Below are 144,179 nucleotides of genomic sequence, written 5' to 3'. Positions count from 1 at the left end.
CTACAGAACTTCTGAGACTGAAGTCTGTGTTCAGCGAGGTAAATCCAAGAATCAGGGTTTCAGCCTGCGAAGGAGCATAAACAAAGTTACTTAGAACATGAAAACGAAGCTTAGTTCGTTACCACTGTAGGCAAACACTCTCACGTCGAAATGCTGGCAGCCTTCTGCTTAAATACTCCTCATCCAATCAGCAGAATAAGACGCACCTGTCCCCCAGTGCACCTGAGAACTCCAGCACCATCTGGGAAACCGAACACAATGTTGCAACCACAATATACACAAAACACAACCCAAAACCCCAACAAGAACTGTCGGTGCTGGAAGCTATTGCTTGTACACCCCCATCATTTTATGAACACTGGGAGGTAAGAGGGGTGATGGTCATAGGATATTCTATTATAATTATTATATTATTAAATAAACATCCTAAGTAACAACAATACAGAAGGCTGTTGATGGCAGTGAGAACAACAGTTATTGGCAATAAATGGTTGCCACATGTGTTTTGTCAAAAAACAATACCTGTGTTGAAATATTTTTACCTATTCCCTGTGTAGTCCCCAAAAACTGTGTTATGCCAATGCTAACATAGATAACTGTTTGACTCTATGCCTTTGTTGTCTTAACTGCTCATTTTCTTATTTCTGTGGGCTGGAAAATTTGAGATATTTCTTAGGAAATATGAGCAAATTTTGCATTCATAACCAAGTCTAAACTAAAAATTTTTTGTTAGAGGATGAATATTTGATATTTAGCGGCATGTAATAGGTAACATAATTTCTATGTACTGAAGACTGTTGTATACTTATAGCCGCTGTCAATGTTTGTGTTAATGTAGAAAGTACTGCAAAAAACATGGGTCGTAAACTTTAATTACAGTAATTCCAGTTATTCTCAGTTATTTATAGAGATGCACTGAGCAGTTAACTGGTAATTGACCAATACTCTCCTTAGTTCCTAGTCTAATGAACATGATGGATTCAGCAAGTGAACATTTTAAACACACATAATAAACAAACAATCATTCAACTTTTGGTTCACTTGAGTTTCAAACTTTTACTTTTCTGACATTTTGCAGAAGCTAGCTGTGCTGCAGTGCTAATACCAGCTTACGCAAATAAAAACAACAATTAGAGATCTGGTTTCAGTGATTTTTTTTAGTTTAGTCCCTCATAACGAAGCAACCAACAACAGTTTGGTAAGTATCTTTGCTTAGGGAAAAAATACAAGGCTCTTCTGAGTAAACTTACAGCTGAAAGAAACTGTTATGTCTTTTAGCCTCCACGTCTGTAATAGAATATTATAAAATGAAATTTTTACGTGACCTACAGCTTTATTGCATTTTGTTTACTGATATTTAGTATTGAATAGCATATTATTGTCCCCTACAAACTTGTCTGTTGTCAATGCTTGGCAAGCTTGGTAACATGAGGCTCCCAACATTGTTTGACACCAAGCTTTTTCATGAATCCAATTGAAGTATCCTTCCTGGATTTATTAAATTAGGCCCCTGAAAATGTAACTGGGTGCATGGGCTCAAACACAAGCAGCAACACAGGACAGCCACTTTCAGCTGACTAATACCTTTCGTCTCCCGCCACCTGATGTCCCTCAGCTGCTGATGTCTTCTCATTGAAGACAGGCTCGGAATGAATGAAAAGTGGCATCCTTGGGGTTTGCATGGATTTTGTTTTGGCCAAATAAAATCTCCTGATTGAGGGTGACGCACAAGGCACAACGGCTTTACCGAATCTCAGTCATGCCGTTTTCATTTTCTACTCCCCGCTGCTGCCCAGGCCTTCATCGGTTGTGTCAGTCTGTAAATGACGACTGAACGTGTCTTTCCACCTGCTCCCCCTCATCGCCAGCCTGTTATCATCGTCTCAATGCTCGTTTGCTCATTGCCTCCTCCTCTCTTCTGTTTCCCATCACCTTTACGCTGATGTCTATCCTCTTCCTCTGTCTCCACCTCTTTCACGACATTTTCTCTCTCTCAACGGTCCTTGTCTTTTTACCTGAGCGATATGTAGCGAGCAGGTAAATAAATCACTTAGTGGCTCTGGAGAAGATAACGAGGCAACAGGGGAGGAGGACAACAGCACTCTAAATATATGGCTACTGCTCCCCCCCCCTCAAAAACACAAGGAGTCCACATAGATACTGCAAATAGGCACTGTTTCAGATACACAAGGTGTGATGTTTTGCTTGGTCGGATCAGACTGAACGATATTTGGAGGGACACTGAGGGTTGCAGAGAGAGAGGATTGATAGAAACATGTCCATGTTCAACATTTTCTTTCATGCTTTCTGAATTCACCAAGTGGGATGCTGAGAGACAGCCCAAATATGCCCAGGGTGCAAATTCACTCTCACTTGATTTTACATGCAGCAAATACCGAGACAATCGCTGACAAGCAAAGACCCAATTACATTTTCTCAAAAGAAAATTATGACATTAGGGTAATGAAGGAAAAACTCCGCTAATGAGAAAGAGAGACACAGAAGAGAGGAGAGAAAGCTTACTTCCACACTGGTTTCACGACAGACAAAGGAGCATAGTTCAAGAACGGTGAAAGACGCAGAGGAAGTAGACTTTTAAGATGCAATTAAACTGCTGCTTAAAAAAAGACTATTCTTGCCTCAAGAAAAAGAATATCTTTTCATCATTTTCTGCAAAAAGGAAAACAGTAAAGTGGGAAGACAAAGTGAAAAAGAGCTGCCATTATGTGAGTTTATAGGCTACAATCAGAGATACATCATCTAAGGAACATGATACTAACAGGTTTCAGGAGGACAGGTTGGAATAAAATGTTAATCTATAATTGATTAACATCACAGCACATTATGAAACACAGTTTACTGTTAATGTAAGGGTCTCCTAATGCAATAAAACAACAAAGGATATATTTGTGGGTCTACACCTTATGTAGTTATACATCTTTTCATTATTGCAAAGAAAAATTGTCTTTGTCTCCCAAGGTGCTGTGAAAAGTGTCCCCCAGTTAGAGGTTTTCTCTGTTTTAGTTCTTTTTTCACACTTATTAAGGTAAAATATGTACAAATTATGATTTCATTTCACTAGTTTATGTTCTCAATCATCTCAGTCTCTATGAATTCATTCAACTATGGATAGGAAGTGAAACATCTCCCAGAAACAACAGAAGACGTCCAGTTGCCTTCAACTCAAGCAGTTAGGATTATGATTTAATTTAGTAGGAGAAAAACGATATCTGAATCAACCTGAAAAAGAAAACCAATACCAAGGTTGTGCCACCCTTGGCAGCAATAACTGCCAAAGAGCATTTGTGATCACTGGAAAGTAGTCCAATACATCTCTGCAAATTAAACGTTGGCCTTTTATTTGCAGAATAGTTTTAATTTAGATACATTAAAAGGTTTTGAAGCAAGAGGGTGTTTTTAGGTTCATGCAAAAACTTCAGATTTAAGACCAAACTTTGACTAGGCCACCTCAAAACTTTTTTCTTCGAGCCATTTGAGGTATACTTGCTGCTATGTTTCAGATCATTGTTCTGCTGGAGAATTCATGGTTCTTGATGTTCTTCTGACAAGCCATGCAAGTTTTACATCAGATGTAACAGCATTGAAGCATGGGGTTTCTTTCCACAGCGATGCTGATGACTCCCAGATTCATCTTCCCCTGAAAAGTCAAAGGGTTTCTCAGTAGACTGACTATTGATGACATAAAAGCCTGGATGGCATTGAACTTTTACATTTTAACAAGCAAGAAACAGAAATGATTGTTTTTGCTGGCACTTCTGAGACCACCTTAGATCCGGGTTTGGCACAGTATGTTAGAGTGATCATCACTTATGTGAGAGGTAAAATGGATACAGATCTTCAACTTGAAAGCCAGATCAGGGCTGTTGTAAAATCTAGTTGTTTTTCTTTGAGGCACTTAGGCAAAATAAAGCTTATTCTATCAAGGCAGCTTTTTGTAATGGTAAAATATGCATTATACATCTAGGCTAGATTACTGTAACACACTTTATTTTGGGGTTAATGATGTGTCCATTAGGGGTTTGCAGGTTGTGCAAAAGCACGTCTTCTAACTGCCTTGTTACCCCCATTTAAACTTTACTTCGCTGGCTATCTGTACATTTAAGAATCCTTTTTAAAGTTTTTTTATTCGCTTTAAATCTCTTTATATTTTAAATAAAGAAAAACAAGAACAGTAGGCTGTGGTAGTGCAAATATGGTTATTTGTTTTTCACAGCAGAGTAGCTGACTACCGACATCTGTTTTCTAATACTGATATACTCTATACTGATGCAAACTGATGTTGTGTTTCTTTATTACATACAGAAGAAATAGAAGTTAAACTAAACAAGTGTCAAGCCTTTTGGGACCCTGTAAGAAAAAGGAAATGTTATAAACAACAAAACAAGCATAAAACAAGCCAAGCTGGTCTGCAATATCTAGCACACTTTGACATTCTCACCGGTTCTCCGGCTTCCTCCCACAGTCCCAAAACATGACTGTTAGGTAAGTTGGTCTCTCTAAATTCCCCTTAGATGGGAATGACTGTGTGCATGGTTGTTTGTCTTGTATGTCTCTGTGTTGTCCTGCGATGGATTGGCGACCTTTACAGGGTGTACCCTGCCTCTCGCCCATAGACAGCTGGAGATAGGTACCAGCTTCCCTGTGACCCACTGTGGAATAAGTGGTATAGAAGATGAATGAATGTTGGATTTAAAACAGAAACCTGTATTATAGAACCTGATTCCTAAGGTTTTCTCTTGTCTTTAAGGAAAATACTCAGCCAGAAAAAACCTGATGAATGCTTTTCTAACTAGAATTGATTTTCATCCTTTTTAAATGCTCTAGTATTTTTATGTGAAAGGATCCTTACTAAAATTAAAATTTGTTTTTCTTAATGATTTTGATAAATTCCCTCACTTTTAGCACTAAGGACCCTCATTGTGTCAGTTTGAAGTTTCGCCATCTTGTTGATCAACCTTTAGTTAGGTATTAATTGTTCCTTATGTGTTTGTGAGCGTGACTGCTGTATTCTTTAGGTTTATGACCCTGAGGAGGTTTTATTCTCCTCCTGCTGATTAGTTAGGTGAAGGGCTGCCGTATATTAGAATTTGCTTTGCTAAATGCTTCACGGCATACAGACAATGGCATATTTATTAACACTTCTGCCAACCACTGGCAACACAAATGGAAGCTCAATTAAAGCGAATAAATTAGGATTAACACAGAAATGCAGCCCATTGTCATTTTAATTAAATGTGTTTATTATTTATTTCCAGAGTCACTGCTTGGGAGAGGCGGAGGGGAGTCAGACGCCTCATTGCCTTTCTACAGACTGAAGGAAACATTCTTAGGTGTGTTTAAAGTGGCTGAGACACACTGTGCACATACACAATTTGTGAGAAAATGAAGGGGATGTCATTAGCTCTGATAGAAATTCGCAGATAATACCAAAACCGGATTTTAAACACATTTACTGCAATGCGACAGAGGCAGCTGAATCTGCACGGCCCTCCAATTCCATTCTTTTAAAGTAACGCCTGACCAGGTTTTATGAGCTCCTACACAAATCATATTAGATGAGTTGCCACCAAGTCATTTCTTATATATTACTGCACCTCATCAAATCCCAGAAGGAGAGAAGGCAATGGAAAAAAAAATAAAACCAGAGGCCCAGACGGAGCAGCACGCAGAAAGGCAGTGGAGGGGTGACACACGTCGTGTCATCAATGTCACGGCAGCTCGTCCCGCTGTCGTGTGCGGTATAATATCACCAGAGCGGGTGTTAGACAGGCTCTCTCCGGCGTGCCAATGTGTCTTCTTGGAAAGGAGGCACAATGACAACAGGCAGAAAATCTGAGACATGATGCAGGCAGATGCACCAACAGGCAGATATAATCGCACAAACGTGCCTTCTCCTTTCAAACACGCTTAATATCCAACTCAAACTGACTTTTAATGAGTGGCCTGCTCCTTTGTTCCTTTAAAGGATTCAGACATTCGGGTGATACTTTAAAGTGGTCTTGATTTAACATATAAAACCTCTAAAACATTTGCAATCAGTCATTTAGAGGACACATCACAGTTCATGCCAAGGATGGGGAGTGAACAACCAGACCACCAGTGGTGTTGTTTGTGAGCATGATATTTCCAAAGTAGGAAAAAGTGTTGTTTTCCAATTTTTATCTATATCTGTCAGCACAAGATCTGTTATTATTAAAATGTGTTTAATATATATTGTTTTTAAAGTTAAACCCCCGGTCAGAACTGGGACAGAAATCAAAAGTCAACCTGAAGAACTCAAATTGGATCTGGAGACTCGCTATTACTGCTTTTGTGTTACGTATTGATGCTGAAGTACAACGTTTCAAATGTAACATCATCTCTTCAGCCAGGAAAATCCTGTTCAACACCCACAAACTGCTCAATATGATGTTAAAACAAATGTCACAGTCTAAAGAGAAAACACAACAGATCTCACTACAACCTGGTAAACAATGTATTTATTGACAATTAACATTCAACATGAATAGTTATTGTGCTTACTCTTTTAGGCAAACGCCAGAAGTTTGACAGATATTCAGCTTGGAAAAATGGAAATAATTCCCGCTTTTACAGTCATCCGGAAAAACGGGTAGAGAGAGAAAGACAGAAGAATCACAAAATGTGTGTTTGGTTTGGCTGAAAAAAGTAACCACTTCTGTTCCTTTTAGCACATCTCACCTGCGCAAAGACAGCTGGTTTTAACAAAACATGGTTTCCAGTCTGGTGAGAATAAAACGAGTTGTAACTGGGTGAAATTTTGTTGATTACCTACCACATACTCTAACACCTGAGCCACAGCTGCAACATTATGCCAACATTTCAGTTTGTTTGGTTTTTTGTCTTCACAGCAGATAAACTGAAATAAATGACACTTCAAAACCACAAATAGCTAGAAGTCAACAGTCTCTTAAGGGTGCGTCTCACTAAATTAGGGTTAGTTTGTTTCAGTAATTCAATTCAAAAAGTGAAACTCATATTTTATTCAGATTCTATACACACAGAGTGACATATTTCAAGTCCTTTCTGTTCATTTTGAGAATTAAGAGGCTTACAGCTAATGAAAAACCCCAAATTCAGTTTCTCCAAAAATATGAATATTATATTAAACCAGGGAAAAGGGATTTTTAATACAGATATGTTTTGTTATGTTCATATTATGGCCTATAATCATATTGAAGACAGCAGACAATCATTGACTCCCTCCACAGGAGCAGTCAGCCACATAAGTCACTGCTAAAGAAGTTAGTTCACTGAGTGATTTCCTTTGGCATATTAACTAAACTTTTTGTGGAAGCAAAAAAGAGCAGAAGAAAAAGATGCACAACCAACAGGGATAACCAACCTTAAGAGGACACAGATCAGTGTCCAGAATATTTGGTGTACAGCTGTTGTAGTTGTTCTGTAACCCACACTTAACCCAGAGACAACATAAGAAGTGTCTTACCAGGAGTAAGGAGAGAAGGGACTGGACTGCCTCTCAATGCCTCTCAAAGTCATCTGGATGAAAATTAATCTCATGTTTCACTTGGAAATCAAGATCTGAGAATCTGAAGAAAGAGTGGAGAAGCACAGCATCCAAGTTGCTTGAGGTCAGTGATGATTTGGGGTGCCATGTCATCTGCTGGTTCTTGTCCGCTGTGTTTTAAGTCTAAAGTCAGAGCTGCTGTCTACCAAACAATTTAAAAGCACCTCATGCTTCCTTCTGCTGACAAGCTTTATGGAGATGCTGATTTAATTTTCCAGCAGGACTTGGTACCTGCCGAATGGTACCAAAAGCTGGTTCAGTGACCATGGTGTCTCATTAGCTTCAAAATACCTCCTGAAAGCCTTGGAAACTATTAAATAAGACGGCTTTTAAAGAACACAAAGACAGGAAACCTCTGTGGATGTTAAATATAAACAAACAGTTGATGTCTCAAGACCTTTCCATTGTACAGTGTCTACTTTCATAACTAGTAACTGCAGAATTAATGCTTTTAAACCTGCGGGGGAATCGGCAGAAGAAAAACATCCCCACAGGTGGATGCTGCCACCCCCATGTTTCGTGATGGAGATTGGTGTGCTCAGAGTTACTGTGTTAGTTTCCTCCACACAGAGTGGATGTGTGGTGAACATGAATCATAGCTGTCAAGTCAGCAGTTAGAGAAGTAGCTTTCTAACAAACCTTTGAGGTTCTTGCAGGACAAAAATCTGTATGTATGCTAGTATTAAACCAAAGAGGTTATGTTATGTGAAGCTATAACAATTTTGATGGAGTTTGGGAGCCTGTTCATATTTAATTAATTTATAGCTCAGATTTAAGAGGCATATAAATACAAAGATGGTCAGTTTCTGGATAGAAAATGACTGAAAAAGCCGGCAATGTTAAAAAGAAAACCTTGAACGTGAAATTCCTCCAGAAGGCTCAGGAACTATTAACAAAGACTACATTTAAACATTACAAGACAGCAAAGCTCCATGGATGTAAAATATAAATGAACAGATGACTCAAAGTTTCTTCACAATAGTTTCTGACTGCATTTTTAGTGCTTTTACAACTTTGTGAAGGAATCAAACAGGACCTAAGTGCTTCACTCGCAGCTTGAGTTGAGGTGGGCTGGTCTATGCGTAAGTATAGAAACCTTTTGTTGTGCATTAGCTCCCCTCCACACCTGAACCCAGTAGGAGGAAAACTGAAGCCTCAGCAGCACTCTTCTTTGAGTGCCACAGAAATGCCTAAACGCCCATCGTCTTCTCGAGTAGATGCGTGCATGAATCAGCTCTCCATTAGTCTTTCAGGAGGGAGCAGAAAGACAACCCACAGCTTTTATTTTCTTTACATTACCTCTGCGTCCACAAAGGTATGAGAGAGCTTTACAAACAGTGATTTATGGTGTGTCTTATACAAGTATATTATCATGGAAAAAGCCCTATAGTAGCTTATCATCAGAGACAAAGAACACTAGAAAGGATGAAAACCCAGTGAAAACACTTGGGGTAAATAAAGCATTAATCAAATGCAAAAATGTTTGTAGGAAGCCACGTTGACGTCGGGTAACAACTAAATGACCAAATTTTTTAACAAAGAAAAGGAGCAACAAAATTGGGAGGAAGAGGGCAAATGCAGGAGATGTTGAAAAAAAGGGAAAGATGTCAGTTTAGAGGTGAAAGGAAGAATGTGTGTGTCTGTGGAAAATGAGGAGGTAAATGCAGCAAGAAAAGGAGCAAAAAGGGAGTCATAAACTGCATTTATAAACACGTCTCTATAGTAACCAACTGGTAATTTCACCAGTGGGAGCACAGGATGGAGGAAGAGGAGGGGGAGGAGTTGGGGAGACAAACTGGGCCACCATTTACCAGAAACACAGCTGGTTATTTCATAGGAGAGAGAGATGAAGGTGGAGAGCGCTGGGAAAGGCCGGGCAATAAAATGTAAAGAGAATCTAAACTTGTAGACGAAGAGAATCGACTGAGGAAGTCTCAAACTAATTTCTCTTCTTCAAACACAAACAGCAGGTTGTGGCCCTCAGGGCTTTTTAATTGTGTGATTGGTCTGTGGTTTTAGCACGCCACTGCTTGTTTTTTTTTTGTTTGTTTTTTCACTGTGAGCAGTTTCCCCAACGCTTCGAGCATGTCTGTGTTAAATCAGTCACAGCACACCTTCACTGCAGCAGGCAGGTAGGTGATAATGTTGGGCTGGTTAAGACGAAAGGTGAGCTTGAACGTGGAATGCAGAGGTCATTTTTTTCTGTAGCAGAACGTGCTTTACATACAGTACAGATGGATGCAGCACTACATTCAATAGCCCTCTGGCTGTGGGATAGTGATTACTGTGTTAGTAACTCTGCATACAGCGCCCTGTAAAAACATCACCTTACAATTACACACAGAGGGGTTTTATGTGATTGAACAACACACAATCGTGTATAACAGTGAAGTAGAAATAAATGATGCATAATTTGCAATAACATCTGAAATGTGTGGCATGCATTTCTATTCAGCCTGAGTCAGTGCTTGACAGAACCATATTTTGGGGCATGTCTCTATCAGCTCTCCAAATCTACAGACTGAAATGTTTGCCCCTTCTTTCTTTAGATTATCTTAAGTTCAGTCAGACTGGATGGAGAGTGTCTGTAAGCATAAATTCTCAAGCTTTGCCACAGATTCTCAATTGGATTTAGGTATGTGCTTTGACTGGGCCATTGTAACAAATGAATATGATTTGATCTAAAATATTCATTATAGCTCCGGCTGCATGTTTAGGTTTGTTGTCCTGCTAGAAGGTGAGCATCTTACCCAGTCTTTAACAGGGACTTTTCCTGTCCCTTTTGAAGAAAAGCATCCCGCAGACCAATGCTGCCACCACCTTGTTTTATTGTGGAAACGTATACTGTTCATTTTCTGCTACATTAATGCCTTAAAATACTGCTCACTATCTGTGAATGTGAGCTGAGGATCTGTGCTGCTTCTACAAAGCTACCATAGGCATCTTGGCTACTTCTCTGATTAATGCTCTTTGCCAGGCTGGCCAGTTTAGGTGGATGTTTATGTCTTAGGTGGTTTGCAGTTGTGCCATAGACGTCTCATTCTAAGATAATAGTTTGAACAGTTCTTTGTGGGATGTTCACAGCTTGGGATAAGGTTCTATAACCTAACTCTGTTTTAAACTTATCCACCTATCCACAACTTTATTCCTGTTAAACAAATGTCTTTATGGTGACATTAAATTGCACACGTGTATTCAGTTTGCCATTTAGGTCATTTCCCAAAGACTTTATTTAGGGTTGTCAGAATACAAATGCACACCACAGCTTTCAGATTTTTATTTGTAGAAAATGGAAAGACTGAAGGGATTTCAATAGGTTTGCAAAGCACTGTATGTTTTAGAGCATGTGATATTTACTGTTGTGGATTTGAAATCATCAAAACCATTCTGCTGGAGCATTATGGTACCTAATGTAGTATAGCCAACAGCCTTTCACTGTTCCTGCATGTCTCTTTTCTACCAATCCCTCCTTCACAGTCACACAGATCATGTAATACTCTTTGCAAGCATTGCAGGGATTATAAGGAGCCTAAACACCCACTTCAGACTGTAAATCTCTAAAGTCCGTCTGTCTACATATAGCCTATCTGACGTGCATACTGCAAGGTTTGATTTTAGCACAGCTTGTTTCATCGAGGTTTCATCTCAAACTTTCAGGGAGAGGAAAAAAATCTAATCCAAAGCAAAGTACATGACAGTTTACGTTAACCTGGACTGTCTGAGCAAAGAAACGAGGCTGTTACTTTTAATCTTTCTTTGCAAAGCAAGTGAAATAATGTTTCCTTTCTCCTCTTTCTGGGTTCTCTATAACTTTCCTGACAAAACTGCAGATAAGGTGCCAGCAGTAAACAATAAGACCATGGTTTCATATCAAGAGACCAAATGAAGGAGCTCTATGAGGGGTCTCCCTGGGTTGCAAGATGAATAGCAGAGCATGCTTGACTCTCTAGGCACAAATGTGGACTGGAAGATTAATTATGGCCAGAGCAGCTACCGCCCAACACCCACAAATCTGCAGAACACTACACACAAGTTTAGTTTCTTTATGGTTCATGGACATGATGCCTATTGTCATACCTGGTCTGGTCCTTTGTTTTCTGTCTCCCTGCACCCCAAGCCCACACCAGTTCTGTGTTTCCTCTGATTGTCTTGTCACGTTTGTCATTGGTTCCCTTGCTGTTCAGTTTTTGTATTTAAGCCCTTTTGTTTCCGTTGTTCCCCGCTGGTTTCTTATGTTATGTGTATGTGCGATCTTGTGAGTTGGCTACCCTGTCTGTGTCCTGCCATGGATAATAAAGACTCATCTTACCTGAAAACCTCGAGCTTCAGGAGTTCTTCCCTGCATTTTGGTCCATCAAAAACCCACTTTATGACAGAAGAAACCAGCCTATGGGACCAAGCGGGAGGAATGGCAAAGGAATTCAAGAGGGGTGAGATTCTGGCCAAATTTTTTTCTCACCCGGTGACCTCTCCCAGCTCACCATGGAGAAGGCTGGAAATAGCTGGCAGCCTTCAAGACTGGCTCGAGGCAAGGAGGGATTTTTTTCCTGATCCTCGGATCCACCACATCATTGAGGCCAAGCGACAAAGGGCCCTGGGAGAAATCGCCGCTTCAATGAGGAGGCCTCCTACCCCCTCCTCCACTCGCCTCTCCACTGAAGCTGGAGACGGCTTTCCAGCTCATGGTTTAGCTCCTGATCAGCCATCTCCGCTGCTTCCGACTCCTAATCCTGTTCCTGGTCCAGTTTCGGAGGGGTTCATGGATGAACCGCCTCCACACCCCGATCCTGTTCCTGGTTCTGTCACAGAGGGGTCCCAAGTCGAGCCGCCGTCACACTTTGTTCCTGTCCATGAGGGCTCCGAGTACGAACTGCAACCATCCCTGGTTCCTGTTTCAGAGGAGTTCGTAGAGGACCTGTCTCCAATTTCTGTTCCTGTCCCTGAGGGGTGCGAGGACACAGCCTCTCTGCCTGCTGTGTCTCGGCGGCTCCGCCGCAGATCTCCACGGCCTCTCCGAAGGTCCCAGTGGTCTCCACACCATTCGCCTGGGTTCCAGCAGTCACTGCGCTGTGTCTCGGAGCTCCACCATGGGTTCTCCTGGTCCCGCCACCGGCCATCTGATCGCCTGCCCCTACTTCGCGGCCTGCTGATTGCCTGCTCCTACGTCTCCAGCCGCCTGAACTCTGGGTTTGCCGGGGAAGGCCTCCGGGCCGGCCACCTGAACTCTGGATCTGTCGGGGACGGCCTCCGGGCTGGCCGCCTGAACTCTGGATCTGTCGGGGACAGCCTCCGCCTGAACTCTTCCGTTGTTCCCCGCTGGTTCCTTATGTTATGTGTATGTGCGATCTCGTGTGTTGGCTACCCTGTCTGTGTCCTGCCATGGATAATAAAGACTCCTCTTACCTGAAAACTTCGAGCTTCAGGAGTTCTTCCCTACATTTTGGTCCATCAAAAACCCACTTTATGACACTTATATAATAAATAATAACAGACACAGATTGTGGAAACAACTACAGGATACAAATTTCTGATTTTTTGTTAATTTAGTCTTTAAGTCTGTTTGTTCCACACACATGTGGCCAATCAATAGGCAAAACAGTTCAGACAAAAATGTTGAAAGAGAAACGATGAACTGCATCACCAGACCTTTGGAAGAGTATAAATGAGGTATAATTGATATAATTAAATATTCGTTGTGGTCTGTCTACTTTGTTTCTTGAAACAGATACAGTCTGTTGTGCCAATAGGTCAATAATGTAGCAGGAATATCTCACTCTTCCACTTTTGTAAAGCAAATCTTACCTAAAACTGCAAGGCAACCAGACCCACAATACTGTTTGCCTAAGTTGCCAAAAAAAGACACCCAAAAAGCCTAGCATAAAACCATGTAGTCCAACAATTTAAACAGCTTATATCAGCTTGTTAGATTTGTGTTACTCTGGAAGGAGCAAAACAGCAAATGTCATAATATGCTTAATAATAAGCACATTAACCTCATGAGCTACTAAATTTAGTGTGTGGTTATTTGAGATTTTTGCTTATGTCAATGTATTAAAATCCAAATAACAATAATAAATGTTACAGATCAAATCATACCTGCTATATCCATCACTTTAGCAGCAGTAGGAATGACTTGTTTTGTAAAACTCTGTAAATCAATAATATTCATAGTTTAGTGTATTAGATATTAGTCACATAAATACATCATTTACGAAAACAAAAATAGCTTTTTGTCAAAAACTTGCAGAATATTCAGTGCCAGTACACTGAGCTATTTTGGGGGACAAAAGTTGACTATATACATTGTTACATTTTCCTTTGTCAACTCACCTCACAGCAATATGCAAACCCACACTAAAGCACATAAACAAATGCATGCTCTATGGGAAAAGCATTTGCTTTGTCTCTTGTCTGTCCTTATGAGTGATGGCGCTGACATGTGGCCTCAAGTAAAAGTTATCCATTCACTTTAGAACATTGCTGTTGTGTGGTAATAACCTGTTTTCCTCCCCCTTTTCACTTATTTTCAGGTCCTTTTCCCACATTCTTCCAGTTTAATTGCTCCTTACTCATTTTTGCCTGCTTCTGTTATATATTTCCTCTTTTTCTGCTAACTGATTTGTTCTTTGTTTATCCCGACTCTGCTCTGATTTTTGTTACAGATATAGTTCCGGAAATCTACTCTCTGGAGAAACCCCCAAGGAAACATTCAGAGAAATTAAAGTTGAGACCTCCTCGGCCACGATGTTTATACATACACTAAGCCAAAATAGATCAGTACAGCCACAGAGTACTTATGTAAATTAAACCTGCAACAAAGGCTCTATAATGTAAATTCTACTTTAAACATATAAAAAATCTAGAGATGAGAACTTAAAAGCTTACCGCATCTCATAAGACTCTTAAAGCTAGTAAATTACTTGGTAATCTTAAAGCTGCATCCTTAATTCAGTATTTTATTTGGTCATTTTTCCACACATGTTTAATAAATCAGTGTTGATATTAATATTTGGACCCCCGCAGAGAATTGGACTATAAAAATTAGGATTTATAATATTTCATCTGTAATGAAAAGCCACTTCAGACAGATTTAAAAAAAAGCTCTAACTTTGCCCAAACTAGAATTTATTGCACCTGACAGGAAAAGCCTTTCCTTTTTATTATTGATAAATAAAGAAGTGAGAGGAAAAGACTAAATGCAGCCCTCTCTCTGTGCTGAAGCCAGTCCAGAGTAATTTTGCTTTAAGAAAACGCTGGGCTCCATTCATCTGTCCCAGCTGCCAGCATTTACATGTCCATTAGAGCCCAGTCCTATCAGTGTTGTATTGAGGGAAATTGAGCAATGCCTCTTTTCTTTTTCATATAGCTTCTTAGCACCCATCATTTGATGAAAAGTTACAAGGCAAGAAATCTTGCCCAACTTTCTATTGTGCAACACTCGTCCAGTCCAGTGGGAGGAGGAGGAGAAAACCTGGCAGCTCAGCTCCTCTCTTTTCCAAAAATATCCTGTACCCTTAAACAAGTAGCAATGTAGGACGTAAGGTAGGTTGTCGTTCATGGTGGAACATTGGATGTGTGTTATTTGTTACTCTGCATGATGAATGATGAAAACCTAATGCCTGTTAACAGGTCTATATGACATATAGGAGCAATGACAATACTCTGGTAATACGAGTGTTCACCAGTCTTTAATTAATTACAGGCCAGCATGTAGCACACATATAATTGACTGAGTTGGAAACCATCGACTCAGGTAGAGCATGCAGATTTCTGTCTGAAAAGACCCCAGTTTGGAATAAAGCTAGTAACCGTTGTTGTTGGAGACTACAACACCTGCACAACCCTGCAGCTCTATCTTCTCTGTAAATGGCCCAGCCTTGTCAATTTGCCAGCACCACAAGTTTGTTAATACCTCTGTATGCAGCCTTGCTGCTTTGAAGAAAATAACTGAATGACTTGCTGCAATCCAAGCAAATTTTTGCTTAATTGTTCTGCTTGTATGGTAAGGTAAGATGAGTCTTTATTTTGAACCTCTGTGAATGTTCTTCATTATTCAACAGGCACCAACTGGCAGCAATTAGATGTATTCTAATATTTTTCATTTCGGTCTTAGACTTGGTTGTTTTGTGAATTAACATATAAGTCTCAAACTCTCAACAATGTTTATTCTTCACACAAAAACCACTTTGAGGACTGAAGCATCTGCTGATGCGAAACAAAGAAAAAAAATATTTTTTTGACTAAACCAACAGCACAGAAATGTCATGTCTGTCTCTGGAGTAACTGCTTGTTTGTGCTACACTGTACATATTTGGTTCACCTTTTTCTCCAGATCAATGCTTACAAATATAGATCAGGCAAGCTTGCGTTTGTCGTCCATTTTGACAGATTAATTTAATGAGGTGAACTCTGTCATCATTCCTGGATAAAAGTAGAATGTCTAATTTTATTCAAACCTTTGCAACTACAAAACCAGTGATTTATGTGATTGTTCTTCTTGAGTTTACTTCCGCTCTTTAAAATTGAATCTTTAAAAGCTTCCTTATTGTTTTGTTCATCTCCTTATGCGTTTATAATTGTCTCTATGTCCTGTGTATATTTGTGTGGTATTGTGAGGGGTGGTGAGCGAGATTGTGTGTTCTGCCTGAGATGTCATTCAAACAGCGTACTGTGAGAGCTGCAAGCCTGAGATAAGCGTAAAGATCTGATTTCACTTCTCATTTTGCCTACGGCTTCAGCTAATTTTCATAATTAATTAAAAAGCCGGTAAACATTACATCATGCAGCTGATAAAGGTCCCTGTTGTTCTTCTTGCCTCCCATTAACTGGGAATTATCACTTTGTGATACATTTTCCTCCTCACTTCATTATTGAACGCCAGTGGATTGATGGCGGGAACTTAATGTGTGACTTCACTGTGATGTGACTAAATGTAGCCCCCTGTCAGTCTGTCAGTCAATGTGATGAGACTGATCTCATCAACAAAGACAAAAGAAAAGCTTGGAGGAAAGGTTCAGTGGCTTCACAATGCATCATGTTTATTAAAAAGACCTAATAGTACAAGGAAAAGTTAAAATGACCAAATGTATACATAAATATATAGTCATTTTCAATAAATTACGGTATGTGAATGAGTAGGTATTAAACACACTTTTTATTTGGCCCATAATTGTGTATTAAAAATGTTTTTAATGGTCTGATGTAATATTCTGTAGCTTTAAGTGGAAAATCATGATAGCAGAAATAAACATTAGAAACAATCAGTCTGTGTGTAATTACTCTATATAATGTGTTTCACTTAGTGAATTGAGTTACTGAAATAAACTTAAAAAGCATTGAAATAACTTTTCAATAATATTCTAATTTATTGAATATGACTGTTTATGTACTGATTTCTTCAGTGTGTGTGTACTTTCTTCAGCCCCCAGACATTTCATTATTATAAGTTTATTTTAACCTATTTAACAATGAGCACTGCTTGTTAGCTTGCTAGTTAACTAGCCACTTACTAGTTAGCTGAAACAACCATTTGCATGTAGCCTACGGATGCTTTGGCAGCATTCATTATGTACAGCATTAGTTCTTTTACAATTTGGTCTTTTAAAAGCTGTCTTCCCCTCTACCTGCTGTCAGTTCTCAGATTCACTAACCAAGAAAAGAATGAACAATTTATAATATGAGAGCATGCTGACAAATAAAGCAAGGGGGAATGGATGACGGAGAGAAGAGGAACGAGGAAAAGAGGTTTCAAAATGACGTGCTTGCAGCTGCTTGCTGTGAACAAGCCCTCTCAGTATCACAGTCCTCAATGGTTCGGATGAATTAGAGTGAAACCACAGGTCCTTTACTGTATTGCACTATCATCCTCCAATTCCATCTTCTCCCCATTAATCTTTCACTCTTATTCCTTCTCTTCCTTCCTCTCCCTCCCACTCCTCTTATTTCATTTGGCTCATCTCTTCACCATCCTCTTCTGACTCCTTTCTTCTTACATAGCATTCCTCTTCATTTTCATTTTTTCCTTAGCAGTGAAGGATCCTCTTCTCATCCTCCCTTTTCGCTCCATGGCCGTGTTTGTGTGTCAATACAATGTAAACTAATTTATTTGTGTTACTGCTTGTCATACTTGTGTACAGGTCAACTTATAAAAAGCAGTCCTATATCCCTCACTTATAGTACTTATAGTCACCATCGTACCCTTGCGTCAGACCCACACATTCCCCTAGCTGTCAGCATCACCCACACATGGCAACTCCAGCATTTGCTTTGGCTTTTGATAAATAAGTAGATGTTTTTATGTCGTTTCATTGCCCCTTCTCGGGGAGTTTCCTGTCAGGATTAAGGCCTTGTAATGAAGAGCAGAGGGAGTCGGAAAGTTGAAGGTTTGTGTTAGGACAGTATTCCAATGGATTAATGCAGGTCACGAGTATTTGGCGGCCCCTGCACATTGTTATTTGAGAAACTAATTCTAATGTAAATACTTTCTTTGGGTTGCTGCAGAGACAGAAATGGACTCAGAATCAGAGTAGGACTGGCACATTGGGAAAACAAATCAATGTATTTACAAAGAACAAAATTTTTATGTTGTAAGGGGCTTTTATTTCAACAACAAACTTAGCAATTCAACACCAAGCATTTCAGAAACATAGCATCTAATCTGAAAGTATGCTATTAGCATGCTAAGAGTACTTTTTCATTCATTAGCTCAATTCTCGACAGAGGGAGAGGCTAAAGTGTGCTTATTCCCTAGATGTCCTTCTAACACAGCTAGAGGTGACAGAAAGATGACATGGCACCTTGCAATGCCCCTAAGCTCCTGAAATCAGGTGTAAGCCTAATAAATATGGAGCCACTCAGCACAGAATCACTGTCCGGTTTAATTGCACATTTTCCCCTCAGTAACTGATGGAATAATTAAGACTCAGAGGAGTCACTGAAACCATCTGGTCAGGTAAAGAGAGAGGATGTCCAATCGGGACAACAGAGCTGGAGACAGACAGTAGCATAGAAATTAGGAGGAAAGTGTGAAAAACAAAGCAATTAAGCGAGAGGCAAAAACAGATAGAATAAGGCCAAATTGCAAAGGAGCAATGAAGAGGACTGTAAGAGATGCACATTTTAGCTTCAACTAAAATCTTAGTAAGCAGGTTTACAAACTAGAGTTTCCTGTGCGTAAGTGTTTAAATTCATGTTCAGTCTTGTGTAATGTACTGTAGATAAACACACCAAACCTGACCTTTTAAACACATTTTAATGCCTTCAGCAAGGCCCTTCAAACTCCCCTTGCTGGACTCTGAGGTTTAGACAACAATCTCTTATCCCAAGCTGAATGGCATCCTATGTCTTCACAACATGGATGTTTTTATGACCCCGATTTGTTATCATGGTCATAAAGGGTCAAAGTATCTCTGATATTATCTTATTTTGCCCATTTAAAAAAAAAAAGATAGCTTTTACAGTAATTATTGATTAGATAACTTAAAGTAATGGTTAGTTAGTAACTGAAAGTGAGCATGTTTTTTTATTCAATACAATGATTACATGTTTAAAACACTGAAATAACTTCAGTGTGGATGTAATATTTTATTTGCAATAATAGATTATCTACATGCAGTCTCTTTCTTGTCTAAGGAATGTGGTAAAAAAAAATATTTGTAGAAATATAAATTTTTTGTTGACTGATTAATGCGACTTGCCCAAAAACTGGTGACTACCAAAAAGCTGAGTTCTGAGCCACACAGAAACAAGAAATAATCTAGCAAAAAATATTTGCCTGGCCAAGTCATAGCTGATGCCTTGTCACCCTCTTGAGATTCATGTGCGCATAATGTTTCTGTTTGCATCATGCTCTTTATTTTCATCAAATTGTTTTGTGACGTTCCTACCATTTCTTTTTCCTCCACACCTTGAACATGCTCAGGGTCGCTCAGTGACTTTCTTTAAGATAATTTTATTTTCCTTTGTGTCCAGCTCACTTCTGGAGTGATCCTGAGTAAGGAACCAAGCAGGATATCCAACAAACTAAACTAGACCCAACAGCCTTTCAGTCTGAGTCACCTTTTTAGCTGAAACAAAAGCTGTTGTGCAGAGATGTATTTGTTACCAAGCTGAGAAATGGGACTGCGGGAGCTCCATTAACCAAAGTCCAAGTTGAAGTTAGCCAAATGCCGGACCACAGAGTAGGCGTTCTCTTTACTGTTATTTCGTCGCAGTTCTGGTGTGATAGGCTGACATATAAAGGTGGTTGTGAAACATTTTTATTTCTCTTAACTATTTTCCTACCTTAAAGTCTCCTTCTCAAATTGAGGATACATGTTAAAGATTCTAGCCCATGAAATCCTTTATTTAAACTCCTCAGAGACCTGTAAACTTTTGTTAAAAGTTTTCATTGTCATTTTCTTCGAGGTAGATCTGACCCACATACAGAAGAACACTCAGAACAACAACTGAATCAGTAAAAGGTGTTTTATTGACAAGAAGTGAAACTGGAATGTGAACGGTAGAATCGCCAACTGTATGAAAAGAGGGGGAAGAGAACTGGTGAATACAAGAACTATAATGTTGCGGAATAAACAAGAAGTAACTATGATTAACAGTTGAACGGCTTACTAGGTGAGTGTAGTCAGGTTGCCAGGGGTAGAGGGAGTCGGGACCCAGGTGTGCGAAGTGGAAATATCCAGATGGTTTTACTTGAACTGTAGAGTGAGTTCTGGTGAGTTCAGGAGTTAATTCAATGTTCAGGTACTTGCTTGGGGGGTGGACAGGGTACGCTTCTGTCTTGGTTCAGGAGACGGAGGATAACAGGAAGCTGCCAGCTTGGTATTTGGAAACGAAATTCACCAATAATAGGTAATTTTGATCGCCCAGAAACTTCATTTTTTGTAAATAAATCCTGCAGAGATATACTGGTGTTATTATTAATAAAAAGAATCCCAGATTATTTGTAATTAATTTGCTGATGGTAAACACATCTTAATCTGAAAAATATACAGAATGTCCTTGCTTCTCTAAATATCTGAGAAAGATCGTCAATGAGGAGGAAAGAATTTAGCTAGATTAAGAGACAGATTGAGATATTTACGTACATTCGTGAATTTTAACATGGTCGTTTTTTATGTTCATGCGCATATGTAGCCTCTGGTTTTGGACATGGATTGCAGAGTATCTTTTCATTATGTCTATGCCTAACATTCTGACAGCATGAGGAAATGCTTCCTTCCTTCCTTCTACAATATGTTTTCAGCTTTGTCTTTCTTTCCTGCCCCCCATGCTGTGCTTCTGAAGCAACATTCCTATTGTCAGCATTAATAAGAGCTATTTTTTTCTGTAGAGCTGGATAAAAATGAGCACTGCATTTGTGTAAACAGATAAACATAGTCAGCTCCTAATTAATGGTGCATTACTAGCATTTGTAACCATGGTAACTTTTAGTACTGGCCAGATATGGCGATGTTTGTGGCTTACTAAAGTGCTTAATGAACCTGAAACAGCCAGGAGCTTTCATCAATTTAGAGGACATCATTATCTTTTCCATTGAATATGTTTATAGAATCAGTATAATTTTCTGGCTTTCTTATATAAATCTGGAATGCAGCCAACAATTCAAATCCTCTTAGAGAAGCTACGAATGCCCCTGCAAGCATTTTATAATTTTGATGTGATTTATTTCAAGATCATGTATAACCAGTCTAGATAGCCAAGTTGTTTTGTCATTTTTTATTGAATTGTATCTATTTCTGTGTTGAGATAATAGTGTTTTGCCATTTTGAAGGGATCACAAACAGACTTTGGGATTTTCTTTGTTCAATACTATTGTTATGACACTTGGAGATATTTCATGACAGTAAATTAAACAATACATGCTGTTGGGATTATGATTATTGATTAATTAATATTTATCAAGAATTATAATTAAAAATCATCATTTGAGAAAATTAATTTCTTAACCAAAAATCCTCATTTATGAATCGAAACCAGAGATGTCCTCTGGTGTTGTAATTGTGGCTCAAAGCCCTTGATAATTACAATTATTAAATTCTCAGTAATAGTTGATAACTATTATTAGATGTCACTGTTTAATCAACCGTTTCTGCAGAAACTTTGGGAACTTTAACCTTATTTTGACTGACAAATCACTCTTGCACAAAATAAACACAAACGCCTTCTCTTTATCTACATGAATATTTATTAAATCAACAGCCCTGATACACTCGCTCTTCCGATTCAATAATCTTCACCTAATCAAACTTGCAAAGTTCCACACAAAAGGGTAAAATATCTAACTAAACAAAATAAAACAGCATTGCGTGTGTATGAAATCAAACGAGCAGTAATGGCAGTTATGGCAAAAATACAAGAGGAATATGGTGTTGAATGAAGCTTTGGGAGCGGCCCGCCAGAATGTAGCTCCATGTAACACACCCACAGGGTCATAAACCCTCCCCCAAAGTTGTAAACTCAGTGGACAAAGGATCATAAACTTTTCGGCGGCAAACCAGTAAAACCAGTAAAGTTGAAGACAAAGAAAATGGTGAATTTCACCATGAGGTTATTATAGCAGTTCAGTGTTACAGCCCACCTGCGCCGGGTGTCACACAGTAAAAACACAACTTGAGAAGCTCGGCGGCTTCAGAGTCCAGCGATAATCAACATTCAATAACACTTAAATACACTTCGAACACATTAGACTATAAGTGGCGATTCTAAGTTGCCCTAAAATCCTACTCTATCCTGCCCATTCTATTTCTAATGAAGAAATAAAAATAAAAGAACGGATTTTACTTGACGTTGTCTCCTCTGAGCAGAGGGAGCGAGAAGAAGGGGTGGGGGAATTTCCATGCATCCGTGGGTAACTCTGGAGATCGGTCTGTCTTCGTCCTTTTCGGCCTCCTTGACAGAAAGGTGAAAAATATGACAGACCGTCACTAGTCGACTGGAACAAACAACAAACAAAGAATTGAACATTTAAAAACAACAAACATTTGACCAAAGTGCTGTACATTAAGAGAATAAGTAAAAATATTAAAGCAAAAACAGATATAAAACAACGTTACCCACAACAACTTGCACAAAAGAAGAAACAACTTATGCTGCATTGAACGCCAGAGAAAAAAGATGAGTCTTCAAAAAGGATTTAAAAGAAGACAGTTTGATCACCTCTGAGCTGCATCGTCGTCTTTGGAACAGCCAAAACCAGCTGGTCAGCTGACCTTAGAGTCTGTGTAAAGCAAGTCTGTACAACAAGGTAGATCAAGTCCATTAAGACATTTAAAAACAAATAAAATAATTTAATCTATTAATCTATTCTGTAGAACAAAAGGTGAAGAGCAGCCAGCACAGGCGCTATGTGTTCTTGCCTGTATGATCGAGTTAGAAGATGAGCAGCTGCATTTTGGAGAAGCAAAAGGCGAGAAACCCCGAAATACAGCACACTAAAATAATCAAGGAGTGAGGTAATAAAGGTGTGAATGGCCTTTTTAAAAGCCTGCCTGGACAAAATTTCAGCAGCTGGAATAACTTCAATTTTACTACAGAAGTGACTTGTGTGTCAAATCTGAGGTTACCAGCTTATTACAACCCCAGATTGTAATGGTAAATGGCCTGAATTTGTATAGCGCTTTATCAAGTCCCCAGAGACCCCAAAGTGCTTTACACTACAACAAGTCATCCACCCATTCACTGACAGTGGTAAGCTAGAATGTAGCCACAGCTGCCCTGGGGCAGACTGACAGAAGTAAGGCTGCCATATACAGGCTCCACCGAGCCCTCTGACCACCATCAGCAGGCAAATCGGGTGAAGCATCTTGCCCAAGGACATAATGACTGAGACGGACAAAGCAGTGGTTCGAACTGGCAACCCACCGGTTACAAGACAAACTTCTACCACCTGAGCAACAGCCGCCCAGATTGGTGGCAGTGGATTTTGCATATGGAGTCAAAGAGCTACAGTTCAGATTGGTGGGTGTCACCAATCTGACCTTGGTCATTTGTCTTTAACGCTCAAAACATTTAGGGCCATCGAAGCTTTGATTTCATTTTAGGCATTCCTACAAAGGGTGAACAGAGCAAGCATTGTGTTTTTAAAAGTAATATAGACATAACAATTATCAGCTTTACAATGAAAAGAAATTCCAATTTTCAAGGGCAGGAGATACAGCGAGAAATCCAAGATGGCGCCGCAGATGGTCACCTCGGCGTGTTGGTGCGCATTGTTTTGTTTTGTTTTTTGCTTTAAAACGGTCTTCTGTGATGGTACCCGGAGCTCTCTCACCAGAGAAGAACTCATGAACATCAGGGCTACTACACCAGAGGAGTTATTTCCAACTTTTCTGCCTACTGCTCTGGAATTTTTGGACATTCTGGTCAAAGGTGCGCTCACCTTTGTTCACGCGGTGAAACGCCGGAAGAGAGGGAAACGGGCTGGGGTGCTGGTACGTCTTCGCCAGCGTGGACTACGAACACCGTTACCAGGAATATTTCTCTCTAACGTGCGCTCACTTCCCAACAAAATTGAGGAACTACAACTGCTGTTGGGGAAAAACGGACTTTTATTCATCGGCAGTTTTGTGCTTCACGGAGACGTGGCTGTGTGGATTAATACCGGACTCTGCGCTGCAGCTGGCAGGATTCCAGCTCTACAGAGCGGACAGAGACACGGAACTCTCCGGCAAAGCGAAAGGTGGAGGAATCTGTTTTTACCTCAACAGTGGTTGGTGCAACGACGTGACAGTGATTCAGCAGCACTGTTCTCCAGACCTGGAAGCCTTCATCATAAACTGTAAGCCTTTCTATTCCCCCCGTGAGTTCACTTCGTTCATCCTGGTCGGTGTTTACATCCCGCCGCAAGCTAACGTGCAGGTCGCACAGCGCATGCTGGCCGACCAGATACTGAGTGTGGAGCGGACCAACCCGGACTCCTTAGTAATCGTCGTTGGTGACTTTAACAAAGGTAATCTGACCCACGACCTCCCCAAATATAGACAGTTTATAAAATGTCCGACTAGAGAAGACAACATTCTGGATCACTGTTACACCACCATCAGAGACGCTTATCATGCCGTCCCACGTGCTGCACTAGGTCAATCCGACCACATCATGGTCCACCTGATTCCTGCATACAGGCAGAAACTAAAGCTCTGCAAACCTGTTGTGAGGACGACAAGGAAGTGGAGCAGTGAGGCTGTGGAGAATCTCCAGGCGTGTTTAGGCTGTACAGACTGGGATGTGTTCAGGACTACTACCAACAGTCTGGACGAGTACACAGAGGCTGTGACTTCCTACATCAGCTTCTGTGAGGACAGCTGTGTACCATCATGCACCAGGGTGAGTTACAACAACGACAAACCCTGGTTCACAACTAAACTCAGAAGGTTAAGACTGGATAAGGAAGAGGCCTTCAGGAGTGGGGACAAAGACATATACAGAGAGGCTAAGTACAAGTTTTGCAAGGCAGTGAAAGAGGCCAAACGACTGTACTCTGAGAAGCTCCAAATCCAGTTCTCAGCCAACGACTCTGCGTCTGTCTGGAAAGGGCTCAAGCAAATCACCAACTACAAGCCGAAAGCCCCCCACTCCATCAACGACCGACGCCTCGCCAATGACCTGAACGAGTTCTACTGCCGCTTTGAAAGACAAAGGGACAGTCCTGCAACCATCCCCCACGACGCCCCCCAACAGCTGCAGCCAAAATCCACCACCCCCACCTCCCCAACCTCAAGAGGGGCCTTGGCACCTCCAACCCCCACCCTGAAGTTCCCCCCCACCAGCCCCCTACCCACGCCGAGGACGGCTCTTTCCATCCAGGAGAGGGACGTCAACAAACTCTTCAGGAGACAGAACCCCCGGAAAGCTGCTGGTCCGGATTCTGTCTCACCAGCCAGCCTGAAGCACTGCGCTGATCAGCTGTCTCCAGTCTTCACAGACATTTTTAACACCTCACTGGAGACATGTCATGTGCCAGCCTGCTTCAAGTCCTCCACCATCGTCCCTGTTCCCAAGAAGCCAAGGACCACAGGGCTTAATGACTTCAGACCCGTCGCCCTGACCTCTGTGGTGATGAAGTCCTTTGAGCGCCTTGTGCTCTCACACCTAAAAGACATCACCGACCCCCTCCTGGACCCCCTGCAGTTTGCCTACAGAGCCAACAGGTCTGTAGATGACGCAGTCAACCTAGCCCTTCACTTCATCCTCCGGCACCTAGACTCCACAGGAACCTACGCCAGGATCCTGTTTGTGGATTTCAGCTCTGCCTTCAACACCATCGTCCCAGTTCTGTTACAGGAGAAGCTCTCCCAGCTGAGTGTGCCCGACTCCACCTGCAGGTGGATCACTGACATCCTGTCTGACAGGAAGCAGCGCGTGAGGCTGGGGAAGCACGTCTCTGACTCCCTGACCATCAGCACCGGTTCCCCCCAAGGCTGTGTTCTCTCTCCTCTGCTCTTCTCCCTGTACACCAACAGCTGCACCTCCAGTCACCAGTCTGTCAAGCTTCTGAAGTTTGCGGACGACACCACCCTGATCGGACTCATCTCTGATGGTGACGAGTCTGCGTACAGATGGGAGGTGGACCATCTGTTGGACTGGTGCAGCCAGAACAACCTTGAGCTCAATGCTCTAAAGACAGTGGAGATGGTTGTGGACTTCAGGCAGAACCCAGCCCCACCTGCCCCCATCACCCTCTGTGACTCCACAATTGACACTGTGGAATCTTTCCGCTTCCTGGGAACCATCATCTCCCAGGATCTCAAGTGGGAGCCAAACATCAGCTCCCTCATCAAGAAAGCCCAGCAGAGGATGTTCTTCCTGCGACAGCTGAAGAAATTCAACCTGCCAAAGACTATGATGGTGCACTTCTACACAGCCATCATTGAGTCCATCCTCACCTCCTCCATCACCATCTGGTATACCGCTGCTACAGCCAAGGATAAGGGCAGGCTGCAGCGTGTCATTCGGTCTGCTGAGAAGGTGATTGGCTGCAGTCTACTGTCGCTCCAGGAACTGTACACCTCCAGGACCCTGAAGCGGGCAGGGAAGATTCTGGCTGATCCCTCCCACCCTGGTCACAGACTCTTTGAGACTCTCCCCTCTGGCAGGAGGCTGCGGTCCATCCGGACCAAAACCTCACGCCACAAGAACAGTTTTTTCCCATCTGCCACCAGCCTGGTTAACAAAGCCCGGAAACCACACTGACACTCTCCCTTTCCCCCACACCCCCCCCCCCCCCCCCCCCCCCTTTTTTTTTTGCTGACAGGACACCTGTAACCTGTAACTCTATGCGTTACATTAACGCTCAGCATGGACTCCTGCTTTACTTGCACTGCCATACTTGCACAATGATCACCTGCACTGTTGTATTACTCACTTAAAACGGTGCACATATATTTATATTATATTGTAGATATGTTTATACTGTTTAATTTGTATTATATTGCACCGACTACGCCAAAACAAATTCCTTGTATGTCCAAAAACGTACTTGGCAATAAAGCTTTTCTGATTCTGATTCTGATTCTGAAAAGAAGGGGTCCTTGTATTGACCCCTGAGGCACACCACAGCCTAAAAACACTGTTGATGACACAAACCCCTTTGTGCTGACAGAGGTAAGACTGAAACCACGACAAGGCTGCACCTTTAATACCAACACAATGCTCAAAATGAGTAATTAAAATGCCTTAAATTTGAAAGAAAAAACAAGATGGATCAAGACCTGTTTTTAATGAATGGCTGAACGACAGCATGCTTTAAAGCCCCAGGAACCATACTTGTGGCAATACTGGTATTGTCACCAGCCAGGACAGAGAGTCCTATGGTATTAAAAACATATTTTAAAAGGCGAGGGGGAATAGGATCACTGGGGGAACCAGAAGGTTTCATCTGATCAATAAACTCCATCAGAACTGTGAGAGACACAGGCTCAAACTTGTTAAAAGCAGCAGAGCAAGGGGTTGAAATGGAGGGGTCATATGAAGCCGTCATCTAGTCAAGGAAACCTTTTCAACAAATAAAATGGAGAAAATTCTTACAGGTTTCAGATGAAGCTTCCAAACTGGCAAACAGGGGCACATTAAGGATGGAGTTTACAGTATTAAAAAGAACAAATGGTTTGTGACAATGGGATAAAATAATTTCTGAACAATGTTATTTGTTCTTTTATTATCAATATGCCAGCAATTTTTTTTTTTTGTGGCACTAGTGGCCTTTATTTTGTAAGTTGACTGACTGGAATTGGGGTGGTTAGAGGGGAAGACATGCAGTAAAAGTCAACAGGCCAGGACTCAAACCTGTGACGACTGTGTCAAGGATTGTAGCCTTTGTGCATGTGTCATGCACTTTACCCCTGAGCCACCACCACATCCTGCCAACTATCTTTTAAAATGTCAGAGGACAGCTGAAAGCTTGACTTTCCTCCACCTGCACTCAGCTTTCCCGCAGGCCCGTCAACAAAAAAAAAAAAAAAGTTCTACTCAAGACAGTAACTGCAACCCCTTTAAGGTCAGACTTCCGTAATAATTGTGCATTCATCAACACCTCATGATGGAGCACTTTGTCCTTTCACATCAAACAGCTCAAACCACAGAGATCATGGGCTACGTTTAATGTCTATCTGCTCGCTGCTAATTACCCCAGTTAAAAGCAAAGGGAGAGTAACTAGTTGTGTTTCATGTTATTTTGCTGAATTACAACAACACAGTACAGCTCGAAAACACCGCTTACGACCAGAGATTTCACATACGCTACACGAGAGCGCATGCGCGCTTACCTCCAGAACAGAGCAGTTGCCATGGAGATTGATGCATTCAATTTAATGGACTGGGAGATTTTACACAGGTGGTGCACAGACATAAAAAACCGCCGCTTGCATTAGGACAGGACGAACAATAAATCACTTAGCATCTACAGACTTTTAAATAAAATCGCGAAAACAATCGAACTGTCAAAGTTTTATTTTAAATGAAATCAAAACTTGACCACAATGCAGAGAATCAATAACTTCTTTGTTCAAAAGAAAAGACGGAAACTGTGATTCTAATTTCGGCCTTATAAAGACAGCCTACAGTAAAGTAAAATATTGATTCATTTTAATTAGTTTGAGTTTGGACTTTGCTGAGAGAGAGAGAGAGACCTCGAGGGGGCCACAGATGAGAGTAACAATTAACACACACACACATTATATATATATATATATATATATATATATATATATATATATGCATGCGTATATGCCCCCATCTAGAGTAGGGCAATAAAGGGCAAGGCATGTCCTTAACTTTAGATGTGCGTCAAAACATTTGATCCCATTTCTTCTATTAAACAGTTCACACACTGAACCAACTCGGGGACCAAGGAGCAGCCTGTCCAATGTATGTTGAGGCCCCACTAGATGGTAACAAGTGCTGATGTTGTGCCTTCCCCTAAACTCATGCAATCCTTTATTTATTGATTTTTCATTGTGTTTTTTACATTTAGATAAAATGTCTTACTGGTTTTAAATGTATGACTAAAATAATCCTTTTAATACCATTTAATTTGGTGTTTATGCTGATGAACATCTGCACCCCATGTTCTGCATTTCAGTTTTACTTTTGTATCTTATAGTCAACTCTTTGCGGTGTGTTTTTCATCTTTCAATTTTAGCTATAACCCATTATAAAGCTAAGAAGACAAAACCAGGGAGGTAGGTAACACGTTATAAAAGGATAGGGGTGAAGCAGTCAACAGGCCTCAGCTCCCAGAACATCAAGGGCCTCCCAGGAGGAAAAATGAAGAAAGGAGCCAGGTCCATGGAGGCCTGTGGAACAGAGCAGAATTTATTACTGCCACTGATAGTGTAATGGACCAGATGGAGAGAAAGAACTATTGAAAGAAAGGGACATGCAAAATACAACTGATTCTCCGAAACTACAAAGTGTTTTAGCTGTAAGTGAATGATGGAGGTAGAGCATGAACTCTGGAGGTGTGAGAAAGCATGAATGTGTTTCTGTTGGTGGGTGGATTATATTTGAATCCCTCTCAGAGAGTCTCTTTATTAGGAAAACCTATAAAGTGGAGATAGGAGTCCTATCAAACATGAGCGTGACATTGGGAATTGGTTGTTAAACAAAATTACCTCAGTTCTGCTGGAGAATTACTGAGCACAATTCTGAGTCTTTGCAAGTTTGCATGAAGCTGCAAGCTTAAAGCTGCTTCCTGCCTCCACACCCCGATCCTGTTCTTGGTCCTTTTCCGGAGGACTTCTTGGATGAACAGCCTCCACACCCCGATCCTGTTTCTGGTCCTGTTCCGGAGGGGTTCTTGGATGAACAGCCTCCACACCCCGATCCTGTTTCTGGTCCTGTTCCGGAGGGGTTCTTGGATGAACAGCCTCCACACCCCGATCCTGTTTCTGGTCCTGTTCCGGAGGGGTTCTTGGATGAACAGCCTCCACACCCCGATCCTGTTCGGGTGTGGAGCTCCACTGTGGGTTCTCCTGGCTCCTACGTCGCTGGCCTGTTGATCGCCTGCCCCTACGTCACCGGCCCGCTGATCGCCGGATCGGCCGGGGACGGCCACCAGTCCAGCCGCCTGAACCAGGAGGAGTGAATGCTACAAGTCTCTGACTCGATGTAATCTGCTGGGTTTCCTTAGACAGAAAAACTTTTTATCCAATTTGAATAAATAACTGAATCTGACTGCACTGTTCAATGGTTAGGATTAATTGGAATGTATGAACCTGACTGTTGTGAAGTGCCTTGAGACAACATGTGTTGTGAATTGGTGCTACATAAATAAACTGAATTGAATTGAATTGAATTGAACTCTGAATCTGCCGGGGACAGCCTACGGGCCCACACCTGTTCTGTGTTTTTCCCTTGATTGTCTGGTCACGTGTGTCATTGGATCCCCCTGCGTTCCAGTTTTGTATTTAAGCCCATTTGTTTCTTTTGTTCTCCGCTGGTTCCTTATGTGTTGTTTGTGTGCTCGCCTGGTACCCTGTCCGTGTCCAGCCATGAACAATAAAGTGTCGTCTTACCTGCAAACTTAAAGAGCTTCAAGAGTTCTTCGCCGCATATTGGTCCAGCAGAAACCCACATTATGACATGTACTTCATAAACAGCAATTATTTATCAGAAAACAACTTATCAAAAAGTGGATCTGATTTATCAAAAACTTCACACATTATAGTCTTAATATTCTAAATATGAATGCTTGCTACAGTAGTATATTGTTAAAATGGCAATTTGTTCAGCTACAAGAGACAAAGGTGTAGCTTCCAAGCTATTTTTTTTTTTTTTTATTAGAATGAATTTGATGCGCCATGCAGGTATGTGAATTATTGCATTTTCATTTTAAAGCTAAAAGATTGTTGAAGTGAACATCAACTTAGAGGAAACCAGAAAGAGGAGTAGAGAGAGACACAAAGTTTGTCAATGAAAGACGGAGGAGGAAGAAGGTTGTTTAAATTGCAGAAAAGGCATGAAAAGAAGACTGAAAAGAAACTATGTTGATACGTAATATTTCTATGGCAAACTTTAAAGACGCTTTCCCTCCAGGATAGCGGACAAATTTCACGCTTTCATTTGGTTTGGTTCTCTTTGGTAGTTTTGGACCTGTTTTATAAGAAAACAGAAAAAGGTTATATCAGCTGCTTGATGGGGTGCACTATCACAAGAAGCTGCCAATGGGGTTAACTTGCAAGCAAGTTTCAGGAGGACCAGTCTGTTAAAGCAGTGTGAAAATACTCTAAAAGAGCATTTTTCTGTCTCCAAGGGATACAGGCAAAGAACAAAATGAAGGGACCTCCAAGAGTTAACCCGCTAGATGTGAAACATTATCTTACATCTTAATTTTTCACAGTGTAAAAGACGATCTATTTGTAGATAATATAAGCCAGGAGTGCAGCAGGTTGCTTCATTTCATGTTTCCTCTTTATTAAATCTATCACCAGGTTTCCAGAGACAGTACATATTTCGTCCTAATTGTGTGTCGCAAACAGCGCTGATCTGTAAGAATGGGATGCCTTTTGCTTTTGCTGTAATTTACATAGATTTATATACTTCTCCCATGTATGCATGCATAATGCTTTCTTTAAATGCTAGCAAACATCACCAGCATAGAGCGATGTTATATGCAAACCTCGTTTTTTTATTTTTATTATTTTATCGGAGCAAAATAATCCTTTAATCCTTAGTGAAAAGTCTTCCTGTTGTTGCTGGCCAAAATAGATTTGTAATAATTGATTAGTGTTAATTAATGTCTTACCATACAGTAATTAATTTCATTCCTCTTCCCATTTGTTCTCTCTGTGACAAAAGCCCGAAATTCACAGTCATCAAAAATGAAAAAATCGAGATTTAGGATGAGAATGAAAGAAGGAAAGTTTGAAAGGTAAAACAGAGTGAAAGAAAAGTAAGTTAGGAAGGTGAGTTGATGGTAACGATGCCTCAGGGACAGTTTCAGCCTCAACTCACAAAACACTGCTATGAGAGAGAGACATTTTACCTCCAATCTCAGACTCACCTTATGCCTGGTTCACATGGCAAGATTTTTGAATATTCTTTTGATTTTCAAAACCTACACATGACGATAATAAATCGTTGGTATAACAAGTTTGGTCCTACAGTGTGTGATGTACAGCCACACAGCAAGCACAACACAACACACATTAACAGATTTCACTCACAAACATTCAGATTTCAGACGGGAAATCTTGTAAACCCTCTCAAGATCAAACATGAATTCAGAGTAATTCCCAGTGCTTTTGTCACCTCACTTTGTGATTGGCTACACATCACCTTTAACGGGTTGCATGCTCGTTTGTCCTCAGGGAACACCCCACACGGTAGAATATCGGGCCAAGACAATCCGACATGTTGAACATCCACGATTTGAGGTCGGAGCGGTCCCAATGTCCTTCCCAGCAGACTAGATCACTCTTAACACACCACACACAGCAAAAAGATCTTATGAGATTATGAGAGCCATCCCGATAATCGGGCATGTCAGAAGGGGAAGATTGGGTCAAAATTCAGCATAAGAATTCCCTCCTGTGAACCAGGCATCAGCTAGTTTTGGCACAGTATACCACCTGAGATGGCAGTCACACCTCCATATTGATAAAGCAGTGTTTAAAAATAAATAAAACACTAATGAAGAAAATACATTTTTGATGCAAAGTTTTAGTTAATATTTAGACTGGACACACATTTATTTTCAGAGCACATGCATTTGAAGTATGCATCATAGTGTACATTATCATGCTGAATAAACAGAAATATAAAACGATGCTGAATCTTAAAAAACCTCGAACAAATATTGGACTTTTTTATTTTCTTAAAGCGCTTACCAATCAAGATGTCACAAATAAAAACTGTTAAAAACCAAAAACAACTTGGGTTAAATTGAAAATACTTGTATATACAAATGCAGTCATGCTACTTGTAAGGATTTTCCATTTAAAGTAGATTAGCTCTATCCTATTCATTGTCCTCCAAATACACAATAGAAAGTTGAGATTTTCTATTCATGAAGAAGCTGAAGCCATTCTGACATCTTTTATCAGAAGACCTAACTGGAAATTTCAGGGTGGCTACTGATACACAAATAAATCTGTTCTGTTTTTATTAGAGTTGTTTTTTAAGAACAACGTGTGACAGAGTTAATTTCTAGTTAAAGAAATAAGAGATGTGTGTGCTTTCTAACTTGGAAACAAAATGGCTGTGCGAAGTTGAGTTTATTTTTCTTTGTGAGTCAATAAAGCAGCGTTTCCCTTCATGATTGCAAACTGACAAATTTCCCTCTCTGTTGCTTTTAAGGTACATTCCTGCGTCAGGGGAGCACCTGAATGTGTATGGGTGCAGTAGCTATGGATCCCATTTCCAGCCTGCTGTCTTTGGACCAAAGGTCGACAACTCAACTGTCACATCCAGTCCATCACAAGATCCGCTCCATCCTACAACAGTGGTGCAAGGTTCAAGGTCTGCTGGCAACAGTTGACCCTCCAGTCTGGGCTGCATGTGAGCAGTGAGGGGAGTGACAGGGCAGGGCTTAGGAATGGCAGCCAACACAAGGGTCACAGAGCCAAAAGTCCATGAACTGAGTCACAGGGATGAAGAAAACACAGGCAGAGTGATGGAGGATTACCCAAGAGAAGGGCAGTTTTGTGTGTGCTTTCCCTCTTTCACACCTGACTCTTCCTCACTTGCTCGCTCTGCTGATCCGTTAGCTCCTGGCAAGGCTGTCCGTTCTCCCCTCTTGCTCTGTGATGGAGTGGTAACTCGTAGGATGTAGGAGCACAAGGAAACACTCTCCTCCCTCCACTGTCATCTTTATTGGGCTGGAAATATATAATTGAACAAAAGCTCAATGCCTTAATGTTAAACTGCAGGCTACATAATGAACATCACATTAGATGTTGCAAATTACAATACAAGATCTGTAGAACTCTATCATTGTTTAATTAACTAAACTAACCACTTAAATCAGACCTGCTCTTTGACTGGACCATCACAACTCTTTGGTTCCTTTCTCTTTCAGTCATTCTGTTGTAGGTTTAGCTTCTCTGCTTGGTATCATTGTTTTGTCGCATTTTTACCACTGATGTCCTGCTGAAAGAAGAGCATCTGCTTCAGTCTCATGTTTTTTGAAGCCTGTAGCAGATTTTTTTTTTTTCCAGGAAATTTAGCTAAATCTAAATTTAGCATTTAGATTTAACAATCTATATTCCTATCAGCTCGTATCAGCTCTCCTGCTGAAGAAAAGCATCCCCATAGCATGGTGCTGCCATGATCATGTTTTAATGTGGGGATGGTGTCTTCAGGGTGATGTGCAGTTACAGTTTTCTGCCAAATCTGGCGTTTTGTACACAGACCAAAAAGCAAAAATTTTATTAAACTGGAAACAGGAGTTCTAATAGCTTCCTTTCAACAATGGGTTTCTTCTTGCTGCTCCTACATAAAGGCCAGATGTTTGGAGTGCACAACTAAAACTTGATCTTTGCAGCTCCTCCTTGACTTCTTTTCTGATTAATGCTCTCCTTGTCACACCTTTTAGTTAAGGTGAACAATCATGTTCTGGTTGTTTAGCCCAGAGAGTGCCTGAAAATGTAAATTGCGTGGATTTTGCAGTTACAACTGTAGACCTAGGAGTTAAAAGCTGCATTGCCAAAGTGCATTGTTTTCCTAACACTAAATCTAGCATTTACACATGACCCACAATTTCTTTAGGGTTAGGGTTAGGGTTAGGGTTAGGGTTAGAATGGGTTCAGAATGGGCTTGAAAATGTGCTGCAAAGAAAATGTGCTGCAAAGAAATGTGTGTCCATTCTGCTGTGAAATGTTTTGTGATATGTTTTGGTCATTGATTTCCTGTTGGAAGAACCAGTTGTGTCCAAGTTTTAACCACCTTGGTGTTGATTGGAGGTGCATATCCCATCCTCTATGTGCAGTGCCCTAGTATCACTGACAGCAAAACAGACCCTCACCATCATGCTACCACCACCATGTTTGATAGTTGGTACAACTTTACATAGACTTCTTGTTATCGTGGACAACCAGCTCCATCTTTGTCTCTTCTGAACATAAATCTTTTTTTTTGTTTAAATAGAGTGCTGCAAATCTCAGTCAAGCTTAAAGATGTTGATTTTGGAGGTTTTTTTTATTGAGCTTGAGCTTTAGTGGTTCTTGGATGAAACCATAACACCAAGACCAACTTCTCCTATTCTGAGGGTGAGAATTGTAGTATCATGGTTGAAATATGGACACACAGCTCCAACCTCAACCAAGGAAAATATTTGTGGACTTACATTGAATATAATTATTTCTTAAGGTAAAGAAAACTTACAAAACAACAAAAAGTGAGCAAGACGTGGAACACGGGCAGAAACGCATGCAGATCAACAGAGAGACTAATAGGCAATCAAACGAGTAAGACGAGGAGTGTAATGGCAGGATACAGCAGGAATCAAAGAGAACAGATGAGAATATATACTCTGGAACAAGTGTAGAATAGCAGTGAATGCAGGTGAAAGTAATCAGATGATGATGTGGAACAGCTGAGGCAGAGGAAGGCAGGAAGCTGAGTGAGGAGAGAAAAGAACAGGAGCAAACAAAAAATACAGGGAAGGAATCTAACAGACTAATAATACAAAATAATTAAAGGAATGAACTAAGAAACTAAGCACAATTAAAAAGTAATATTGCAAGAATATACAGGGGTTGGACAATGAAACTGAAACACCTGGTTTTAGACCACAATAATTTATTAGTATGGTGTAGGGACTCCTTTTGCGGCCAATACAGCGTCAATTCATCTTGGGAATGACATATACAAGTCCTGCACAGTGGTCAGAGGGATTTTAAGCCATTGTTCTTGCAGGATAGTGGCCAGGTCACTACGTGATACCGGTGGAGGAAAACGTTTCCTGACTCGCTCCTCCAAAACACCCCAAAGTGGCTCAATAATATTTAGATCTGGTGACTGTGCAGGCCATGGGAGATGTTCAACTTCACTTTCATGTTCATCAGACCAATCTTTCACCAGTCTTGCTGTGTGTATTGGTGCACTGCCTTCAGGATACGCGGCGCCGCCTTTAGGATACAATGTTTGAACCATTGGATGCACATGGTCCTCAAGAATGGTTCGGTAGTCCTTGGCAGTGACGCGCCCATCTAGCACAAGTATTGGGCCAAGGGAATGCCATGATATGGCAGCCCAAACCGTCACTGATCCACCCCCATGCTTCACTCTGGGCATGCAACAGTCTGGGTGGTACGCTTCTTTGGGGCTTCTCCACACTGTAACTCTCCCGGATGTGGGGAAAACAGTAAAGGTGGACTCATCAGAGAACAATACATGTTTCACATTGTCCACAGCCCAAGATTTGCGCTCCTAGCACCATTGAAACCGACGTTTGGCATTGGCATGATTGACCAAAGGTTTGGCTATAGCAGCCCGGCCGTGTATATTGACCCTGTGGAGCTCCTGACCGACAGTTCTGGTGGAAACAGGAGAGTTGAGGTGCACATTTAATTCTGCCGTAATTTGGGCAGCCGTGGTTTTATGTTTTTTGGATACAATCCGGGTTAGCACCCGAACATCCCTTTCAGACAACTTCCTCTTGCGTCCACAGTTAATCCTGTTGGTGGTATGCTGACATTACCCTGGATACCGTGGCTCTTGATACATCACAAAGACTTGCTGTCTTGGTCACAGATGCGCCAGCAAGACGTGCACCAACAATTTGTCCTCTTTTGAACTCTGGTATGTCACCCATAATGTTGTGTGCATTTCAATATTTTGAGCAAAACTGTGCTCTTACCCTGCTAATTGAACCTTCACACTCTGCTCTTACTGGTGCAATGTGCAATCAATGAAGACTGGCTACCAGGCTGGTCCAATTTAGCCATGAAACCTCCCACACTAAAATGACAGGTGTTTCAGTTTCATTGTCCAACCCCTGTAGAACATAAAGAACAACAGGGAAATTATGAAAAAACCTCAAATGAGAACCAAAACTAACACTCAATGATCATGACATAAACAGAAGGTGTTCAAGCCAGTAATTCAGCCAGCTAATATTTACCATTTGTGCTGAGGAGAGTGATCAAATATACCATAGACTTGTTGGTGGCTACAAAAAGCACACGGTTGAGGTTTAAAGGACATTTTATCAAATATTACTGGGACTGCAGATATATATTTGAACCTGTATGAATATGTATGACCCTTTGTGGATGAGAGTAAAAATTCAGGCTTGTGAATTCAGTTGTAATTCATTAAAGCTGTCATTTGAATCATCATTCCACCTTCAAATAAATCATTAAAACACCAAATGAATACGCCTTTCATTTTAAAAATGAATGTATCTAAACTTCTCACCAGAACTTTAGACCTGCAGAGATCAAATGGTATATCAGCCTTGATGAATTGCTTATAATTCTCAATATTCTAGGACACATATTAGAGAATCTAAGGAAACATTAAACGGTGTGCTAATGCTGACAGAAGCTAAGTGTTGGTATTAGGTAGGTTTCACAAGCGTGCTCGAGTTGTTTTTACGAAGGATTTGAAAGACGTTTTTCCTCAGCTCTGTCCCATTCTTTTTTATCTGCTTATTCGCCTTAATTAGCCACTTAATCATGATTGGACCATTTTGTTTTGGCAGTTTGGCCAATTTAGTCATAGTGCTAAGTCCCTTGGGGGTTTTGATTCCTGGAAATCGAAGTGCTCCAAGAAATGGCTTTGAGGAAGGACGAGTATGTTTGGTTTGTGTGCAAATTGTGGCAGAAGAAGCAGGGGGGTTATCAGTGGCTCAGTATCATAATGGTGTCTTACAGCTCCAAAGGCTCCCAACGCTGCAACAAGCAGCACCCGAGGTCAGCCATAATATCATTTAACAGTGATAGAAGCATCTGTGCTTTGAGCGCCGGGTCTCTTTCTCGAATTACCTCCTGAAGGCATTATCGTTTAATTGCCAACACAGCCAGTACAAGGGTTCAGGACAGGTTATACATAATGGGAAGGAGAGGTTTTTTTAAAATGTATTACACGAGTCGTTCTCCATTAGACAAAATCATTGCATCCCTTGTATTGAACACGTTAATCTTTAAGCTTCGTTTAAATCTAACGTACTGCAGAATAATCAATGTTTTAACAAAGTTTTTAAAGTCTGGATCTGTATCTTGGCTGACCTCAGCATGGAGGTGTGTGATACTTTGCCTTAAGCACTCCAGCTTTATGGCTCTTGCTCCATTTTATCTCATTAAATGGTGACATCTGAGCAGTAAGCATAACTTTAAGTTAGCATAATTATATCCTGCCTGTTATTAAGGAACCTTTTGTATCTCAGCATTATCTGATTGTTTCACTGTTGTGTTATTAACTTTTACCCGGAAATGCAGATCCAGCTTTTCTGCTGACTGCATCTTCAGCATAGAGACTATTTAAATTCAAGCTCTATATGCTTAATGATAGAAATTTTAAATAGGCATTCGTGGACTTGCAATAGTTTAATAACCCTTTAAACCTTTTTGTCATACACCAACAAAAGGTAGTGCACAATTGTAAAGTGGAAGAAAAATAGTCAATTCATCATTGTAATTTTTTTATAAAATGTAAAAGATGTGGCATTCCTTTGTATTCAGCCACCTTTATTCTGATAGTCCTACATGAAACCTTGAGTGACCTAATTATTAAATAGAGTCCACCTGTGCATTATATAATCTCGATATAAATTCAGGTGTTCTCTGAAGGCCTCAAAGGTTTGAATGACAACATTAATTAACAAACAACATCATGAAGACCAAAGACAACAGCGATCGGGTCAGGGAGAAGGTTGTGGAGAAGTTTAAAGAAAGGGATAAGTTATAAAGGAGTATGGCACCAGTGCTAATCTACCAAAATATGTCGTCCATCTACACCGACAGGCCAGGCGAGTATTAATCAGAGAAGCAGCAAACCGATCTATGGTAACTCTGGAGGAGCTGCAGAGATCCACAGCTTGATTGGATTTGTCAACAGTGTTATGCACTCTACAAATCTGGCCTTTATGGCAAGCAAACAGTGCACATTATCTTAAACACACACACCGTAAGGTAAACTATGGTAGTGACAGCATTATGTTGTGAAGACGCCTTTCCCCACAGTAGATCAGAAGTTGGATTGTGTGCTAAAAAGTGCTAAATTAGTAAAGCTAATCTTTATATTTTAAATACTCTCAGAGATAAAATAGAAAGATTTACTACCAAAAAATGTGTGTGTTAGAATGGTCCAGTCAAAGTCCAGACCTAAATCCAATTGAGAATCAGCGACAAGACTCAAAATGTGATATTCACAGAAGCTCTCCATCCAATCTGACTGAGCTAGAAATATTTTGCAAGGAACGATAGGTAAAAACGTTAGTCTACAGATGTGCAAATATGATGGAAACATTCTCAAACATTTGCACATGTAACTGCAGCGAAATGTGGTTCTACAAGTTTTGATCCAGGTGGGCTAAATAAAAACACACCCCACACTTTTAATTTTCTTTCTAAAAACAAAAAGAAAACATGTATTATTTCCCTTCATCTCGAAGATTAAGCACAACTTTGTGTTGCTCCATCATGTAAAATTCCAAGATAATACACTGAGGTTTATGGCTGTACCATGAAAAATATTTAAAAGTTCAAGTGGTATAAATTCGTTTGCATGGAGCTTTAAATCTTTATTGGCCGGTGGATTCTCTGACACACCATCTTTCACTCTGACGATTCGTAGTTGTGCTTAAACTACTGCTTCATCAGTGTATATGCTTGCAGAATGAGCACTTAATTGAGATACACGGTGTTTGTCTTGGACTGAATGCACTAACATAATATTGATCTCAAAGCCTTGTTTATGTCACATTTGACGGAGCGTGATCAATCCCGCCCTGGCACTTTGATTGATCACCAATAAGCCGTCAAAAGTATTGATTTGTGCTATGCTTAGAATAATGCCACCTTTCTAAATAGGGTGGATGGAGAAGAACATGCTGAGCTGGCCTGTTTCTGGAAGTTTTCTTACTCAGGTAGGTTCTGTCTCATTTCTAAATCTCTTCATTTTTGTATTTCTTTTTTTAGTCTCTTCATTCACTCCAATAAATGTACTCCTCTCACTCGCACATCTTCCTCTCTGTCTCTGTTCATTATACCCTCCTAACACAACTTCTTGACTTGTCATTTTTCCAAAGTGTCTCTCGGATCTCCTCTGTGCATCTGTGAATTCTCTCCACGGCGTTGCCCCTGTACAGGCAGACTCTTCACTCCATCCATCTCTGTCTCTATCCTGCCTCTCCACACTACCCTCATCCATCTCCTCTCCTCCCTTATTCATATCCTCTGAGCTTTCCTCTCTGCTGTGTGTCATGGCAACCAAGTTTCTCCTTGACCCTTTACTGAAAAACCACGTGCACATGTTCCTGTGAAATGTCAACATGAGTGAATTCTTTAAGGAGATCCTGCAATTTTTGTCAATCTGCAATACATATTAGACCAAGCCAGCTTTATTAATATTCAAAACTGTGGAAAATCAAATATTTTAATGAGATTTTATTGCTAAATCTGACTGACATTATTTGATAAACAAATAATCCAAGCTGACCGAAATCGGTCTGGTCTGTCCACCAATCAGAATTATTCTAGATACAGTTGGCAAAGTGCAAAGCTGATAACAATGCAATCTTCTGTAAATGCCATCTTGTGTCTCTAGCATAACAAGGGCTTTATCATGATGTCAGCTCATCCTTTATAGCTTCAACTCTTTATGGAAGGGAAGGCTTTCAGTCTGTGCTCTAATTCATCCCAAAGGTGTTTGGACTCCGAGCAGGCCAGTCAGGTTCCTTCATACCAAACTCACTCTTGCATGTCTTTATGGACTCTGCTTGGTGCACAGGAAGGGGCCATCTCCTAACTGTTTACACAAAGTTGGGAGCATGAAATTATCCAAAATATTTGAAGCATTAATATTTATTTCACTGGAAATAAGAGGCTGAGTTTAACTCCTGAAGAACCATGTGCACCAAACTTCACGCATCACACTATTACGTCAGGCAAATGCAGCTCTCCTGGCAGAAACCCAGACTTGTTGCCAGGATTTCCAGACAGAAAAGCAAGATATGTCACTCCAAAGGAAATTTCTCAACTGTTCCAGGGTCCAGTGGTGGTTTGCTTTACACTGCTGCATCTGACACTCTGCATTGCATTTGGTTAAGTAAGACTTGGGTGCAGCTGCTTGGACAAGAAAAGCCTTTCCTCGAAGCTATCTACAAACTGTTCTTTAGGTAGTCTGCATAAGGTAGTGGCAAAAACTTAAACTCCCTTCTGGAAAATAACTTAATATTTTACCAGATTTATGTTTGGAACAACATAAAATGTGTGTTTAGATGTCCCAGCATACATGGCAAAGGTAGGAAACAGTGTTACAGCAGATTATTTACTTTCTTGCCATATATGCAGGTGTATCATAACAATTGTGTCCAGGTCTAAACATATAGGGTTGAAAGAGATTTTGTGGAAAATCAAGACAAGTTGCACCTTTGAAGCACCTTTGAAGTTGCACATGTATTAGGATCAACATGGAAATCACAGTGTTCTGCTGCATCAGGATGGGGTACATAACTTCTGCTGTAAAATCATCGTCTCATGTATTTATTTCATATTGAAGGATCAACTCATCATCTGGGAATGAAACTTTAGTTCTTCACGAGTATCCCAAGAAGTCAAATACATTTAGGCCAAATTAATCAGGACGTAGGGCAAGCTGCCAATTTCAAGCATCTGGCTTCCCAAGGTGAATGAATCTTCATTGGTGCCGGCAGCATAGCGTAGCATCAGATTAGGGAATTTTTTTATTGGGTTACTGCTAAGGTATTGCGTTACAGGTACTTCAATGCTTTAGCAGTGGTACCTGTGGCATGTATGAGAGCTGCAGTGCTCATGTGGTGGAAATTTTCAACATATCCAAAACACCTATGGTAGCGTGGCTTATCTGGCAGTGAAATTGTGTATGCTATAGTGTCAAATGCATAATATGGCAATACTGTCTATATACAATAGGATGTTAGATTATCCTTCTATTTCTTATAGATGTGACTTTTAGATGATGTTCATTAGCTATAAATAGAGTTTTAGCCACCAGTTGCACAATATGATATGGTCAGCTACAAGGACTGGACAGAAAATTGGCAAAACATAAAGCCAAGGTCCAAAGTAAAACTTAAAACTTTGAAGCATCTTCAAAATGTATTAAGAAAAACTCTTAAGACCACTTAGAAAATTGCAAAAACATTTTGAACGTGAAATCTTGATCTATTTTAATTTGGCAGTTTATGAAGGAAACCTGTCACAAATTTGCCCTTTAAATTTTTTTCTTTGTTATCAGCAGAGGTTATGTAAATATGTGCTTATAGCCCATAACAGTTCAAATGTCTTGATAAATGAGTCTAATTGAAAAGTTGATGCATAGGAGATAGATTTTAATATTCTGAGATGCCATTATTTCATAATATTTAATCATTAAACTGCTTTGAAACAAACTGTGACCAATTCCTGTAGAAATTACCTTCCATCCCAGATGTCAGGTCCACACAGGTGTACACATTATGAGCTGTACACAATTATTAAACAAAGAGTGAGGGTTGGACGTCAGCCTTACACCTGGGAGCCCAGAGGCTCACAATCTGGGTTGGACTGTCTAAATACATAATAAAGACAGTAGTGATGATGTTTTTGTCTAATCATAATCCAAACCACTTGAAAGTATTTGCATCTGCCTTCCCAGACCTTGAGCACTTCATTTTTGCCTCCGAAGGAACAAAAGCTGTTGCTCTTTTCTCTGTAGCTTCCCTTTGTTCCAGGCAATTTGGTCACATCCTGACTGGAGGCAGTTTTTTTCCTACAATGCCCTTCTGACTAGGAGGGGAATCGCTCGGGGGCATTTAGTTTACCACACACTGGCATACTATTTGTTGCAAGTTTGAGTTGTCTCAGTTGGTTTCCTTTAAAAAGAGGTCACCTTCCCATTAAAAATCCCATCATTTAGAAACATGCCAGGAGATATGATTTGTCTCTCCCAGCAGTGTTTACTTTGATGTGAAAAGTTAGAGGTTTTAATCCAGATCAACTTTCGTAGTGTCACATAGCAACTGTTCATTTCAAAACACACTCTAGTGTGTAACAAGTTTTACTGAAGTAATAAACAAGTGGGGTGTAAACTGGTCACTGGCTGTTCCAATGTAAGTCATGTTTTCCCTCTATAAAACAAAATGTCACAATTAAGCTTTCAGTTTGTTTTGCTATTTTGTTGTAAATCATTTGAGAGTATAAAATACAGCCATGCTTGGAGCATTTTCAAGCATGGCAGGTGTGCTCATGGTAGGACATAGAGGATGTCACGTTGGAGCTAAAACATATTACAAATTATGAATACAGAGCCATGATCTGACCTCTTCATCTACTCCTCTCAACGCGGAAATGACCTGCCAGCTGTGGAGCAGACCAAACACCTTGAAATCAACCTGTATTCAACTTAGTTTTTTGAAGAAAGTTGTGTTTTTCTTCAGACCTCAGTTCAAATACATAATGGGTTATAAAATTTTAATATGTATTTTATTTAACCATTATTTTACCTGAGGATTTACAGCCTGTCCTGGCCACAGCTTGCAGTAATAATGATAAAGCATGGTTAAAAAATAAAACGTTTTTATAATTAACCAACAGTATATTAATCACGTTTAAATCAGAGCTTTTAGCACTAGGGAGGAAAAAGAACAAGCAGAACCTCAATGGGTTTAAGCTCAAGTGTTCAGTGACAAGCAGATTTTGAATTTTGTGTGCATGATCCCTGCTGAATGCACCTGCTGCAATATGCACACAGAGCCCTAAACCTATTTGGTGAGTACTAAGAAAACAAAATTGCTTTCATACTGGAACTATTTTTTTCCAAATTTGCTTATATCCAGTCACATCCGAATGATCTTGGTGAGGTGGACGGCAGTTTTTAGGCAGGAGCATGTCTAAGGTACTCCTAATGCCCAAAGAGGCAGTTTCACAAATAGAATAAAGATTTGGCATAGCATGAATTGTGTTTGAAAGAATCAGTAAGCAGTATAAAATAAATAAGTTCAGGTTTGACCAGGCAAGGGATTTTAGATTTAGTACTATGAATGGGAACCTGTAGATCAGATGGCAAATGCATGGATCCATTCCACACCACCTCCTTGTGGTGTGGTTATGGTTGGTGCCTTTCTCCAGCGGTCGCTGGGCAGGACGCATGGTACACTCTGAACAGCTCACTAGTCCATCGCAGGGCAAAACAGAGACACACAAGATGAACAACTACGCATGAACTCACTCGCACCAAAGGACAATTTTGATTAAGCAGTTAGCCGAACATTCATGTTTTTGGACTGTGGGAGGAAACCAGAGTCCCCAAAGAGAATGCATAGGGAGAACATGCCAACTCCATGGAGAGAAAACAGGCTGGGAGTTGAACCCAGGACCTTTCTGCTGCAAGGCACCAGTCCTACCAGCTGCACCCTGTGATGCCATCAAAGAACCATTCAAATAAATCATCAAAAGACCAAATTGAATATTATATTCATGCCTATGACACCAGTCAACAGAGACAAACACCCATTCTTTCCCATAACTAAGCTCCAGTAGGAATATTTTATGGCTGCAGGAAGAAACTGGTGCAGCTGGCAAAAACTCAGAAAAAAGTAAACCATCCATACCCTCTTGCCGTAAGGCCACTAATCTAACCACTACACCACCGTTCAGTCAACAGCTTCTATATTTTTTTAATTGCACTGCAAAAAGAGTAAAATTTACCAAAGCATCCTGTCTCTAATGAGCAAATAATTAAAGGGAATTTTCACATTGAGCAACATGACAAGGGGGAGGGGGGTAATTTATAAAGTTAAAATATTTATACCAGCTAATTAATTAATGAAATAAATCTTAGTTGTTTAGCACAAATAAGCCATAGGGAAGGCTCAGACTAAGGTTTTATACCTCTGTGGACAAAAGCAAGAAGACAAAAGTCCAGTCATTTTTCTCCCCTGTTTCTTCACCTTCCCTTGTGCCCGTCTCCTCTCTTTTTGCTCTCCTCGCTCACCACAAAGCAAGGCCAATTAGACAACATCCCATGTTCTGTCTTGGCTCAACCAAGACTCTCTCAAGGGCCACTAATTAAACACAAACCATTCTCCTCTCCATCTCTTTCTCCCCCTCTCTGTCTCTCTGCATCGTCACCTCTCTCCATCTGCCTCACATTCTCTCCCCCACAGTAACCTCTTTCCATCACTCCGCTCATGTTCCCCCTCTCTTCTCAACTCTCGCCCGGCGCTCCATTCCTCGCCCTCTTTGCCTATTTGTCATGGCAGAGGTTTGATATTCACATTGGGAAAATCTTCAGAGTCAATCTGTACAAAGCACAGGACTTGTTATCCCTCTTCTTGCTCGTGTTAACCGTGCACTCTGTGACCTTGTGTTCACTTTCTGAGAATATCCAGATCTGACAGTGCTGCTCCCTTTTAACAATGTTCCCCCAGAACCGCTGTTGCCCGCTGTCCACAGCTGAGCCCACTGACACTGATAGTCGGTCCTGTTATTAGGCCAGCCGTAGCCATGTTTTCTTTGCTCACTCCTTTTTTATTTTTCTCTTCAGCCTCATTGCATCCCGTCAGGGTGCCGTAGAGTAAATATCTGCAGTTCCACGCAAACATTCACCTGGCAAACCATTTGTTTTTTGGGGGGTTTTTTTCTAACTGCATGTAAATCTTGGCACAGAAAATTAAAAGGCATCTGTTGCTGCCACATTTTTGTATAATGGGTTTTATCCAGGAAACTTGATTAGGCAAACATATGATCCAGCAATTGTGTTTATTCTCATTAAACACTGATATTTGTTTTTGGCTTCTGTGCAAACGGCTTGAATAAAATTCAGAGAAGAAAGCTTGGCAGTTTTTTATCCTACTATACCACAAGAGACCAGAAATGTTTGTCTTTGCATAATGTTCTTACTCCCTGCCTTGGCAAGTAACAGTACAGCACTTTTTTGTATTAAAGAACACCTCTGAAAGGCAGAAAAATCTAAAACTCTTAAAAGTATGAAACATTAATAAATAATTATCAGTTTTTCCATTGTTTTCTTGACAGGAAATTTTAAAACATGGACACAAAATGATTATTTGTAGCTGCCATTGCCATAAATGGAGTCACACTGCCTTTTGTTGTAAACAGAAAACAGTTTTCCAATGAATGGCTCAGTGAAAAGGACGGAGTGAGTGCTCTTACTTCCTCCCAAAATCCTGCGCCAAAGGGAAAAGTAAATAGAGTGCCAGCTTGTTAGGTCTCCAGGCCCCTGCTCTCGTACAACACATCTACTTACTTTCTCCTCCTCACAGGACACATCACCATATAAATTTTGACTTTATAAACTCTATAAACTCAGGTTTGAGCTGGAGGCTTCACTGTCACTACTCTCTTCATAGGTGACCATTGTGCTACACAATTACATCTGAGTTCAGTGTTTCATGTGTAATGTGATCACTCTGGAGCATTTTCCAAATCATTCTCGTCTGCCTTGTGCTTGTTCTTTTGATGCTTTTTCACACATTTCTTAACATTGAACATAATCTGTAAAAGTGCTGATATATGCCCTTTAAACAACCAGATAAAAGACAAAAACACAGCAAGCAAATATGTATGCTAGTTGAAAAAAGAAACATCTACCAATGCTTGCCATGTGCTGCAGCATGGATTCCTGTGTTGGACATATACAGTTAGCAGTTTTTAAGGGATGCACTAACTCAGAAAAGGGAAGTTTGAATAAACTGACGAGGGTCCGTTACACTCCATTTAATCAACAATCTATAAGCAGACACAAAATTAATGTATGACATTGGCTGCCAAATTGGGGGTCAGGCCTTCCAGATAGATTTGCATAGCCACGGGAATGATTAATAATCTTATTAAAATTGCTTCTAGATGTTGCTGTATGAGTATGCATGCTGTACAACCTGTGAAACACAGTCATAGATTTGTTTTTCGAACTTTTTCTAAACAGCAAAATAATTATTTTATAAATGACCTATTCTGAATTTCATACGACCCATAATGTTTCTTTGCTTGGTTGATTTTTAAAGGTCAGGAGCAACTGACAAACTGCGACAACATTAAGGTTTTTACCCAGAGCTAAGATATGTTATCCTAGCTCATATATACTGAAACAGTCTCTGGTCATTACATCACAGATATCCATGAACATAAAGCTAAGCGACAGTAGTTTTTGAGTCTTTTTAGAACAATATGTGGGACACAGCACAGCAATTCTAGGACTTTAAATCCCATAACAGTTCCCTATGAACTGGATGTCCTCATATGAGTGCACAACTTCTATGAAACAGTAATGGATGCAAAGGCAACAGTGAAGGTTGGTTTCATATTTTATAACACATTTGTCTACAATATCATACCATCTTACTGTGTAAAACTGTATTTTAGCAGCATATACATGTATAGAGCTGTGGGGAAAAGAAGATTTTGGTGACTGTCAAAACAGGCTTGTGAAAACTAAGTTCACCCTGGATATTCCTACAAGATTTTAGAGGGAATGTTTTTGCCATGTAGCGTAAAAGGGACATACCGTGCAAAATCCACTTTTTTAGCCTTTAAATTCATTTTGTTGTGTACCTGGAGTCTGAAGGAGTGCAGAAAAGTTGATTTCAGTCTTGCCAGGTGTTGCGGAGATATCTTTATATTCTGTGTGGGTCGTATTTTTCAGTTCAGTTTTCTCTATCATCTGTTACGTTTTTCCAACTGTTACGTCACAATATTTGCTGCGGAATAGCTAACTAAGGTCATTGACTTCTGGCTGATCAATTTCGTGTATCTGCCATGTTATTTCTCACTGCGATTTTGTAGTTCAAGCTCCACTTGCCTGTTATGATCAGTAGATCAACATATTATTTTCTTCTTTGTGTGTACTCTGAGCTAGATTCCCATGTGTGTACACAGGCTGGTGTGCTCCCCAGTAACATGTGGCAAAGTTGACACTTTACGAACGATACTTAAAATAAATAAGTATTAAGGAAAGTTATAAGTCGTTGCTCATTCGCTATCCGTCTGCACATCTCCGCGGCTGATATCATCTCCGCCTCATGTTACACCAAGTAGCATCTGAATGAATTACAAGACTTTTGCAACAATCTCTTTTGAACAGGCGAGACCAAAGAAGAACAAATTTTAGTCAAAATTCAAACACAGCATATGCCAACAGCCAAGCACGGTGGTGGAGGGGTGATGAATGACTCAAAACTCCTCAGTAAACCAAATTACACTAGATTTCTATAGGGAGCTGTGCACAGGTTAATGCCTGCAAACCTAAATGAACTGAAGTAATGTTGTTGACCAACATTCCTCCACTACAATGTAAGAAAGCGATAAAATCAGAAAGAAATTGTCAGCTTTAACCTTTTTGCTACTAAAGGAGGTTCAACACCTGGGTGTACTTAGCTTTCCCCCTGGCTGTATTTACATTCATGGATGCATAGTAGCTCTGTCAATTAACTGAAAAAATATGTTTTGAAAAAATGACTTGGACTTGGCTTTCCTGCTCTGAGCAAAGATGTATTAGTGGGGTGATTAACATGTAGAATGTAACTGTGCACAACAGCGCAGGGAACACAGTCAGCAACACCTTTAATTAGTTATGCAATTAAATGGGAATTTAATTGGTTGTTTAATGATTGGTTGTCAAATCTAATGTCCATCTGAGTTCTGATGCCTCTATTAGAACATTTATATTTATCACAACATGTGCTTTAAGTACTTGCAAAATGCGTGTTTTGACTAAATTGTTTTGCCTCTGATATTACTGTAAAGCAACAGTTCTTCACAAACACACTGTTTGCTGATACTCTGACAGATACCTTTTTCTTATGCCATATGTCTCTTAATTATAAAGGTTCATCCTGTTATAATACTGTGATCTGATGAATGCATACCCACCCAGCCATAGTAGTGATTTGTTTCTGACTGTACTTCTTCCAGATTTGCATTAAATCCACTGACTGTGAAGAAAGGCTGTCATCATACAGGTGCTAAATTTGAAATGGCAGATGATAGCCGAAACCTTTTTAATGGTTAATGTCAAAGCCCCTCCATGCGCAGTGCCTTCTCGTCTTTTGGTGTATTTTTTGTATTACAGGCCTAGTAGAGTTACTGTAGGACTGAAGGTCATTTTCCTTTGTTTTGGATGAAGACATATTTGGAAATCGCAGCATGTTTAAAAGAAGACTTCAAGAAAACAACAAATAAAAACAAAATGTATTTATCTTTGTCTGAATGCAAACATTTAAATTGATTGAGGTGGCATCATGGGGAAAGAAAATGATGTTGAATATTAACTCAACATCACAAGACATTGGCCAGAAAGTTACAGCCTAGACAAAAATGGGTCTTCCAAATGGACATTTAACCCTAGGATACAGCCAAAGTCGTTACAAAGTGGCTTTGAAGTTTTGGAGTGACCTTCACAAAACCATGATCTCAGTCAAATTAACAAATTGTGGGCAGAGCTGAAGATGTGTGTAGGAGCAAGGCGGCTTACAAACCTGACTCAGTTACACCAATTCAGTCAGAAGGAATGGACCAAAATTCCAGCAAACTGTTGATATTAGTTTGTGGAGCGAAACAAAATATTTGACCCAAATCATGTTGTTCAAAGGGCGGTTCTACTAAATACTAAGAAGATTAATGTAAATTCTGTATTTTAAGAAAGTTTTTCATTATTCTTGAATTAATCAAATTTTTTTCACGTTAACAGACCTAAAACATCAAATGTTGAGTCTCATTTAATGTCAGCAAGTGAGGAAAAAAGCTTTTATGCAATGTGTAAATGTCAGGAGGTCAATGCCTGCACTATTTCCTCTGCAGGGGACACGCCTGTTCAGGATCATTGAGGGATTGCTGCAAAGTCAGCAACTTGATTCACTGGCTAAGCTTCCCTAGTTAGTTAGTTTTTACCAACTGGCATTAAATGGTCAACTGACTTTGATTCTGCTGCTGTGTAAAATGTAAATGGGCAGCACTTTAACAAGTTCAAGGACCCCAATGTGCTTTACACTAAAATCAGTCATCCACCGATTCATACACACATTTATACACTGACAGTGGTAGGCAACATTATACCCACAGCTGCCCTGGGGCAGACTGACTGAAGAGAGGCTGCCATACAATCGGCACCACCAAGCCCTCTGACCACCATCCGCAGGAAAGGCATGCCCAAGGACACAATGACTGATACAGACAGGGGGTTCGAACTGGCAACCCATCAGTTACAGGACAGACCCCTACCATCGTTGCCACCGCCGCCCCAAATAGGACTGGACTGTATGCAAATGCACCTGAATTGGATTATACGAGTTAACTGAATTTCAGTTGGACCTGTCTATCTTGTAAAGCACCTCATTATGACATTTGTTGATACTTTTTGCTGCTCAAGTAAACTGGACTAAAAATAACACATAACAGAAGGATCCGACAGGCAAAAACCAGCGATATATATATACTGGGGAAGGTGATTACCAAAAGGAGAACAAGTGAAATGATTAACAGGTGATTAACAGCTGTGAGGGAAGCAGGAAAAAAAGCACTGAAGAAAACTAAAGCTGTGTCCACAATAACAGTGATATTTTGCAAAACCGAAATTTTCTGCTTCATTTACACCCATGCTGATGATGTTTTCGGTGATAGTATTTGAGATTGTTATTTTTGAAACTCTTTCCAAAATTGAGATTTTTACAGATTTAGTTTGTGGTGTATCCCTGTATTCTGGATATCTGGAGATAAGCAGAAACCATGAAATACAACTGCACTCACTTTCTGAGCCACAATCAAGCTTTTCTGGGGTCTCGCTTTGTCCTGACTCTATTTCAGTTAAACTTTAAATGTAAGCTGCAGACATTAATAGCCCAGTCATATAAAACACAAGCTACAATTGTTTTAGAAGAACCTCTAAACTAGCCTCATGATCTCCTTCTGTTGAATGTCGATGCTATTAATATTTTATTAATGTTTGGTATCATCGCCATCTTCTGGCACGGTGTTTTTGAGGAGAAAAAATATCAGTTCAAAAATGCCTGGAGGAGTTTTCTTGGGGTACAAATAAAAAAATTAAAACTGGGAAAGTGACTGAATATTAAACAAAACACATGAATAATAAGAGAGTCATCAAAATACTACAGGGAAACACAGAAACCAGGAAAGCAAGACAACAATCAGATCAGAATACAGAGATCCAAAACTCCTGACAGTTTTTGTAAGGAAAAGGCTTTATTGTGACAGTGCAATAAACAAAGGTTAGAGAAATCAATAAACTCATTGGAATTCATCATCTGAGAACCATGAAGGTCTAAAGCAAACAGACTGCTGTCAGGACTGTTCTATAAATGTCAGCCCATTATGGAGTTGGAGGAGAAAACGTTCATTGTAGATTTTCTTTATTTGGGATAATTGGAACAATTTTTTGCTCCAGAGCATCAGGTATAAAACTGTTTCGCCTGTGATGCCCAGTAGATTTACACTACCCAGGGGACTGGGAGTGGTGGGAATGAAGAAGAGATTGCTCTGGGGCTCACTCTGTCAACAGTTGATTGATAAGAAGTTTTGTTTTTCTGACGCCGACCAGATCACCCAACTCTCCCCCTTCCTCATTCAATCCCTGGTCCCTGAAGCAAAACTAATCCTAACTAAACTCCCAGGATTCCTCCCATTTCCCGACCCACTCTTATTTCTCTCACTCCCCCCACGCTCTGTCATTCCTGAAGTGGCACTAATCCTCCCACCCTTTTTTTCTTTTTCATCTCCCCTCTCCTCCCCTTCGCGTTTTTATGATCTGTCACCACCAGACCAAAACTAATCTTCCTCTTTTCCTCAACGTACTCTTAGTTTCCCTCCCTTACACTTCCCCACTCCAGGTCTTCCTTCTTCCCTTTGACATCCAACTGTTATTCACCTCAGACCATAACTGTATTTACCTCTCCTACTGCTCCGTCCCCTCTGGAGCACATCTCTGCTGCTCTCTAAGTTATATTGACAGGCAAGCCTTTAGAAAAGGCAGAAAAAAAAAGGCTCATATGAAAGCCGGTGCCGTGTAAGTGAAGTCACCACCCAAAGTATGTTACAAGAAAGGACTAAATCTGACACTTCAGATCCAGAAGCTCTGCCAAGGAGATGGAGGTGTGCTGGTTAACTGTGCTTCTCTGGCTTTCAAATCAAAAATTTAAAATCTTGAAATTGTGTATTTTGCATTTAGCCCTCTTAACTCTTACACCCCTAAATAAAATCCTGTGCAAACAATTGAATTAAGAAGTAAATTAATTAATAAATAGAGCCCATCGGTGTGTAATCTCAGTTCTTTCAGGACAGCATTAATCAGAGAAGCAGACAAAAGGACCATAATAATTCTGGAGGAGCTCCTCCAACCCACAGCTCAGGTGGGAGAAGTCATGCGCTCCATCGCTGCCAGAAAAAAATTAAAAGTTTAATTTACAGGTAAACACAAGTCATGCAGGGGACACATCAAACATGTGGAGGAAGGTGAACTCACCCTGCACATCACCCTGAACACACCATCCCCACTGTGACAGTGGTGGCAACATTATGACGTGGAGGATGCTTTTTTAGGATGGTCAGAGGGAGCTAAATACCAGGCTGTGTGAAAGAAAATACTGTTAGAAGCTGCAAAATCTATCCATCTATGTATACCTGCCCAAGGCTGGTGCCTTTCTCCCGGTCAATTATGCACAACTTTGTGTTTGTTTATCACATAAAATCCCAATAAAATACAATACATTAAGGTTTGTACGTGCAGGATGACAAACACAAGTTTGCAAGATGCAGCGACAGCTGAACTAAACTAAAGTTACCACCTTCATAGCTGAATTTAGACATCTTCGGCCAGCTGCTTTCAAGAACCTCAATGTGTCCTCATTCAGACAGCAACATTTTCATTTAATTGCAATAAAAGCAGCATTTCATCCCACGTCAAAGTCCTAGTAGTGAGTATGGATGCATGACGAGCACGAGGCTGTCATCTCATTCTTCACCACCATGCTGCTAATGCGTATATATCTGTCTTATCCACGTAATTACAGAGTTATCAAAGCCTTTCGCAGGTCCTCAGCCACCGACAGCATATGAAAAGAGCCCAATTAGGTAATTATCTTTAAAGGTAAGGCCTAATTCAGTCATTTGATCTTCCTGAAGAAGCATTGAGGAGGATTCTGCAGAGCCCTGACAGCTAATTCAGGAAGAGAGGCGAAAAGCATTGAGGCTCAGATAAAAATGGAGAGGGCTTGTCATCATGTAACGCTCTGGAAAACTTGATAGCAGCACCCGTGTGTCAGAGTGCTGCCAGGAAAGATTAGTTTCTGTATGCATGTTGTGAACATTCACCTGAGCCTTCGATCCACTGGTTCTAATGTTATTTATGGAACTGAATTGACTTTGATAGCACAGTTAAATATGGATAAATGCTCCTCGTCACTTTCACAGATCCTACTCCCAAACACTGGCCTCTGGTTGTGACCATACAGTTGAAGGTTTCCGAAGCAAGTAGTAATTTACAAGACATATTTCTTTTGAGATACTATGACAATTAGCTGTTAAAAGCTCAAAAAGCTGTGCTTATGTTTACATTTAGAATAATTGTATCAATACTTCTGCTGGGCCCTTGTTCTTTGTGGATAATTTTGAGAGTCCAAGTTTTGAATAACCAAAGAACCAAGAACCAAAACAAAACAACCCAACCAGGGTGGGCAGAGGGGGCCTCGGAAGGAGGCCAAGAGTTCAGGCGGACAGCCCGGAGGCCGTCCCCGACATATCCAGAGTTCAAGCTGCCAGCCAGGAGGCCGTCCCGGGCAGATCCGGCGATCAGCAGGCCAGCGACATAGGGGCAGGCGATCAGCCGGCTGACCACTTGGAGCCGATGATCTGACGGCCGACGGCGGGACCAGGAGAACTCACGGTGGAGCTCAGAGGCACAGTGCGGAGACCGCAGGGACCTTCGGCGAGGCCGTGGAGATCTGCAGAGGAGCCGCCGAGACACAGCAGGCAGAGAGGGTGCTGTGTCTAGGACCAGAACAGAATATAGAAAATATGAACCACTTTGGTCGGTAAAACGGTTTATTTTGAGTCTTTAAAATGTAAAACATATATAGACTGTATTTTATTAACCTTCCTTTGGAGGTTTTCTAGCCCCCAGGGCAGAATCTGAATTCACTGTACTGACTATGGGTCCCATCTGAGCTGGAAGAACTTCAGGATCCCCCAGTATAAGCGGGAGTGTTTTGCTGGACCTGTTACCTCTGGCAGAAAAATGTGGATGGATGGATGGATGGATGGATGGATGGATGGATGGATGGATGCTGTATTAGATTTAGATTAGCTTCTAAGTAAAAACTAATATTAACTAACATAAGAAGTAATTCTGGGTCTAATAAATGTCTAATAACCGCCATCCAGCCCCAACAATCAGATTTTTTCTTTCGTTACATCTAAGACAAACTCGGCTTAAAAACTGCTGTGACATTGTTGAAATTCACCCACTCTACACAGATCTGAGTGTGGATATTCATATATTTCCACTCTGGAGCCCAGTTGTCCGTATCTGTTCCCTGCAACTTCTGCAGAAAAAATAGTGCTTTGCTACCGGCTGCTTATTTAAGTGTTGTGCTCTCTGTCCAAATGATTATGATGGTTACTTTTTCCCCCCAGAGTTCCACTGCTTCATACACAATGCCTTCGAAAGTGTTCATACCCCTTCAACTTTTTCACAATTTTGTCACAACACAGCTGCAATCATTAGTGTACTTTATTGGAGTTTTAGGTAGACCAACACAAAGTAGTGCGAGATTGTGAAGTAGAGGTGGCAGCATTATACTGTGGTAATAAATTTTCTTCAACAGATTTAGGGGAACTGGTCTGAGTTGATGGGTAAATAGATGGAGGTAAATACAAGGTAGTCCAGGAAGAAAACCTGTTAGAGGCTAAACAAGACCTGAGACTATGGCAGAGGTTCACTTTCCAGCAGGACAACAAACCTAAACCTAGCTTACATCAAATTTATATCTTAGAATGGTCCAGTCAAAGTCCAGTGGGAAATCCACATTCAGAATCTGAACCAAGACTTGAAAATTGGTGTTTACAGACAGTCTCCATCCACTCTGACTGAGCCTGAGCTATTTCACACAGAATGGGTAATAATGTCATCTATAGATGAGCAAAGCTGGTAAAGACATACCCCAAAGACTTGCAGCAAAAGGTGGTTCTGCAAGGTATAGACTCAGAGGGGCTGAATACAGCATGCCACACTTTTTGGACTTTTATTATGCACTTTGTGATGATCTACTACATAAAATCCCAATAAATTCTGAGGTTTGTGGCTGTGGTGTGAAGAAATGTAAAAAAGATGCATGGGTAAGAAGCATGTTTTAGACTGGCTGAAAATGTATATTTTGCTTTCAGATGGGGAACCAGAGCCAGGCTGCATGTTTTTTTTTATTCCAACAAGAGTACTTTGGCTCATACTGACAATAATCAGCACAATGATAACCAGACATATTTCCATGCATTATTCATTTCTGTCTCTTGATTACCCACTACCATTTGAAAACCATCAAATGTGTTTGGATTACAAGTAGTGAGGAGTGCAAAGGGGAAAATGGCTCTTATATTGCCCATCCATCATGCACAAAGAGTCGTTTGCGACAGCAGGGCGAAGGAAGCAACCATTCACTGACTTGCTGTTGGTATAGTTCATAAACAACAAGCTCCAGTTTGACACAGTGGATATCCTGAGGGAGGATAAGGGTGGCCAATAAGTCATACAGTGCTCCAAAACTCTCCAAAATAACTCTGCTGTGCCATTACTGTTATAACAGTTGGGTTGTGAGAAGTCATTTACCATTTCCATTGATTATTTTCATTTCTGGAGTGTAAGGGCCTGAATGGAGAGGCTACTTTAGGCCCATCATGTTGATCAATAGCACATTCTCAATGTCCAGACGGCATTTCACACACCGAGGCTATGTGGAAGTCCTTCTTGGGTCTTGTCCAGCTGGATCAATAAGCCATATTTACACACAAACAAACCACACACACCACACACCACACACACACTCCATTTGCTCTCAACCTCAGGTGCGCCTAAAAGTGTCTCATTTATATGAGTGGTTTAGTGAATCGCCCCAGATTGAGTCGGCTTGTTCTACATACAGAGAGCAGTGAAACGCCTCAGCCGCCTCTCGCTGGTGCAAGAAATATACTAATGTTTAAAAGACCCCCTAACACATCTGCCAAGGTTGAGAATCAAGATAAAGTGCTTGCTTCACTCTACAATTGATTTATAACCGACCTCCCGCAAAGAGCTTTTGAAAATACGTGAGCCGGTGCCACCGCATTTAAGGTTGATTTCATTTTGAGCCGGAAAAAGATGAAGACATGATCCAACAATATGCTTGGAACCTTACCTGTGTGGGGTGGTGGAGAGAGAAGGGAGAGGCCTTGAAACGCTTTGTAGTACCCTTACAAAACAGCATTTATAAGGACAGGAGACTTGACCTCTGCTGCTCGTATCGACAGACGTTACCGATTTTCCTGCAGCAGAACTGAGCCTGCCAAACTGCTGAAAGCCTCCTGCTCCCAGCCTTGTTACACTTTTCAATACAGCAATTCATAGAACAACTTTTACACAAACAGGTCGTAAAGTCCAATAAGCGCAGTATGCAAGGGTCAATCAATTCAACCAGATGCAATTTTGCCCTGAAACACAGGTCTTAACGTCAGTATCACCAGAGGTGCTTCTGGGACTGGATCAATGCCTGACCACCTGACTCCTTTAAAGGACCTTTTTTAAGAGCAGGAGATTGGTTTAATGTGGAACAGTTGGTGATCACTTTCAAGCTTTAACATCTTGTTGTAAGATAAGTGGATGAACTCATCTGAGATCTTAATAAACAAGCAGGAACACAATAAGGTTTTAATGATCTTCATTAAAAGAAACAGCAAGATTAAGGCAGAGGTGAACCAAGACGGATGGCTCCATCCAGGTTGGAGGTCAGTCTTAGTAATAAGTGACGGCAGCATGGAGCAGGAGCTTGGGTGCTCATCTGACATACTGCAGGTGCATCTCCGGTCTGTTGTGGTAAAGAAATGGTCAAAAGCAAAGTTTCAACTTACTTCTATGCTGCGACCCCTCATCTGGGGTCAAGAGATCATGACCAAAAGAATGAGATCCAATACACAAGCAGGTGAGATGAACTTCCTCCGTAGAATGGTGTGATTCAACCTAAGAGATAAGGTGCGGAGGTCTGTCATCTCAGGGCAGGTAGAAGTAAAACCACTGCTCTTCAGCATTGGAAGCACTTAGCTGAGAAAGTTAAAGCCTCTTACCAGGATGCCTCTAGGTTCCTCCCTGTAAAGGTTTTTCAGCCAGGAAACCATGGTGCAGACCCAGAACTTTAAATGATTTCAGGACTAGGAATGTTGTGGAATCCCTCAGAATGAGGGAAAGGATGTGTTGGTTTCACTCCTGGACTTGTTGCCCCCACTGATCCAATCTCAAATAAGAAGACAACAGATGGACAGAGGAATGGATGGATGGACACATAAACCAAAACTCTTCATGGGTGTAATCTTCAAGTTTGTTTTGCTATCATAACAATTTATTTCTGTTTATCCCAACATGTCAAAACTGTATCTCTTTTATCCAAGAAACAATGGTGGCGATGCTCCCATCTGCTTCAAGATTACTTTTAAACCTCCATTAAAGACCAGTGCATTACCATTACAGATTATTAACAGTGTCATGATGGGGACAGAGGATGATGAAGCTTGGTCTAACACAAGAACTATTCAAATTTGACTACTAATCACCCTAATGTCATGATCCTGTGTAAATTTGCATCTGAATGAATCCCAGAGGGTGAAGCTTGTTTTCAGTTACCAAATATCTGTTATATATGATCAGTCGGATAATTGCTCTACTTTTATGAGGGATTTTACCTTTAGGGTCAGATTTTTTCCTGATTTTTTCTAAAAAATGTAATATGAAGGAGATTTTGGAAAATTTTTAAGCCTAATTGTTTTTTTCTATACTTTCCCTGCATTTAAACCAACTTTCAGACTTATTCATACAGTTCAATTCCGTTTAATATTGCTTTTTAGTTGTCCCTTAACCTTTTTTTGCAGGAGGGTTCTGCTAAATAGCTTCATGCCCCAATGGCCCAATGTCTGCTTACTTAAATGAAGTGAGTATCACAGAACCGGCGAGAACCCATGCTGCTCTCCCCATTTCACACCTTCTTGCCAACTTGGCTAGCCCTGCCGACACAGTGGCGGGTTAACTTTGACATCAAAGTACTGCTTTAGACCCCACATTGATCACACAGAAAGTATGAGGTGCCATTTGTAAAGTTACACAGTCAATAATTGACAGCAATATTTTGAGTTATTTAGCCTGTCACAAGAGAAAAATATTTTCACCACGTCATTCATACATTTACAAATATCACAGTCCCAAACTAAATATTTAATTAGCAAGTTAAATATTTATTTACAAATTGAATATCTAGCTTGCAAATTAAAGTTAGCAAGCTAAATATTTAGAATAGAATATAGAATATGTGGTATGATAATTTCCTTAACCGAGGGCCACCACTGAAGACCTTACAGTCAAATGTCAGCTGTTTGCCTTAAAACATTTCCATTTACCCTATCATACTGTTGCGCTGCACATGTAGGGATAAAGTAAATACAATATTGTGCCAGATTTCATACTGGAGGACATCAAGCCTTACTAAATTTACCAACTGATTAGATTTTAAAGGTTTTTCTTAAATCAGGTAAGGCTGAAAATGTTAAAATAAATTATGTGTCATAGAGATTGTATCTTGGTCCAATTAAAATCTAATATAGGCTGAAGAATCCATAAAAACCTTATGAAGGTTTGACTCCACTATGTGTGACCGATGTTTTTCTGTTGTCTGCATCTTCCTTTCCTTTTTTCAATGACATGATAGTAAAGAGGGAAGAACATTTCAGGCTTTTGCGTCAAGATTTCTCTATATTTGGCTCCCATTCCTGAAAAAGGTCTATCATTGATTTAATCTAAAGGTTAAAAGGATTTGCACCAAAAATAATTGAATCCGGTGCCTTAGATAACAAGTATGGGTAGGTTTTTGAGATGTTATTGCACTTAACCCCATGCTAGATGTAGTGCAGTTAAATGCTTTAATGGTTTGCAAAGAAATAGCGAAGATCAATGGATTTATTCACTTTTATTTAGCAACAAGGCAACATAACCCTAAGATCTTTGTGGATCATTATTTTTAGTAGCCCATTTCCAAATATGTTATATCATTTTCTCCAGTTGTAGAATTGTTAACTGGTATCACAATCTGCTGAAAAGCATAATTTACAGTGTGTTGCAAAGGTATTCAAATCCCATTGGGTTTTAACATTGTTTTTCCAAATTAGTACCACAAACCCCAGTGCATTTTTATCTTTTTTAAATGTAATAAACCAACACAAAGTGGAAATTCTCAAGTGAATGGGTTTTTAACTTTAATTGACAAATTTAAATCTGAAAAGTGTGGCATGCCTTTGTATTCTGCCCCCCTTAGTTAATACTTTATAGATCCACCTTTCAGTACTGTTAGTGCCGTAGGTCTTTTGGATTATGTTTTGAAGTGCTTTGCACATCTAGAGATTGAATTCTTGCACATTCTTCTTTGCTAAATAGCTCCAGGTCAGTCAGGTCACAGATGGAGAACATCTGTGATCCATCCACCTTCTCATCAGCTCTCACCAGCTTCCTTGATCCAGCTGAAGAAAAACATCCCCACATAATGATGCTGCCACCATGGTGATTTGCTCTGGAGAAGGTGAGTTAAGGTCAGTGTAAGCAAATATTAACATAAATCAACACAAAGTGTGACTTTGCCGTGTCCAACGAAACTCTCGGTATTTTGCATTTGGATCCATTTTAATTCCACCAGGTTGTTTAATTTAAACATGTTTCCCAGAGCTGCCGCTGTAGCCTCAAGGTCTCATGGTGTAAATCCTTTAATATTTAGATTTTCTTTTAACATGGCCACTCCAGAGGAAACTGCCATATAGTCAGTCAGTCAGTCATTTTCTACCGCTTATTCCATAGTGGGTCGTGGGGAAGCTGGTGCCTATCTCCAGCAGTCTATGGGCGAGAGGCAGGGTACACCCTGGACAGGTCGCCAGTCCATCGCAGGGCAACACACATACAACCATACACACACTCATTCATACCCCTAAGGGCAATTTATAGTGACCAATTAACCTAACTGGCATGTCTTTGGACTGTGGGAGGAAGCTGGAGTACCCAGTGAGAACCCACGCATGCACAGGGAGAACATGCAAACTCCATGCAGAAAGACCCCCAGCCAGGAATCGAACACAGGACCTTCTTGCTGCAAGGCAACAGTGCTACCAACTGCACCACCATGCAGCCCCACTCCCATATAATGTTAACTAAATTAAATATTGTGCTAGATGTATAAATAAAGGGATAATTCATCATGCACCTTGTTTTGCAGGATATTAATCTCTTTTTCCATGTGTATTGTGAAAGATTGGTGCTATGAATTATTTAAGCAGCTCTGAAATTCTTTTCTGGAATATTATCCTCAGGACTAATGGAGCCAATTTTATTGCTCTAAGTTCCATCAGGCAACTTTTAAATATCCTCCTCTCCTGCACTTTGTAGCAAACGTGGTTTTTTTAGAAGGTGTCCCACTGTGCTGACAACACCGAGACATAAATTTGCCATCTTCAAGAACCACATTTCATTTCCTTATCTGACCCGCTCTCCCTTCTCTCCCTTAGTGTCTCCATTTCGTCATCCCTCTCATATTACTTTCTCATTCACATATCTTCTGTACCTTTTTACTTTGAAGATGAGCGCCTACCTAGCTTGGCTTTGTCTCCTTGTGGCTCGCCTCCTTTTTTCAGCCTCCTGCTCTCCGCTCTCTACCTTAACTGAGCACATCTTCACACTCCCTTGTCATCCATCACACTTCTCTTTCACTGCTTTCCATTCCACTTTAAATTATTCATACACCTGGCCAAACTTAATAACAGTCTGGAGTTCTTTTGGAAGTTTTATGTTATTGAATTGAGGCACAATGTCAGACACTCAAACAGAGCAGCAGAACCAAGCTGTGATTCTGATGTGTTGTATGCTCAGAATTTAATGTCTGGAAAAGGGTCTATTGTCTCACCAGAGTAGGACTAAATCTCCACTTACAGTTCCTTAGTAACTATTTATGCCCCTGAATCCATTCATGTTTTATGTTCAAATTAATATATGTGAATTCTATGTCGAATGGCTGCAAACCAACCAAAAAATGGCCGACCTTCCAAAATGACAGGTCAGGCAAGGAAAGCATTAAATAGAAAAGCAGCCAATAGCCCCATGGTAACTCTGGAGGAGCTGCAGAGATCCACGGCTCTGTTATGAATCTGGCACGTCTGCTCTACCCTGTCTCCCTGGCTGCAATCAGCAGATTAGATGCACCTGGTGGCTGCTGCAGTGCAGTGCAATCTGTGGCATGCCATACACCTGTGTCTTCCCTGATATATACTAACTCTGACAAGCAGACGGTGCCAGATTTTTGAAAGCCATCGTGTGAGTAGATATCCAGCGTTCCTTCCTGTCTGATCATTGTTCTTGACCTTGCCTTGCTTTGCCTTTTGGATTTATGCCTCTGCCTGCTCCCTGTCGGACTATTTGGATTTTGGTTGTCGACCTTGTTTCCTGCATCTGGTTTATGCCTCTACCTGCCCCTTGCCTGACGCCTCTTGTTCCGATCGTTGACCCTGTTTCTGTCCTTGGATTATTGAGCCAGCCTAGCCCTTGGATTATTCAGCCTGGAGTCACTTCTTACCTGTGCTGTAGAGATCACTGCCTGTCGCTCACTGAGGTTTCCCCTCTGGGTTTCAAGTTCTACTCAAGACAAAAGCAGGTTAGTGGCTTGTCTGATCCCTGCAAAATCTGGAGAGACTACAAGTCACTAATCCCTCTTTCTGCCTCAGTGATTCCTGGAAGCTGTGAGGAGTGTTACCTGTGTGACGTTTTCCTGTGGCTGAATAAACCTTTTAAACTTTCAGTACTGTGTCTGGCTGAATCTTGGGTCTGCCTTTTTCTGATTCATAGTAGAAACATCTGGCCAAAAATGGACCCATCGCCAGCACAACAGTGGCGTACCCACGTTGATGAGACCCTTTCCTGGTTGGGTTCCGGCATGGAGGAAATAATTTCCACATTACGTTCTGGCAATCTTGTCTTCAAGCCGCCACCGTCACAAAGAAACCACGCCCAAGTAACATGGACAACAGCAGAGGTAAGGGAGCCACGTCTCTCCGCCTGAGATGTTCAGGGGAGACTCAGACCAATGTCGAGCTTTTCTAACTCAGTGTGAAATTAATTTTGAGTTCAGCCGTCATCCTTTCCCACTGAACGTTCCAAGGTGGCATTTGTAATATCTCTGCTGGCAGGAAAGGCAGAACAGTGGAGAACTGCTGAATGGCATAATAGGTCTGCATCTTGTAATCTTTATGAAAATTTTCCAAGGAACTCATTCGAGTTTTTGACCTGGTCATTCCAAGTCGTGAGGCCGCAACAGGATTATTGTCCCTCAAACAGGGTGATCAACCTGTCTCGACTTATATAATTGACTTTCATTTGTTGGCTGCAGAGAGCCGTTGGAATGAGGCAGCACAAATGGATGCATTCATAAAAGGTTCAAACGAAGACATCAAGGATGAGCTAGCGACCCGTGACTATCCTTCATCCCTGAAACAACTCGAGGATTTGGCTGCTCACATTGATATTCGGCTGGCAGAGAGAAGGAAGGAGAAGCGCCATGAGAAGGGTCGCTCATCATTAACTCAGTTTTCTGCACACCAGTGTGAGAGAAGGAGTCGGTCACCTCTCACTGAAGAAAATGATAATTGTGAGCCCATGCAATTGGGCAGAACCAAGATTACTCCTGAGGAGAAAGATCGTCGGAGAAGATTCAAGCTCTGTTTTTATTGTGGAGAGAAGGGACATTTAGCACTCAGGTGTCCACTAAAAGGACAGGCTCAGCAGAGGAAGGGAGGTCTCTACTGAGCCGAAGTCTACTATCTGCCTCATCCTTCTTGTTTCCTGCCCATTTTCAAACCTCTTCTTTGTCTCTCCAGGGGGCCGTGTTTATTGATTCAGGAGCAGATACTGAATTCATGGACGAAACATTTGCAAATAAGAACGGCATAAAACTTATTCCGTCAGCTGACACAAGAAACATGCTAGCTTTGGATGGTCACAGCATGAACAATTCACACCTGAGGACGGAGGACATTACCTTAACAGTTGGAGGTAATCATCAAGAAAAAGTAACTTTCAAGTCCTTGGGGCCTCCTGGTTGCAGAAACACCACCCTCACATTGACTGGAAGAAGAAAGAAGTTCTGGGTTGGTCTGAGTCATGTTTCGTTGACTGTCTTTTGTCTGCTGCTACGGAGGTCAGTGTGGAAAATGAGGTTGAGGAGACCTATCCGGATTTATCCAAGGTACCGCAAGAATACCATGATTTAAAGAGGTTTTTAATAAAATCAAGGCCATAGCTCTGCCACCCCATAGAGCTTATGATTGTGCTATTTATTTGATTTGCTCAATAGGTTAAAGGAACTCTTCACGTCAACTCCGGTGTTACGGTCTCCTTACCCAGAGAGACAGTTTATCGTGGAGGTGGATGCCTCAAGCACTGGGGTCAGAGCTGTATTAAGCCAAAGAGGTGAGGATGATCGTGTTCACCCATGTGCCTTCTTTTCAAGGACTCTGTCACAGGCTGAGTGGAATTACAACGTGGGAGACAGAGAGTTATTGGCTGTCAAGTTGGCGTTGACAGAGTGGAGACATTGGCTGGAGGGGACTAAGGAGCCGTTTATGGTGTGGACTGACCATAAGAACTTGGAGTATCTGAAATCAGCAAAACGGCTAAACCCCAGACAGGCTAGGTGGGCTTTGTTTTTTAATCGTTTTAATTTCTTCCTATCTTACAGGCCAGGGAGTAAAAATGGCAAACCTGACGCCCTATCCCAGATTCAAGAGCCTGAAGAATCTCAGTCTGCGGGTGAAGAGGAGTTTATCCTTCCTGAAACCGTCAGGTTGTCTGTGTCCCAAGTGGAGGCGGAAAGGGAGGTCCAGGAAGCCATTAGAGATCTGCCTATCCCACCATCATGTCCACCTGACCGCTGTTTTGTCCCTGAACGCCTTGTGCCTAAGGTACTGGAGTCTTGTCATTGCTCTCATTTAGTTTGTCATCCAGGATTCAGCAGAACCATTCAGACAGTTCGAACTCAGTTTTGGTGACTATCGCTGGTCAAGGATGTCAAAGATTTGTTGCTGAATGGACTCAATGTTGTCAAGCCAAGCCTTCTCGTTGCCCCCCTGCGGGGTTGTTGCACCCTTTGCCAATTCCCCCTCGCCCATGGTCACATATTGCGATGGATTTTGTGACAGGTCTACCGGTTTCTAATGGTCACTCTGTACTACTTACCATAATTGACAGATTTTCAAAGATGGTTCATCTGGTGCCGTTGGAGAAGCTTCCATGTGCTAAGGAGATGGGTGAGATATTGACCCGAGAAGTTTTCAGGCTCCATGGAATTCCAAATGACATTGTTTCCAATAGAGGACCCCAATTTGTGTCACGTTTCTGGAAGGAGTTTTGTTCTTTGTTGGGAATTTCTGTTAGTCTTTCCTCAGGGTTTCATCCTCAGTCTGATGGCCAAACCGAGAGAGCCAACCAAGAAGCTGAAACCAAACTTCGTATCTTATGTGAGTCTGACCTGACCAAGTGGTCACAAAATTTGCCCTGGGTTGAATACGCCATGAAATCTATGCAATCAAGTGCCACTGGTGTGTCCCCTTTTCACGTTGTGTTTGGTTTCCAGCCACCCATGTTTTCAGTTCAGGAGAGAGAAGCTAATGTTCCGTCCGCCCAAGCGGCTGCCCTAAGGTGCCAAAGAATATGGAGAAAGGCCAGGAGATCGATGATCAGAATGTCACTGGTTCAGTCAAGAACGGCCAACCGGAGACGGATCCCTGCCCCTAAGTACCAGGTGGGGCAAAAAGTTTGGCTCTCCGCCAAGGACATCCCATTAAGGGTAGAATCCTGGAAATTGGCACCCCGATTTGTTGGACCTTTCCCAATCTCTAAGATCATCAACCCTGTCGCTGTACGACTGAGATTACCCAACTCCATGAGGTTTCACCCCACGTTCCACGTTTCTCTGGTCAAGCCCTTCGTGGAGCCCCGACTTATCAGAAGGGATAAGGATGCTTGTCGGAGATGGGACGATTTCCAGCTTTTAGATGTAAAAAATTGGTAGAGACATACCCCTAAAGACTTGCAGCTGTAATTTGAGCAAAATGTGTTTTTACAAAGTGTTGACTCAGGAGGGCTGAATACAAATGTGCCACACTTCTCAGGTTTTTATTTGTAAAACAAAATCTTAAAAATGAAGTATCATTTTCCATGTGTTGGTCTATCACAAGGTGCTGTAGAGTTTGACTGTTTATGCCCAGGCAGAAATTTTAGTGCTCTTTATTTGCACAAAAGCATTTAAAATCTTGTGAAATATTGCATTTAAAATAGCCATGAACACACAAACACAGAGTTTAAAAAATATTTAGCATCATCTTTTAGTCACTGGAAAAAGTCATTTCCGAGACCTGAAACAACCCTAGTAATGTGGCAGGATATATTTGCCTAAACTTTTCATTTAACACGGATTTCTCTCTTGAATTATTCATTTGTATTCCCCTGCCCTGAGAATCTTCATCTCTCCTAACAGTTCATATTTTTACTTTTTGGTATATTAATCACCAAAAATCTGTAGCTGCTGGTTTATGTTGTGAAGGTGGACGATAACATCAGACAACACCTGATCACGCACAGGAATAATACTTAAAGCTATATTTCTATCAGGTTTTATGGTATTTTGTGAGTTCAAAAACAAACCTTGTTAACGGACAGTTCCGATTTTTTTGAAATGGGGTTCTGTTAAAATGGTATTAGTAGTAAATATCTTACCTGTCAAAGATAAATGCCGTAATGCCTTCTGTTTGATGATTCAGAGATCATGTTTAGAGTTAATGGCTATTTAGAGCAAGGGACAGAACACATTGGTCTTCCACCTATCCATCGAATTGTTTTTTTTCCACTCATCCATAAGGAAAACCCAAAGTGTCTCCAGCAACATTTTAAGCAGATTCTTGAGGATCCTGAGGCATTCTCACGGACAGCTACCCGACGGAGGATCCCTGACCTGCCTGCTGCGTTCCTTGGTCTTCATGATGCTGTTTGTTCACTGATGTTCTTTAACAAACGTCTGAGGCCTTCACAGAACAGGGGGATTTATACGGAGGTTGAATTACACACGATAGACTCTGTAATGTATTAAAGGGGGCTGAATAGTAATGCAAGTCACACATTTCAGTTTGAAATTTGCAAACATTTGAAAATATGAAACCTTTTTCTTCCGCTTCGCAATTATGAAATATGTGTTGCTTTTTCACGAAAGATTCTGATAAAATACACTCACGCTTTTGGTTGTAGTGCAACAAATTTGTAATAGTTCAGCAGGTATGGATTCCTCTGCAAAGCTACAAAATTGACTTACTTATATTTCACATATAAAGCTGGGATGCAGCAAGCACATATAAACTAGATTTTGAAAATCCCACCTCAGTAGATTATATTAATCATTTCTGAGAAGCCAACCAATACCCATAAGAGTCCTGTTGATTTTTTTTTTCTCTCTTGCCTCTGTCTCTAGCTTTTTTTTTACCATAAACGTGTCACATGTTTTTCTTTCCTCCTTCAATACATCTCTGCATCACAGGAGGCGGCCCAAGTTGCTGGCCATCACAGCCTGATCAGTACCTTGTGAACACTTTGCAGAAATTGTCACAAGTCTCCCTGGGATTCACAAAACATTATTTTCTTCTATTACCCATGACTTATAAAGTTGTGTAGTTACTACCCACAGTGTCTGAGTGTCACCATGAGCTGTTTCCACCCACTGTCAGCCTGCAAGCATCTGGAACACAGAGCAACACATTCATCTTCTTTCCTGCACAGGCCCTCTCAACATGTCAAAGCTTCAAATTGTGATGACGCATTTTTTTTAAATATCCGTAGCTCAAACTGAAATAAAAAGTGTTTACATTTTCAGTTCATAGCAGGATTTACACAAAAAAAGGCAGTCCAGTCAATGTAAATGTTCTCTATATCTGTTGTGTTGCACTGCCCTCTACAGTTCAAAGTGAAAAAGACAAACTGGAAAAAGTTATCAAGCCACTTTGTTTACCAAAAGGGGAAATTGTTTTTTATATGTTAATAAAAAACTAAATCAGCAAATAAAAGCAAAGATTTAAGACCACAAAATCCTTTCCAGGGGTTAACAGAACTAAATGACATGACTGAAAAAATGTGCTGGTATTCAAATAACTGTATAGATATTTTTCAGATGAGTCAGTAATACTTTGAAGTGACAGTTTAATGGTGATATAATTGTCTTTGAGTATTGTGAAAGCATTGTTACATCAAAAATTATGCTTCCCCCATTTTTCATCCTGTGGAAATCATACAGCGAATAGTTCATTTCTTAGGAAACATAAGACCATTTGTAAAATCACACTAAATAAATTGCCCCAAAACTTAATGACATACACATGGCAAACAAATTACAATTTCTCTAAAATACCAGTAAAAATATACATCTAAAAAATAAATAAATAAAAAAAGGGGGGTGGTGGGTAAGAGGAGAATGACATTTTATATTATGTACTTTATAAACAGCCAGAAAATTTTTATTCTAGTAGTTTCTGGTATTAGTTTGGAAAACCTGGAGGTTTAACACGGACTAGTGGTTACAAGGAGCACAACTACCCAGATTTTAAGTGCTGCTACATATTTGGAAGTCTTACAATTTGTGAGGTCACCGCCTCCTAAACAGATCCACATAGAGGTTGGACAGTGAAACACCTGGTTTTAGACCACAATAATTTATTAGTATGGTGTAGGGCCTCCTTTTGCGGCCAATGCAGCATCAATTCGTCTTGGGAATGACATATACAGGTCCTTCTCAAAATATTAGCATATTGTGATAAAGTTCATTATTTTCCATAATGTCATGATGAAAATTTAACATTCATATATTTTAGATTCATTGCACACTAACTGAAATATTTCAGGTCTTTTATTGTCTTAATACGGATGATTTTGGCATACAGCTCATGAAAACCCAAAATTTCTATCTCACAAAATTAGCATATTTCATCCGACCAATAAAAGAAAAGTGTTTTTAATACAAAAAACGTCAACCTTCAAATAATCATGTACAGTTATGCACTCAATACTTGGTCGGGAATCCTTTTGCAGAAATGACTGCTTCAATGCGGCGTGGCATGGAGGCAATCAGCCTGTGGCACTGCTGAGGTCTTATGGAGGCCCAGGATGCTTCGATAGCGGCCTTTAGCTCATCCAGAGTGTTGGGTCTTGAGTCTCTCAACGTTCTCTTCACAATATCCCACAGATTCTCTATGGGGTTCAGGTCAGGAGAGTTGGCAGGCCAATTGAGCACAGTGATACCACGGTCAGTAAACCATTTACCAGTGGTTTTGGCACTGTGAGCAGGTGCCAGGTCGTGCTGAAAAATGAAATCTTCATCTCCATAAAGCTTTTCAGCAGATTGAAGCATGAAGTGCTCCAAAATCTCCTGATAGCTAGCTGCATTGACCCTGCCCTTGATAAAACACAGTGGACCAACACCAGCAGCTGACACGGCACCCCAGACCATCACTGACTGTGGGTACTTGACACTGGACTTCTGGCATTTCCTTCTCCCCAGTCTTCCTCCAGACTCTGGCACCTTGATTTCCGAATGACATGCAGAATTTGCTTTCATCCGAAAAAGGTACTTTGGACCACTGAGCAACAGTCCAGTGCTGCTTCTCTGTAGCCCAGGTCTGGGGAATGCAGCACCTGTAGCCCATTTCCTGCACACGCCTGTGCACGGTGGCTCTGGATGTTTCTACTCCAGACTCAGTCCACTGCTTCCGCAGGTCCCCCAAGGTCTGGAATCGGCCCTTCTCCACAATCTTCCTCAGGGTCCGGTCACCTCTTCTCGTTGTGCAGCGTTTTCTGCCACACCTTGATACAGCACTCTGGGAACAGCCTATTCGGTCAGAAATGTCTTTCTGTGTCTTACCCTCTTGCTTGAGGGTGTCAATAGTGGCCTTCTGGACAGCAGTCAGGTCGGCAGTCTTACCCATGATTGGGGTTTTGAGTGATGAACCAGGCTGGGAGTTTTAAAGGCCTCAGGAATCTTTTGCAGGTGTTTAGAGTTAACTCGTTGATTCAGATGATGAGGTTCATAGCTCGTTTAGAGACCCTTTTAATGATATGCTAATTTTGTGAGATAGGAATTTGGGGTTTTCATGAGCTGTATGCCAAAATCATCCGTATTAAGACAATAAAAGACCTGAAATATTTCAGTTAGTGTGCAATGAATCTAAAATATATGAATGTTAAATTTTCATCATGACATTATGGAAAATAATGAACTTTATCACAATATGTTAATATTTTGAGAAGGACCTGTACAAGACCTGCACAGTGGTCAGAGGGATTTTAAGCCATTCTTCTTGCAGGATAGTGACCAGGTCACTACGTGATACTGGTGGAGGAAAACGTTTCCCGACTCGCTCCTCCAAAACACCCCAAAGTGGCTCAATAATATTTAGATCTGGTGACTGTGCAGGCCATGGGAGATGTTCAACTTCACTTTCATGTTCATCAAACCAATCTTTCACCAGTCTTGCTGTGTGTATTGGTGCATTGTCATCCTGATACACGGCACCACCTTCAGGATACAATGTTTGAACCATTGGATGCACATGGTCCTCAAGAATGGTTCGGTAGTCCTTGGCAGTGACGCGCCCATCTAGCACAAGTATTGGGCCAAGGGAATGTCATGATATGGCAGCCCAAACCATCACTGATCCACCCCCATGCTTCACTCTGGGCATGCAACAGTCTGGGTGGTACGCTTCTTTGGGGCTTCTCCACACCGTAACTCTCCCAGATGTGGGGAAAACAGTAAAGGTGGACTCATCAGAGAACAATACATGTTTCACATTGTCCACAGCCCAAGATGTGCGCTCCTTGCACCATTGAAACTGACGTTTGGCATTGGCATGAGTGACCAAAGGTTAGGCTATAGCAGCCCGGCCGTGTATATTGACCCTGTGGAGCTCCCGACGGACAGTTCTGGTGGAAACAGGAGAGTTGAGGTGCACATTTAATTCTGCAGTGATTTGGGCAGCCGTGGTTTTATGTTTTTTGGATACAATCTGGGTTAGCACCCGAACATCCCTTTCAGACAGCTTCCTCTTGTGTTCATAGTTAATCCTGTTGGATGTGGTTCGTCCTTCTTGGTGGTATGCTGACGTTACCCTGGATACCGTGGCTCTTGATACATCACAAAGACTTGCTGTCTTGGTCACAGATGCGCCAGCAAGACGTGCACCAACAATTTGTCCTCTTTTGAACTCTGGTATGTCACCCATATTGTTGTGTGCATTTCAATATTTTGAACAAAACTGTGCTCTTATCCTGCTAATTGAACCTTCACACTCTGCTCTTACTGGTGCAATGTGCAATCAATGAAAACTGGCTACCGGGTTGGTCCAATTTAGCCATGAAACCTCCCACACTAAAATAACAGGTGTTTCAGTTTCATTGTCCAACCTCTGTAAATGCTTCATGATGACTGAATCCTGTTAGAGAAGAAACTGAGATGGCAGATCAGCTCTAGGCAACCTTTTTGCATTGGTCTTCAAACAATGCATTTTCCAAAGGTTGACTTTTCTAAGCCGTTTAAACCCCCAGCACTGGGTGTATTGTAATCAACTGCAAAGTATGCTTTATTTTAAATTTCTCAAATTAAGGCTGCATGACATTAGAAAATCTTCACATGGGAAAATATTGGAATGGCAACATCAGCAATTCGCCCATTTTCTTCTATCCTCTCTGCTTCCTACACCCTGTGACCTTTAGCATTTTGAACATCGTTTGCAAGTTCATAAAACCTAGGATATATTAGCCAACAACTATTGCAGTGCACAGTCCTTTGCCATATGAAAACCGTAATATAGTTGCAATAAATTGTGCAGCCTCCTCTCAAATCCTTACATAGGTCTACAAGGACGGTTTGTATGGAGTCAGCTTTACTGTAACATTTCCAACACGATTGTGTGCCATTTAATCAATCTTTACGAATTCATGATGAGACTATAAACAAACCCAAAATATTAACAGAAAATTAATGAAATTGTCTGTAGTCAAATTTAAAGTTTACATTTATTTAGGAAAGGGCAACACAATTCATAAATACTGAGCAGCTCATTGGTACAGTCACACCAACTGAAGGGAATTCCTCTAAATCAGACCGAAAACAGTTTAGAAGGAATGATGCAGATTTTCATCATGTGTTAAACGCTAATTTACAGTCTCATTCAACCACACAGCAACATGTCAGCTAAAACCACAGAGCAACATTTGAGTCAAACTAATCTAGAAAGCCACAATCATGTCTGGCCTTTTAACAGTAAGTTATAACTCATGTTAAAGCTTCGCTCACCACGCTATAGTAATCACTTTATTGAACTGCTGATCCAAGCAGTTTAAGAGGGTTGTTGAAGCTCGTTTAAATGGTTTGAATGTGTCAAAGACGCCATGTTGTTCCAGATTTCTTTTGTTAAGTGAAAGTTGTCCCCCCCCACCCCACCCTCTCCAACACGTTCACTCCACATCCATTGTTCATAAATGTTAGTCCATCTCCGGGTCCGGCATCATCAGCCCAAAGAGCCAATCCAACAGGTGTTTGGTTTGACTGCATGATTGGAACTCGGTTGATCGGAGGCACATAAAGGGCTGATCTTTGCAGGAATCCCCCCCAAAAAAAAGTTAAGATTTTGGGTTAGGCAGAGGACGCCGGAACAGCAGGATGTGTGGTTCTGTAGGGTGGAAACACAGAACACAACATGTCAAATACAAGTATACATTTAAACCGCTGAAGTTTGACTGCATTTAAGAAAATGGGTCACAATAGTTTAGACACTTCTAGGGGGCCACATCCCTTGCAGTGCGTGCAATATGCACTACAGCATCAAGGTCATACATGGGTCAAATATTCTGAAGTATGACAAAATTGAAGTATGGCAAAAAGAAAAGTTGAGTCAAGGACTTTACTATGAAGGAACTTCTGCTGGAACCCCAACCTGTTCTGCAACAAGTTGGGTCTCAATATGAAACGCATGTAAAAAGAACTGCACCACACCCAGTCTTTAGATTAGGAACTGTTGTTCTGAAACAAAGAATCCAAAGAAAGGTTATGCAACCATCAATTTGAGATTCAACCTCTTGCAGTAGCGTGAAAGTGTCACAAGTTAGTCTTACATCACAAAAGTGTATTTAATGAAATAAAACCTTCATGAGAAATAAACAAACAAAAAAAAAAAACACTAAGACTTAGATTTCAATATGGGAACCAATATGTTCATTTAGGGAACAACAAGATTATGTACTCGTACTCGTCGTCTTCCGCTTCATCCGGGTCGCAGGGGCAGCAGACTCAGCAGAGACCCAGACGTCCCTCTCCACAGACACCTCCTCCAGGGGGAGCCCAAGGCATTCCCAGGCCAGCCGAGAGACATAGTCCCTCCAGCGTGTCCTGGGCCTCCTCCCGGTGGGACGTACCTGGAACACCTCCCGAGGAAGGCGTCCAGGAGGCATCCGGTATAGATGCCCGAGCCACCTCAACTGGCTCCTCTCGATGTGGAGGAGCAGCAGCTCTACTCCGAGCTCCTCCCGGATGGCCGAGCTCCTCACCCTATCTCTAAGGGAGTGCCCGGCCACCCTACGGAGGAAGCTCATTTCAGCCGCTTGTATCCGGGATCTCGTTCTTTCGGTCATGACCCAAAGTTCATGGCCATAGGTGAAGGTAGGAACGTAGACCGACCAGTAAATTGAGAGCTTTGCTTTTCGGCTCAGCTCTCTCTTCACCACAACGTACCGGCACAACGCCCCCATTACTGTGGCAGCCGCACCGATCCGTCTGTCAATCTCCCGCTCCATTCTTCCCTCACTCGTGAACAAGACCTCGAGATACTTAAACTCCTCCACTTGAGGCAGGAACTCTTCTCCAACCTGAAGAGGACAAGCCACCCTTTTCCGATTAACAAGATTATATGTTTCACACTAAAGTGTGACGGTTTTTTAAGGAGCCAACTGCCTGCAATTCTATCTTAAATTATAAAAACAAAATAAACCTACCATCAACAAGTTGACAGATCTGTAATTATCTTTAGCTTAACCCGCTCTACGGCTCTTGATGCGCTGCACAGCCACATTGAACTACGGTGTTAACTTTTCAGAAGCAGAATTTCTCTCCAAGTATTTGGGGAAGCCTGAATGTCAGAGGGCGAGTTCCAGTTTAACGGGGCTTATAGCTTCCTTGCATTACAGAATTTATAGCTTTGTCACATTGCAACAACCAAATTCTTCAGCCATCATTACAAATCAATATTGTATTTCTTAAAGTAAAAATTAAATCATATGTAAAAATTTTAGTAAAAAAAAAGAAAAGATTAATTTATGGGTCTGGTGTTAAGACCTTATAGAAACCATGTGTGACCATGACAAGAGATTAAATTAAAAAATGACTTGAGAGCAACATCCTCTTGGTAGTTATTAACTTGACTGTACCGTTTCCATATGGTGTATCAAACCAAAACAGTAGGATGGTTAAAGAAAAAAAAAAAAAAGTTTAGATCCCATTAAAAATCATAAATAATTGTTGCTTAGGGATTAAGCAGTTTTATTTATAAAAAATTAAAAAAAAGAAAGAAAAACAGACACATGCTGACTGCCTTTTTTACATTGGAGAATATTCGCCACTATTTTTAAATTGGCAAAAATTACTACAGTAGGGAACACAACTTTAGGAAAACATCTATTAGGATTTTTTTTATTACAAACAAGCTTTCTGTAAACTAAAAAGAGCCAATAAATATTGAACAGTCATTTACTTCGTATTTTTTTCTTTTAAAAAGTACCTTTTAGATAGGCTCACAGCAGGTTTCGGTGTAAATTAAGGGGCATAAATTACACCAGGATTTCCACATTTAAAACCCTGTGGCTGTCTTAACTTTCAACCTAAACCTAAACATGTGATCTCTGTCATTTAAAAAGGTCATTTTATTGATTTGATTCACCAGAATAAACTGTTTTGACATGCAACCAGTCCAAAAATACATACCCACTTTTTGTAGGTAAAACTTCAAAATAATCATTACTGATCAGTTATATCTAAAAACCATTAGCTCTACAACTAAAAAACGAATAAGATGAACAGAAAATACCCAAAATATTGTAGCTATTTAAATGTTCATTTCTTTTTCGTACTTGTTTTCTGGTAGGATCAGACATACCTGGTTGATGGATCATGTAATGCACCCATCCCTGGCTCTGCTGGACCCCCAGGTTCCTCCACTCGGTCTCAGACATCAAGTGGGTCTTGGGTACGCGCTTTGCGATGTCTTTGGGCAGCATTACATGTCTGTAGAATATGACATTAACACGACGTTAGGATAAATTAGACGCCTTTTCAATTCGTATTGGTTTAGATGCCGTATGTCATACAAAAGTTACGTAACAGAAGGCCAATACAAGTCAATCATAAAAGTTTAATCCAATGAGTAAAACCCACCTGTACTCGTATTTGTCATCGTCATATTTGTCAGAGTAGTAGATCTGTTTGTGAGACATGGCTGAGGCCTGGGAAGAAATTGTATCCGTTAGTTGGCATATAGAGTTAGCTAAGTAGCTATGTTAGCAGCAAGTTTTAGCAAAGCAAAAGCAGCTAAGCTAACGGCTTTAAGTTAGCCAGGAACGAGCGATGAGAAACATGTAAACAACAAAGCATTATTCAACCGTTGAAAAACACATCAATATAAGTTTTAGGATTACCGTATGAAAGCGCAAAGTTATTCTGATCGAAAGCAATCAATAAATGTAGTTGTTCACATCCGACAACAGCGAGATGTTTGCTCTCTCTTTGTTTCCCTCTCGACTGTTGTCCAGCCCGCTTTTCTCCGTTCAAAAAGACCAAACTTCGTGTCATTGGTCCAGCCAACGGAAAAGCTTACCTTTCATTGGATAGTCTTAAGGAATATCCCAATTTCATTGGCTAGTATGTTCTGTCAGGGGAAGTGACGTAGTTTCCATCTGGCTTCCCAATTGGCCAGCACAACTTAGTGGGTGGTTTTAATGGAGGTTAAAAACAGTTAGCTCTTTCCTTCATTTATTTGACAGCTTTAGTCACAAATGATCAGACAACTGATAATAAAAGCTGACCAAGTTGTGAAGTTTTAAGTCTGTTGTTTTTGTATGTAGCTTAATAAGTTATTTTTCATGCAAAAAAAAAAAAAAACAACTACAGGTCCTTCTTAAAATATTAGCATATTGTGATAAAGTTCATTATTTTCCATAATGTAATGATGAAAATTTAACATTCATATATTTTAGATTCATTGCACACTAACTGAAATATTTCAGGTCTTTTATTGTCTTAATACGGATGATTTTGGCATACAGCTCATGAAAACCCAAAATTCCTATCTCACAAAATTAGCATATCATTAAAAGGGTCTCTAAACGAGCTATGAACCTAATCATCTGAATCAACGAGTTAACTCTAAACACCTGCAAAAGATTCCTGAGGCCTTTAAAACTCCCAGCCTGGTTCATCACTCAAAACCCCAATCATGGGTAAGACTGCCGACCTGACTGCTGTCCAGAAGGCCACTATTGACACCCTCAAGCAAGAGGGTAAGACACAGAAAGAAATTTCTGAACGAATAGGCTGTTCCCAGAGTGCTGTATCAAGGTGTGGCAGAAAACGCTGCACAACGAGAAGAGGTGACCGGACCCTGAGGAAGATTGTGGAGAAGGGCCGATTCCAGACCTTGGGGGACCTGCGGAAGCAGTGGACTGAGTCTGGAGTAGAAACATCCAGAGCCACCGTGCACAGGCGTGTGCAGGAAATGGGCTACAGGTGCCGCATTCCCCAGGTCAAGCCACTTTTGAACCAGAAACAGCAGCAGAAGCGCCTGACCTGGGCTACAGAGAAGCAGCACTGGACTGTTGCTCAGTGGTCCAAAGTACTTTTTTCGGATGAAAGCAAATTCTGCATGTCATTCGGAAATCAAGGTGCCAGAGTCTGGAGGAAGACTGGGGAGAAGGAAATGCCAAAATGCCAGAAGTCCAGTGTCAAGTACCCACAGTCAGTGATGGTCTGGGGTGCCGTGTCAGCTGCTGGTGTTGGTCCACTGTGTTTTATCAAGGGCAGGGTCAATGCAGCTAGCTATCAGGAGATTTTGGAGCACTTCATGCTTCCATCTGCTGAAAAGCTTTATGGAGATGAAGATTTCATTTTTCAGCACGACCTGGCACCTGCTCACAGTGCCAAAACCACTGGTAAATGGTTTACTGACCATGGTATCACTGTGCTCAATTGGCCTGCCAACTCTCCTGACCTGAACCCCATAGAGAATCTGTGGGATATTGTGAAGAGAACGTTGAGAGACTCAAGACCCAACACTCTGGACGAGCTAAAGGCCGCTATCGAAGCATCCTGGGCCTCCATAAGACCTCAGCAGTGCCACAGGCTGATTGCCTCCATGCCACGCCGCATTGAAGCAGTCATTTCTGCAAAAGGATTCCCGACCAAGTATTGAGTGCATAACTGTACATGATTATTTGAAGGTTGACGTTTTTTGTATTAAAAACACTTTTCTTTTATTGGTCGGATGAAATATGCTAATTTTGTGAGATAGAAATTTTGGGTTTTCATGAGCTGTATGCCACAATCATCCGTATTAAGACAATAAAAGACCTGAAATATTTCAGTTAGTGTGCAATGAATCTAAAATATATGAATGTTAAATTTTCATCATGACATTATGGAAAATAATGAACTTTATCACAATATGCTAATATTTTGAGAAGGACCTGTATATGCCAAACTGTTGTTTTTCTATTCAGTAATGATGAAAAGGCAGAGCTTTAGACTCCTTGGCAGAAAAATGTGTCACATTGAAAATGTTTAAATAACATTTACTTTCATAAACGTTTAATGTTACCCCTCTATTGATCACAAAAAAATGGGAAATAACAGCCTGTTGCTGTTTTCTGCTAATATTTGCAAAACCGGCCCTTTCTTTTGCCTTTATGTTACTCAACTACTTAAAAAAGATTAATCTAATTGTTCCATCTTTGGCACTAGTTACTGGGATATGGATTTTGATTCGAGTATTTTGATTAATAAAAAGAAAATAAACACCCTTGTGAAATGTCTGTTTCGTTTAGAGGTGGCTTTTTCTGTCCAGAACACCAATCCAGCTCATTTAAGACTAAGTACACCTCAATCTGATACCTAAATTTTTGAAGTTGCACACTTCATATCATGAATATCTCTATACCTATAAATCTTTGCAGGACAGGGGGCAAGGACCAACAACCACACCTATGAGCAATCTGCAGTGGTATCCCAACATTTATGATTTGGGAGAGTGAGAAGATAGATTTGGGCATAGATTTGGAGAATCCATGGATGCACAAGAAAAACAAGCAAACTTTATATAGACAATCTTCATCTTACAGCACCTTCCAAAACTATACACACACTTTGCTTTGTTACAACAACAAACTGTAATGTATTTCATTGATATAGGCCAACAAAAAGTATGCCATAATTAGAATATTTAAAGACAAACTGTTTTTTGGACAAATAAAATTCTTAAAAGTGTGAGTTGCAATGGTATTCAGCTTCTTTACTCTGACACCCTTAAATAAAATCCATAGTGACAGATTTTCTTTCAAGTCAGTATTCTTTAGACCTAATTTTTGCCCATTTTATTTAGTAAATTGCCTGTGTCCACATTGCCAGTCCATTGCAGGGTAACACAGAGACACAACAGCTGCACACTAATACCTGATGGAATTTAAAGAGATTAAACTCCATGCAAACGCTCCAAACTCTATGCAGAAAAAGCCCAAGTCGGGATTCTGTACAGCCCCACAGAAATACATATTCAGATCAATCCATTCATAGAAGATCCATCTTGCAAACAACTCTGACCAGCTGCCCTGTCCCTACTGAATTAAAACATTTCCATAGCATCATTCTGCCACCACAATGTGTCATTTTGGAGATTGCATGGTGAGGATAATTTGCGGTGCTAGTTTCCCACCACAAATAGTATCATTTACTTAAACCAAGAAGTTATAATTTGGTTTCATCTGAGCAGAGTGCCTTCTTTCGCATGTTTGCCGTGTCCACATAGCTTTGCTACAATCTGCCTTTTTGCTGTTTCTTCACTCTCCTTGCACTGCATTTACAGCTCTTTGGCCTAAACTTGGTGTTTTTAAATCTGCTCAAAGAATCATCTGAGTGGACTAAATTAAATTTGAAAGACTGCAGAACTTTTTTACCTAATATATAATTGTTAATATATATTAGTATTAATATGTGTTTTGTTCGCCAGATATATAGATCTGCAGAGTTGTAAAAAAGAGAAAAGTGCTTATCACGGGCTAAACACTGTAGACACTAATTATAGAGGATAAAGGATCAGATGATGAAACCAGTATTCACTGTGCAGCAACTGGAGAGGTGGGGTTTCCACTCTGGTTAGTCCCTAGTCAAATATAGCTGTGCAGACGTGTCAGTGAGTGTCTGGTCTGTGCAGCCTCTCCTTCAGTGTATAAATATGTGCGGACACATGTATCCTGAGGGTCGGGTTCACACATGAAGCTGTATTATTATAAACCCAGGAGAACGAACTCCGTCCATCACCTGCCGCTCCTTCACCTGCGTGCGTCAATCACGTCGCTTTCTTGACACAAAGCTTCTCCCTGAGTGGTTCTGCCTTCATCCGGAGGCGGGCGCTCCTGGATGAATCCTGAAATCCCATTGGACGAGAGATTTCTTTGGCTTCCGTGACGCAGCTTGGAATTCCCAAAGTTCCCAAGTTCACAGGAGGAGAAGTGCGTTAATTTTACGAGAAGCAAGAGGTTTTGGAGGAAAAATCCGCAAGCGATTGGAAAATAAGCAGGTTTGTGTCAAAAAACCGCCTTCTGTTGGGTTTATTTTCGCTTGTTCGGCGTTCTGCTAGCTGCAGGGCCTGAGTGGGAACGCGGAAGAGTGGGAGTGGGAACGTTCAGGCTATCATCCTTTGTTTACCATCATGAATGTACCTTTGAAATTGGTTGCTACAACAACCGCAGCCCCTAAAGTATGACTCATATTTGATTTACACAGAACCTAGACACTCCTGGGCCTGCTGGTTAGTGAGTATTTATCTCTGTTTGTCTGTTTGTGGATCAATGAGCTGCTCCAAGCTGAGATTTGACCATCTTTGGTGATTTAACCCCCGTCGTTTAGGCTGTCTGGATGAATGGTTGCTTTCCCCCCTTCTTTATTTTACTGCGCAGCGGTGTATTATGGATGCCACCATCCCGTTACATAACTAGAACCAGGCACAATCAGCTCTTTATCCCTCCTGCGCTCCGCATTGTTGCTTAAACCTAACTCCGGTTGCACAATTATGTCCTTTAAAGCAGTTTACATAACCATCTCAAATACTGCATGTATTGTGGCAGAATTGGTCATTTTCTCTTATTTGAAAGCCATGTACACTATATAAAAATATTATAATAAAATAAAATTACAACTTCGGCCAGTGTTTTTGTTATAAGATCATTTGTTTGACAAGATGTCTGTGTCATTTCGACACGTCCATTGAGGACACGTTGTTGCTGTCGTCATGTGCAGGATATTATAAAGGTGAATCTGTCTGGTGCTGTGCCCACCTGAGCCTCCAGAGGGCGATGTCTGACAGCAGCAACAGCACAGGCAGCACTGGCTCCTCCACCAACAGCTGGACTCTCCTGTCTCCTGAGGTAAGAACCAAGATTTAGCAAACTGTTGCAGCGTACAGCAACAGGAAGTCCGTCATCATTGGCTTGGCTTCCTAAGAAGAGTGTTCCAAGCCTAAATTAGCAATTATAAACCAATTATGCCTTAGTAAGCATTGTTTAATCATTGTTTTCTCCTAAAAGCATATTTTATGTATATTTTTCACTATTGTTAAAGATCTTAGTCAAAACTGTAAATGAGCTGCAGGTTGACCTGACAGGTTTGTTGTTGACCCTCGTCTGACAGATATTTTAATTTTTAAAATGCTGCTCACATCTTTGCAGTCTAATATTAATAAAAATCCAGCAATATGGTGCTGATTTTGTCAGTCAGTTCTTCACATTTTCCCAATCCACATGCATTTCCGATAAAAAAGGCAATCTCTCTCGTTATTCTGGCATTTAGCAAATAAAAATAATTTTGGTCATCCTCACTGAGCCAGAAAACTAAATGTTTAAACTTGTTTAGTGTCAGACAGAAAAAATGGTTGTGTCTTCTAATATGGTGTGTGTAGATACATGGTTTTAACTGTATGTAAATTATAAATAACATTTTTTAGTTGCAATAAATTTTAGAAGAGATAGAATGCATTAGGCTCCGTCTTAATTTCTCTTCTGCCCTTTGTGGTGCTTACAAACCCACCTAGACTGACTCCCTGTCTGCAGCAGGCTCTGGTATGGTAATTATAGAAATGGGGTACAGAAAAAGACTATATACAGCATATCGCTTCTAAAAGGTGTGGCATGAGGATTCAGTTGATATTGTTAAGCTTAAAGCAAAGGAAGAGGCAGAGATTATGAATTCCAGGTCCGCCACAAAGACAAATATATGTGTGCATAATATCCTGGACTGGACATGCACACAGCATTCACCAAACCTCAGTTTTTAAGGAGAAACGTTGTGACTCTTTCCTGCATAAAGAGGCTAAAGTTTGTCAAAAAGGTTTCTCAGTTTGCATATTTTAAGTTTCAATTACATCATTAGGGTAAAATAAGAACGTTCTATACCAGTCGTCCATGTGTCTGGCTTTGAGCCCAACGCTGACCCTCAATAACCCGCTGCACCCCAAATGGACGAAAGCTTTGAAATTTTTTAATTCATTGAATGAAATGATGGTGCTGTTCCTTCCAGAGATAGTTTGTAGTAGTATGGCAACAAACACACAAAAAAACTTCAATGACAAAATCAAAACGACCAGCAGGGGGCGATGCTAGAGAAGAAATACTGATCCCTTCAATTAGCTGCTGTTTTTTTAAACCAAAACACAAGACAACAGCAGAGACCCAATAGTGATTTTATACACAAACATGAAATAAATAAGTCAAGTTACTGAGAAATGTAGCTTAAAAAGGGATTCAAAATACATAGCTTTAGCTGAGTACCATTGAAAAATGTAACAATGTTCTATTAAAATGATTCACTTGAATGAATAAATGAATGAAATTATTTTGAACATTCAGACAATAAACTTATGTTTCGAATTTACAAAGTTTAGCTGTGAACCATCTTTTACTGAATCTATGAAAACCACCTCTTCATTACAGGGAAAAAATCTCATGCTGTCTTTGAGTTTCACCATGCTCAGTCAGCACAGGTAAACAATCGCTCCTGGTCTTCTTCTGTGGTTTTGAAATGGTAGGTGTTAACTCCCATTGCCAGGCATTATCAGAGTACAAATAGATAACTTTCTATAGATTTAGTTGTTCCTTTAATGCTCATTTTTACCAAACAACCATTTTTGACTCACTAGTTGACCACAGCTGTTCTCGAGCATTTATGTTGCACGTTTCAGACATTTGTTCTAGTTTATATCTCTCATTTGCGACCAATGTTTTGAGTAATTTCTTATTCAGTTGCCATCTTTTTATTGTGTGGTCCCCATTAGTTCACCAAGATCACATCAAACTGCTGCTGCTTTCATTATCTCCAAAGGTCTTTGACCTCTACAATCATCTCCTATGGAAATAATTTCTGGGTCCGTGAGATTATCCTGAACCAGCGAAGAAGATCAGAATCGGCTTTATTCAGTTTTAGGACAAGCGAGGAATTAGACTTTGATTCCACTTTGCTCTCTAAAGAGAAATGTAAAATATAAAATCATGAAGAGGGAAATTAAAACACCAGTTTTAAACAGTTTGTGTCCAGGATGTGTGGAGTCTGCAGAGATATTAGCTGCCCTTTTCCTGACCCTAGACCTGTACAAGTCCTGGATGGAGGTTAGGTCCATTGATCCAGTGATAGCAAATAAGAACAGGATTAGCTGATCAAATTGTTTACCTGACATTGTGTCATCTTGTTTATAGGTAAGGATGTTCCAACAAGGAAACAAAATGTCCAAATTAGATGAAACTCTACCTGATACAAATGATTTTCTCCAACAAAAAACTGCTTTGACCTCCAGCACTTCAGCAGGAAACACACATTTACTGATATTTATAATAAAGACGTCCCCCTTTTTTATTTCTTTAATTAAAAATGTGAATAAGTCTTTTTAGTTTAGTTTATTTTAGGGTCATGCTGTTTTAATGTTTTAGTATTAGCATTGGATGACTATTACATATATCCACATCTCAGTTCTTCTAATTAATAATACATATTCATAAGAGCTTTCTTCTTCTCCGCAATCATTACTGCAGGAATCTCATGTCACTGTCCAGAGAGCTGCTGATACTGACAATGTATACTTTATATATACAGAGTAGCATTTTTACAATATCTGAAATGTTGATTGGGAATAGGATGAATTAAAGTCTGTGGAGATTAAATATTCTTCTTGGTGAGGAGAATTGTACTATAGATATCTGTTTTAATGTTTCCTGACCGTAATAGCAATTTGTTGGCCACAGATGTAGGACATGCAACTTATCCTCGTTGTGAGATGCTTATCAAGACATCAAATAAAGTGGATCTCAGTCTGGTTTGTGAATACAGGTTCATGTACAACGTATCCTGTCAAAACTTGTAACCCTGAGCCTCGTTAAAATAAATGCTCAAACTCTGGTGGATGTTTGCAAAACACCAAATTATGAGTCATCAGCCCTAAAAAAAAAAAAAGACTCGGTATGAATGAAAGCCGCTCCTTCTCCTGCTATCTGTTACTGTAGAGGAATGTAATTGCTTTGTAAGTTTTGTCTGCCTTACGTGTAAACACAGCTCAAGGGTTTGCCTTGAAGGAACTAAATGCTGGGATTGTTGCTTGGTTGTGTCTGCAGTACAAAACGTATCCACTAAAGGTTTGGACGTAGTATGAAACATGACTAGAAATGAGATAAATCTAATATTCATATAGAAATTGTCTAAAGGCAAAATATTAAGTGTGATATCTGAGGGAATTTCATACATTTTATTAATGTGTATGCTTTTTTTGAACAGTAGATCATTTGAACAGATATTGTTTTTAATCTAGAAGAATGAAATGTTTACAAACTTGTCAAAAACCGTAACATAAAGTCGCCTTTTTGTCATTTTGTTGTTTTTTTTTTTCCATAATTTGCTAGTTTTTACTCAGGTGGGAAAGCTTTAAAATGCCATTATTCCTGCTGACTGTTTAACTTGTTGGGTCTTCTCTCTCCTCAGGAGGCAGCCATTGAGAATGTCGGGCCTGCAGACGACGGCACTGAGAGTCTGGGAGATGCCCCCAGTCTCTCTGAGGAGGTGGCAGGTACCGATCAGTGCCTGGGGCTGGGCCAGAAATTAGTCCCTATTTCTGTTCTGACACAGTGTGAACTATGTTTCAGGAGCTGCTGCAGAGTACAAACCAGCTGATCTTCTTGTAGAAACTGTCCTGTCGGAAGAAGGTCATCAGGTTAGCACAAATAACAATGCAATTGAGAGCAAACAGTGCAGGGAAGCAAACATTTAAACAGAACATCAGTCTTCATAATAAAACACTGAAATATGTTGAGTTCAGTGAATAATCAGTTTCTTTTATGTCCAGGTTTGTCAGGAGACATCCCCAGAGTCCAGTGAGGTTCCCGTACCTTCCAGTCCTTCCCAGCTGAGCCCTCTTCCCCCCAACCCTCTCGATCCCTCATACGTCGACACAGAGAGTCAGCCCCCAGTCATCCATGATATTGTAACCACCTCTCCCAGCGACAACGAGCCTCAAGGCGCCATGCCTTTGGTCACCAGCATTGATTTAGTAGCTCAGCTAGACCTCCCAGCTGTTGATATTCTCCTAGCAGAGCCCACATCGTCTTCCCCTGCCCCTCACATAACTGAGACCACCGCCTCTGCTGAGCCTGTGCTCCACACGCCTGCTGATTCTGGACCGATGCCTGCTAGTCCTGCTGCCGGGAGTAACGACTCGAGCACTGAACCCAAGGTCAACGTCACCACGGAGACCCTTACAGCCGCTGAATCCCCGCCTCATGTTGTAGATGAGATCAGCTTTGGGCTAGAAAGCACAGGGCCTCCAAGCCCATTCCCAGAGAGACTGAAGACAGAACATCAAGCTGGGAAAGGTCCTGCGCCAGAGACGGCTGGCTCTGCAGTGACAGAAGAAGAGCTGGACGATGCTGAAAAGGAGGAAGAAATACAATCTGAGTCATTGAACTTAGATGAGGAAGAGGAAGGTATGTTTGTATCCAGTCAGTATTCCTAAATACATTCTCATTCTTTTTTTATTGTGAAAAAATGAACACATTCAGAAATGTAAAAATCTAAGGGTTCTATATCTACCGTATTCTGTTATTCCATAAAAATACCTTTGATTAGATACGTTAAGATGTTCTGACACACTCCAGTACGACAAAAAGCCAAGAAATGGACCATAGTCATTAATCTATCAAAACAATAGGAAAAAAAATCACTGCAATTTCATTCCATTAAGTCCAAAATAGAATCATTTATTTTCTACCCACACCCAAATAGTTTTTGCCTCACCAACTTATAGGAAACATTAAAATAGAATTTAAAACAAAAAAATACACAAGATTACTTTAGTGCACGAGCATTCTCACTTCACCTTTTGAATTGAAAATGCTGATGTCATTTTATAATAAGACTTTTTGATCACACTGCGAGGATATGTTGAAGGAATCTGAAGGGCATGAGTACTAGAAGTTAGAGACGCTATATGGACCACACATTTACTCTCAATTTTTAGAACAGTTTTCAGACCTTTTATCTGATTTAGTGTTAAATACAGATAAAGTTATTATAGTGGAGGATTTTCACATTCATGTTGACACTGAAAGTGATAGCCTAAATATAGCGTTTAATGCTATCTTAGACTCAATTGGCTTTGCTCAAAACATTAACAAACCTACCCACCTTTGTCTTCATTCTCTGGACCTTGTGCTGACATATGGCACTGAGTGTAAAGACATAACAATATTCTCTCATAACCCTGTCCTGTCTGACCATTTCTTAATAACCTTTGAGTTTAATTTAACCGAGTACTCCAAACCTGAAAGAAAATTTCTTTATAGTAGATCATTATCAGGCTATGCTGTAACAACCTTTAAATAATCTGTTCCACTATTAATTTCCTCATTATCACTGAAAAGCACAATGGAGGGCAATAATTCTGTTTCTTCCCCTTCACAAATTGATTCTCTTGTTCATAGTGTTTCTTCATCATTGCGTGATGCATTAGACAATGCAGCCCCCTTGAAAAAGAAGGTAATTATTCATAGGAGGCTAGCTCCTTGGTTTAATTTAGATCTGCGTACTTTAAAGCACAGTGTTAGAAAATTGGAGAGAAAATGGCGCTCTACACACCTAGAGGATTCCTACTTAATCTGGAAAAATAGCCTACTGTTGTATAAAAAGACACTTCACCAAGCTAGAACAGCTTATTTCTCATCATTAATAGAAGAGAACAAGAATAATCCTAAATTTCTCTTTAGTACAGTTGCTAAACTTACACAGAGTCATAGCTCTGTTGAGCCATCCATTCCCTTAGCTCTCAGCAGCCATGACTTTATAGGATTCTTCCAAAATAAAATTGATTCTATTAAAAAGAAAATCTTTGACAAACTCCCGAAGATGATTACTTCATCCTCAGCAAGTGAGACAATATTGGAAGTAACTGTAGAACCTGATCTGTGTTTGGACTGTTTTGATCCTGTGAAGCTTCCTGAGTTATCAGAAATATTAGCTTCATCTAAACCTTCAACTTGTATGTTAGACCCAATCCCAACCAAATTATTTAAGGAAGTGTTCCCTCTGATTACCAGCCCCATTTTAGATATGATTAATCTATCTTTAGTAAATGGATATCTACCACAGGCTTTTAAGTTAGCTGTAATTAAACCTTTACTTAAGAAACCTTCGCTTGATCGAGATGACTTGAAAAATTACAGACCTATATCCAATCTTCCATTCTTATCTAAAATTCTTGAGAAAATAGTTGCTAATCAAATGTGTGAGCATTTACACAGCAATGACCTGTCTGAAGAGTTTCAGTCAGGTTTCAGAGCTCTTCATAGCACTGAAACAGCTCTGCTGAAAGTCACTAATGATATTCTTATGGCCTCAGATAATGGACTTGTGTCTGTTCTGGTTCTGTTAGATCTCAGTGCTGCATTTGATCCAGTCGACCACAATATTCTCTTAGAAAGGCTCGAATATGCTGTAGGGATTAGGGGAACAGCGCTAGGCTGGTTTAAATCTTATCTGTCTGACAGATTCCAGTTTGTTCATGTAAATGATAAATCATCTTTAAACTCAAGGGTTAATTGTGGAGTACCACAGGGTTCAGTACTTGGGCCAATTCTCTTTACTATATATATGCTTCCAATAGATCAAATTATTAGGCAGCATTGGATAAATTTTCACTGTTACGCTGATGATACTCAGCTTTACTTATCCATAAATCTTGATGAACCCAACCAGTTAGATAGACTACAAGCACGTCTTGAAGATATAAAAACTTGGATGAATTTAGAAGCAATTTTTTGCTTCTAAATTCAGACAAGACAGAAGTTGTCGTCTTTGGACCGGAGTCTTTAAAAAAGAAACTGCTTAGTCAATCATTTAACCTAGACGGCATTAAATTGACCTCCGGTAATAAAGTAAAAAACCTTGGTGTTATTTTTGACCAGGACATGTCATTTAAATCCCATATTAAACAGGTTTCTAGGATTTCCTTCTTTCATCTCCAGAACATTACCAAAATTAGAAATATCCTATCCAGGAGTGACGCTGAAAAACTAGTCCATGCATTTGTTACTTCAAGGCTTGACTATTGTAATTTTTTACTATCAGGATGTCCACAAAATGCAGTTAAAAGCCTTCAGCTGATTCAAAATGCTGCAGCAAGAGTTCTGATGAAAATTAAAAAGAGAGATCATATTTCTCCTATTTTAACTTCCCTCCATTGGCTCCCTGTTAAATGCAGAATAGAATTTAAAATTCTCCTCCTCACATATAAAGCCCTTAATGATCTAGCTCCATCATACATCAGAGATCTGATTGGTCCATATGTTCCTAACAGAGCACTTCGTTCTCAGACTGCAAGTTTACTGGTGGTTCCTAGAGTCTCTAGAAGTAGAATGGGAGGCAGATCCTTTAGTTATCAGGCTCCTCTTCTGTGGAACCAGCTCCCAGTTTTAGTTCGTGAGGCAGACACCCTGTCTACTTTTAAGTCTAGGCTTAAAACTTTCCTTTTTGATAAAGCTTATAGTTAGAGTGGCTTAGGTTATCAGGGAGGGAGCCTTCCTCCCTCCCTGTTGGTTGGAGTAAGGGGGAGTCAGGTTTAGCCTAAACCGGCTCAGTTATGGTTGAGGTGCAAACACACCCTCCATTTCTGCTACCTGTATGACCCCTTCTCTTTTCCAATGGTTATAATCAGTCTGACAGAGGGAGGTATCCCAATCCTTGTGGTTTTTAGTATAATAATGACCATCAGTGGGAACCTTTGTGGGGTTCCTTGAGACGACATTGTTGTAAATAAGCGCCATTTAACTAAATAATCTGAACTGAATCTATCTGTGTAGTTATGCTGCTGTAGGCTTAGGCTTCTGGAGGACATAACGACCACTTTCACCCTCTTCGCTACATTCTCACGCTACTCTCCAATTTTGCATTATTTGCTGTTATTTCAGCTTTTAGCTTTATGTTCTCTCTATTCTCTTCCTAGAAGCTACACCTGGCCTGACTCTGTGTCTACCTGTGACACCTTTCTGGAGAGGGGCATCGTCCGAGCTTCTGCTGGCAACAACTTAATGCTCACCTTCTACCGATGATCCACATAGCCCTGTCTTTTAGTGTTTAACCCTTTCTCTCTCCTAGACATGGCGATTGACTGAGCTTAACTGTAACTAATTATATGTGCTCTCTTTCAGACTCTAACCTTGAAAACTGGCTCAGAGTTTATCTGTTCTTTCTTTCTAGGTGAAATGACTAAAGGAGCTCCATCCATTAACATTTACTTTTCCTTCCCATAGAAAGTACTCCTGGATCAGTGCTTCTGTGTTCTTTTTGTGTCTCTGCTCTGTTCTCTCAAACCCCCAGTCGGTCGTGGCAGATGGCCGCTCACACTGAGCCTGGTTCTGGTTCTGCTGGAGGTTTCTTCCTGTTAAAAGGGAGTTTTTCCTCTCCACTGTCACTACATGCATGCTCAGTATGAGGGATTGCTTCAAAGTCAACACCAGTGACTGTCCACTGTCTCTACATGCTCATCCAGGAGGAGGGAATGCTGCAAGTCACTGACTGGATGCAATCTGCTGGGTTTCCTTAGACAGAAAAACTTTTTATCCAATTTGAATAAAAAGCTAACTCCGACTGCACTGTTCAATTGTTAGGATTAATTGGAATGTATGAACCTGACTTTTGTGAAGTGCCTTGAGACGACATGTGTTGTGAATTGTCGCTATATAAATAAAACTGACTTGAATTGAATTGAATTTGCATTACTGTTACGAAATTTAGACAGATTGGTAACAATTACCCAACCCAAATGTAACCCAGTCTCATTAAACATTATGCAGATGCTTGTTTTGCAGTGGTAGAGATTTACTTATTGTGGCTGACATGGTCATGGAGTTAGCCTTGCCTTATTGGACCAATTGGGGGTGGCCATGGACTTTATATAGGCATTAAACATTCAGCCTGGGATATTTTCCAAAATGTGCTGAATGCTTTCACATTTAAAAAACTGTGACAGCTGCTTATGTCCCTGACTGCTGATATCCACTCACCCAAATCCCACTTTAAAATATCTGAGCTTTCTTTTAAGACCATTACCTTCCTAGTTAATATTGTGCTTTAGCAGCATGATGTCCTTAATAACCTCACATTAACACCAACTATTAATTTCATTCACTTATGAAACTTCGGTTGCTTCTGGAAGGCATCTCGGGTCCTATGATGGCTGTTATATCTGTTCATGGTGCAGGCAGCAAACCTGCAGATCCTCATCCTGGATCTTTGCACTTAGAACAAATTAAGAGAACACGAAGAGACAGACTTGGCGGAGATTTGTGACCACATTTCTTATTTATGTCGTGCTAGCATCTGGAATATGATTTATTTGTCTGACACTGAGGCCCACACCCTGTTGAGAAAATGAACAAACCTTCAAGCATCAAATTACTGCTGTTGTGATTCAGGGAAAAAAACATGTAATCTATTTCCACAAGCAGCAGTCTGCTTTTGTCACTAGCATTTCCCACATGGTGTTTGCAAAGTTCCTTTGCTTTGCATGTCATGTATTAATTTAAATTCCCAGTAGTTTTTTCCTTTTGTTGGGCAGGCTGCCAGTGTATACTTATAATGTTGGAAATAGCTCTAGTACTGACAGTTTAGTCTCCAAAGATGTTGAAATGATTAATAGAAGTGGCTTGGGGGCACAGCGGAGGATTTGCTGTTGAGTTTCAGCCACATTGACACAAAGACTGCTGTTGCTGTCTTCTGTTTTCATGTTCGGAGCCTTTACCCGTTACGTTTCTGCCTCTTTTCAGAGCAGTCCAGCGGCTTGGAGCTGGGCGACACGAGCAGCTTTGATGATGGACTCAGAAGGAGGAATGTTCCCTCCTTTGAAGCACCAAGGCCAAGAACCTCTGATGAGGAGGACGATGAAGAGGAGGTTGAATTTAAGATGGCTGAGAAAAAGGAGGAGAAACCGTGGTTCTCCATGAACAAATGCATTGTGGCTGCTTTGGTCTTGCTCTTCTTAGGTTCCCTGTTTCTGTCAGGTAAGTTCCCTTTCTGCAGAGCTAATCATAGATGCTTCTGCTTTTTAAAGCTTTGTGCTCAAATAGTAATAATTTTTACAGTTACCATCTCCTGTGATTCAACTACAAGAGCATAACTATTTTATAAAGTTCTGCAACACTATTTGGATACTTTTGTGAGGAACTAAATAAGGAGGCATGAACAAATATTTCTGCCCCTGGATGTCTTGTACCATTTTGTCACATTGCAACCACACAATCCAATCCAATCCATTTTTTTATAAAGCACATTTAAAAACAACTTGTTTACACCAAAGTGCTGCACAGTATTAAAAGGTCAAATCAAGACACAAATAATCAAAATTGTGAAATGTAACCGTAACAAAAACAGAGTAAAATCACAAAACAAATTGTAGCAAATAAAAGAACAACAAACCAACTCGCACTCAAAAGCCCCTGAAAATAGATGTTTTTAAAAGAGACTTAAAAACAGTAAGAGAAGAGGCCTGTCTGATATTTAATGGCAACTTGTTCCATAATTTCTGTGCCTCAGCTGAGGCACACATCAACACAGAGTAGTGCATAACTGTGAAGGAAAATGATACATGGTTTTACAATAAGTATCTCAAAAGTTTGACATGCATTTGTATTCAGACCCCTTTCTGTCTGATACCTCCTGGTTTAATCTGTAGATAGAACTACTATTAGTCTTGCTCTTTACAAGAGTAAAAAGGGGCAAAAAGATAGATATTAATGAAAGAAAGCCATCAGAAGTCCCATTTGCAGGGATGCTGAGCAGAAAGGGGGCATGAGCGAGGCCATGATTGATCTTTTTGGCCTACATGTAGAACACTTTGCGCTGGCAGCATATTAGCATGAGGTGGCTTTTCTTCAGCTGGGAAAGGAACCTATTCAGAGTTAATGAGAAGATGGATGGGTCTAAATACAGGACAACCCTGGAAGAAAAACCTGTTGGAGCCCACAGGACTCCATGAGACTAGGGTGGAGGTTCGCCTTCTAGCAGGACAACGACCCTAAATATAAAGCCAGAGCTACAATGAATTACTTTGTCAAAGCATAGACATGAGTTAGAATAGACTAGTCAAAGCCCAGACTTGAATCTAATCAGTGGCAAGGTTTGAAAATTTATGTTTGCAGGCAGTCCTCCATCTAATCTGACTTTTTTTCAATGATGATTGGGGGGAAAACATTTAGTTTCTAGATGTGCAAAGCTGGTAGAGACACCCCTGAGTGAAAGGTGACTCTACCAAGGACTGCTTTTACTATTTATTTCATTCAAAAGAAGCTTGACTCAAGGAATGTAGCTGGGTGACTTTGTCTAATTTTTCTTCCAGTTAGATGGATCATTTTCACGAGTGCTAAGAACCTCTGGATGATCTTTGCTTTTAATTAATTGCTGACTGAGGCCCCTAAAGTTCACAATAGTTTAATGCAATATGTAATGTAACGTGTTTCAAGCTTTCTCCTCGTGGACAGATATAGTCAAACCCTCCAAAGCATCGCCCCATCCTTCTGCTCGCCACGGATGAGGCGTTTGGCTTTTGCACATATTCTGTATCAGAGCCAGCTTTAATAAGTAAAGCAGCTCCAACATAAAAAAAATTAATAGGTTCTCAAATTTCACACGCCACGACTTCCGGGATGAAGAGAAACGGCAGTTTGGAGTAATTATCTCCATTGTTAAGGAAGCATTAAGGCTGGAACGATTTTATAACAACATGGGTTCTTCCTCTCAAAGCCTTTGTTGTGTGTAATCACCCAGTTCAGTGTATTTATATTGTACCAATTCCCGACAAATTTCATCTCATCTCCACCCCATGTTAACATGTCTTAACCTTTCCAAACCCTTTTGTTGCACCATTAGCAACATTTATGAAAAGCCTGAAAGAGAATAAAAGACAGACCTATAACAGTTCCCAGTTGGTGAATTTAATGTCAAAGCATTCTGCTTTTAATGGGCATTATTTAAGGTTTCCGTGAACCTGTTGGGCTGCCTCCGGGTTTTATTCACTCACCTGTTTGACGATAGCTGTATTTGAGTTACATAAGCATATTTATTTGCAGTCGTCAGCAACACTCTGCTGTCCGCCTTTGAATCTTGTTGACTAAGCTGCGCTATGTCAACAGGTTTCCTTTGACCCGGATAATGGTAGGTCCAGCATCAAAGATAAGAGCGCAGCGTAAGCTTTTGCTCTCTAGATTGTCGGAGGATTTATCTGGCCTGACGGCTCCTGCAGCGACAGCAGGAAAAATAGCAAATAACACTCTTTCTAAAGTATAGAGTGATGTTCTTTGCTGCTGTTTAGGAGGATCCACTGAATCATGAAGGCGTGATGGAGTGAAATATATAATTCCTTTTCAGGAATTTTAAAATATAAGCAAATATGTGCCGTCTGCATACTGTAGTGGAAGCTATTCTTGTAAATAAAACCATCTTTTTTGCAAGATTTATCAAAAAATTTTGTTTTCTTGCAGGGGACATTGACGGCCCTGAGTTGAGTGATGGAGAACAAAACCAGGTCCGTTTATTCCTTTATTCCCACATCCATTATGCGCAGTATGCATCTGAGCCGTCCTTTTTCAATATCACTCAGTTTTGAACATGTACAGATGAACAGCAAAAAAATAAAAAGACGGCCGATTAAAAAATATGCATTCTATTCACACACCCATCAATTTCTCTTCAGGACTGGCTTAGCGGTGATCCACAGGATATGAAAGAGCTGCTGGATAAACTAACGGAGGAAAACCAGCAAATCACTCAGCTGGAGGCTCAACTACAGGTCAGCATGCGGTCCTATTAGTTGTATTTATTTACCTTCATCCTGTCTTACAATTAACCTGTTTCTGCCTTCTGTCTCAGACTAAGAAAGAAGAACTTGACTCGGAGATGAAGACGGTGGCTGAGAGTGGCGATGAACAGGGAAAAGCAGATTTGGAAGAAGAAAATTCAAAGCTGAAGGAGGAGCTGTCAGTCCTGCCTGAGCTGAAGAAAGAGCTGGAGAGTCTAAGGGCCCGAGTGACCGAACTCAGCCAGCTCACAGGTGTGGCTGCTAGGGGAGGGAGGAAACCAGAAGATCTAATATACGCATGCTGGTGTTGTAGATGGAACCACCTAACCCCATAACAATCTTTAACCAGTGAGACACCATTTTCAAGACCATTGCTGTAATCATAACAATATTTAGTTGTTGCTACAAACATTTGAAAGAAAATGTGCCTCCAGCTCATTAGCAAGCTAACTTATAAAAGGGCTCCAGACTAACTTGTGCGGCTAACCTTTCTAGGTGCACTGCCACAACGATTTGGTGAATCCAACCTTGTATGTAAGCATGCAGGAGCACAGGTGGCCGCTTTGAAATGTTCAAAATAAAACATTTTATTGGTGACATCTGAATGCAGCCAAGGAAAAAACAGAGTCCAGCACGTCCCAGACCGAGACAAGACCAAATTCTTCCGCTGAAGGATTTGTTTCTTTTGACAATGATATGTAAAAGTGTACTAGGACCACCCCTGTGTCTTTAATATCTCGATTTCTCTTTAGTTGATGCAGGAATGGTGTCATCTGCTTCCAGTTCAGCTTCTCAGCCTGATGCCGAAGACGCTCAGAGTTCCCAAAAGGCAGCCGGACCAGAGTGGAGGAAGGACGGAAAGATGAAGGAAGAGCTCCACCGTCAGAAGGTTCTTTTGGACGAGAGCAAGAAAAGACTGGAAAGGATGAAAAAGGACGGAAGTGATGGAAAACAAGTTTGGGAGAACCTAGAAGGGATCCAGAAGAAGCTCTCCGAACAGGTTGAGAGGTGGGAGAAGACAAAGCCACAGGGACCAAAATGGAAAGGAAAAAAAGAGAAAAAACAGGAGAGGGACCACTGGAAGAAAGAGGAGAAGAAGGAGTGGAAGCACAGTAAAGAGGTAAAGAAGGAAAAGGAGTGGAAACACCAAAAGGAAAACTCTCACAAAGAAGCCTGGAGGAAACATCAGGACGAGTGGCAGAAGAAGAAGGGTGAGCGCAGGATGGACCGAGAAGAAAGGAGGAAGGAGAAGCCATGGCACCTCCGACAGGGTAAAAACTCCCACCATCATCAGCAGCCCCGGCAGCCTCATCAGCACCACCACAACGACTTCTGGAGAGACCAGGAGCTCAAGCTCCATCGCAACGTCCGCCCGCAGCTGGGCTGCACCTCCGTGGAGGACTGCGCCACCAAGGAGGGGCTCTATCCCGTGGAGCTGCTTGAGTTTGAGGAGCTTCTGGAGGGCTACCTGAGCAAACTGGAAGGCTTCTCCAATGACGGCAAGGACAAGATCCGCAAGCTGACCGCCGACTTCTTCGAGGACGGCGTCTTCATCCATGACAGGGTCCGCTTTGGGGACTTTGCCGAGGATGTGGCGGACGTCCTGGAAGACATGGTGGACGTCTTGGAGGGTGGCGGACAGAACGACAATGACTCCCTCGAGGAGGAGATGGAGGAGTTTGAGCGGGAGGCCCTGTGGAAGTTTGCAGCCACAGCTTAGAAGCAAAGAAGGATTTAAAAGCATTAAAACCCAAGAAGAACAATATTCATGGTGGTTTTGTAGGACATGTCCTTATCTTCCCCTCCTCCTCAGAGCTGTAACTGTTGTAGCTTTTGGTACGGACTCCTAAATGTGTTCCTGAAAGTCTCTAATTATAAGCTAGGCTGTGTTCGTCATGTTGGGCTTAGTTGTTGTTGCCTACCTCCGTCCCGGTCGTGTCTCCTGATCCAGAGTAACCTGCTGTGTGAATTTCTTTTGTTTTCCATGCTTTAATCGGTGCATGTTGCAGTAATGTACATTTAAACCCAGATCAGACAGAAATATGAATTACCCAGAAAACCAACCTAAAATCATTTTCTTGTAGATTGTTCAGTCCCAGAGGAGGAGAACCTGCTGCGTTCGGTGATCATTATCGGATCAGGTCCGACCGGTTTCTTTGTCACCATTCTTTTTTTCAGGAAACAAACACAGAGAAAGAGAGATATCTGTTTCTGAGCCTCAAGCATTTTTGATGACCTGACTCACCTCTGATCTGTTTGCTTAATTTCTACTCCTGGAGTAAAAGCAATAGCACAGAGTGAAGACTTCTTAACCACTTTAGCACTTTTCCACAAACATGTCAGATGCTACTTTATCTGACTTTTCATTTCCTTCACTGTTTTTTCATTTCCTTCACTGCTTTCTGTAAAACACGAAGGGGCTCTTTATTCCCAGACCACTCTGGGTGAAAGTACAGTTATTACCATGTAGTAATCCCTGAAGAAGTTACTTCAGTTCAAGTTCTGCAGCCAAACCTGTAATTTTCCCCCCTCTTGTTTTTTTCAGAAATAGGTTTGAGTTGACTTGCATGCAGGTGATTTAGATGTAGTTTCCAGAGGTTAGAATATAAAAGACATGAGAGCATTTCATTTTCACACGTCAGGCAAAAATGAAAGAAAAACGGCACAAAGTCAAGCCTGAAAAGTACATATTCTGTTCTTTTACGTTCACAGGTCCCTCTTTATGTTGATGTGACATTAAAGTCAGCAGATTGTGATTATTCAGACAAGCTTTGATGAGTTTCTTGATTATTTATTCTGTCACTATGGCTCCTGTCTCCTTTAATGTTTCATTTTTAATGAGAGGAGTGTCAGACTTGGTCCCTGGCTGTTCACGCTAAAAGTTAAAGGAGTTTTCATTTACTTTGCATACCAGCTGCTGCTTATGTGCCTTTATCACAATGAATATCTCAGATTGGACCAGAGGTCTCCGTTTTCACTTGCTTCTACTAGAAGAGGAAGAAGTTTACACGACTTTAATTTGTCCTGCTGTTTACAGGCAGAAGCAAATGTTGCAGAGTTTCCACTTAATGGTCTTGTGCTGGTTTAATTCTGAAGATCCTTTGACCAAAGGGTTTGAATGAATCCTCAAAGCACGTATCGAAGTGAGAGTTTAATCGATATTTGAAAGTATTTCTGTGTCCGTGGGGCAACAATGGGGCCTGAGGGGTTACCGCAGGACCTGGCATGGATGTGAAATTAATTGACTCCTGGACAACTATAATTTCTTTCATCATCAGTTGTGTCTTGTTTTTATGAAATAAATGTTGAGTTAAATAAATTTTTCACCATTATGTCTAAAGTTTCTTTTTGTTTTCAAAAGATGTACAGCCCAATAGATTTGTGGGCTTTTACTGGTCCGTTTGACCCAGTTTCTTTCCAGGGTATAATGATGATACTAGAGCAAACCAATTCATTTAACTTATAATTTATTCTGGGTTTCCTCTAATCCACACACGGTCTAAACCAGTGGTTCCCAACGTTTAGGTCGGGACTCCCTTGGGTTTGTAAATCAACTAGTGTGGGGTTCCGATTCTGCTCATGATCAAACTAAATAACAGAAACAATAATGGTGAGAAATTTCTGGGACCATTATACCCGTTCATCTGACTTGTACTTCCTGCACACTCAGCTGATAATTGGGTTGCAAGTCTTTTTTATTGTTATTTTGTGGGTCGGAAGCACAAATGTTTAAAAAACCTCTGGTCCAAATCGCACAAACAGGCTTAAATATGTACATACACCCCACTAATCTGAAGCTGCACCTTAACTACACACTTTTTGAAGCTATCTTCTACAATAATTGTAACTGAAAGTCTGCCCGCTCTTCTTAGTAAAATCTGTAGAGTTCTCAATATAGGGAAGACTGTGGCTCAGGTGGTAAGGGTTCAAACCCCTGGCCTGTCCATCTCAGATGTGGTGTCCTTGGGCAAGAAACTTTACCCGCCTTGCCTGCTGATGGTGGTCAGAGGTCCCGGTGGTGCCAATTGTATGGCAGCCTCACTTCTATCAGTCTGCCTCAGGCCAGCTGTGGCTAGAATGTATCTTACTACTCAGTGTGTGAATGGGTGGATGACTGATTGTAGTGTAAGGTGCTTTGGATTAAAGCGCTATATAAGTTTAGGCCATTTAACATTCAATATTTATCTTATTTTGTGCCCAAGTTTCAATCTTCTAGTCATCGATTTGAGGTAAAGCTGAATAATCTTAAAGTAGTCCTCCAGATTATTTCGTCCACTTCATGGAATGTCACTTTACCGCTGGCAGCAAAACAATCACTCAGCACGATGCTGCCACCGCCATGCTTGACAGTTGGTACAGTGTTATTATTTAAAAGCGTCATTTTGACACCACCTGTCATTGTGGCCGAAAAATTCAAATCTAACTAACAAACTTTTGTTCTGGAGACATTTGGCTGGTCCACCTGGCCCATGGTGTTCCGGAGGTGACTCATTACTTCTTTTACCTAAGGGTGACAGTTTGAGTCTATTTCCAGACCAGGTGACACATCCAAAAAAAACGAAATTTGCAGTTGCTTAGAAATGGCTCCAAAAACTTTCCAGTTTTGTGGAAACTTACCTACTCCTTAGATCCTGACTAGATTCCCTGGACATTCCCATTGTTCTGAGTGATGTCAGATCCAGTAATATCTATTATGCTGGCAAAGGGCAACAACCTGCTCCAGCCAATCATGAGCCTAACTCAGAACTTATATCTTCTCCTGGTCAAGTGAAAATATTTTTGAAAGATTCAGATAAATGTATATTTGATCCAGTATGTTTAATGTTGACCTTGTGTGGATTAGATAAAACCTCCAATAAATTCCTGCTTGTGCACTCTTGTTTGTTGAATAATTATTCCAAACTTGTAACAATGCTTCAGATTAATCATTAAGCCCCAAACTGAATTACCCTCATGTCTCATCATACATGAGGAGAGTATGTAAACTTCTGACCAGAACTGTGGCTGGTTTATCCAATAAAACGTGCAGCAATTGGTTATAATTCCCAGTAATAAAAACACTGGGTCATCTGTGTGTGACAGTTTCAGTGCTGAAAATGAAAACCACCCAGCCCGGTGTGACACAGTGCATCTGACTCGCTCTGTGCTCGGAACAGGAGTTGATGGCATGACTGGCATCTTTTATCACAGCCTTGATGCCAAACTGAAATGTTTACACACTGACTCAGTTCTGTGAATGAGCGCTGCCTTAACAAAGGCACGTACCGCATCTGGGCTTGAGCTGATATCACCTAGCTGATGAACAAGAACAAGTCGGTCGTTACGAAACTGCAGACAGAGCCTGCCATTCCTTGAATTCTTCGACTAGTTAGATTAGATGTATTTCAGTAAAGATTTGTGCTCCCTCCCTGAGACTGCCTTTGCTTTGAATCTCAATAACAAATATAGAAAAAAAAACTACAAGTTTTGCAAACACAACAAAGCACCATTTATGTCTGTGCTTCGAATATGTGCGGTCGGGATTTAGACAACAGTTTGACCTTGGTACCATTATTTGAGTCATGTTTTGTATAAACTAATTACTGCTTAGAAATGCATCAGTCAGTTGACTGGACTCGCCTGATGCTATCTCTGACTCCCGCACTCTGCAGACTGACTCAAACAAGGGTTTTGTCCAGTCGTCAGTACTAACTTTGACTTTTTGTGGGTCAGCGTGGCAGTTTGATTTTATTCCTTTTTCTTGATGTCATTGAAATCCGACAGCGATGAGGGCATCCTGCAGGACAGGAGAGGAGTGATGAGGAGGTGTTTTCCGCTGATGTGTGCACAAGTGATGGAGATGAAGGACATATATTTAGAGGAGATGGAGGAAGGAGAAAGGACTCTACATCTTCTGCAGCTTGCCGCACAGAGTCTAAACACTTCAAGGTAACATCAGCTGCTGACTGCAATTCTCTGCCTTGTTTAAGAAGAATGCATGCTGAGTTTTGACTGATATTTTACAGCACAAGCTACCATGGAAGCTGCCATCACCACCATTGTCTCCCAGTTCAAGGTGTATGCTGGGAATGAAGGATCCTCCACCACGCTGAGTAAAGATGAGTTCCATAAACTGGTGACCTCTCAGCTTCCCACCCTTGTCAAGGTTTGTCTCTTTAGTTGCTCTTATTGTCTCTGTCTGCTGATTTCCAATATTTACACTAAAATTACCTCTAATATTAGTTTATTATCCAAAGGTAAAGGCTTTCTATATTTTGTAAAAACAAGAATTTGTGCAATCTTTTAATTTTCTAGTCGTTGAGCAATTTCTTAAATATAATCTCTACCTTCTGGGAATGCAAAATTGATAAGAAATTCCTAAATTATTGATGCCAATATATACATTTATACAAAAAGATTTTAATTGAGTATTACATGTTCTTTTAGTCTCTGTTTTATAATTTTATAATTGATTTCATTTTACATGCATGGTTAAATAATTATATTCCTAATATTGCTTTCTCCATTACTGCACAGCTTTTTTGTTTTTTTGCCAGCTGTTTAATAGAAAACACAAATCACTCAACTAAATGTGTTTACTAATATTTTATGCTACATTTGTTGAGTAATTGTGAAAACAATTCATATAAATCTGAAATATATTAATTGCAATGTAGGACAATATAGAACAATATATATATTTTTTACATTATATTTCTTAGAACGATGTATTTCTAAGTGTTGCTGCAGGTGTTTTAGGTTGACTTCCCTTTCCTGTTCTTGCTGTAGTTCCCTTTAGAAGTTCACTCATCATGGGCCTGAATAAAATACACATTTTGGGCTAATGATGCATTTGAATTGCTCTTTTTGCGTGGTGCACTGAAGGTGCAATAACTGGAGTAAATTTTAAAAACAAGAATTGGGTGCATATGTTTGACTCTATGGGTCCAAACAGGGTCCAAACTATACAAACAGGCTAAAATGTAAACCTGCGCCACCACTAATATTTGGATAAAGGTCCATTACCCAACTCAACCTCAACCACACGCCATCAACAAGCTTCTGGTGTAATTTCTGCAGGCTCTTTGACCGCTCTTAGGATCAGAATCGGTAGATCACTTTTAGACAGGTTGCTCACCTGGTAAGAATCTGGATTTGAAGCATACAGTCCAGAAGCCTAATATTACCCTGTTTATTCTTTCCAGAACCCGTTCTGATACGTTTTTTGATCATTCTGTTGTAACATGTAGTGGTGTCCAAGGTCCAAAGGTCCAAAATTACATTTTTGAATTATATGTTATATGTCTGGTTACTGATTAACATATTAACATTAACCAAATATTGTCTTATATTTGATTATGGTTGGAAAATATTTGACCTTGTGTGAATTAGAGAAAGTACACAATGAATCCAAACTTGTGCACCATATTCATGTCTTTAAAAATCACTAAATGTGTGTAATCAGAAGACAACAGTTCAAATGCATTAAACACAGCAACATTTTTATAACATAATTTACCATGAAGAGTGGATATAAACAGTCTTAACGTGTAGCTGAATACAGAACAAATAATGTACTTTCTCAGGCAGGACAGTCTTTGCTGCACCTCCTAGTGATCTAATACTGATCTGGTTCCCATCTGTGATCACCCACAGAACGCCAGTGACCCCGGGGTGGTTGACCAGCTCATGAGCTCCCTAGATGAAAACAACGATGGGGAGCTGACATTCTCCGAGTTCTGGCAGCTGATTGGAAAACTGGCGAGCAAACAGGGAGGCTTCAGCTAGTAAACCCAACCCAATCGGTTCGGTTTATTCCTGCTGTCTGGCTGTAAACTGAGGGGCATCTGAATTCTTTTATCTCTCTGTACCAGTGCCACATGTGTAACTGCATAGTTAACCATTTGTTTAATGGGAGGAACTTTGAATTAAAGGCTCTATTGTTTTAAACCCTGAACCACCAGCTTTGAGTCTGCTGTCATTCATTCACCACATTTTATGATTTCCACCAAACTACATTTGAGCTGTAGTGTGTTACAGCCTTGATTTAGGAGCTTGTAATCCTAAAAGGATTGCTGCTGCACCATCCTACACTTATAATGCTCAATAGGGCCCCATAAAGCTTCCTGTTGCAGCATTGTGATGCATCCATGAGGACCATATGCATCCTATGGTGTGTGTTTCTGGTAATGTCAGCGTTAACTCTAATGTCTAGACAGAGTTATGTGTGCAGGAATCCTACCATGCTGTTTTATTGCCTATTGGCCTGTTTTAATTTGCTGATGACTTGACTGTGAGAGTGTGCCTTTTTCAAACCGATAGGTAAATGTGACCTTTGTATCCAAATTACACCCCCCTCCTTGTACTAAGGTGCGAGCGTGGGAGGGGCGGACGATGGCCGAATGAGTCAGAATGAAATGAGAAGGTCTGTCTGTTTGCGGCCGGGAGCTTTTGCAGATAAGCATATGGGTAACCCCGCCTCTCTTACAGAGATTAGATCTGCAGATGTAAATCTTTTACATGGTTGTAAGAGTCTGGCAAATTGCTAAATGAAATATATTTCAGTTTATTCCATCCACCTATAAGCAAAATCAGTCTACTTTAGTATTTTTTCTTGAAAAACACTTGTTCAAAATCCACAGATTTTTATACATTCATACAGGTTCCTGTAAAAGTATTCATACCCCTTGAACTATTCCACATTTTGTTACATTAAGACCATAAACTTTAACATGTTTTATTGGGCTTTTATGATGGATCAACATAAAGCAGTGTATAATTATGAAAAAAAAAAAGTAAAATCATGCATAGTTTTTCAGTTTTTAATGGATAAAAAAGTGTTATTTCCAGTTGTCTTTAGCTCCTCTGAGCCGGTACTTTCTACAACCTTTTGCTGCAATTACAGCTGCAATGCTCACGGACCCCCAATCAAATTTTAGTCTGGACTTTGACTGGGCTGTTCTAACACATGAATAAACTTTGATCTAAACCTTCCAATGTATCTCTGACTGAATGTTTAGGCATGTTGTCCTTTTGCAGCTTCTAACACAATTTGTGTGAGGATTGCCCTAGAATTTAGCTCCATCCATCTGCCCATTAACTCTGAGCAGCTCCCTCATTCCTGCTGAAGAAAACCATCCCCACAGCATGATGCTCACATCCCCAGGTTTGATGACCGAGGTCAGTGTTAATTTTCCACCACACAAAGGGTTTTGTATGTATTCCAAATTTGGCCTCATCTGACCACAGCACTTACTTCAACATGTTTCCTACATGGCTTGTGGCAAACTGCAAATCAGTCTTCTTATGGCTTTCTTTCAACAGGTTTTATGCAACTCTTTCATAAAAGGCAGATAGTCCTCACCTGAGCTGTGGATCTTTGCAGCTCCTCCAGAGTTACCATAAGCCTCTTGGCTGCTTCTCTGGTTAATGTTCTCCTTGTCCAGACTATCAGTTTAGGTCGGGAGTCAGCAACCTTTTCAGACGTTAACGTCCTCACTTTCTAAAATAAATACATAGAACTTGTCTAGAGCTGCAAATCCTACACAACCTTTTAAAAAAGGCTGTTATTTGAGGCCAGAAGACAAAATAAGTTCAAAATATTCCTCAAACCATTATTACTTTCTGCTTTGTAAATTATTTGCAGACATATAATGAAAACCTTTATTATTACCTTTATTTGCTGCAACATGGCCAAATACATTCGAAGCCAGAGCTTGATATATTGTTTTCTGACCTAACCCTACTTTAAACTTCTCCCTGACCCTTCTGCTGTGTTCTTTGGGCTTCATGATGCTGCTTGTTCAGTTATGTTCTCTAACAAACCTCTGAAGGTTTCACAACTGCATTTATACTGAGAATAACTAACACACAGGTGGAGTCTCTTTACTAACTAGCTGACTTATGAAGGCATTTGTTTGCACTGAATTTTATATATGGGTGTCAAAGAGGTCTGAATTCAAATGCAGATTTTTTCTTGTAAAAGAAAACGAAAGCTTCCACTGCACAAGTCTGCACTACTTTCTGTTGGTCTAAACGTTCAAGGGGTTGGAATACTGTTGCAAGACGCCAGGCACTGTACTTGGTTTGTTAATTCAATACATTTGAAAAAGCAAGCAGAGAAACTACTGTCATGTAGCTAAATTCTGCATAAAATGTTTGCACTCTACAGTTTTAATTAAGCTTTTGTCTGCGTTAATTCTTCTTGTGTTCTTAAATGCATTCGTCTAATTAAAAAGTTAAAGTTATGGCCTGTGACTTTCCATGTTCTGTTTCAAAGTTCATCTAATGAGTTAAATGAAATACTTTTGAAAGGATCTGAGTTTGGACGAAGTCATCCCACCCGCCCTGTCTCCCTGTCCCAAGAGATGGAGCTGCTCCAAGCTGCAAAATGAGAAAATCGCGCATGACGTGAAACATCTGGCCCATCAGCCAAACATTAACTTAAAACATCTAAATAATAAAAGAACGCCCAACTCGAAGTGTTTTTACTTGTATTTCTAACCACTCCCCTGCTTGTTACCTTTACGGGTCGCTGTCTCCCACTCCTCTCCCTCCCCACTCTTCCAGGTACACGCCCTGTGACTTGTGAAGGGGGGGAACTTTTAAGGACAAGGGAAAAAAAGAGCCCAAATCACGGAAGAGATTCTACTAGTTTGGCAAGTCCGCAGGGCTCAAAGCAGCACAGAAAAAAGGCGGAGAAGAGGACCGAAAGTCATTTTTGGCGCACATTTTACACAGTTCTCGTATCCCGCAGACGCTAAGCGGTGAGTTTTTAATTGTATTATTTTGGTTTATTGTGATTTATGTTTAAAAGCGGCATTTTTCTCGTTTCTTTTTCTTTTTTTTTTTTTTTCTTTTTTGTTGCCACGTTTCGATAGACTCCACAAGAGGCTCCCTGCTCCTGTCGGACTGCAGGACGCCTTCAGTGGCTGTTGTCCTAAACAGTTTTGGGGCTCTCAAGTTGCACTTTTATAGAAGGAAAAATCCAACATTTTCATACGTGTTTGCTTTCCCGTGGTCGTACTTCCAGATCAGATTGATGTGAAGATATCTTATGTTTTAATATTGATTTCAACTAAGTGATCATATGATCATATCTAAAACGAGGTGACACATAAGGCGACGGGATCTGAACATAATGTGTATTATTTTTATGTTTACTGAAGAAGATAGCAGGTGCAACAGCTGGCATCAGGTGTAATTAATTGATTAGAAGCTTTGCTAACTTCTTTTAATTTTTTAAACAATCAGGTTTTGTTAATCATGAGCCCTAGCGCACACCCACGGGTCAGACGTTTCTTGGGTGGAAGACAGAGACGCTTCCCGCTGTTTATAGCCACAGCCTAACTGGTTCCTCTGTTAATATTTCATGCCACTCCACCAGTAGTATTGTCATTACTCTGCGCACGGTACCGTATCGCGTTCACCCGTTTTTGAAAAGCAACACCCAATCCCTTCCTTTGGAGCTCTGCAGGGAAACGGGAAACCTTCGGTTGTAAGACTTTGTGTTCAATTATTTGCGCTGTTTTGTTTGATGGGAGATAAATAACCTTTATTTTGTAACCTCTAAGCATCTCGAATTGAAAGTAATAATAAATAATAATAAAGAAATATGAATATGGGGAATATGTATATATATATACTTGTTAATAGTAAATGTGAGAATTCAGCAGTGTCAGAACAAGGATAGAGGAGATACTAAGTGGATACTAAGAGCCGTCCGTTAAGGCCCTTGTGTACTCAGGGCTGCAAAGGGCGTGTCAGGCGCAGGCAGAAGTCCCCTAAAGTCCCAGCTGAGCTCAGGATCCGCTTACATGTTTGGATTAAACTGTAACTGTGACAACTAGGAGTGGTTATACAGCACCTATTTGATATGCTCTTGAGGTATTGTTAATTTTACTATTGTCTGACTGAGTCACCCAAAGGCACAACCAAGCTGGAATTGTAAAAGAAAGCTGGGGACAAAATTTTGTGGATCTTGATATATTTCAAGCGCCATAAATTCGCACTCTGCACGCCAGTAATATATCAGGCCAGTTGGATGGATGCTCACTGCCATCTGTCCTCACACCTGATTTAGAGTTTGGGACCAAGGTGCAAGTAGTGGGGGCACCTTGATAATAGGAAGGATAGACATTAGTGAAGAAAATATGAGGTAATCGTAATCGACATTTCAATATTGCACAGAGATATCATAGCTGCATGTTTTCTTAGTGCTGTGCAGAACCGCCTCAAAAGGCGGATAAAAACAAGTAACAAAGAGCTTTTTCCATTTGATATTTATATGTCTTGCTTTTTATGTTATTTGTTTGTAATTAAAGTTATGAACCTTGGTAATTGGTCACAGAAGAGGGGCCAGAAAGAGGCCCAATTATAATGTTGGAGTGTCTCACCTAAACTAAAAGCAGTAACAGAATTTCAGGAGATTTTGTTTAGGTGTTGCTACTAGATATGTGTACCTTGAAATTTAAGTCAGATTAAAAAACAATATACCTAAAATTAGTTAAAATGATGTGTTGGATCATGTCTTTTCATCCCCGTCAGCCACTTTCTCCTCACTCTTCTTGCCAACATCACAGCATCCCCACCTAACCGAAACATATCTCCCTAAGCTTTAGGATCTCATTCACCAACATCAGTGTCAGGTGTTTGTGTCCAGCTAGTGAAAGTCCAGCCAGCTGCCCAAACAAATACTTAATAGGCACATTTTTAATACCAAACTTTTGCATCCAAGTAGTTTGTTGCGGATGTAATATTTCACACGTTGATACTGACAAATGCAATTTGATATATGGCACACCTCTGTTGCAGACTGCAACTGCATAAAACCATCAATGAATGATTCATTTCAATATTTGCTTGTACACAACCATTTACATTGACCCTTCCCTCCCAACTCTACTAGTCTATATTGAAGCACTGTACTCCAAACCCCACTGAGACCTGATGAGTACATTTAACCTGGCAATGTATTTACCCATTTATTAAATGATATGAGGCGAAAAATTGAGTGTCAGGCAGTTTAATTGTTGTTGGAGACTTTAAAAGCATTGTGGTGGGTGCTGGTTAATGGGCTGACATTGACTGGTGTCAAAAATAGAAAAAAAAATACTTAAAAGAGAGAAGTGAAATGTTAGATTCAACAGCTCATGGCTCCTTGTCACTCTATAGGTGTAACGTCACTAACTGGTAATATTTAATGAATGCTTTGGAAACTGCTTGTCTTTCAATTTGACATGCACTTCAGGAATGTAGATGTCAATATGCTGTCTATGTGGCACAGCTTTTGCTGCATCCTTATTAAAACAAAGAGTCAACAGTCTCTTCCCTCACATTTTTTTGCTCTGCAGCATTTGAATATTGAAACTGACTGCTGAGCGTGTTTCTCTTCAACCAGAGTCGTCTCGCTGCTTTGGGGCAAAGCGAGCTCGGAGGTAGCCTGTAAATTCCTCTCAAAGTAATCTCCGCAAACCGCAATGACTGGAATTCCTGCAAAATGTGTCACCCTTACTGGCTTGTTACAGTTTGTACAACAAGGCTTGAAGTCGTTGTGGAGTCACAGTCAAAGTCAGAAGGACTCTTAAATATTTGTGAAGTTGCTTAACGTGCAGGAGCAAGTCAGTTGTTGCTATAACAGCGCAACGGTTTGAGGACAGCGTCCTTAGAGAGAAAGATTACGATGAGGGACTGACAGGTGAAGGAGGAAGGATCGGGGCAAAAGAGAGAGAGGGAGAGGGACAGAAGGGCAGACAAGGACTAGGTAATCCCTCAGGTAATCTGAGTCCCAGTCCCCTCGGTAGCTTCAGTAGATCAGATGACCTATCAAAGATCAGAACTTCCATTGTCCATCACAGCTCGTCTCTCAATCAGACTCTCTCTCACCTTTTCCACGTATCTCACGTCACCGTCCTTCCCCAGCTGCAGCTTAGGAGTCCAACAACTGAAACGAAAGACTTTGCAGGGACGCGAGAGATCTTCGGTTTCACAGAGCATGTACCTGTCTGAAAAATATGAGTTAAATCTCAATATTTATGTAGATCAGTGGTTCTCAAACCTTTTCAAAAATGTGCTACCTCAGTAGACAAACTATATTGGCAGACATTTTAAAACAGTAAGTAATACAGGAAGACTGATGTGTTCTTGAATTTTAACTACATTAATGGTTCAAATATCTGGTTTAATTATGCATTCCATTTATAATTAAAAACAGAAAAATTCAAGTTAGAAGCTAGAAAATGTAGCAACATCCCCTGAAGTTGAAATTCCAAGTCAGAAAGTCTGTGTTTAACTGCAACCTAAGAATCCAATGTGGCATATAAGTTAGTGATGGCTACAATAAAAAACAATTTGTTTGAACTTGTGATGATTAGTATCTTACTAAATGTTTCACACATACAGCACAGTTGACATTTTGCTCCTATTGCTGGCCTGGTCATTGACAACATCATAAATCCCATTGGTTTTCAAACTTAGAACTGGAACACAGCTTTGGTTTGAGGTCAATTCCAGATCCATGTTCAGAGTTCAGGTCTAGATTGAACATCACGTAAGTAGCACCAGTTGGTTCTACAGTTTTCTGCTGTTGCTCCTTCTGAGAGTTGTGACAATGTTTGACTTCTGCATTTCTGCTTTGAGAAGTTTCTGTCATAACAAAAATCACTGTGCTCAAAAGCTCACCTTTTTGTCTGTTGGTGTTTAGTAACATTTACATCAAAGTTAATTCGTAGGTAGGTAGGTAGGTAGGTAGGTAGGTAGGTAGGTAGGTAGGTAGGTCGGTCGGTCGGACGGACGGACACCGATCTAATCTGTTTGTTTATCGAATGTGTCTTCTCGTTTTCCCAGACAGGGGAGTCATGGAGGGTGCCATCCAGGCCTTGGTGAAAACCTTCCTAAAGTCAGCCAAAGGAAAAGAGACTCTAGGAAAGAAAGAGTTCCAAAGCCTCGTCTCATCCCAGCTCGGCAATATCCTTACGGTTAGAACAATCTTCCTTGGATCTCTCTTGACTTCTTTGAAAAGTTTATTATGTAACCACCTCCCCACACTCAGTGAGACTTGCCAGTTCTAACTTGTACTGTGTGAATTCTGGTCAAATTGTTGTGTGAAAGTAGTGGATGAGTCTCTGAAAGTGCTCCAAGATAGAACAACCTTATGTTATGACTGTTAAAAGTTGACCGAGAATGGTGACTTCTTTTCGTCACCATCATCGTTGAATAACTTGTGGTTGTGTGTGTGTCCAACATCCAGGGCACAGACAGCAAGGAAGCAATCAACAACATGGGCCAGCAACTAGACTCCGACAATGATGGCAAGGTTGGCTTTGAGGAATACTTGAAGCTAGTTGGCTACCTAGCCTGCTCACTCAGCGAGCAGCGTAGCCTCAACAAGGAGGAACCTGCAAACAATGCTGCATCCGGACAAGTGGTACAAAGCTCTCCAGATAAAGCAGCAGAACAACCCAAAGAGAATGCAGAACCAAATGAGGAAGCAAAGCCAAAGGAAAACGAAGGAACAAAGGCAGATGTGACTGCTGAGGCAAAGGTAGAAGCAAAAGTAGATGCTAATGTGGAGGTGAAGGTAGAAGCAAAGGAAGAGGGAGAAACGAAGCCTGAGGTAGCTAAGGTGGTAGCAGCAGTGCCAGAAGTAAAAGCTACTGAGAAAGAGCCAGAGAAACCTGAGGAAACACCACAGGTGGAGGAACCAACAGAGAAGTCACCTGAGAAGGACGGAGCGGAGAAGACAGAAGAGGCATCTTCATAGGGGACAAGCCATGTTTTTACAAAAGTCACACTACAGAAGCATCCCTTCAGAAAACGTAACTCCCAAAAAAGTTTGAAAGCCACTATTTTTATATACATTAAAATCCAATTATACTTTAAACACTACAGAAACACTATTCTTATATATGATTAAGTACATGACAATATCTTTGTACTACTTTTACCACTATGTTTATATGTACAGCATGTACATCCCACTATATAGCACATTTACCTCATGATGGTATACCATGACAGCATGCAGTTTTACACTATAATGTCCATGCAGTATCCATGTGAAAGCTTCCCTGAAAACTATGATTTTCCTGCACACTTGACTGAAGTATTTTAACACACCATTACAAACTAGAGCCCTTCCATCCATGCTTTCTCTTTCTGGGTAGTTTTCACTTTCTTTCTCAATTCCACTATCAGTCAAACGGGTCCTTTGTAAAACTTTGGCAATAATCACCTTGCCAGGCTCATGTGGCTTAAAGGATTAATGGGACATTTTGCCAACTTGCTAGCCAAAATTTAAAAAAATATTTAACTCGATAAATGTTTGGTTCTGTCAAAAAATTTACATTAAAAACAATAAAAGAAAACTTAACAAGCACCCTTAAATCTTACTGATTACATTGTGACCTCTTGTTTTTATTTCATACAAGCACAATTTTGTTAGCATCTGAGGCTAACAGTAAGGATAGCTGCTTTTCTATATTAGCTTATCTTCTTTATTGCGCTGATGGTATATTTTTGTGATTCAACTTCAAAATGTTCCTCAATTTGGTGCATTTAAATGTGTTTTTATATATTTCATTAGATTGAGAATAGACTAAAATATAGCTTCTTTTAGGATTAGCTTGGATGTTTAGCAGAAGGTGGTTTGACAGATATGAAATAGCTGTCTTCCTCGGTTAGCATGGTGCATTGTCACATTCCATTTATACTTGAAATCTGAAATTTTTGAGTTCCAACTTAAAAAACTGGAACATCCCTGGAGTAGAAGATTTTTCACAACCAACTAGGAAATGTATTACAAATCCAATATGGCTGACGTAGCAAAAGCATGTCTAATTGACAGTTTGAACCACACACCCACACTTGGTACTGCACAGCCTGCCACTGAAAAAGTTTTGCTAAATGCTAACAGTGGTCTGCATCACCATGTAGCACAACTGGAGCTCATTGGGTTTGCTGTAATTATGTTTGTTTTTCTATGTTAAAATGTCAAGGTTAGCTTTAGCTAACGGTGTCCTTGTTCAACTTGAACCTATTAGAATGCCCTAACATTTGTTTATATGGTGCATTTAAACCAGTCAGTTGTTAGATGTTCCTTTAACTTGGTGTTTTGGTTCATTTAGCTTCACTTTAACAAACAGGCTGACATAAGATTTAGCTTGTAGCCTATGATGTTAACAAGAAGTGTTATGACAGAGCAATTTCTTCATTTCTCTTTCAGCATGGTGTGTTGCTGCATTTGTATTTGGTAGTAAAGATTTTAGAGTTTCAAGTTAAATATTATGAACTGGAAAATACCTGTTGTTGGACTTTCTAGCTCAAAAGTCAGATACATCTCCCAAACCTGACTTTAAAATACAATATGGCTGCCAAATGAATAAACAAAATGATACTGGCTGTAATAGTGTATTTATTTTTCGGTTCTGGTGGTTTGAAACTCACGAGTTGTAAACAAATTCCACTGATTTTTAACTTGCAGCTGGAACAAGTTGGTTGTGAAAAAATTCCTCAGTTTGAATTCTGACTTCCAGGGTTAATAGAGCACATTTAGCTTAGCATTATTTTCCCCTGAAAGTGGTTGTTTTCTCTATTCAACTTGAACCTGTAAAAATGTCAATGTTCCTTTAATGAATGCTCTGAAATCTCTTTTTTTTTTTTTCAAGCTAATGCTGTGGCTAATTTAACAAAACAATAAACAAACTAATTTGCTAAAGTTCTGCATACTTCATCTCATCTTAATTGTTTTCTCATGGCCCATGTTCTTTCTTTTTCTTGTGAACATTGTGATCTATCTCATTTCTTTAACTTTGTCTGCAGCCTTCAGTGTGTTCCCCTTAACTCGTACTCAGACATGAACTGGGAATTGAAACGTTGGGTGTGACCTTTGGCTAAATAATTAAGGCACTGGGAGGGAATCTACACCTAAAGTACCAATAAGGTCAAAAAGGGAGCCCAGAATAGTCCTGTGGGAGTGAGCTGGGGACTAGCAGGGCAGGTCAGAAAAGGTGCTTGTGCAACTTTATCCCCCTGATTAGGTGTTAAAGAAACAACTGTAACAAACCACCAAGGAATCAAAAAACTAATCTTACTGGAAGTCTTCTTTTAGTTATCTTGCTATGAAAGCACATAGGGTTCTTGGAGTGACCCACTTCTTGAAAAGCTCAGCGATGTAAATACGCCAAAAACCTTTCTTAACTCTCTGTATTACAGATCAGAACTGGTTGCTGGTTTGAGCACCAGCTGTTTGTTCTTAGGTTTTGTCGGTCACACCCTTGTATATTTTAAACACCCTGTTTGACCTGCAACTGGATCCTTGAGCATTAGGCATTGGGAAATTACTGGATTAGGCATTCAGGAGTAACACACCCAGGGACGCAGACAATTGTGTTGAAGTAATCCTGGATATGGGATTACTCTTCATGCCTACCGGTGGTTGTGCTTTTGTTTATCAAGGAGCAAAACTGAGTGTATCATATTGCATTTTGTGTGATATACCATTTTATAATTATTTTAACCACTATTCATTTTTTCTTCCTTTACATTTAATATTAAGATGTATTGCTAACGCATGGTTAACCACTGCAGAGATTACTTGCTAAACAAAGTGCCAAATTCTGCTTGACTGTTGCAGGCCTGCATCATGTTATAGCCATTTATGTGCTCCTCCACACACTACTAAAACATTGCACCTTGTTCCCCATCAGAACACATAGAACTTCATACTGCTGCCAAACAAAAATGGGAAGGATAAATAAGCACAGATCATGTGATCACCTTGCCTCACAGAGACACTCCCATTGTAAATACTCATTTACACTTACTCGATGCAGCTTTTATGCCCACAGTGCACAATGCTTCCTGTGTTAGCTGCCGCTAACAAACTGGTCTTATCATTACTTCTTAATTAAAATCTCTTCCTTTTTTAATGCATTTTGGTACTTTTTGAGTCGCCTGAACCACCTACAGCTCATATGGGCCTGTGATCGCTCAATTAGGGTACAGTAGGGTGGTTTGGTGAATTGCACTACCAGTAGAGTCCAACCTATTGTGGGCACACTTAGATTTAACATCCTCTAGAAGATGATTTATCACCAGTGTTCTTCATTTGAAGCCATCTTCCTTTTAACTGTTTATAATGCTGGTTGCTTTAATGTCCCGTAGCGAAAATCAACCCAGCTTTAAATGATTATAAAAACATACTGGAACTGGAGCTCAGTAGATATGGAGCAGGGAGTGTTCGCATTCCCACACAATAAATCTCCTTCATTATTTTCATTATCAGATACAGTGGATGAAGATGAAAGATATTAATTCCCAAACTGGAACAGCAAGTATATATAAATATATGAATATGCCTTTATGGCTCCCTGGGTCAAACTGTTTGTGATAATGGAAAGTTTCCCAGGATGCCGCGCAGGCCCTCATCTGTTTATTTTTAGGAGTGTGTGTGTGTGTGTGTGTTTGGCAGCAGGACTCATATCAGTCCACTGTCACTGTTCTTATATTTCATATGTAATGCTGTATCATGTTTTTCTAATAATCTATGTACTGCCTAATATAGAATAAAACTGTGACAGTGACATTTTTTTAACACGTGGCGTGCTCTTTTCATACTGTTTCTTGCAAAAGTATTTATACTTCTTGAACTGCAACCACTTACTTCAGTGTATTTTATTGGGATTTTATGTGATAGACCAACACAAAGGGATGCATAATCAGAGGTGGGTGGAGTAGCCAACAATTGTTCCTAAGTAAGACTAAAACTATTTCAATATATTTCTATTCAAGTAGATAGTAAATAGTAGCCATTCAAAAATTATTCAAGTAAGAGTAAAAAAGTATTTGTTAGAAAAGCTACTCAAGGTTTGATGAACTGTTTGATTATTTATATTTTTAAAAATATGTAAATAGAAACACAAATACAAAATGTTTTGCAAATTCTGGTATTTAAAATAAGAAACTCAAAAGTAAAACTTGACTATCATTTCAAGATAGTAAAGGCAGGCAGAAGAAACATATTTTCAAATCTAATTTTTATCAATATTTTTTCTAAACATAAAATTTCTTAAACCAATACTTACAGTAGTCAATGTATATACAAACTACTGGTCAAACGTTTTAGATACACTTCCTCACTTAATGGGTCTCTTTATTTTTATGACTATTTACATCATAGATTCTCACCAAAGGCATCAAAACTGTGAATGACAACACATGGAATTATATAGTAAACAAAAAGTGTAAAATAACCCTTCTTTTGTATTTATCCCCGTTTACTCTAAAATACTTTTCTAAAATGCAGTTCAACCAACTGCATTCAAAAGCAATTTAATTAGTAAACAGTCCGCCTGCAAGTTACTTCGTCTCAGTACAGATCCAGCTGCTTTGTGAAGGAGCAGAGAACATGAGTACACAGCATTAGGAAGACTACCGTACACACAGACAGGTCAGGAATGACGTTGTGATGAAGATTAAAGGAGGGTGAGGTTATAAAACAATAAACACACCTAAACTTAAAGTCCAGGCAAAAATAACATTAATTATGGAATCAGTCATGAGGTCCATGGAGACTCCTGGTGGGAGGTGGGAGCTATTTGTCATGTGCTGTACAAATCTAAGCTTTACTAGAAGAGTGGCAAAAAGAAAGCCATTGTTGAAAGACGGTCAAAAGAAGATTTGTTTGTCATGTAGCAAACATGGAAGACGAACACTGCACATCACTATCCCCATGGTGGTGGCAGCATCATGCTTTTCTCTAGACAGTGAAAGGAACATGGTGAGAGTTGATGGAAAGATGTACAAAGCTAGATACAGGATAATCCTAGCAAAAAACCCGAGACTGGGTGGAGGTTCACCTTCCAGCAGGACAATGAACAGACTTAAAAATGTGTGATCACAGTTGTTTTCCCTTTTAATTCTGAGTTAGGGAGGTGGGAGTAAAGGGGGCTGACGATGCCAATAAAACATTTTGAAATTAGTGGTTGTAACATGACAATATGTCACACAGTGCAAGGGATGTCAATTTTGTATTACACTGTCAACTGTTTTTGCTGAGGGGAATGAGGGAAGGCATGAAGGACACCTTCAGGACCAAAAGGGGTTGATAAAGTTTGGGGAGAGCAGCAGGAGGAGGAGGAGGAGAGAGAGGAGCAGGTGATATTTAAGCCACTGGCAGACTCTCTCCCCATCCATCTCTGCCTTGGCTCTGTCACCTACTGCTCTTTAAAGACAAAGAAGGCCCTCCATCAGCACTCAGGTAAGACGGACACAAAGATATGTTGCTTTTCTACACTTTCTCCTCTACAGCTAATAAAAAGGTTTCTTGCAAACTATTCACTGCAGCTGAAGTGAATAACACACCGGGTCCAGATAGGGTTTGTAGGCAGAAGATCTGGAAAACAGGCTGTGTTCAGAGGAGAATGACAGCATATTGATAGATTAAACAAGTGAAAGTAGTTTATACCTTTATATATCCTCCTAATCCTGACAAAATGTTTCTACAGCAAACTACTCAACTCCTTGCGTCCCTCAGCTTAAACATCGCTCCATTATTAAGCGAATCTCCATTAGCAGAATGTTTGGGGTTGTGTTACAGATAGGATCTGGATCTATTGTATTGTGTCAGCCAGTGAGACAGGTGAGCATATAGATTTTCCATCTATCCAGCATTGTGTCCACTGCCTGTTGAAACCTCTGAAGCATGATCAGACCTAATCAGCAGTGATTGACACAATAAATAATTATCAGAAGATACTGAGTTCTAAAACTATAACTGTTTATTGGATACTTTTAACAAAACAATGTGTTAAAAAAAATCAGTCTCTGGTTTTCTCTTTTTTGTATCATAATTGACACTTTGGGCTTTGGTAGTCGGGTGATTTTTGCTAAGTTGATACATTTCATATGCATCCTAAACTCAAATGGTACATTAAAGGCCTGTACATACACCACCAGAACAGAGAAGTTTATTATTTTACCCAAGGTTGCAAGAATAACGTTTTTTCTGGCCAAGACATTTTAACTTCACAAGAACCCGGCTGAAGAACTCTTGGGTAGTCCTCATAGGTCCCTCCTACTGCAGCATTAGCAGTTGTCAGACACCCAGAAGAAGTAAAAAAGTAAAAAGTTCTGTCAAGATGGTGTTTCAAGAAAAATCTGCGTAGAAGTACGTCATTTGTTTCTTGCAGCCCTTGGAAAGGGAAATTTTTTTCTGTTCTAGTACAGTATGTATATATCTTTAAACATCATATGCAGTTTTTAATTTAAAAAAATCAATGCATTCTGCATTTTTATTGAAAATGTGTAAAATAAAATAGAGATATCTGACGTCTGACGATATCAGGTTGATACTTGAGAAGTACTTCTGCACAGAAATGCTGTGAGTTTAATTGTCACTGAGCTTTTTTAAAGCATTTTTTGTCTTTCTTTTTCATTTTTTGTATAACTTTAATGATTACATCTGAAGGAATAGCTTGGTAACAGCCTACACAGGTACCTCGGATTTCTTTGCCCCTTACTTTCTGAAAATGTTATGTATCAAATCAGAGACTTGTTTTACACAGCATTACATGCATTACCCATTCAACCTACATGAGAGGTAACCAGAAGAGTGCCATGCACCTGTTGCTTGGATTCACATGCTCCAGCTTTGCATTATTGACAGTGACTTGTCTTTGTCTGTGTGTGCACAGTCTCTCAACGAGTCCAGCACAAGACGCTCGAAGATGCCGGACACAATGTGTGTAAGATTGTTCCCAAAAGAAAAGCTTTTCCAAAGCTTACCCTCATCTTTCCATTCAGAATGTGACTCTATCTTTCTTTTCATTAGTTTACTCCCTCCATCACTTAATCTTTGAGGTTGCTTCAACCCTGATTGACATGTGATCACACATGTAAGCAGAGGCTGGAGCGGGCATTAATTTCAGAGTTTAACATTTCTACCTCACCTCCACCTTTCCAGCATGTCCAAGGAGCCCAGTTCCAACCTGGAGAGTGCCATGCAGATGCTCATAAAAACCTTCCACAAGTACTCAGGGAAGGAGGGCGATAAGTACACTCTGAGCAGGGGAGAGCTGAAGGAGCTGCTACTAGAGGAGCTGGGGAGTTACCTAGGGGTAAGTATGGAGTGTCTCATGGTTTAAGTAGGTGGTTGTGAAGAAAAAGAGTGCATTTTGCAAACATTTGTGACACAAGTTCAGGTATGCACGCTAATACTCGTGCTGGTTTTGACAAGCTTTTGCAGCTTTGTATGCCTGCACACACATATTAAAAAGTCCACCTTATTAACTCTGTCTTCCACCGTTTCTCTCACTAACAGAGCTCCAAAGATAACGAAGCAGTGGAGAAGGTGATGAACGACCTGGACGCTAACAACGACGGCGAGGTGGACTTCACAGAGTTCATCATCCTGATGGGTGCCCTCACGGTTGCCTGTAACGACTTCTTCCTGGAGTACAAAACAGACGACAAGGCAGCAGCGGAGAAGAAAGATTGAAACTGTGAGAGGACAGAATAAAAACAGAAGAAGGTGGAGGAGAGAGCAGAGGAAAGGAGGAGTGGGGAAGGACTGTAAAACTGGTGGCTTTTTTTTTTTCCACTTTACGTCTTAAGCAATTTCTAAACACTACAAACACATAAGAGAGGAGATGTCCAGCAGTCAGTTTGTGGGGTCACAGAACATGAAGAATTCAGTGGGAGTGCTGTTTTCCCCCTAAAAATGTTATTCATACCACAACTAACGCAGGTCGAGTTTCACAGCTCTCAGCGCAGAGAATGACTTAATGTACACATCGGGGTTTATTTCACCATGTTTCAGCTCAGGCTCATCTGAGTTTTACAGTAGGGAAGGTTATTAGAAGGAACCAGACTGGAGATGTGTGTTTGAGCCTTTCTTGCACAATGAATTATTTGTGAACATATATATATATATATATATATATATATATATATATATATATATATATATATGAAGTGTTATAAAGTGTTACGTCATTATATTATTGTATGCACGTAGTGTCGAAAGATAGGTGATCTTGCACCTATTTTTTATCCTTTATGGAAAAACCCATGCTTCAGAACATTAAACATTGCATTTACTCAACGAGGATCACTTGGGTGTCTGTTTTTTTTCCACATAAAGCTCTGATTCCATAACTGTGGGGATGCTGATCTATTAAATGTACTTTTTTTCCTCTTTTTATGGAAGGTAAAGCAACAACAAATCCAAAATGTCTTTTGTTCTAAAGATGTGAAAGATAACTTTATTGTCCCCAATGGGACATTAATCTGCAGTATGTCCACTCTAAAAACAACACAGACATTGCATTACAAAAAACACTTTTAGTTTTACGTTATTAAGCTTGGCAATAGCAGGAGGTATAAAAGAGACTCTATGTATCTTGGTCTTCACTGCAGGCACTTTATACAGACGACCGGAGGGAAGCAGCTGAAAAAGAGGTTGGTTTGCTCTGAACAAAACATGACAGAGGTTGTCTCCTTCAGCACCTGCCTGCTGTTAAAGTCCACAAACTGGATGTCAGTCCTCCTTGAAAACAGATTACTATACCAAGTGACAATAAAAAACATTAAAACCGATTTAATAAAACTTTTATTAAAAAAGGTTCATCATTTCAGATGAAACATCAAAAACTAGCAATGTCCTCAAAAGGGACTCAAAGGACAGATCATTATCAAGAACAACCCTTATTACTACAATACTTGTAACAATCCAAACTATCCACCATTTACTACTGTTAGTGAGGGATGGGCTGATGGCTTCCTAGAATTAATCAGCATGTCCTCAGTTTTCAGGGTGTTGATCTTTAAAAATGACACACAAAATGATCCCACCCAGAAACAAACTCATCCACAACATGGTGATACTCTTCAGCATGAAGAAGACTATGCAAAGACGATATCATCTGCATATTTAATCACACTGTTAGCCTGTGACAGTCCCAAGTATATAAAATATATATTAGAGGACAGAGACAACAAACCTGTGGGGAACCAGTGGAAAAGTTCAGCTGATTAGAAAAACAGAAAAAAAAAAACTGTTAAAAAGTATAAAATCCAAGCACCAAGATTAAAATCAAGTTTAAACAGGTTAAGAGGATTATCAGCTTAAAGATGTGGGTGGATAGGATTAAATGCTGAAAAAAAGTCAATAAATAGGACCCGAGCATGGGCTTTGGCTCTATCCAGATGACAATGCAGGAATTTTATACAGGATGGTCATAGCAACTCATTTATAAAGCGTCTTTTTGTCATATTTAAAAGTGGTTTTAATCAATAATCTCTTAATTTTCTTAAGGCCTTTTAAAGTTTTCCATTTCACTCCTGTCCATGTAGCTGACCATGGCTGTGTTGATGAGGAATTAAGAAAGCAGACAGATGAGGGACAAAGAAAGACTGTCTGCAGCAGATTAATGTCTATAAAACTCTCATATATTAGAGCCAAAAAGCTCAAGGATCTTAAAGGCATCAAACAAATAAATCACAATCCGCATTTCCATTGATTTCAAAGCAGATAATTAATTTCAAAAAACGTTTTCTGACACAAAGACTTTACAGCCATACATCTCTAAAACGGACAGACCCTAGCCTTTATGGACAATGATTGGCTGCCCAGGAACGCAGAGCATGACCAAGACCTTTCCAAGCGGTACATGTGTGCAGACTTCTCCTTAACCACTAAAAGGACTCTCTCTGCCAGTAACACGTATTGCTCCAAGATTATTACAACGTTTAAATCTTGGGTTCCAGGAAAGTAAAATTGACTTTAAATTGACTCGAACACTCTCTCCAAACTTTGCTGCAACATGCTTAACTATAATAATTAGGTGCCACATAATTATACAGTGTAAGTTGTTTACAAAAGGTGTCAGAAGCGCAAACCCATTTACCAAGTCGGACTTCTGTCACCTAAAGAACATTTCCAGGATTAAAAGACGAATGTCTCAACAGGATCTTGAAAAACTCATCCATGCATTTATCTTTAGTCGAATTGATTACTGCAACAGTGTCTTCACTTGTCTGCCTAAAAAGTCAATCAGACAGTTGCAGCTGATCCAAAAAGCTGCTGCCTGCATAAAACTAAAAAGGCAGAGCACATCACCCAGCTCTCAAGTCCTTACAAGGGCTCCCCGTCTCCTAGCGAAGACTTTAAAATACTTGTATTAGTTTATAAGTCACTGAAAAGCTTAGCTCCAAAATACATTCAAGATTTGTTGTCGTATCAACCTTGCAGACCACTCAAGTCTTCTGGTTCAAGTTTACTCTGCCTGCTTAGAATCAGAACCAAACATGGAGAAGCAGCAATCAGTTCTTGTGCTCCATTTATCTGGAACAAACTTCCAGAAAACTGCGTAAAATGCTGAAACCCTGAGTTTGTTTAAATCAAGGTCCAAAACCCATCTGTTTAGAGTTGCTGTTCTATTCAAACTGTTAACTGAAACATCTTTAGTGTCTGTCATGAATTGTGAGGTTGGAGCTGGACCAAAATGCAGGCAGGAACTCGGGAGCCACATGGTGAGCAGAAAGATTTCATGAATAATTAAAACAAAAAATCTTACAACGGGGACGCTTGGAGAAACAGGACATGAAACAGGCAGGAAGTAGCACGGGACAGAGTGAACCAGAGAGTTTAAATACTGGGGAGAAATCAGGAGAAAGGCATAGGAACCAGGTGAGAATAATCAGAGAGAAATGAGTTACAGCTGAGATCAATGAAAGATGAGTGAACTGAGGAAGAGTACATGAATAGGAGCAGACAGACAGAAATACAGAAAAGATATCCATCATGGACAAAAACAGCTCAAAATGAACAAAAGAATAAACCAAGGATCTAATCTACAATGAATGAACTATAATGGTGGCAATAAGAGAACATAAACAACAGGAAAGAACAGAAATATAAAAGAAAGTAAAACTCAAACACCTAACACTGGAGTATCATGACAGTTCAGTCTGTAGTCTAACTTTTCTTTATGCCACTGCAATGTACTTATTTATGTGTTTTCTTTCTTATCTTTTAAACATGTAAAGCACTTTGAATTGTCTTGTTGCTGAATGTGTTATGCAAAATAAACCTGCATTGTCTTTCATTTTTCATTGGACATATGACTCAAATTTGGACAGAGGAATGAATGTACCACCCATTGTGAGCTATAAGCCAACTATAAATCAATGGGAAAAAGTTGTTAACATGATAATAAATAAGAAATCCAGCAAAGACTTGTCACAGGACCTGAGAAATCTATTGTACGCCACGTTTTTAGCTAACTGCTCTTTTGGAAATTTTTTGGTGCTAAAATGCTGTTTTATGTCTGACTGAACAAAAGACTTAAGCAACAAATGATTGCTTAAGACTTTTTGTTCAGTACTGCATGAGAATATTTTTTTCACAGAAATATTGCTTTGTCTCCTTTGCCCCAAAAACACTCCACAAGAGGATGTGATGCAACACGGAGATTTAAACAGCACCCCAACACTTGAAAAACATAGGTTGTGCTTGTAAAAGTAAGAACTGTGTGCCTCATAAGTATGCACGGAAAAGCCTGGTGTGAATGGTTGCATCTCGATATGGGGTTGAGCAGTTAGAATGTCAGCAAACAGTGAGTGTGTGTCGGTGTGCAATCGTTCTCTTTGCTCTGTGTGTGTGTGTCTCTTTGTGTTGGGGATTCCCACAGAGTAAACTGCTTCAGCTCCCACATCACATCCTGCCAACAATATCCTGCAAGTCTTGTTCCGCTAGATCTAAGCTGACCCAGATGTTTGATTTCAATCTAGTTAGAAAACTCATTCAAGAACGAAGAGAAGACAGGAAAAAACAGAAAGAGGGTGTGATATGTGAGAGCATATGTCTGCATGCCTGTGCCAGTATGGTGTGAATAAAGGACAGCAAAGACTGGGAAGGGATCCAGATTGTGAAGTGCAATACTTTAGTGCGGAGCTTGGAAAGTGGGGGATAAAATCGGGGAGGAATGCTAGAGTTGCTGTTGAAGCAGGCAGCGCTTTCTGTCCCTCACAAATGCACATCAGTAGATAAACACATCCTCCTTCACCACATTAGCTTTTATAACTCAGCTTCAGACTGAAAAGGGCCAAATGTAAAACAGCTGAAACAGGGATCTTATCAGCCGGAGGGATTTCTTCATTTCTGGGTGTACACCGTTTATCTCAACCAACTTTTCTTTTTGCCTTCAGCAGGATTGAGAAACTGACTCCAAGTTAGGCGTTTGTCTGTGAGGAGTGGCTTAGCCGATCGGCTCTCGTTCCTCAGCCATATGTGTTCTCCAAAGGTGTCCTTTGCTAGATTTGTTTGAGTTTGAGCAGTCTACGGACAGGTTTCCAATCCGAAGTGATGTCCAAAAACCAACCCTGCTGTGACCCTGAAGAGAACCAAACAGCATGTTATAAACGTTTACAGCCTTGGTAATAATCTGGTGTCACCTTCAAGGGGACCAACAAAGTATTTCCACACTGAACAAAAAAGATTCAGATAACATGCAGTATTTTAATACCAGCTGTTTCCCAACTGCAGATAAAGTTTAATAGAAATATCTTTAGGTTTCAAAACTCCATTTGTCCCCCGGGCCAAAAACAATCAGTCTTCTTAGCATCTGCACCACATATGGCAGATATGTACAGTATAAGTGGAAGAATATAAAATGCACTATTAAAAACCTACAATAATTTATTACACCGTGAACTGTGAAAATTTATATTTAATTTGTTAAGGTAAAAAGTAATCACTCCCTAAACCTAATAAGTGGCCACCTTTGTCAGCAATAACTGAGTATTTTGCATCATTATGGAGGAATTTTATACCAGTTTTCTCTGCAGAACTGTTTCATTGTAGCCATACTGGAGTGGGTTTCAAGCATAAGCTGTCTGTATAAGGTTTTGCCACTGCATCTCTATTGGATTTAAGTCTGAACTTTGATTCTGCTACTGAAAAACGTTTTTTTCTGAGCCATTCAGAGGTGGACTTCCTGGCGTACTTTAGATCATTGTCCTGGTGTTATCCCGAGCTTTAGGTTTTGAACTGATGGCTGGACATTTTTTTTTATTTCTTCAGGATTTCATTCCTTCAGGATTTTTTGACAGAGACCAAAATTCATGGTTCCATCGGTTTTGGCAAGTCTTCTGGGTCCTGAAGCAACCCAGACCACAACACTACCATCACTACATTTGACTGTCAGTACAATGTTCTTTTTCTAAAATGCTTATCTCTGACAGATGTCATATGATGCACACCTTTCAGAAAGTTCCACCTTTGTCTTGTAAATCCACAGCATGTTTTAACAAAAGTCTTGGAGATTATCAAACTGTTTTTTGGTGCATTGCGGTTGTGAAAAGTTGATGTATAGTGAAAATCAACGGGGTTAAATTCACAGTGTCCTGCTGTTTTATCGCATTGTAAGTTACTGGGTAAATCGCCATCTTCTTTAATTCTTTTTTCTCACAATAAGACTTAATTGACTTTCTAGGAATTTAATTTCAATGCAGAATTATAGTGCCAGCAAGTGGTTAAATAATTATTAGCCTAATTAATCAGACAGCAAGGGATGAGATAAAGTTTCACTCCCGCTTACTCCATGCCATGTATCACAAGTGAGTAAACCATCTGCACAGCATAGTGTGAGACGAAGTGATGTTAATTATTAGGAAATCTTACGACGTTGAAAAATAATCTGTGGCAGCCTGGTTAATATGATAATCACACTCTATATTCTAAAGTGTTACATGCATAAGAAGGTAATATGGGAGTGTTGTTTGCCATTGGCATCATGTCTTCCATTGCCCTTGAAATGGGTTTTGCTTAGACACAATAGTGTAACGGGGTATAATTGAGGCAAGTGAGAACTGCAGTAATTTAGATGTTGTTCTGGGTTTTTTTGTGACCTCCTGGATGAGTTGTGGATGCATCCCTGGAATAGTTCTTTTCTAGGAAGGTTCACCTCTCTTCCATGTTTTCTTCATTTGTGAAAAATGATTCTTACTGTGGTTCACTGGAGTCCTAAAGACTTAGAGATACATATGTAACCCTTTCGAGACCAATAGATGTTACTAAATCTGTTCTATAATTTCTTAAGATGGGAGCAGGATGTAATCTTTTAGCCTACCTCATGTTGCCAGATAGGTTCTGTTAAAGTTATTTTTTTGATTCAGTGATGACGCAAGTTACGTTTTAAAATGACGCCAGGTTACTTTGGATTGCTCTTTTCCCTTCATAAAAGAAATTACCATTAGAAAACAGCTTTTTCACAGCACTGTATCAGCCTTTACTACTGCAACAATTTGTGTAAATTTTTATGAAAATTGCAGATAATTGTCCAAATAACTATTATTTTATCCACTTTAGAAATTCTGCCAGATTCTTTTCAATCAAACATTAAATCTTTTTTGGACCTAAATACAGGTCCTTCTCAAAATATTAGCATATTGTGATAAAGTTCATTATTTTCCATAATGTCATGATGAAAATTTAACATTCATATATTTTAGATTCATTGCACACTAACTGAACCTAATCATCTGAATCAACGAGTTAACTCTAAACACCTGCAAAAGATTCCTGAGGCCTTTAAAACTCCCAGCCTGGTTCATCACTCAAAACCCCAATCATGGGTAAGACTGCCGACCTGACTGCTGTCCAGAAGGCCACTATTGACACCCTCAAGCAAGAGGGTAAGACACAGAAAGAAATTTCTGAACAAATAGGCTGTTCCCAGAGTGCTGTATCAAGGCACCTCAGTGGGAAGTCTGTGGGAAGGAAAAAGTGTGGCAGAAAACGCTGCACAACGAGAAGAGGTGACCGGACCCTGAGGAAGATTGTGGAGAAGGGCCGATTCCAGACCTTGGGGGACCTGCGGAAGCAGTGGACTGAGTCTGGAGTAGAAACATCCAGAGCCACTGTGCACAGGCGTGTGCAGGAAATGGGCTACAGGTGCCGCATTCCCCAGGTCAAGCCACTTTTGAACCAGAAACAGCGGCAGAAGCGCCTGACCTGGGCTACAGAGAAGCAGCACTGGACTGTTGCTCAGTGGTCCAAAGTACTTTTTTCGGATGAAAGCAAATTCTGCATGTCATTCGGAAATCAAGGTGCCAGAGTCTGGAGGAAGACTGGGGAGAAGGAAATGCCAAAATGCCAGAAGTCCAGTGTCAAGTACCCACAGTCAGTGATGGTCTGGGGTGCCGTGTCAGCTGCTGGTGTTGGTCCACTGTGTTTTATCAAGGGCAGGGTCAATGCAGCTAGCTATCAGGAGATTTTGGAGCACTTCATGCTTCAATCTGCTGAAAAGCTTTATGGAGATGAAGATTTCATTTTTCAGCGCGACCTGGCACCTGCTCACAGTGCCAAAACCACTGGTAAATGGTTTACTGACCATGGTATCACTGTGCTCAATTGGCCTGCCAACTCTCCTGACCTGAACCCCATAGAGAATCTGTGGGATATTGTGAAGAGAACGTTGAGAGACTCAAGACCCAACACTCTGGATGAGCTAAAGGCCGCTATCGAAGCATCCTGGGCCTCCATAAGACCTCAGCAGTGCCACAGGCTGATTGCCTCCATGCCACGCCGCATTGAAGCAGTCATTTCTGCAAAAGGATTCCCGACCAAGTATTGAGTGCATAACTGTACATAATTATTTGAAGGTTGACGTTTTTTGTATTAAAAACACTTTTCTTTTATTGGTCGGATGAAATATGCTAATTTTGTGAGATAGGAATTTTGGGTTTTCATGAGCTGTATGCCAAAATCATCCGTATTAAGACAATAAAAGACCTGAAATATTTCAGTTAGTGTGCAATGAATCTAAAATATATGAATGTTAAATTTTCATCATGACATTATGGAAAATAATGAACTTTATCACAATATGCTAATATTTTGAGAAGGACCTGTACTAAGTGCTTTATTTCTTACTGAGATATTAACACTAACATAAGAACACCAAAATGACTGAGAAATTGTAATTTTTAAGATTCTGTGACATTATAATAGAAACAACCTTGATGTTTTTTATGTAAAGTATGCCTCGTAGCTGATTGGTGTCAGTTGTAAAACAAGTTGAAACAGAAACTCCCCACACGTTATGCTCCAAAGCAATCCCTTAATTCAAACAACCTTTTTATCCTCTTGCACAAACAATGACTGAAGAACAGCGAGCAAACAGTGTCTGAAAACACGCTCGACCTCACCTGGGGAGGTCAAACTGAACAGCGAGAGCATCAGTGAGGCTGGGATCACACATGGCAGGTGCTGCCTGCATGCATGAGGAAAAAAGAAGAGCTCAGGCAGGCAGTGTCACTGGCACCAAGCCTGATGCGTCTGATAAGGACGACAGGAACACTTCGGTTACCAAGAGGGCAGGTCAAGTGAAACCAAGATGTCAAGGAACCACGTCCATCACGAGGAGTCAGGCAGTGATCGTGTCAAGCTGTCATGCAAGCTGAAGAGGGGGCAGCAGCTGGATAGAGGGGTAGGATGACTTATACATGGGAACAAAGTGAAGATATTCATTCAAGTATACAGTAGAGCAGGCTGAAGCTCTATATCTGATGAATAAACCCGTTCCAGGTGTAGCTGGCTGTCTTTAGATAACTTGAGAAGGGCGGCTTTGCTCATGTTCATGAAATTAATCTTGATAGAAGTCCTCAGGGAGACTCAGAGGCTGCCAGAGATGAGTCAGAAGACGAAGTTCTGATATCCTTGTTTCCTTAAGAGCTTAAACTCCACCGCATTTAGCAAAATATCTAGCATTTTAAAACTTCCTTAGGTAAAACATTACAGTTCAATAGTGTTTTACGTTTTTTTTTTTATTGGTTTAATTGAAGGTTTTTTAAATGAAGCAGCAGAAAAAAACATCTTCAGCATGTCCCTGCTTCTGATCAACATGCAAATCACAGTGTAAAAATATACCATCCTGTGTTGCACAGCTAATATTTGGATAGAATTACCTTGATATACCTTGAAATACCTTGATCAGATGCTTCAGGGAGACACCAACTTCCGGCATTGTTCTGGTTGGATATTTGACCGCTCCTCTTGGCAGAGCTGGTGGCGTTCCTTTAATCTTGTCGGTTTCCTGCTGCTGACCCAAATTTTAACTCTAGGCCAGGACTTTGGCAGGAGCAGATCTGCTGGTGTATTCATTCCACAGCTAATTTAAATGTGCGCTCGGTGTCGTTGAGCATCTAAATCTGTGCCAGTTTAAAATGTCAAGCTGATAGTGACGTTATTTGGAGACAGTCAAAACAATGTACAAAGTCCCAAAGTCCCTCAAATTCTGAAAGAAGGGATCTTCTGTTCCATTGTGAACAAGGTGGTTCCTGATGTTGTTTGATTTATTAGTTGCTTCAGGCAAGTGTCTTGTGTCCTAGCTGTCCTGCTAGGCCTGAATGCTTCTTGACACCTCCAACCACAACATCATATTACAGAAACTACAATATATTATTCTGATGCTTTGCAATGGATTTCAAGTTATTAATAACATGACGTTTCTTCCAAATTCCTCAGAATCAGCTATGGGGTTCTACAAGGTTCTTGTTCAGACCCAGTTTTTATTATTCTGGTCCATATTGATCTTACTGCATCACACAGTTGCTGCAGATTTATTAGCTGCACATCTGTGATGCAAATGACCCGCTCCACTACATCCCAAAAAAGCTGTTTGAGATACAAGGACTGTGGAGCCTGATGGAGTACAGTGAACTCATTGTCAGGTTATAGAAACCAGAGATTATATGAGCTTTGTGATGTGGTGCATCATCCTGCAGGCAGTAGACATCAGAAGATGGTCACATTGGTCCTAATGGGACAGACATGGTCAGCAATTTGTCAGAAATGCTGCATTGAAAGTCTTGGTGTGGTTGACTGCAGGGATAAAGTCTTTGTCTCTGCTATTCTCGACACTGAATAGTTATTTACTTTAAGCAGCACGCCTGAAACACAATGCAGATACACAATAGAGTGCTGGGGTTCTGTAGCAGCGGTCAGGTGTATAAGGAAAACATCAGAGCCAGTGATTCAAGGAAACAGCTTACACTAATTTACTTATAAAATCAAGAAAAGGTCTTGATCTCTGGCATGTTTGGGTGTTTGCTTTAAGTAAATGAATGTGTCATCATTAGGCTCATGCAGACCTTTGTGACAGACTAAGATAAAGCAACTGTTTGAATCCGACATGTTGGAACACAAATACATCCAAAATGTTTGTTTTCCACAGTTCAGTGTGGACTTTGTTGGCACAAAGAAGCAACCTCCACTCAATCATAAACAATAACACAATAGGGACAGAAAAGGTAAAAATATTTATCAGAAATAAAGTAGTTTAGTTTAGTTTCTTAGAATGCATTGGTTTTTTTTCACTTATTAAAAGAAAGCGTTTGAAACTAAAACTCTACGATCAACTCATTTTACATCTTTAATGTTTGTTTCTTTATTAAAAGTTCAGGTAAAGTGTCTCACAGGTTACCAGACAGTGGTCCACAGACCCAGAGGTGTCGTGAGAAGATTGAAAGCTATCTGAGGTTTTAAAGTAATAAGACCAAACAAATCGGATCCCTTCCCTTTATGAGTTAAAGCACAAACTCCTGGCTTCAAACATACATAAGAAACAGCCGCATCGTCCTCTGAGAGTCAGACGGTCAGCAGCCTCGGGTGACACCGAACCGGCGAGGACGGTAAAAGAGATCCGTAAGAAAAGAAGGGAAGAAGAGAGGGATGGTGTCAAATGCTTCTTTTTTCCCTCTTCACATTAAACATTCTTGACATGAATGTAATGATACTCTTACTCCTTTTAGGGCTGCGTTTATTTTAATCCACACTATCTGGAGCACAGGTAGGTAAACTGTTTGTGCTAAATGTAATCCTCAGGGTAAAACCAAATCCCTCAACCAGGGCTTTACCTCCTGACCTTGTCAGTCTTTTGAACAGTAGCTAAAAGCTAACATCCTGATCGAGCTCATAAACACCCTCATTCTGCCATGGTTGCTCAAGAATGATGCGATACAAGAAAACCTTGGTTCTGGCTCTTTACAGCACACAAAGCACTGACAAAAACAGATTCACATTTTTCATTTTCCATCGCTTGTTTTATTTGGATCACAGAGAAACTCAACAGGGAACTCTAGCACTGAGATTCAAGAACGTTTAATCTTGTTCACATTTAAATTACATCAAAACACATTGATTTAAAAACAATAATAAGAAAAACTTTGAAGTGGCCTGTAAATGGTTAACTTTCAAAAATATAAAAGTCATGCAAGTCAACACTTCACATCTGAGACAGTAATGTCTGCCTCAAACACAGCTTCAGGCTGAATTACAGAATTCAGCATGCCACTAAACTACAGTGTAAGGCTCTGCATGTTTGAGCTGATAGGTAGTAAAAACTGAAGACTTTCAGGGAACATGCAAACATCGACCTTCTGTGATTTCCACCTCTTCGACCAGAACAGTCTCACTTTGAGGGAGAACAGCTCACTTTTAGGTATCAGCTATCAGGATAAGTTACATTTAAAGCTTTAAAAATCATTGGTGAAGCATAATTTCATAAACTCCATATGTTTTAAAAGCTCACTAAAAAAGGAAACTGCTAAATCTGGTAGGAATTTACCTGACAACATGATATAAAAAGCAAAAAAACAAGAAAAATAGAAACACTTGTGTGGTGAAAGGGAGATTAATGTCAAAAAATAAATTTTGGACAGTCAGAGCAGATCAGTTGGTCCTTTAACAATCCAGAACTTTAGTGACCATGATAAACAGATGAGTTCATCACAGCTAAGGTTTGTAGGTGTTATTTATTTAATGTAATGGCACAGTGCAAATGTGTGCATAAGGATGTAAGTGAAGAGCTTCTTTATCTACTTTGTTGCTTCACTAATTATGTTTTTCCAACACTGTTCTCCAGTTTAATCCACACTGAAAAGGTTTTATTTTGCAAATTCCCTGGTGACCCAATTATTTATAGCCATATTAATCCCTTTAAAACAAGTTTTCCTCAAAGGAACATTTTATACTTGATTCTGCAAAATGGGAAATAGAGCAGAACATGTCATTCCATCAAAGCAGATGTATGTTGCTCTTCAAAAGCTAGGACATGTCTCCAAGAAAACAGTTGCTCACCTATACTGCTCATATGTACAGCCAGACAGCTTAAAAAACTAAAACAACAATGAAAAAGGCTGAATTAGAAATCAGGTTTATCCTGACACCAGACACAAGTTCAACTGCAGCTAAGAGTGGTACCTTAACATCACCAGGTCTCTAGAAAAAACATTAGATCTACAGGGGTTGGACAATGAAACTGAAACACCTGGTTTTAGACCACAATAATTTATTAGTATGGTGTAGGGCCTCCTTTTGCGGCCAATACAGCATCAATTCGTCTTGGGAATGACATATACAAGTCCTGCACAGTGGTCAGAGGGATTTTAAGCCATTCTTCTTGCAGGATAGTGGCCAGGTCACTACGTGATACTGGTGGAGGAAAACGTTTCCTGACTCGCTCCTCCAAAACACCCCAAAGTGGCTCAATAATATTTAGATCTGGTGACTGTGTAGGCCATGGGAGATGTTCAACTTCACTTTCATGTTCATCAAACCAATCTTTCACCAGTCTTTCTGTGTGTATTGGTGCATTGTCATCCTGATACACGGCACCGCCTTCAGGATACAACGATTGAACCATTGGATGCACATGGTCCTCAAGAATGGTTCGGTAGACCTTGGCAGTGACGCGCCCATCTAGCACAAATATTGGGCCAAGGGAATGCCATGATATGGCAGCCCAAACCATCACTGATCCACCCCCATGCTTCACTCTGGGCATGCAACAGTCTGGGTGGTACGCTTCTTTGGGGCTTCTCCACATCGTAACTCTCCTGGATGTGGGGAAAACAGTAAAGGTGGACTCATCAGAGAACAATACATGTTTCACATTGTCCACAGCCCAAGATTTGTGCTCCTTGCACCATTGAAACCGACGTTTGGCATTGGCATGAGTGACCAAAGGTTTGGCTATAGCAGCCTGGCCGTGTATATTGACCCTGTGGAGCTCCTGACGGACAGTTCTGGTGGAAACAGGAGAGTTGAGGTGCACATTTAATTCTGCAGTGATTTGGGCAGCCGTGGTTTTATGTTTTTTGGATACAATCCAGGTTAGCACCCGAACATCCCTTTCATACAGCTTCCTCTTGCGTCCACAGTTAATCCTGTTGGATGTGGTTGGTCCTTCTTGGTGGTATGCTGACATTACCCTGGATACCGTGGCTCTTGATACATCACAAAGACTTGCTGTCTTGGTCACAGATGCGCCAGCAAGATGTGCACCAATAATTTGTCCTCTTTTGAACTCTGGTATGTCACCCATAATGTTGTGTGCATTTCAATATTTTGAGCAAAACTGTGCTCTTACCCTGCTAATTGAACCTTCACACTCTGCTCTTACTGGTGCAATGTGCAATCAATGAAGACTGGCTACCAGGCTGGTCCAATTTAGCCGTGAAACCTCCCACACTAAAATAACAGGTGTTTCAGTTTCATTGTCCAACCTCTGTACATGCCAGCTGTTTTTTTAGGAGCCACGCCACGAAAAACAATATTTCTTACCACAAATGTAAACATGTTCTTTTTTTAAACACCACTTGACCTGAACCGCTTGCTTTTGCCAGATGAGATTAAAAATATGAGTTTCTGGCAACAAATACTTCAGTAGGAAGAATATGCAGTGAGCACACAATGCTGACTGTTAATTACGGTGGAGGATATGTGATGCTGTGGGTCTGTTTCTTCACCAAAGACCTTGGAAACTTTGTTAGAGTGCAAGTCATCATGAACTGTGGGAATAAAACTGAGCTTTCCTGCAATGAATACTACAGGTGGGTCATGTGTAAAGATTGAACAATGGAACAAGCGCCTGCCTTATGCCCACTCTTAAGCACAGTAGAGGTTCTGTGATGCTGTGAACCAGATTCTCTTTCAAAGGCCCTTAGAACCTTTTGTTATAGTACATAACTTTAGGAAATCTTTGAAATACCACTACATTTTATATACAAACCTGGTCGGCTCTACTAGTAAAACCCAACCAACCTAGAAATGATTTACCAGATCCAAAATCTGCCTTGTCCCATGGCCAGCTCAGAACCTAGATCTAAATCCTCCAGAAACCTGTGGGGCGAGCTAAAGAGAAGCGCACATAAGAAAGAAGCCAGGACTCTGGATAATCTGGTGATTCCCCACAGGTTGGGAATCACTGTAATGTTCTCTAAACTAAATAGACTTGTTTAGCCTGACATCCTCAGTTCTTGTCAGTAAACAGTATAATTACTGCAGAGTTGCTACGCTGTCTAGCACATTGCTTGGAGGTGAATCATTCTCTCTTCACAGTGCACACAATGCAATTGAAAATGCTCCCTCATTCACAGTAAAACGGAAATCCTCACAGCACCGTTGGTGCAGAAAATCTAATTAATCCAAAACCAGCTGTTTTAATATCTTTAGATATGCTTTTATGCATGGAACAAATATAAGAAGTCTTTGTTTTGCTAAATCAGGGGGAATCCATCACCTTGTCCACCAGAGGGTAGAAGAGAGTATTAAACTCAAATGTTTCCAATATCAGGAAATTTAACTTGGCAACAATAAATTACCAGCGGCAGCTATGAGAGGCATAGCTAATAACACATCTGCTAGTCCTTTCTGAACTCAGGTCACATTTAAATCAGAAAAAAGTGCCTTGTCATTTCTGCTGAGCTTGTTCACATGCAAATTAGCAGCTTTGATGTTTTGCATCAGCTGCAAATCAAAGTAAAATAAATGGATAGAAAAACAGCCAAATGAAGGCTCTGAAGACATTTGAAACATCAAATCAATAAATATAACACAACAGAGATGGATGTACAGACAAAAGAAATATCTTCCTACGAGGTTTTAAGGTCAAAGTCAGTGGATGCGATGCACTGGGTGGAGCAGCGTCATGTGCTCTGCCCCATTGAAAGGCAGGCGTCTGGTGCAGTAATGGTGCACCAACTCCGGGATGCTGGTGAACACGCAGCTGCTCTGGTCCAGGGTGTAGCTGTTCTCTTTGGTCTGGGCCACAATGATGTGAACACAGCCTTGACTCGTCCTGAGACAAAGAGAAGAAAAGACCAGAGCTACTATTTACTCCTCTTTTTATCCAGACTCTAATCAGCACAGGAAATACACTGAAATACATGGAAGTAAAAGAAAAAAATTAATGAAGAAAAAGAAATGAATTAATGTCAAAGGTTTTGCAAGGTGGTTTTTCTAGGTGTCTCCTTTTATTTATTTTTGTGAATATTTTACAGTTCATTTCCTTATATTTACATTTTGCTTTTTTATCTTAAATAGAATATTATACTATATTCCTTGTATGTCCAAAAATATACTTGGCAATAAAGCTTTTCTGATTTCTGATTATATTATCATTTTTGGATTATTATGATTACTATTTGTGAAAGGCTGCAGTTTCTAGTCTTGGCCCTTTTGTGTTCTCTTTCTGTCCAATAGAACCACCGATTGGTCTAAGGCTACTTTATTTAATGCATTGTTTCATCGTATTTGATATAAAGCCACAAAGAGTTGGAGCGTCTTTGTGGCTTTAGAGAAATCAAATGTTAGTTGAAAAATTAGACAACACGAGTGTGAATTAAAGGCAGATTAGTGAAAATGCCAGGGTTGGAGGTACTGCGGAAGAAAGACCAGGCAGGGTGGAGTGAGGATGAGGGGAAGGGAAGATTTTCCTGCTGTGACGCTTTTAAAGTTTGGAGTCTGTGACAGTAACAGTAAGGCAGGAGGTGGAGCTGATAATAATAATAATAACTATAATAATAATATTAATAATAATATGATAAGATTTTCAATGACTTTCATTTCATTCTACTGGACAAAGTCAAAACTGAGTATAATGGTAGGGCAGCTGAGGTTCAGCTCAGGAGAGGCTTGCGCCTATGGACATCTTATCAGAATCAGAATCAACTTTATTGGCCAAGTTTGGCTAAACAAGGAATCTGACTTTGGCTTCCATCACTCACAGTGTACCAACATTAACTATAAATATTTAAGCTTTAAAAGAAATAAAAATAAGGATAAAGGAGTTGTATGTACATTTATGTATATATACACCAATTTCTTTCTTTTTTTTTTTTTGTATTTCTTTATATAAACAGAAAAGAAATGCAGGTTGTGGTAGTACAAATGCTTATTTCGTTTTACAGCAGAGTAGCTGACTAGACTGTCTGGGGGAAGACACTGCTTCTGTGGCGGCTGGTTTTTGCAATAACGCTCTGTAGCTCTGACCCGAAGGTAAAAGTCTAAACAATTTGAGTCCAGGATGTTTGGGGCCTTCAAAGATGTTAGCTGCCCTTTTCCTGACCCTTGATCTGTATAAGTCCTGGATAGAGGGAAGGTCAGCCCTGATGTTCCTCTCTTCAGACCTGATTGTTTGTTGCAGTCTGGGCCTGTCCTGTTTCATGGATGAGCCAAACCATACAGAGATGGACAAACACGGGACAGACTGAATGATGGCAGTGTAGAAGATGACCAGCAGCTCCTGTGGAAAGTTGTACTTCTTGAGTTGCCACAGAAAGTACATTCTCTGCTGGGCCTTCTTCCGAACATTGTTTACGTGTGAGGACCATCTCAGGTTTCAAGTAACGGTGGTTCCTAGGAACCGGAAGTGGTCCATAGCAGACACAGTGTTGTTGAGGATGGGAGGGGAGGCAATGTGGGGGGTGTTATCCAGACGTCCACTGGCTTTAGCTGCAGGTGGTCCTGAGCACACCAGTGGACCAGCTGATCCAGCTCGTGTCTGTATGCAGACTCGTCATTGTCCTGGATCAGACCAATAACAGTGGTGTCATCGGCAAACTTCCAGAGTTCACAGATGGGTCCGCTAAGGTGCAGTCATTTGTGTAGAGGGAGAAGAGGAGTGCAGAGAGAACACACCCCTGGGGGGCGCTGGTGCTGATTGTTGTGTGGAAGAAGATGTTTCCCAGGCTCACCAGCTGCTGGTGATCCCACTTACAGGTGGAAGTCGGCACTGTGAGCTGGGTGAGCTTCTGGTTAAGGATATCTGGACTGATGTGGTAGAAGGCCGAGCTGAAGCCCACAAACAGGATCCTAGTGTTATTTTTTATGTTGTAGGTGTAGCTTGGTTTTCTGTTTTGTTGATATGATTTTTCAACATTTTGTTAAGATATTTTTAGGATATTCTTGCATGTCTTTTAGAACATGCTTATTTTTTTAAAGGCAGAATTAAAAGGTAAAAAATTCACCATGACAAAATGTGCCAAAAAAACATGTACATCATAAAAAATCCTCTTTTCTGCAAAAATAAACTCAATATGCTTTCTGTTAAGCACTCGGTATTCCCATGGCCTGCATGACTGAGAATCTACACCCACAAATTTGATTCTTTCAAACACTGACTGCAGCATGCCACAAATAAGAAACGTGCATCCAATTAGGAGCATTTCATCCAGGAAGAAAATGCCCCTGCACTTTCTGAAAACACTCACTTGAGGGCGATGGAGTACTTGCTGTTGTCTGACTCGCTGTTCCTGACCAGGAAGCTGGCCTCTTTGGAGGACTGCAGGTGGAACTCCACCTCCTGCCGGGTCACACAACCATGGTACCAGCTGGAAGAGAAAGACACTTTAACAACAAATCATATTCTCCAACTTAAAATAGTTTATGAATACAAATATGAAAAAAATATTTATTTCCTGCCCCTCGAAGTGAATACTTTGTAGAACCACCTTTCCTGCGATTACAACTGCAGGTCTTTCAAGGTATGTCTCTACCTGGTTTGCTAATCTACAGACTGAAATTGTTGCCCACTCTACTTTGCAAGACAGCTCCGCCAAGACCATCGGTAAACGTCAACTTCCATGCTTGTAACAGATTCTCATTTGGATTTAGGTCTGGACTTTGACTGGGCCATTCTAGCACATGAATATGCTCTGGTTTTAAACCATTCCACTGTAGCTTTAGCTTTGTTTAGGGTCGATATTCTGCTGGAAGATTAACCTCCACCACAGACTCAAGTCTTTTGCAGCCTATAACAGGCTTGTATTTAGCTCCATTCATCTTTTCATCAACTCTCGTTTGCTCTTAAGCCCCAGAATGGCCTGCATTTGTATAGTGCTTAATCAGGTCTAAGGACCCCAAAGCGCTTTAAGCTAAGTGAAATTGGCATCCCACCTTCTTCAAATCAAACAAAAATGGTGTCAAACATTTGTGCTACGTTTGTGCAGCAAGAAATTGCGTTTGTGCCGCTATCATTTTTAAGATATTAATAAAAGCTTCCAGAGGTCACCAAAGGTCAACCAGCCCCCCACCTTCTTGAAATCAAACATGCTGTCAATCCATTTGGCTACGTTTGTGCTGGTTTGTGCAGCAAAAACTTTAGTTCGTGCCTCTAGCATTTTAAAATTATTAATAAAAATTTTCCAGGGTCACTAAAGGTCATCAAACATGCCTCTGTGTATGTGGGAAAGGGCAGCAAAGTTCAACTGTTTGCCGAGATGCAGGCCTTTCATTTCTTCAACATGATTCCACCATTGGCATCACTTGAAGAAGGTGGGGGGGCCGGTTGACCATTGACAACCTCTGGAAGCTTTCATTATATCTTCAAAATGATAGCGGCACAAACGAAAATTGTTGCTGAACAAACCAGCACAAAACGTAGCACAAACGTTTGACACCATTTTTGTTTGATTTGAAGAAGGTGGGAGTGGAAAACTTCACTCGCTAGCGATTTACACTACAATTAGTAATCCACCCATTCATACACACATTCCCACACTGACAGTGGTGAGCTACATTGTAGCTACAGACGCCCTGAGGCAGACTGACAGCAGCAAGGCTGCCATACAATCAGCGCCACCAGGCCCTCTGACCACCCTCAGCAGGCAAGGCGGGTGAAGTGTCTGATTTTACATAACTGGACTATATTTACTTCTTAGCTGATTTCTGAGAGCAATTAGTTGCAATGGATTTCATTTACGGGTTTCAGAGTAAAGGGGGCTGAATTCAAATGCCCAGCACACTTTTCAGATTTTTATTTTTGTGCTTTTAGGTGTGCACTACTTTCTGTTGGTCAACCCTGTGAAATCCACCTAAAATACACACAAAGTTGTGATTATACCATGACAAAATGTAACAAATAAAATCTAAAGGTGTGATTAGTTTTTGAAGATACTGTATATTTAGTGCTTTGGACAACAGGATGTTACCTCTGTTTTTCCAGGGGCAGTGAGGGGTCCACACAGCAGGCTTCACCATCAGGGCTGCTGCAGGGAACAGAAGATGGCAGCAGAGTCGGGTGAGAGGATCTTAGGATCTTTTGGCTTCTGCTTTTCTGCCTCAGATGCTGATGCGGCAGCTGGGCCCGCCTGGTGAGCGTATGATAACACATCTCTTCTTTGACTGGGTTGTCAAATTGTGCTGGGAAAAGACAAGCACAAGCCAATTAAATATACAAAAAAAACTTTATTCAAAGAAAAAACTTTATTCTTGAGTTTGAACTTTCTGTTGAAGTCTAACAAATAAAAAACTGCAGCGGAGCACTTTGATGTTTAATACAAGATGTTCAGAATGCTATTGGTCTGTGAAGCCTATAAAAAATACATGTGAGGGTAAACCAGGCAGAGGCAGGAAAGCACCGCCATCTGGTCTTGAAAAGCTGTAACCACAATCAAACTCCAGACTCAGTGATAAGCCTTCAGATAATAACAATGTGGTTAAAGATGTTATATTGTACCTGAAAGAGTCCTGACAATGTGCTCCTTCCTCCACTCCCAGGGCAGCTCGTACTCAGTGGCGGGGCGCTGGTCCAGCTCTGGCTTCGCCACCATCGTCCTCTCACTGTCACCACCACGTCCCTCATATGGATCGTCATAGATGGCAACCGGCTGACCTTTCTCCGCAGCTCCCTCGCTCCCGTCCGTCGACACGCACACCTTCAGCAGGTCTTTAGATCCCCGACGTCTGATCTCTAGCAGGTTGAAGTGAAGGTAATAGAGATTACAATCTTTGGTAAGTGATGAAAGCCTTCACGGCTTGAGTGATGCAAAACCTGCAGCAGCTGTGGCAAACATTGTGGGAGAATGACAAGAAAGCTAGTCGCATGGGAGCAATGGAAGTGCTGCAGCTTGGGGAGTCTGTTGATACCGGACACATCACATAACAAAAAATACTGGATAAGATTATAACTGTTTCCTTTTTTTAAATAGCATCTGGAGAAACCCTTTCATGGCTGCACACATCCACTCTCAAAAGTTTACACGCCCTGTTAAAATGAGACCACTCATTTTAAAACTTTTTCCTTACATAATGTATCAAGTATCCACTTCAATTTGACTGAAAAACAAATACATCTATTAAAAGAAAATAAATGAAACAGCAAAGAAAAGGTGCAACAACGTGGTTGTACAAGTGTGCCCGCTTCTGAAGTTGTACCTTGTTGAAACACCTTTTGATTTATCAATAAAATCCCTGTTGATATTTAGCTTTCTGGCAGACACCTGAAGGTTTAGGGTCACAACTGACTGGTATTTGTGACATCTTGTTTTTTCCTGATTTTATTTTATGTTTTATTTTTTGTACAGCACTTCGGTCTGAACTGAATTTTATGTATATGTATCTGCTGCCCTTTTTTCAAACAGTTTGTCCATTTTCAAAAAATAAAACTCTAAGAACTGAAACTCAGAGAAGCCTAGCTCTCACCCCTGACTTGAATAAAAATCAGGAAAGAGAGTTGAAAGGTCACACCTATCAGCAAAAGAAAGTGTGCTGGGCAGAAACATAAAGTTGTGATTTAATGACTGATCTCAGCTGCTTAATAAAGTCCCCATAATAATGCTCATTGCTCTGCTGACTTCCTTCCATGTGATTTCAGCCTCTTAATCTGACTAACCCACATCATCACATCCTCTGCTGACTTCTCACCGTCTCAATGAGACACGACCTAATAGACAGCGGAGCAACAAAGCCTGTTCACCTTCACAGAGTGCCATTGTGTAACTCTTATGGTCAAAACAATAAACTAAAAGCTTTCTGGCAGCATGGGACTAGCTGATTGGACATAACATTTCCTCTGACACTGAGAGGCTTTGATTAATGGTCAGCCAAGTCCATATAGGGCTGTACGCGAAGCTGCGTCCGAGATTCTGGGAGCCAGTCAGGGCCGACTTCCTTTTGAGAGAATAGCACCAGGAAACGGAGACAGGAAAGAGGAAGTGAGGACAGGAAACTGCACCCATTGTCCAAATGCAGTACAGTCATCATAGCACAGAGAGCAGAGTGACTTCACGTTCTCACAAGGATGATGGAAGTGAGGACAAATTTGTTTTACGAGCTGTCAGCCACGAGCGAGAAGAGTTCCTACCGGTTATCATTTGTTGTGCGTCGTACGGCTCCATGTAGCCGTCGTTCTCCCCGACCCTCTCTGCATCCCTCTGCTCTCTGGTCTTCTGAGCATCAAAGGGGTCCGCGTAATCCTCGAGAATGATCAGCTAGATTAGGAAAACACAGGGAAAACAATCATTTAGAGGTAGCCAGATGCTTTAAAGAAAGTCACACCATAATCAAATTACATTTATTTTAAAATAAATCAAGGTTTCAATTTCTGTTTGGAAAAACGTTGTTGTAAGGTTGTTTTTTTAGAGTGCTTAGTTTAATTTTTAGGTAAAAAATGGTTAGTAACGCAAACCCATTAAACTCATTTTTTATTACTTAATAAAAATATCAAGCAAAACAAGAGTCCACACATCTATAAATGAAATGTATTGTAAATAAGGATAGTGTTCAATTTGAATGTGATCAGTGCTTTAACAAAAATATTGTTAAGGTAAGCAAAAATAGTTCTACTAATAACTGCTTTGACTAGTTTTAAAAATAAAGAATTACTCATATTTTCCATAGCATAACGTCAAATCTTTTTATATGAAAAAAGGCATAATAACAATAATAATAATAGTTATTATAAATTGTTATTATTTTAATATTATGCTAGATTATTTTTTTTTAATTCCCATTTTAATCCTTATCACAAAGTGTTAACTTTGGCAAAGTTTCAATGAATCAGAATCAGAATGAACTTTATTGGCCAAGTGAGGTTGTGAATGGCTGGTAATCAAGCCTACAGAAGAAGCAGTTGAGATCCTCAGCCAGGCAGAGTATCATCACAACAACGAGAACCTTTAGTTGTGCACCCCCCAAATCTGGACTTTACTTAAGAGTAGCAAGAAAAAAGATACTGTTGAAACAAAGTCATAAAAAGAAAATGCAGGAGGTTCACCTTCCACAAGACAAACAACACTTAACATACTCATTTGTATCAAAGCATGTTCATCTGTTAGAATGGCCTAGTCAAAGTTCAAACTTACATCTAATTGAGATTATGTGGCAGGATTTGGAAATAGATGTTCAGAGACATCTATCCAATCTGACTGGGCTAGAGCTATTTTGCAAAGAAGAATATAAAAATATTTCAGTCTCTAGATGACTGATAGAGCTACATTTAAGAATAATACGTCTTCACTGTTTCTGTTATTAATGTTTTTCCTCACCATCAACTTCATTGCTTCTCCAGTTCCACTTTTTCAGGATAAACCGATGGATACTTTGGTCAGTGTCTGAGACACGCTGCACTTAGTTTGACATGAAAGCGATCACCAGAGGGGCTGAACGTTATGAATGAGAGGGATGAAGCAGAGCAAAGGAGGGAGGGTCACAGGGAGGCAGATTACATGCAGGAGAGGAAGGTGATGACCTTGTATGTCAGCCAACAGTTTTTTAATCGAGACAGAGGAAGGTAAAGATATGAGATCAAACAGTGGAGAGAAGGAAAGATACACAGAAACTGGGAGAAATGAACACAATGGGAACCACAAAAGGGGATGGGATGGTGATGAACAATATCTTTTTTCAGAGCTTGGACTGGATCCAGGCTTCTTCATTGAGAGAAAATTTTATGCCTTTCCTGCTATGCATTCAAGCTACAATCAGATAGTTTGCTTACATCCAATTAGTATTTAGAGAAGGTAGGAAGGTAGGTTTTAGAGAAGGTAGGAGAAACAGTCGCATCAGCATTCAACACTTAATCTAAAGCATAAACTAAAAAGAGGCATTTGTACGTTTTACCAGAGGTAAGGACATTCAACAAGCAGATAAAGCTGCTTTATGAGGGACAAGAATGTTTTGGTATCATTTGTGTCCCATTTGGGGAAAATACATTATTTTGCACTGAATTTAAGACCTTTGTGTTTTTAATAACACCTCGATTATTACAAAATATAATAGAATCCTAAGTAAATTCTCCATATATGCTATTTAACTCCCTCAAAAGTGTTCTCAAGTGTCTGTCCATGTTGGCCAGGGCCGACCTAAGGTATAAGCAGACTTTGCAGATGTTTGTGGGGCCTCAAGAGAACTTATAAAATGCCATAACTCAGTAAATAGGTCTTTCAAAAAGTATTTATTTATGTAATCATCTAAATAAAACTGGAAACACATACATGAAATAAAAAATGAAACAAATACGTGTTTCAATAATATATACAATATTTAACCAAATAAATGCATAATGAAAAATTTTATAAAATCTCTATATCACTATATGTTTAAAGCACACATGGTTTTGTCAGTATTTATTTAAATATTCCTGTGTTGCACAATATGGTTAATTTATATTAAGTCTGCATTTCCTCGTCAAAATTAGTGGGTGGGGCTTATTACTGCTATGGACATGGTGATTGGTCTGCAGTTAAACTGCTGTGCAGCGTTAACCAATTAAATGTTTAACTCTTTAGCACACAAAATATGAAATAATTAAATACAGAATTTTTTTTTGTGATTTTAATTTATCTTGAATTTAAGCTAAAAATTACCACATATATTTTTTATGTATTTAGTAAATTCTTAAAAACATTTATACAGTTACTGATACATGGTTCTAATGTTTTTATTACGTTTAACTATTAAACATATACACATTTTTAGAAAAATCTTTGTTATATTGTGGCATTTTTTGCTCAGTGGCTTAGGGTCCCCACTTCTTTTTAAACTAGTTCCAGTTAGTATAATTTAAAACTATAAAACAGCATATAAGGGAGATATGCTGTTTGGGACCAAACAGGGGGTGGGCCCCAAAATTAAATGCTGCTTATAGGAACCCACACATTGGACCGGCTCTGGTGATTAATTATACAATTACACCTTTATAATTTAGTTGCACTAAGTGTTAGTAGCTGACTTAAAAAATGAGAAGGTTCATTGGTTTAAGACCCCAAAATGAGCCCTTAGAATAAAACTCACAGTTTCCGTTTTGCACTGGGCTACAGGTTTCTCCGCTTCAGGACCCACTGGGCTACTGACGGTACCGCTGCTGGTGAAGTTGGGGCTTTTGTCCACTCTTATCATCCGGCTGATGTAGGCGCAGGCGGGTGGGGAGGTCTTCGGGGGCCTGTGCTGCTCCTCCAACACCGCCTCTGCTTTGGAGTTTTTGCGGCTTTTCCCAGACAGCAAGGTGTCCCAAACTTTCCCATCTTTCTGGGAGCCAACGCCGTTTCTGCTTACCTCTGCGCCGGAGTTCTTTCGGTTCCTTCCGGACAGCAGGGAGCCAACACCTCCGCCTCCACCTCCTGCTGTGCTGTCTGCAGAGGAGTTCTTGCGATGGCCCGTTTTGGTCCCAATGCTGGTCACCAGCCCGGCTTTATTTGCTTTCGGTTGGGAACCTGACTCAGAGACTGAGCGGATCTTGTCGGTACCGTTCTTCAGAGTCATGGGGAACTCTTTGAACCACTTCGCCATTTTTCCCTCAGATGGAAACCAGAAAACTCCCTGCCTGGTCCTACACCTTTAAGCGCCATGCAAGGGGGTCTCCAAAGACGCACCTTTAGAAAATCACTGCTTCTCTAATAGACTTCCGCTGCTTTATTCTAACAGAAAGCCTTTAAAAAACATGTTCACACCTCACTTAAAAAGTCATTTTAATGGCCTAAATGAAAAATAAACGTCAGATTAACAGAAAAAAGTCTCGTTTTTTTTTAATCCCATTTGAAAATGTCTTTCACTTGTTCCTTTTTTTCAGTTTAAAGAAGGATTATTCCCTTTGGAAAAAAAAAGATGCCTTCGGAGCGGAATCATGCGAAAAAGGACAAAGTTTTTCTTGCTGGTGATTATTGGTCTCATGCCAGAGTGGCTGGTCGGTCTTTTACAAGCGTCCACTGTGGCAAAAGGTCAAATGAATGAGTCCGTGTGGGGGGCATCAGCGGTCAACAGGGGGAGGCAGTCCCTGGTGGGCGGAGATCAGAGGCGGTTCTTATTTTGAATGGTGGCCGGAGCCCCTCCTTAGAGCACCCCCCCCCCCCATATAATCTCTATTTCACTAAAACAGTTGCAAGTGTTTTACAGATTCCAAGGATAAAACATTGTTTAAAACTAACAAGTCCCCTATTTTTTTATACAAGAATATGGTTTATATCAGAATATGATTTTTCTACTTTGTTTGGCAGATTTCTTTCTGTAATTTGCAAAATACTTGAAAATACTGTTAAATTTCAGAAATTCAAGAGAATTGCAATAACTGATGTTATTAAATAAACATCAGTTCATGAATGAACGAATTAATAAATGAGTAAAAAGGAAAGAACTGAACCTATAAAATTACACATTTTACATGTTTGAAAATAATATTTGCATTTACAAAAAATATGTTACATTTCCAGGCTGATTATAATTTCACCAGTATTTACAGTTTTTAATGTGACAAATGTTACTTTACAACACAGATTTTTGTTTTGGCACCCCAACTGCCAAAATATTTCATTTTCTTAAAATGGATTTTTTACAAATTTTTTTTCCTATAATATGAAACTCTAAGTTTATAATGGGGAAACTGTGGAAATATGATAAAAGCAGAGAATAAAAAACTTAAAAACAAAATAAATGTATGCAAAATTAAGACACACAAATAAATGATTTTGGTAAAACAAATAACAACAACAAATCAATTATAAGAGAAAATGATCATATCTTACTAAATATATATTTGTATATTTAAATGTAGTGAAAAAAAACGAACCTAAGCCACTGAGAGGCTGCTGACTGACAAGAGCCAATGAATGAACACTTGAGGATCTATGATTGTAGAGCATTTATTGATCAGGCGCTCTCAAACAAGATGCGAATTGTAATGTTGCACACTTCAACCTATGACCAAAGGATTTTACATTTTGCCGCATCGCAGTGATCTACAACAAACGACGACGACGGTCAAAAACTGTATGTTTCCGTCGTAATGAGCACACCTGCTCCTCAGCTACCTGTGATTCCATTTAAACATATGAAGCCACCCAGTGTGATTTTCAGGTATTACACTAAACAAGAAAATAAACACAAAAAAACACAAATATGGCTCTGACAAAAAAAACTTAAATAAAATAAAATATATATATACATATATATATATATATATATATATATATATATATATATATATATTGCAGACTGCAACAAATAATCAGGTCTGCAGAGAGAATAATCAGGGTTGACCTTCCCTCCATCCAGGACTTATACATGTCTAAGGTTAGGAAAACAGCTGCTAAAATCTCTGCAGACCCCACACACCCTGCACATAAACTGTTCAGAGCTTTACCTTCAGGCTGCCGTTACAGAGCACTGTTCACTAAAACCAGTTTCTTCCCCCAGGCTGTTTCTCTGTTGAACATTCAATAGAGTACAAAACAACAGCATACAGATGTTGCAAATGCACCTTTTTATTATATATGTGTATATTGTACATTGTAAATATGTATATTCTGTAATGCAAAATCAAAGAGCAAAGTGTCAAATTCCTTGTTTGTATGTACAAACTTGGCAATAAAGATGATTCTGATTCTGATATATATATATATATATATATATATATATATATATAATTTTTTTCAAATTTGGCAACATGCAGAAGCAGTAG

The 144,179-nt window shown here is 40.3% G+C and overlaps 6 protein-coding genes across 8 annotated transcripts; 4 read left to right on the top strand and 2 right to left on the bottom strand.

Moving 5' to 3' along the window:
* Positions 1–71,553: 71,553 nt before the first annotated feature.
* Positions 71,554–75,402, bottom strand: cks1b (CDC28 protein kinase regulatory subunit 1B). Its single transcript, XM_047384108.1, has 4 exons — positions 75,242–75,402; positions 74,982–75,049; positions 74,704–74,831; positions 71,554–72,228 (listed from the first exon to the last, which is right to left on the bottom strand). Exons 2-4 carry the CDS (start codon positions 75,038–75,040, stop codon positions 72,179–72,181), a joined length of 237 nt encoding a protein of 78 aa, XP_047240064.1. The 5' UTR covers positions 75,041–75,049; positions 75,242–75,402; the 3' UTR covers positions 71,554–72,178.
* Positions 75,403–79,184: 3,782 nt separating this feature from the next.
* On the top strand, positions 79,185–96,518 carry pbxip1a (pre-B-cell leukemia homeobox interacting protein 1a). Of its 2 annotated transcripts, XM_047383523.1 has the most exons (11): positions 79,185–79,389; positions 79,596–79,620; positions 80,109–80,236; positions 83,829–83,913; positions 83,990–84,057; positions 84,190–84,826; positions 90,161–90,394; positions 92,870–92,913; positions 93,082–93,177; positions 93,258–93,438; positions 93,939–96,518. In XM_047383523.1, the coding sequence occupies exons 3-11, from the start codon at positions 80,165–80,167 to the stop codon at positions 94,904–94,906; spliced, it is 2,385 nt and encodes a 794-aa protein (XP_047239479.1). In that variant the 5' UTR covers positions 79,185–79,389; positions 79,596–79,620; positions 80,109–80,164; the 3' UTR covers positions 94,907–96,518. The 2 variants fall into 2 exon arrangements, with proteins under 2 accessions (XP_047239479.1, XP_047239478.1); XM_047383522.1 differs by lacking the exon at positions 79,596–79,620 and having other exon boundaries at positions 79,187–79,389.
* Positions 96,519–98,972: 2,454 nt separating this feature from the next.
* s100a11 (S100 calcium binding protein A11) lies at positions 98,973–101,128 on the top strand. The gene is made up of 3 exons (XM_047383524.1): positions 98,973–99,114; positions 99,192–99,331; positions 100,822–101,128. The coding sequence occupies exons 2-3, from the start codon at positions 99,203–99,205 to the stop codon at positions 100,951–100,953; spliced, it is 261 nt and encodes an 86-aa protein (XP_047239480.1). The 5' UTR covers positions 98,973–99,114; positions 99,192–99,202; the 3' UTR covers positions 100,954–101,128.
* Positions 101,129–103,756: 2,628 nt separating this feature from the next.
* On the top strand, positions 103,757–112,756 carry s100u (S100 calcium binding protein U). The gene is made up of 3 exons (XM_047384405.1): positions 103,757–103,931; positions 108,010–108,140; positions 108,413–112,756. The coding sequence occupies exons 2-3, from the start codon at positions 108,021–108,023 to the stop codon at positions 108,923–108,925; spliced, it is 633 nt and encodes a 210-aa protein (XP_047240361.1). The 5' UTR covers positions 103,757–103,931; positions 108,010–108,020; the 3' UTR covers positions 108,926–112,756.
* Positions 112,757–114,359: 1,603 nt separating this feature from the next.
* On the top strand, positions 114,360–117,271 carry s100s (S100 calcium binding protein S). 2 transcript variants are annotated; one of them, XM_047384170.1, is made up of 4 exons: positions 114,360–114,421; positions 115,857–115,903; positions 116,126–116,279; positions 116,483–117,271. In XM_047384170.1, exons 2-4 carry the CDS (start codon positions 115,890–115,892, stop codon positions 116,657–116,659), a joined length of 345 nt encoding a protein of 114 aa, XP_047240126.1. In that variant the 5' UTR covers positions 114,360–114,421; positions 115,857–115,889; the 3' UTR covers positions 116,660–117,271. The 2 variants fall into 2 exon arrangements, with proteins under 2 accessions (XP_047240126.1, XP_047240127.1); XM_047384171.1 differs by lacking the exon at positions 115,857–115,903 and having other exon boundaries at positions 114,370–114,421.
* Positions 117,272–130,670: 13,399 nt separating this feature from the next.
* Positions 130,671–142,074, bottom strand: LOC124879650 (SH2 domain-containing adapter protein E-like). Its single transcript, XM_047384344.1, is given in 7 exon segments — positions 130,671–132,305; positions 134,719–134,838; positions 136,438–136,648; positions 136,965–137,198; positions 138,591–138,717; positions 141,521–142,041; positions 142,044–142,074. Coding segments are annotated over 7 exon segments (1,428 nt in total). The 3' UTR covers positions 130,671–132,121.
* Between the last annotated feature and the right edge of the window lie 2,105 nt (positions 142,075–144,179).

The sequence above is a fragment of the Girardinichthys multiradiatus genome, chromosome 13 (assembly GCF_021462225.1).
Source record: "Girardinichthys multiradiatus isolate DD_20200921_A chromosome 13, DD_fGirMul_XY1, whole genome shotgun sequence".
Lineage (NCBI taxonomy): Eukaryota > Metazoa > Chordata > Actinopteri > Cyprinodontiformes > Goodeidae > Girardinichthys > Girardinichthys multiradiatus.
The sequence above is the reverse complement of the archived record's forward strand: the minus strand, read 5'-3'. Positions and strand labels throughout refer to the sequence as shown.

Coding starts and splice junctions, on each gene's coding strand:
- cks1b (XM_047384108.1), bottom strand. CDS start 75,040: ATGTCTCACAAACAGATCTACTACTCTGACAAATATGACGATGACAAA. Junction 74,832..74,981: donor GATGACAAATACGAGTACAG/GTGGGTTTTACT, acceptor CATATTCTACAG/ACATGTAATGCTGCCCAAAG. Junction 72,229..74,703: donor TTACATGATCCATCAACCAG/GTATGTCTGATC, acceptor TCCACCCTACAG/AACCACACATCCTGCTGTTC.
- pbxip1a (XM_047383523.1), top strand. CDS start 80,165: ATGTCTGACAGCAGCAACAGCACAGGCAGCACTGGCTCCTCCACCAAC. Junction 84,058..84,189: donor TGTCGGAAGAAGGTCATCAG/GTTAGCACAAAT, acceptor TTTTATGTCCAG/GTTTGTCAGGAGACATCCCC. Junction 90,395..92,869: donor AGGTTCCCTGTTTCTGTCAG/GTAAGTTCCCTT, acceptor GTTTTCTTGCAG/GGGACATTGACGGCCCTGAG.
- s100a11 (XM_047383524.1), top strand. CDS start 99,203: ATGGAAGCTGCCATCACCACCATTGTCTCCCAGTTCAAGGTGTATGCT. Junction 99,332..100,821: donor AGCTTCCCACCCTTGTCAAG/GTTTGTCTCTTT, acceptor GATCACCCACAG/AACGCCAGTGACCCCGGGGT.
- s100u (XM_047384405.1), top strand. CDS start 108,021: ATGGAGGGTGCCATCCAGGCCTTGGTGAAAACCTTCCTAAAGTCAGCC. Junction 108,141..108,412: donor AGCTCGGCAATATCCTTACG/GTTAGAACAATC, acceptor TCCAACATCCAG/GGCACAGACAGCAAGGAAGC.
- s100s (XM_047384170.1), top strand. Junction 116,280..116,482: donor AGCTGGGGAGTTACCTAGGG/GTAAGTATGGAG, acceptor TCTCACTAACAG/AGCTCCAAAGATAACGAAGC.